Source organism: Phocoena sinus, chromosome 17 (assembly GCF_008692025.1).
Source record: "Phocoena sinus isolate mPhoSin1 chromosome 17, mPhoSin1.pri, whole genome shotgun sequence".
NCBI lineage: Eukaryota > Metazoa > Chordata > Mammalia > Artiodactyla > Phocoenidae > Phocoena > Phocoena sinus.
This window is the reverse complement of record NC_045779.1, coordinates 2224316-2368494: the sequence shown is the minus strand read 5'-3', so window position 1 is coordinate 2368494 and position 144179 is coordinate 2224316. Positions and strand designations below refer to the sequence as shown.

The following is a 144179-nucleotide window of genomic DNA, read 5'->3' as shown; positions in this document are numbered from 1 at the left end:
AATACACTGGCGAGGAATTGACAGGACAAAGAAACTTGGGTTTGGGTGCTCAATTCGTGAAGAATCTAAACAGACCTTGGACCTGGGGAGTCAACTAGAGGAGTCAGAAGTTTTGTTCACCCAGCCTGCTTGGCCAAATTCCCTATCTCTGGAGATAAGGACGTCCTTCTACCTCTGGACGCAGGGAGAAGCACCTTTCACATGAGAGACTGATTTCCTGCTTCAGGGAGATAGAGAGGAGGGTCAGAGTGTCCCTCTTGCGTCGGGTGTTTCTTAAGTAACTTTAGTGCAAAAATAACCAGTATGCTGTGGAGGCACATTTTGGGGGCGACCCACCCAGGGTCCCACACAGTCACGAGGGCAGAGTCCCTTGCCCCATGTACGAGGGAACAGGCTCTCACCAGACACCAGATCTGCCGGAGCCTTGACCTTGGACTCCCCAGCTTCCAGCACAGTGAGAAATAAATGTTGCTTAAGGGCCCCGAGTCTATGGATTTTCTTCCTCAGGTGTATAGGTTTTATTCCCATGGAGATGCTGCCTGTACTTGATTACAGACCCTACAGCACCCAGAGCACTCCTACTCCATGTACTCTTGCTTTGAATTTCACATGTGGGGTCAAACATTCTGGTGGAGCTATGATTATTTCTTATTTCTGCTGCACTCAATGGATAAAAGACTCCATTCACAGGAAGCATGGGCTTCACTCCCTGGATGAGGAAAGTCACAGGGTTTGCATCTCTCCAAGACAAATTTAGTTTTTCTAAAGTCCCCCCCGGGGGGTTGAACGAGGTCCTTTCCTTCCTCACCTTCCAGAACACTGGACATTGCTAACAAGTTCACTGTCCAAGTCCAGAAGTTTGGGAGCTCAAATAATTCTGAGCCAAGTTTGAAGACGAGGTCTTTAGCAAAGCCAGCCCCCAGGAACACCGGGCACTTGTTTCCCTGGGGACCTCCCCGCTGCCCGAGTTCCCAGTGGGAACCCCCTCAGACCAGGCTCCTGTAGGCCCCCGTCTGTCACATCTCCACCTGCCGGGAGGTTTAGGTAGAATCTGCTGGGCTCCCCTCTAGGGGCCAGTTTTAAAAATAACCTCTGGCTTGGCCAAGGTTTTTCTCTAATGGGATTGAAGGAAGGCAAAGTCCTAGTGTAGATGAAAACAGATGGAAAATATCTACATTTCATTTCTTTTGCTGGATATTTAGTAAATTTTTCAAATGGAGAAGCAAATATTTTTCCCAACATAAACATTTTTCAAAGTATCCTGTTAAAAATGTCCTCCCCCTTTTTAAAATTTTTGTTGTAGTACATCTGAAACTCCTATTATTTTGATGTTGGACCTCCCATAATTATCTTCTAATCCTTGTACCTTTTTCTCGTTTTGCTTCTCTTTATTATTTATTGAATATAATTGACATATAACATTGTAGCTTTAGGTGTACGACATTATGATTTGATACCTGGCTATGTTGCGAAATAATGACCACAGTAAGCTTAGTTAATATCCATCACCACATATAGTGACAAATTTTTTTTCTTGTGATGAGAACTTTTAAGATATACTCTCTTAGTAACTTTTTGCCGTACAGTATTGTTTACTATAATCACCATCCCAGGACTTATTTATCTTATCATTGGAAGTTTGTACCTTTGACTATCTTCACCCAATTCACCCACACCTCACCCCCTTCTGGCAACTACCAATCTGTTCTCTGCATCTATGAGTTTATTTTTGTTTTGTTCTTTTGTTTTGGTTTGCTTTGGGGGCTGGTTCCACATATAAGTTAGTTACCTGGCATTTTTGTTATAAACAGTCCAAATGCACTAAGATAGTGATTATATTTGGACACAGGGTCTTTACAGAGATAATTAAGTTAAAATGAGTCCATTAGGGTGGGTCCTAGTCCAATGTGACTGGTGTCCTTATAAGAGAAGGAAACGTGAGCACAGACATGCATGCACAGAGGGGAGACTGTGTGAAGACACATGGAGAAGACGGCCACCCACCGGCCAAGGAGAGAGACCCTTCCCTCATGGCCTCAGAAGGAACCTACCCTGGTGGGATTTTTTTTTTTTTTTAATATCTTGCTATTTGTTTTCTTTTTTAAAAAAATATTTATTTATTTATTTTCTTTATTTTCTTTTCTTTTTTGGCTGTGTCGGGTCTTAGTTGCAGCACGTGGGATATTTCACTGTGGGGCGTGGGCTTCTCTCTAGTTCTGGCATGCGGGTTTTCTCTCTCTAGTTGTGGCACGTAGGCTCCAGGGCACATGGTCTCTGTAGTTTGTGGCACTCAGGCTCTCTCGTTGTGGAGCACAAGCTCAGTAGTTGTGACTCGCGGGCTTATTTGCCCCGCGGCACGTGGGATCTTAGTTCCCCGACCAGGGATCGAAACAACGTCCCCTACATTGGAAGGCAGATTCTTTACCACTGGACCACCAGGGAAGCCCCACCCTGCTGGGACCTTGATCTCAACTTCCAGCCTCCAGAACTGGGAGAAAATGAATTCCTTTTGTTTAAACCACCCATCCTGCAGAACCTTGTAACAGCAGCCCTGGGAAACTAACGCATTCCTCAGACCAAAGGGCCATCTCTCCAACTGTGGTTGCTGCCCCCTTGATCTGTCCTCCCTCGTCTTTGCTTTCTGGCATCTACTCTTCCTTCCTCCTGGATTGCTCTCCACCCGTGCAGACACCGTCGCTGATCCTGGGTCCAGCCGCCCCTCTGGGTTTTGTGTCTACACACACCATCTTGGCCTCTTCATTCACCTTTACTCTGTCAAATCTACCACCCCGAGGGCAAGTGAGGAGAAGAGACAAAATCTTCCTTCAGTTCCTGCTTTAATGTGGTCTTTCTCCAAGTAACACCACACACACACACACACACACACACACATATATATACATGCACACACATATACACCCACATGCATACACATACATACACACAAACACATATACACATAAGCATACACACAAACATATATACATACACACATACGCACATGTGTACACATACACACATGCACGTACACATACACACATGTATACGCAAGCACACACACATAGATATCCACACGCATATATGCGCATGTACATGCATACACACACACAAACACATATACACACTCACACACACACATATACACATATACACACACATACACCCTACCCTTAAACCTTCCCCCATAGCATCTGGTACTGGAATCTGATGTGGAGGAATTACCGCGGCACTTCTCAGTTTATCTTTCCGCATTTAGAAGTGTTTTTGTTTTCTAGCAGAGGTATCAAGTGTTACTATATTAAATTCATTTACAGTGTTTCTATTCTGTTTCCAGAAATTTTTAATTTCTCAGGGATTGTGTGAAAACTAATTGCCAAGCCCCAGGAAGAGAAAATTAATGTTGGGATAATATTTTCTGTTCTGTAGCTTTTATTCGAAAAGTTCTACATTCTATATGTCACAGTCTTCATTAATTAAGTCTGTGATAGACACAGAATATGAAGTCACTCAAGGTGGAAGCCTGGGGAGACCTCTGTTGACAAGAGCAGCTCTCGCTTGGTTTCTGGGCGTACACATTGGGGACTTGCCAAAGGAGAGATGCCCAGTCGGCAGGAACGTGCTGTCCCGATGCTCTTTGGGATGGCAGACTCAGAAAGTCCCCGCTGTGTACAAATGCACAAGACATTTCCCAGGCTCTAGACTGTGCACTTAGACCCCAAGGACAGGCGTCAGGAGGGGTCCCGTCAAGGCTGCTGACCTGGCTTATCTGCCGTCTTCTGGCTGAGGCTCCGGTGCTGCGTCTGAAGGACATCAGCTCCCCATGCCGGCCCGTGGCCCAAGGGCAGGGGGTCCAAGCACAGCGCAGGTCCCCTCCTTTCCCTGCTGCCCGTGGCTCAGTCTCCCCCTCAAGGATGCATTTATGAATAAGAATGACAATCCTGGGCTCATTTAGAGCAAAAGGGGGCTGAAGCGGGTGTTAAAAGATAAACTGAAGCATATTAAAGTTTATAAGAGTTTATTTGTGCAAAAATTGATTCCAGGTGCTTCCCTGGTGGCGCAGTGGTTGAGAGTCCGCCTGCCGATGCAGGGGACACGGGTTCGTGCCCCGGTCCGGGAAGATCCCACATGCCGTGGAGCGGCTGGGCCCGTGAGCCATGGCCGCTGAGCCTGCGCGTCTAGAGCCTGTGCTCTGCAGCGGGAGAGGCCACAGCAGTGAGAGGCCCGCGTACTGCAAAAACAACAACAACAACAAAAAATTGATTCCAATTAGCGGCATCCCATCCAGCAGATGGAAAGGCGCTCCAAGGGGCTGCACACAGTGAGACTTTACAGGCAGGGAGCAAGGAGGTTACGCCAGCAAACAGCAGGCTAGCTGTGTCAAGGCCACTCCCTTCAGGGCACGCCCGGGGTCTACCAGGCACATGACCTCGCTGGTGCTGGACGGCCATTCCCAGTTGGCCGGTTTAAGATTCCGTTTCTGGGAGAGCAGAGACTAATGCAGTTAGGTCTCCGTTTGACGACATGGGCTCAGTGTAAGTGACTTTATTTGGGACCTATCGTCTCGTAAAAGACGGACCGGGCGCCCCTCTCAGGGTCTTCCTGCCCTTGTTCTCTCTCCCATCCCGCTCACCTCCTGGTTGTCTCGGAGCAGACCCCGTCCTGCATTCCAAAGCCCCCAGCCTCAGCGAGCTGCCTCCGAGGACCCCGAGGGCCCAGGCTATGGGGACTTTGAGCTCGATTCCATACCACACAGAGGCGTTCCCCATCCGATCTGGCGAGGCCACGGCTTCCTTTACCTGAATTCTGATCCGTGATTAGCAAAAAGCCGTGCGTGTGCCGGTAAAGGGGCTGGAGGGGGTCGCCTCCATCACCCCAGCTCGGCTCCAGAGCCACCAGGAGTTCGGAGCTGGAAGGGGAACGAGAAAACAGAGATAAGGACGCGTGGGAGGTGTGGGCGCAGCCAGCTCAGGGCATCCGGGCCACACCCTGGACTCACCGTCCCTGGGCGCAGCGTCCTGCCCCTCGAGGGCCAGAAGGGGGCACCAGGTGTGACAGGCTGTGAGGGGTGGGAGGCGGTGCTGGGAGGGGTTGTCATGGAAACAACGGGCTCCACAGGAGGCTTTGTCCGCGTTGCAAATAGGGAAGTGGTCTACAAAATGAAGACAAAATGTAATTTCTCGACAAACACATTCTGTGGTATTTCTGTCACTGATGCTACCGCCCTGTGAGACGTGGAAATGCTTGATTCTGAGACCCTGGTGTCATATGGAGGGAGGGGAGGGGCGGGGGGTTGACCAGAACTGAGATCTCAGAGTACACATCACAAGTAAGGGGGGTGCTCTCAAACCCAGACCTGCCTTAAGTCCCATTTCCCACGCTTAATCTACTGTCTCTGTTAATTTCCTGTCATTAAACAGACACCTCAGAAAACCTGAGCCCCTCTTACCCTGCCTGGCCTTCACCCTGCCCTGGTTAGAAAGTGGGCCTTATGTGCCTGACAGTTCACGTAAAGCCAGGAGATCTTTACTAATGTATGTGAGTCTTGACCAAAACGCACTTTGAGGTAGGGGGTGGAAGTGTCGGCTGATCCCGTGATGCTGGTGTCACAGGAAGTCAACATTCTATTTGAAGTCTGCCCGGATGCTCGGGGTCGGGGGCAGCCTCTGACCCACTGAGAGGAAGAACCTGGTGGCTGTCTCTTCCGTCACAGGTGGGACCTACCCTGGAGGCTGGCAGACCCAAGCCCCCAGTGTCCTGATGCGCTGATAGTGGCGAACATTTAGCTGTGGAGGGAGCTCACTGAAGTGGGAAGATGGAAAACAGAAGGAATATCATTTACACCACCAATATAATGTAGAAAAATATTGTCACCCTGTGGAGATACCTAAAAGTCTTACCTCTGGGTGATACATCCTACAGTCAATGTACATTAAGGAAAGAAACAAACAAATAAGCAAGTTTGTTTGTTCAAGTAAACTTGAACACAGGATCCAGGGAAAGGCTGCAAAGGTGTCCCTTAGACCGCTCGAGTAGACTATGAGAATAGAATGATAGGCTGCTCCTTGGGTTGTTTGGGCAGCACTGAGTGGCTACAGTAACCACCAGGGCCAGGAACGGTGTGGAATATGGCTTTTCTCACCAGTAAAACATTCACCAGGAAGAGGGATCAAAGACCAGGGGTCTCAGGGACTTACCTGGTGGCACAGTGGTTAAGAATCCGCCTGCCAATGCAGGGGACACGGGTTCGAGCCCTGGTCTGGGAAGATCCCACATTCCGCGGAGCAACTGAGCCCATGAGCCACGACTACTGAGCCTGTGTGCCTAGAGCCTGTGCTCTGCAACGAGAGAAGCCACCGCAATGAGAAGGTCGCGTGCAGCAACGAAGAGCAGCCCCCGCTCACCGCAGCTAGAGAAAGCCTGCGCGCAGCAGTGAAGACCCAACGCGGCCAAAAATAATTTAATTAATTTTAAAAGTTTTTTTAATAAATAAATAAATAAAATAGTTGTTTTTTTTTTTTAAAAAAAGACCAAGGGTGTCCCAGCCAGGTGCTAACAGCTGCAGGGTCTTTGGATGTGCTCAGTATCTCGGAGCACATTGGCCCTTTAACCAAACTAGTCTCCTGGGCAGAAGCCCTTCAAGAGGAGGGCTTTCCAACACCTATTTAGCTCTAAATAGCAAGACAGGTTGATGGAAGGGTTGTCAGGGACCTTACAGGGGGAGAACCAGCCATAGGGGAGCCCAGAGTTGTGCTTAGTAAGGGCGTATAAACCCCAGGTCCTGAGTGCTGCCAGGCAGTGAGATGGGTAACGGTGGGAATTCCCTAACAGTAACCAGAGCTAAGACCACTCACTGCATTCCCAGCACGTTGACCTCCACAGACTCCAATCTGAACACGCCATATCCGAAGCTGCCATCGTTCGCGTCCCGTAACGTGAAGCTTCTAGTGCTTTCACACTGGACTGGTGGGTACTGAAACGTAATTTAAGCAAGAGGAAATCACCATCCGACTATGGGTGCCGTAATGTTGGATACTAAATGCTTAGTAACTAAAACGGTTTTTGGAAATTATTGGCAATAAAATGTTAACAACTTGTACAATATTAACATTGACTACAATTAATTTGCTAATAACGTTAGTACCCTGAGTACCTTACATGAAAGAATGGAAAGATTTTCACTTCAAAATATATTGATGGCACCACATAATATTTTAAGATCATAAGAAAAAGCGTGAGGTTGGAGAGAAGAGGAGAGAGAAGAGAAAGTATATGATTAATGATTCTGAATTTAACTTGTTCTAAAAGCTACTGCAAATCGTGAGAATATTCTCTACAGATTATGCTGGATTTTCTGCCCAAGTGAGTTCTAGAAATAGCCTATTCAATATCAAGAACAAGAACCAGGGGTGCTGGTTGTATAACTTATCCACAGAGGAACTTAGCATTAAAGGAGAGTTTGGAAATGGGAAACTAAGACCTTAAGAGTGTGAATGACTTACTCAGGGTCACACAGGGTCTTGAAAACAAGTCTACGGGCAGGTGCTGGGAAGCCTTCAGTGGTGTCAGCCTGTCTGCGATCACTTAAATCATCCCACTTGGAGACGAACATCTGGGGAAACCTCGCTCTTAGTGCGCAGCCAAAGAAAATAAGCGACACCGAGGCCCGTTTCTGGGAAATCAGCTGTGGCCCGCGGCACTTCCCACTGTGTGCGATCTGACTCCCGTTAGAATATTTTTACTTGTAACTTTTAAAATTTTTACTTCAGCCATGTCCCCCACAGAATATTTGCAAATCATATATCTGACAAGGGATTAATATCTAGAATATATAAAGAACTAAAACTCAACAACAACAAAAAGCCATCTACCTAATTTTTAAAAGGGCAAAAGGCTTAAATAGACATTTCTCCAAAGACACACAGATGGCCAATAAGCACGTGAAAAGATGCTCAGCATCACTAACCATTAGGGAAATGAAAATCAAAACCACTGCGAGGGACTCCCCTGGTGGCACGGTGGCTAAGAATCCACCTGCCAGTGCAGGGGACACGGGTTCAATCCCTGGTCTGGGAAGATCCCACATGCCGCAGAGCAACTAAGCCCATGTGCCACAACTATGGAGCCTGTGCTCTACAGCCCGTAAGCCACAACTACTGAGCCCGCATGGCGCAACTACTGAAGCCCGCGCGCCTAGAGCCTGTGCTCTGCAACAAGAGAAGTCACCGCAATGAGAAGCCTGCACACCGCAAGGAAGAGCAGCCCCTGCTCGCCACAACTAGAGAAAGCCGGCGGGCAGCAACAAAGACCCAACGCAGCCAAAAATTAATTAATTAATTAAAAAAAAAAAACCCACTTCTCATTAGGATGGTGCTCATAAAAAAATAAAAACAGAAAGCCACATGTGTGGGCCAAGAGATGGTCATGCTAAGTGAAGTAAGTCAGGCAGAGAAAGACAAATACCATATGATATCACTTATGTATGGAATCAAAAATATGATGCAAATGAACTTATCTACAAAACAGAAACAGACTCACAGACATAGAGAACAGACTTGTGGTTGCCAAGGGGAGGGGGAGTGGGGGAAGGATGATTGGGAGTTTGGGATTAGCAGATGGAAACCATTATATACAGGATGGATAAACAACAAAGTCCTACCGTATAGCACGGGGAACTCTATTCAATAATCTGTGACAAACCATAATGGAAAGGAGTATGAAAAAGAATGCATATATGTGTATAACCGAGTCACTTTGCTGTACAGAAGAAATTGACACAACATTGTAAATCAGCTATAGTTCAGTAAAATAAGTCATAAATAAAGAATGGTAGGTAACGGGAAAAAAAACGGATCTCCTGGTTGCCTCACCCAAATCCATCCACCATGTCACACACACAAAAAAATTAGTTTGTTTTGAAATTTAAACATATATATTGTTATAAGTTTTCCTTTTGGAATTCTCAATCACAATCACAAAGTATACCTAATAGAAGCAATGAAGCTCATTGCAAGTACAATAAACTACACGGATAAATACGTACTTCTAGAATAGTTTCTTTCTGGTCAAATATTTGCATAATCCAGAAACTAAAATAAATATTCAGTGCAGAACTAGAGGTTAAGCTTTTTCTGTTTTTATCTATTTCCTCATTCCCCCGAGTAATGACATGAAATTACAGGAGGAAAAAGCATAATGAAATTAATACATTTTACAGGTAACTTCATATTTTGATTCATGAATGAGAATATAAAACGTTTCACAAATATATCCTTAGCAAGGAGACCGTTCGGTTAATTCATGGGTTATCAGCATCCACTTTTCTTAGTGTAAATCATTCTTTTTACCATCTTTTTAAATTTTAATAAAAATTGATTCAAGAAGGTAGAACTAATCAGGCAAAGTTTGTGACCACTGGGCTTCCCTGGTGGCGCAGTGGTTAAGAATCCGCCTGCCAATGCAGGGGACACGGGTTCGAGCCCTGGTCCAGGAAGATCCCACATGCCATGGAGCAACTAAGCTTGTGCGCCATGACTACTGAGCCTGCGCTCTAGAGCCCGCGAGCCACAGCTACTGAGCCCACGTGCCACAACTACTGAAGCCCACGCGCCTAGAGCCCGTGCTCTGCAACAAGAGAAGCCACCGCAATGAAAAGCCCACGCACTGCAACGAAGAGCGGCCCCCGCTTGCCGCAACTAGAGAAAGCCTGCACGCAGCAACTCTGACCCAAGGCAGCCAAAAATAAAAATAAATAAATAAATTTATATTAAAAAAAAAAATCTGTGACCACTATGCGCAGTGGTCCTGACAGAGGTGGAAGAGCCTCGTCACCTCCTGCCCTCACGCTTGTGCAGGGAGCCCAGGCACCGAGGCTGAAAGGAACTTCACACATCACAGAGTGACCCACACACAGAGGCAGAGGCTAGCTGGGGACGGACAGGCCGCCTCCCAGCCTTGGCCCCGTGGGTGTCAGCTGTGCTGCCCCCTGGTGCTTCGTAGTTAAGAAAAGCCACAGTTATTCTGACAACACTTAGGAAAGTATGTTGGCAAAAGGGGAAAGAAAAAGCACAGAATTAACTGTGAATGACTCTGCTCATCTGGGCCCTGGGGAGCAGGGATGCACAGTCAAGTCCGGGTCCCTCCCCCAACTCACAGCTCTCCAGGGGCCTCTGAATCTGTGCTCCTGGGCTCACCTCCCTGGGGACCCCCCACCTCCTGTCCTAGGGTTCCCCCAGCCCACGGCTCCCCGCTCTTCCTCACAAGGAAGTGCTAACCCCATTTCTCCCTCAGGACATTTGCACTGCTGTTTCCATGGCTTACAGACGTAGCCTCAGAGATCACCGCACTTCACTGAGGCCTCTGTTCAAGTGCCCTGTCTTCACCCAGGCCCCCCTGGCAACAACTCTCTACCTTTGGGGACCCCTCTTCCCAACACAGACGGACCCTCAGTCCACTCCGTTTACCTCCGTGGCACCCATCCCCACTGGATGCCTCACAGACCTACTTGCTTCCTGGTCTACTGTTTGTCTCTCCACGAGGGTCTCAGTTCCAGGAGGGCAGGGATGGGGTTTTGATCGATGCTGTGTCCCATGATGTAGAAGAGTGCCTGAATCATAGAAGATGCTCAACGCACATTTGTTTGGGGGAATGAAGACATCATTCCTGTGGGGCAGACAGACATGCCACAAAACAGTCAGGGGCAGGAATCCAAGCCCTTCTGGGCGAGGGGGGCAGGGGAAAGGCTCCCAGACCCAGGACGCTTGAGAAGGGCCTTGGAGATGGAGAGGCAGGCGTGGGCAGAAAGGAGGCTTGTGCTGCAGGAGGGGAAGCAAAGTCACAACACTGCTGGGCTCAAGGAGAGGTCGGGCGTTTGGAGAGAGGAGACAGGATGCAAACACACCGTGACATGTTGGCGCTCCTGTGACGTCAAGTGGGCAAATTCCAGCACTCGGAGCAGAGGCACCTGCCTCCTCGTCAGGCTGGTAACTGGAGATCATCAGCAGACAGTTCACCAAGAGGGATCACGGCTTCAGGTCACCAGCAAGGGCTAACGCCACTCCCCGGGGACGCTGCTGGGGACAGGCCCCCACCCCGGCCCCATCACCTCAGAGCCTCCATTGGCTGATGTGACCAGAGCCTAAGATGAGGGACTTTGGCCCATGTGGTCCCCAGGCTCGCTGGGCCGCAGAGCCAGACAGAGCGAAAATCCCGAGGGACAGTAAGAGGATGTGCAGCTCAGGAGAACTCCTTATGGGGGAAAAATGCCTCAGTGGGCACCTTGAGATGGATGGTGAGACCCCAAAATCACTCCCAAGAAACCCCAAACGCTGGTGGTTAAATGCCTACACAGGCAGCCGTGGGAAAAGTGTGGTTCTGCCCCAGGGAAGGAGATGGGGAACAGTGTGAGGAGAGAGGAGGGAAGGGCAGGGTGGGGACCCCGTGTGTCCCGGGCCCAGTGTCACTCCCCAGGGACCACAGACCTCCAGCACCTCTTCACGTCCATGTAGACGCACAGTTTGTATGAGTGGATCACCCTGATTATTCGTGGGCTTCACCCATGGGACAGCATGGTGTTTCCCAGAGACCGCTCTCGTAGAAACAGAAGTGTAGACTCAGAACAGGCTCTGAAATTCCCATAAAATCTTTAGGGGAGGTTCATTTTCCACAGGCTCCACAGAATTTTCCACAGGTTTCCACAATTCCACAGAACTGGCCAAGGTTCGCCCAATTCTACCTAGATCTTTTGGATCCGAAGGGTTGTGAGTCTACATTATTAAGAAGGGTGGAATTTCTTTTCTCCAAGCAGCGGTGAAAATATGGAAGCATTTATGGGGGCTCTGTCCTCGTGGCCGTGTAGAAAGTGGTGGAAAGAGCTTAGGCAAGAAAGACGACGTCCTCGCCTACGATGAGGTTGGGAAGAGTGCTCTGGAATCTTCTGGAATGGGCATCCTTCTCCATTTGCGCCACGAATACCTTCCTTAATAAAATCACCCACAGCCTGTAGGCGCTCACACGGTCTGGGTCCTCGTGCTGTTTCATTTAATTAACCTCACCTCTGTCACCCGCCACTCACCACTGCCTCTGCATCTTCTGAGGATTTCTCTCTCTCCTCAGATGATTTTAGATAAGGTGGTCATTACTTCTCTCTCCCACTCACTGTGGCACTGTAGTTCCCCTTGAGCCCCTACCTTTCATACCCACTCCTGACCATCTGCTACTTTCATGAATTAACCCTCATTAAGTAGGGAATGGTACTTTCACCATATGAGTACCAAAGAATATTTAAAGGCTCTGTTATGTCATATTGGAGATAGAAAGATAATTTTTTTTTTTTTTTTTTTTTTTTTACTAAAGGCGTTTCTTTTCTTTAGGAAAAAAAATACTTCACAAAAACAGTGTTGATTTTTTTCCATTAGTATATGTCTTCTCATTTTCAACAAAGACACAAGGAGGGTGCTGGGCTATGACATGGTAACTTTGAGCATTTTGAAAAGGCCAGAAATTTCCCAATCCATGAACAGAACCCAAAGGCCTTGTGTATAACCACCTACTGGCCCACTGGCTTATCTGAAAAGGCACAATTTAAAAGGAATGTCGAAATTTAAAAGACCATTGTCCTCGGTGCAGACAACGACTTCCTAGAATTCAACAGTCCTGTTTCCTGTAATTTTCATCTTTGGGAAAATCATGATTTCTGTGAGATGTGACATTTATTTATGGCACTGTGTGTTTTTTTTTTTTTAAGTGTCCCATATGAGCCATTTCCTAATAGTTACATAAGGACAAAGTTAGAAGTAAAGCCTCAGGTAAATTTACCCACAAACATGCCCACATTTATCAACTCAAAAAAAAAAAAGCAAAACAATTTCATGTACTATTAAGTTACGGCTACAAACATTTATCTTAACAGCTTGATCCACCATGAATTTTTTTCTTGTTTTCGATATAACCAATTTAAACATTGTTGGACTGTCGTCCATGGCACATTGCAAAAGCATTGAACAAAATCCCAGTGTACAAAATTGTACTCATTGCATAGACCCAGACAACTGATGCTTGGAATGCGTGCACCTGGGTCGTTTGAAGCCTCTCAGTAATTTACAAAACAGAAAGAGAATTAAGGACTCAAATGTGAACTTAAGGAGTAGGTCAGAAATGCTAAATAAAGGAACCTGCTCCCATGCAAAGAACATTTTGCACATTTTACATTTTGTAAAAATCCAGCGTAACTGTTATTAAGTCCTTTATTCCTATCTCATCTAAAATTACAAAGAATAGAAAGCCTCAGGCAGCTTATTCAATTAAAGTGCAATGTATTTTAAAAGTTGAGTTTGATTGAAATTTAATAAGGGACTAGACCCTTGTTTCTCAAAGTTGTGATCCTTAAACCACCTGCATGAGAGTTATCTGAGGTGTGTATCAAAAATACCGTTTCCTAAACGTGCCTGAAACACTTGGACACCCTTGGACGCCACAGCTTGCCTCCTTGGCTGTGGGGAGTGTTTCTTTCCCTCTGCTAGTCTGGCCTGGATAAACTGCCTTAGGGAACCGGCATGCTGCTATTCTGGTCTCAGAACAAAAGCAGGAGATGGCCTTTGATCTTTTCATCTTGCTCTAGCCTCCTGTATGCTTGGAACTTTGCTACATTTTTGTTACAAAACAGATCTAGTTCTCCCCTCCATGCCCTCAAATAAGAAAGGCAGGGTTGCAATTTAGTGCTATTGGAGCAGTAAAAGAGGGCGGCAGGTCCCCTTGCTAGGGTTAAGGCAGCCTCTACAAAGCTTGACCACAGGTTCCCTTAACTGAGATCCGTGGCACCCGTTCGTTACATGCTGATTGATACTTGGACAGCTTGACGGTGGTGCTGATTTAGCAAACCTCCAGGTCAGCCTGTCAGGCAGGTACTATTGTTAGCTCTGTGATAAATTATGAATGAACACTTTCCTGGTCACCTCTCCTGAGAACATTGGGCCTCCAGTTCTCAGAACTTTGAAACACATCACCAAAACCCAAAGCATAACAAGCAAAACAATTTTGCCTCAGTAGAAGATGGAGAGACTGGTGCAGAAAACATCGTATTTCTGAGTGTTCTTCGGGGCGCAAAATTAAAACACTACTGAAAACTATTCTCTAGGGGGCTCATACCTTAAATTTGGGACAAAACAAAGGGAAAGGAAGTCTCTCTTCACATTTGGATCAGAAGCCCCCCAAATTCCGGGAGCTGCCTGTGACCTGGAGACTCCAAATCTCTGGGATGGAGTCGGGAACAGAGGACAGAAGCTGTCACCTCCTCCAGGGCACCTGACAAGCCGAGGAGGCCAGGCCAGCTCGTGCCCGCCCCTGAATCCCCAGGCCAGCAAACCTCAATTTAGAGACAAGTTAACTTATGCAGAAACTACAGTTCACCTTTATAATGGTAAAATGCAAGCAGGGCCTTGGATGCTTCTTGAACCCGTCCTGTGTGGATGATAACTGAGTTTCAGCTGGCGAGAAGATGGTCCCAGATCTCGGGAAACCTCCTCTAAGAAGGATGCAGCTTCCAGCAGCTAAACTTGGGATTTTTTTTTATTATTCCAGAAGGATAGAAGAGCTTATAAAATAAAACCTAAATTGGTGGGGACTTTTTCTTTTAATATCTTACAGTATCCAAATTTAGTAGGAAACTGGAGAGGCTTGTGAGATACAGGAAGAAATTGACATCTGTTAACAATTGCCCATTTTATATACTCATCTCCTTGGTTAATGATTTGAGCAATTTAAAAAGGTGAGTTAGGACTTCCCTGGTGGCACAGCGGTTAAGAATCCGCCTACCAATGCAGGGGACACGGGTTTGAGCCCTGGTCCGGGAAGATCCCACATGCCACGGAGCAACTGAGCCCGCGTGCCACAACTACTGAGCCTGAGCTCTAGAGCCTGTGAGCCACAACTGCTGAGCCCACGTACCATAACTACTGAAGCCTGCGCACCTAGACCCAGTGCTCTGCAGCAGGAGAAGCCACTGCTATAAGAAGCCCACACACCACAACGAAGAGTAGCCCCTGCTCGCTGCAACTAGAGAAAGCCCGCTCACAGCAACGAAGACCCAACACAGCCAAAAATAAATAAATGTATAAAAAGAAAAAAAAATTTTAAATAAATGAATAAAAAGATGAGTTTGTGCAGTTTCACGTATCAGATAGTATATATCACACTTTAACCAATGTAATCTTGCTTACAGTCCCCAAACAAGAAAACACAGGGCCCGTACATTAATTTTGGTAGGTACATTAGTCGAATTTTTCCAGAAAAAGAGAACCAATTATCTATCTATCCATCTGTCTATGTATTTATTGAGAGAGAGAGAAATTTATTTTCAGGAATTGGTTCACATGATGGGGGTTGCTGGGAAGCGGAAACCCAGGGAAGAACTGAAGTTGCAGCTCAATTCCAAAGGCATCTGGAGCAGAATTCCCTCTTCCTCAGGTGACCTCAGTCTTCTTTCTGTTAAGGCCTTCAACTGATTGGATAAGGCCCACCCACCTCGTGGAGGGTAATCTGCTTTACTCAAAGCCTACTGACTTAAATGTTAATCCCATCTTAAAAACACCTTCACAGGGCTTCCCTGGTGGCGCAGTGATTAGGAGTCCGCCTGCCGATGCAGGGGACGCAGGTTCGTGCCCCGGTCCGGGAAGATCCCACATGCCGCGGAGCGGCTGGGCCCGTGAGCCATGGCCGCTGAGCCTGCGCGTCCGGAGCCTGTGCTCCGCAACGGGAGAGGCCACAACAGTGAGAGGCCCTCGTACCGGAAAAAAAAAAAAAAAAAAAAAAAAAACACCTTCACAGCAACATCTAGACTGGTATTTGACCAAATATCTAGGAATAGTGGCCCAACCAAGTTGACACATAAAATTAACCATCATAGTAGGAAAATAATTAGCATTGAATTGATAGGTGTTTTGTCAATTTAGTAATATTTCCCTTTTTCATAGAATTTCAGAGCTGGAAAGATTTTGAAAGATGAAGCATCTTGAAATCAGAGATGTTCAGATCACAGTTGACAACGGTCAGAATCACAAAGGCCTGTGTGCTTTAGTTCTCTGCTGCTTCCCTAGAGACAGAAACAATCCCTGGCACTCAGGGATTAATCAGCGGAGTTCTTACACACATAGACCTACCACGTGTCAGAACTGCTATTTTTTTTTTTTTTTTTTTTTGGCTGTGTTGGGTCTTCGTTGCTGCACCTGGGCTTTCTCTAGTTGCAGCGAGCAGGGGCTGCTCTTCACTGCGGTGCACAGGCTTCTCATTGTGGTGGCTTCTCTTGTTGCGGAGCACAGGCTCTAGGCACACGGGCTTCAGTAGTTGTGGTTCGCGGGCTCAGTAGTTGTGGCTTGTGGGCTCTAGAGCACATGCTCAGTAGTTGTGGCGCACGTGCTTAGTTACTCCACGGCATGTGAGATCTTCCCAGACCAGGGCTCGAACCTATGTCCCCTGTATTGGCAGGTGGACTCTTAACCACTGCGCCACCAGGGAAGCCCCAGAAGTACTATCCTTCACAAACGTCATTAAATCCCCACAACAGTCTTGGGACGTGAGTCATCTGTGACCCCACTCTACAGATGAGGAAGCAAAGGCATGGAGGTACTGAGGACCACACCCAAGCTGGTGTTGCTGCTGGTAGCAGAGCTGATGTTCAAAGCAGCCACTGCGGGGACTTCCCTGGTGGCTCAGTGCTTAAGAATCCGCCTGCCAATGCAGGGGACACGGGTTTGATCCCTGGTCTGGGAAGATCCCACATGCCACGGATCAACTAAGCCCGTGCGCCACAACTACTGAGCCTGTGCTCTAGAGCCCGCAAGCCACAACTACTGAGCCTGTGTGCTGCAACTACTGAAACCCATGCGCCTAGAGCCCATGCTCCGCAGCAAGAGAAGCTACCGCAGTGAGAAGCGCGTGCACTGCAACGAAGAGTAGCCCCTGCTCACCGCAACTAGAGAAAGCCCGTGCGCAGCAACGAAGACCCAACCCAGCCAACAATTAAATTAATTAATTAATTTTAAAAAGCAGCCACTGTGACTCCTGCACACATTTGCTGAACGAACGAGCCTAGTGGCCCCGTTAACCCCACAAGTCCCAGGTGACCACAGCTCCCCACGCTGCCGAGATCCTCTCCTTTGGCCTCCTGCGTGGGAGAGGGAGGGGAGTGGTCAGAGCAAACACCAATTCTTCCCCAAATTCTCCCGGTTGCCTCTTCAATGCCACCCAGAATTCCTCACCATCCCTGACATTGCCTGGGGTGGGCGACCTGTCAAGGCTGGGAGAAGTTACTTCACAGCCTCTGGACCATCCTTGTGGAAATGTTCTAGCTTTACTTTTAGGATCTGACCATCCTTGATGCGTATTTTATAGTTCTCACTCTTTTACATTCTCTGCAAAAACCAGATAGTAGTAAAAGTTGTATCTATCATCATGTTTTAGCAAGGTTTATAAGACCTGTGGTTCAATTTTAAATTGAAGGTTACATGAGAAAAGACATTATTTCATCTTATTCATTTAATTCTATGTGCAAAATGTGTAATGTTTCTTCTCTGTCTACACATTTCTTCCCCACTTAATTAGGGTCCCAAAGTCAACTCCTAATCTTCATTTACACAGGTGTTTTCACAGGCCAGAGTGGGTACCCAGGAATTCCTGCAGAATGAGACCCTAAAGAACTCGTAATGAGCAAGGGTAACTGACAAGTGTTGGCTGAAAGAACAGTGCACAACGTAAGGGCTGTGAGTTAAGTTTTATTCAGGGTCTTATTGAGAACTGTAGCCTGGGAGACAACCTCTCAGTGGCTCTGAGAAGCTGTTCCAAAGAGGGACGGAAGGCGCTTCCCTGGTGGTGCAGTGGTTAAGAATCCACCTTCCAATGCAGGGGACACAGGTTCGAGCCCTGATCCGGGAAGATCCCACATGCCGTGGAACAACTAAGCCCATGTGTCACAACTACTGAGCCTGTGCTCTAGAGCCTGAAAGCCATAACTACTGAGTCCGTGCGCCACAACTACTGAAGCCCGCGGCTGAGGCTGCAGGGTGGTGTCACAGGGGTTCACATTATCAGTCCTTAGGCTCCAGGAGGCCTGGGGCTGTGTGCTTATGGTCGTCAATTGTTAACATCTTCCCTTTGGTGGGGGTTTTTCACATCTGCAAAACAACTCAGGAAATTCGCATCAAATACTACTATCTAGGTCCTTCAGAGAGGAGCTGCAGCACAGGACATGGGGGAGGTCTGCCCTGGGAAGGCCCTGGGGTCCTGTTCGGTTACAATTCCCCCTTTTCTTTGCTACTCCTCAGTCTTGAGGAGAACAAGTTTTGAACAAGAAAAGGAATAAAGGTTCAGATAAGGAAGTTAATCATAAACTTGACAGAGATACCCACATTCCGGGCGACACTGCTTTGAGAATGGCTGGCGGCATCTAAGTCTGACACAGCTACTCCATTTTTACTTCCAAATGCGTTTCTCTCCTCAATGGCCAAAGCAGACATCACCATTAGTGATTTTGATGCTTTTCTAGATATGTGAAGATGCAAGAACTTGGGCTCGTCAAATCTTCTCCTGAAAACATCTAACTATCTGAAGACGCGCTCTGCTAGTTTTTCCCAGAGCACAGAGCGCCTCGTTCCTGATCTCCCTGAACTCCTTTCAGGGCGTGTTGAAGGACAGCAGCTACAGTGGAGAGGCAGGTGGTAAGTGTCAATTTTCAGCCAGCAGGGCCCCTTCATGGTCCTAAATTTGACCATGGTTTTCGTGGCATTTCATAACCGTTTCGTCCCATGGTGCTAGGAATGCTCATCCCCAGGTCTGGCGAAGATTTCGTCAACTACAAATTGTCACTCGCCATTGGCATTCGCCCTCTACGTCTTTGAGGATTAAATCAGGTGTCCCTGCGGCCGCTGACCTTCAACATCCCCGGAAAGGAGTTCAGGGTGATCAGGGATGAGGCGCTCGGTGCTCTGGGAAAAACCGGCAGAACAGGTCTTCAGATAGGTATTTTCGGGAGCTGGTTTTATGAGCCCAATTCTTGTATCTCCTCTTACCTAGAAAAGCACTAAATTCCTTCACGGTGACATCTGCCCCGCGTGACTATAGCAGTACACCAAAATCACATATATATATACTGACCTCCCCCCCACCCCGCCCCTCGCCTCTTTGGAGCAGTTTCTCAGTTCTATCTGGGATGCTGTTTCCCGGGCTGCAGTCCTCATTCTGCCCCCAATAAAACTTAACTCGTAACCCTCACACTGGGCATTTTTTTAAAGTCGACAATCTCATCTGGAACTATACATTATCATTTTATCAGAGGCTCAGTCGCACATCTGTTAACGCAAGAAACAACAAAAAAGGCAATCTAGGTTATAGGTTGTTACAAATATCTCCTGGTTTCTGCCAGACTCGGTAGGGGATGAGTTAATGTCTTCTTTCCTGCAGCCATTTACAGGTGGGCGGGGTCCGGATGTTCTCCGTGAGCTGAACAAAGGTATTCTAGTTTAACATTCAAGCCTGGGGGGCAGGGTTCCCTGAGATGGGCAATTGTGCATACTTTAAGCTATAGGCAACATCCCATTAGTGATGAATTTGGAGCAAAAGGGATCGAATACACAGGTTAAAGTAGAGGGAGATTTGTTCTTCCCTATCAGAAAATGTGGTTGTTAGTGGGTCTGCTAGTATGGACTCAGCGGGCAGTGAGAAGCATGGCAGAGAAAGGATATTGTTTTAGAGAATTCGTGAATCCTCAGGAAGAGACCGTTAACAAAGACACCGAAGGCTCTGCTGTGAGGGCCCAGAAGGAGATGGGGAAAACATTACTGGAAATTGGAGGGAGGGGATCCTTGTTACATACTGGCAGTTTCTGTGGAAAGCAGAACTTGTAAGTGGTGAACTTGGACAATGGTAAAGGAAAACTTTCATGACTCATGTGAAAGACAGTAAGGTTGACTTCATTCAGCGACCACTACGACGGGGTCTGCAGGAAGCAAAGAGATTCAGCTTAATGCCAAGTACAAGCACAAGTACCCCAAGAAGCAGATGGCGGTCCGTGGATGGAAAATTACTAAGAGGAGGCACTGGGGGTAGGGGGATTCTGGCTAAACCGGCCCGACAGGATTTCTGCTGAAGGCGGCTAGCAAAGTTTGAGGATGAGGAATTTGATCAGGGTGGGGTTTTTCACTAAACCGAATCTGCAGGATTCTTGCTAAAATTGGACAAAGTAAGCCAAGGACAGAACCCAAGGGCAAGACCTAGTCAAAACCTGAGCTCAGAGGAGAGAGTCTGGTCAAAGGAGAGAGTCCTTGTCACTATGTAGCTGAGGAGGTTTTCAAGAATGTTGAAGTTGATGCCCGGTTTCTTCTTGCAGCTTTTAAGTAAAAAGTGAGAGGAAAGAGATAAACTGAAGGAAGAACTGTGAAGCAAAAAAGAATCGGGGTCTGATGATTTGGGAAACATTCTACTCAGATTGCAAAAGATGCTAGAAGTAAGAGATTCACTGGCAGGAAAGCATTCTCTGAGAGCAAGCCAGGAGTGTGGCTGGACATCTTTTGCTGTCGTGAGAGTATTCAAGCACACAGGGGAATCTTTGAAGAGACCAGGTATTTGACTCATGGCCATCCTCAGCCACCTAAGTGTAAACAAGGAATAGATATGGGTAATCCAGGAAAGATGTGTAGAGAAGCCTCTTGTCTCTAATGGAGTGAATCCCTGAGACTTACACGGGAGACTCACACGGTTCTTGGCAGAAACACTGAACTGAGCTGAAATGGACCAGACAGAACAGAATGAAGGAAGGATGCCAAGGGTGTCAGACTCCCCAAATTCTCCAGGCAGGAAACAGGCTGATAAAACCACTCAATCGCAAACCTGCTACCTTTCATGAAAGAAGAAGGATGGCTCTACGTGTGGAGACACGGAACCAGAGGGTGGGACTACAAGCCCAGAGGACAGTCAGTAATTCAGAGGGTGAATTTGTGAGCCCAGATGATTATTCCGAGGTCCTGAAACCTAGTGGTGGCAACCACAAGTTTGTTCGCTATGTCTGAGTCTGTTTCTGTTTCGTAGGTAAGTTCATTTGTGTCCTATTTTAGATTCGATTTGAAAATGGGAAAAAGACCTAAAGAAACACTTCACTGAAGAGGATATATTGATGGTAAGTAAGCACAGAGAAAGATGTTCAGAATCACTACTAGTAGGACAGTTAAAAAAAAAAAAAAATGACAATACTAAAGGCCGGTGAGGATGTGGAAAATCTAGTTCTCTGATACGTTACCGCTGAGAATGTAAAATGGTACAACCACTCGAAAATAGCCTGGCAGGGGCTTTCTTGGTGGCACAGTGGTTAAGAATCTGCCTGCCACTTCAGGGGACACGGGTTCAAGCCCTGGTCCGGGAAGATCCCACATGCCGCAGAGCAACTAAGCCCGTGCGCCACAACTACTGAGCCTGTGCTCTAGAGTCCACGAGCCACAACTACTGAAGCCCGCGTGCCGCAACTACTGAAGCCTGCGCTCTAGAGCCCATGCTCTGCAACAAGAGAAGCCACCGCAATGAGAAGCCTGCACACTACAACCAAGATTAGCCCCTGCTCGCTGCAGTTAGAGAAAGCCTGTGTGCAGCAACAAAGACCCAATGCAGCCAAAAATAAATAAATAAATTTATCAAAAAGAAAGAAAATAGCCTGGCAAACTCTTAAAAAACTAATCATACACTTACGATATGACCCAGAAATTTTACTTATGAAAGCTTATATCTGCAGAAAAATTATGCATAGCATAAGTATGCATAACACTTTTATTTGTAATAGCCCCAAACTGGAAATAATCAAGGTATCCCTCAATAGATGATGAAAAGTTCAATTAACGGTGGTACATCTGTACCATGGAATGCTAGTCAGCAATGAAAAGGGACACACTATTTTTTTTTTTAATTTAATTTATTTATTTTTTGCTGTGTTGGGTCTTCGTTGCTGCGTGTGGGCTTTCTCTAGTTGCGGTGAGCAGGGGCTGCTCTTTGTTACGGTGTGCGGGCTTCTCGCTGCGGTGGCTTCTCTTGTTGTTGTGGAGTACGGACCCTAGAGCACACGGGCTTCAGTAGTTGCAGCACCCGAGCTCAATAGTTGTGGCTCGCGGGCTCTAGAGTTCAGGCTCAGTAGTTGTGGTGCACGGGCTTAGTTACTCCGCGGCATGTGGAATATTCCCAAACCGGGGCTTGAACCCGTGTCCCCTGCATTGGCAGGCGGATTCTCAACCACTGCACCACCGGGGAAGCCCGGGACACATTACTGATACAGGCAACAACTTGGAAGGATATTAAAGACGTTAACCTGATTGAAAAATGCCAATCTCAAAATGTCATATTATTGTATGATTCCATGTTTATAACTTTCTTTACATGACAAAATTATAGACATGGAAAACAGATTAGTAGTTGACATGGGTTAGGAATGGTGGGGAAGGGGTGGATGTGATTATAAAGGGGTAATAGATGGGAGATCTTTGTGATGATAGAATCGTGCTATGTCTTGACTGCAGTAGTGATTACAGGAATCTACACATGTAGTAAGATTACCTAGAGTTCTACATACAGAAGTCATGTCAGCAAGATGGTAGACTAAGACCTCCCAGCCCTCCTTCTCCCAGAAAAACAATGAACAACTACTCATGGAAAAAAGAAAGTAGCTCTGGGAAAGTTCCAGAATACAATTAAAATGCTTCAGCGACCCAGTGGAGCATAAAAACCAAGGATGGCTGCACAGCAAAGCATAGGGAGCATTTTACCTGCGTCGGCCTCTTCCTGCAGACTGCACAGCTGAGTGTAGAGAGGGACGCCCTCAGCTGCAGCCTCCTTCTGGGGGGAAAAAGGAGAGCAGGATGGCCTCCTCAGTCTGCTTATGCTGATCGAGGGGCCGAAGACCCCACCTTCCCTCTGTGGAGCCACCTCTGCCCCCGCGGCCCCTGCCCAGCTGGAGGCGCCCCTGAGACCCTCTCACCGCACACCCCCGCATCTGCGGTGCCGTTGTGCTCCCCCAGAGTCCATGCCTCCACGGCACCCCACATCCCTGGACGTGTCGCGGTGTGACCCCACCCCCACCCCAGCAGGCACCCTCGCACCACTGCAGGGGAAGGTCTTTCCCGCCCAAGCCAGTCCGTCAAGTCTGGAAGGGGCCACCATACACCCACCAAGGCTGCAAGGAACACACAAAATCAGAGAAATGTGACACTACCAAAGGAACACTGAATTTCTAGTAACCAACCCCAAATATGGAGATCTACAAATTGCCCGACAAAGAATTCAAAATAAGTGTTTTTAAGTAAGTTCAGTGAGAACACTGATAGACAGTGAGATCAGGAAGACAATCCATGAACAAAAGGAGAAGTTCAACAAAGAAAGAGAAATCATTCAAAAGAACCAAAGGTCGGTTCTGGAGCTGAAGAATTCAATGAATGAAATGAAAAATGCAACAGAGAGCTTCAGACTGGATCCAGCAGAAGAGTGCATACTGCACCAATGTCAAGCTCTTTGGTTTTTTTTGCTTTCTTTTTTTTAAATTTATTTTGGCCGTACAGTACGGCTTGCTCTACGGGATCAAACCGGGGATCAAACCCAGGCCTCCGCAGTGAAAGCACCTAAACCTAACCACTAGGCCACCAGAGAACCCCCAAGCTGTTGGTTTTGATATCATATTATAAACACATCAGATATTAAACTAGGTAAAGGTACATGGGAACTCTCTGTACTATCTTTATCATTTCCTGTGGATCTATAATTATTTCCAAAAAAAATGTTAAGAAAAGGAACAGGTTGAAATGTATTCAAATAACAATGATTAAGAATTTAAGATAATAGAAATATATTGAAGATGGAATATCTTTTCTTACTAATAAGGAAAACAAAAGTAGCCTTCAGAAGAAAAATGACAACAAAAAATTTGTAATCAAGCAAAATGACAACACGGGATAATTTTGAGAACGTGGTAGATTATAACAAAGAAGCGCTAAGTTAAACATTTCCTCTGAAGTGGTCACTAAGTGTTTCTGGGGTGAGCAGTATTTGCAGAGCGCTAGTAACAGCTGGGCTGAGGTAGTGACCTTCTGGCAGCATCAGACCGCAGCCACCAGACCCCTGGGCAAGCTTCCCCCATCACACGGAGGGGAGGAGAACAGTATGAACCAATGTGAAGAAATGAAAACTTGGTAAAGGATGGGCAGAATGTGCACAACAGCGGAACCCAGCCCAACTGACAGGTAGGTGCGAATACCATGCAGGTTATAAAGAGGCGACAAATCGCTCCAAGACAGCGACTAGGACTAGAATCTGATAACCCAGAGGCTGTGGTATGGTTTTCTATTGAAACATAAAGTTTCTCTCTACAGTCAAAACAAATGGTTAATTTCTTCAACAGGAATGCTAATGGCCGTGAATGCATATGTATGAATTAGCTTAGACTTTTTTTTTTTCTTTTTCTCCTGACTACTAGTTACGTTAGGGGCTAGGCAATACATATATATTTATGAAGTGTGCATTTGTTTTATGACTATTATTTTTAACTGGTAATGTTCTCAAACTCAAAGGATCTTGAATCGTATTTTGGATTTTTTTCTTAGTGACAAACAGAACTTTAAACCCTCTTATCTTTTTTTTAATATATATTTTTAATAAATAAATAAATTTATTTATTTTTGGCTGAGTTGGGTCTTCGTTGCTGCGCACCGGCTTTCTCTAGTTGCAGAGAGCGGGGGCTACTCTTCATTGTGGTGAGCGGGCTTCTCATTGCAGTGGCTTCTCTTGTTGCAGAGCATGGGCTTCAGGCGCACAGGTTTCAGGAGTTGTGGCGCATGGGCTTAGTTGCTCCACAGCACGTGGGATCTTCCTGGACCAGGACTCGAACCTGTGTCCCCTGTGTTGGCAGGAGGATTCTTAACCACTGCGCCATCAAGGAACCTCAGAAAGTCACTTTGACTAGAACTGTGGTTAAGCAGGAGGGAAGTGGCAAAGAACTCATCCGCCTACTCGAGAGTACATTTTTCAGCTTCATAACATGACAATGAATAGGCCCCTTGGCTTCTTGCTTGAATAGCTAGCAGTGAGAGTTTTCACACTCGTATTCTGCTCTTTTCTTCTCGGAAAATGGCAAAATTACCCACCCCTGCCCTTGCCAATAGTTTGAGCCGTATGAATAGTCCTGGCCAGCAAGTTGGATCATTTATTCGCTGGCATGAGACACTTTAAGAGCTCTCTTTTCCCGTTGTAAAGGTCGTGGAAAACACATGTTAATATGGTGGGGTCTGGAACCCTGAGCCAACCCACGGGGACAGTGGCCTAGAGTTCACCTGATAAACTTGTGTCGGGGGAAACCGCTGCAACTCTGTGTTGTTACAGAGGCAGAATCTAGCCTGTGCAGACGGTAGTTGAGAGTTTTGTATCGGGGAGCCATGCAGGGTATCATCCAAACCTGCACACTTGAGAGTGAAAGGGTGCACTGTTAATAATCACGACAGGAGAGCAGTCATCAACTGGGACTGCCACGAGCAGACCAGGATGGATGGTCACCTTCAGTCTGTGGGCTGAGAATATCTGACCTCCAGACAGCTGTCCAGTAATATTCTCCAGTGGTATGTTGGAATGCAGTTAAAACCACAGCAGACGGTGCAATTTTAAAGCCTAAGTCAATACAGTCAAATATTTTTTCCTAGTCAAATGAATTTTGAGTGTGAGTTCGTAACCTACGGAACCAATGAGAAATTTCCATTTGAATTATACTTGCAGGTCTCCTATGTCCGTAATGATTAAACCTCCTGGGTTCTTGTGTGAGGTCAAACCACCAAGGAGGCTGTCCTGGCCTGGAGCTATCAGCTCACAGTAGCTACTGCTGAGATGCCCGTTGTCCCACCTGGTGTTGACCCTTTGCTTCTGGAGGTCCTACTGAGTCCATTCTACCCTACGGGCGTGAGAGAATGTAGTGCAACCAGAAACTCCAAGTCTGAAAGTCCGGCCTCTCCAGCTATACTGTGCATCCATTTTCTCCGAGGTCTCGCCCCTGGCTTGGTAAACAGGTTTTGTTTTTGTTTTGCTGCTCACTGGACGCAGGGTCATCTGTTTCATTCCCATCTGGGGAGGGAGGCCTTGGGGCATAATTGTGCTAACAAAGTCAGCTTTCTGTCCTGCCAACTTCACCTCTCCCACAAGGCAAGCAGCCACATGACTTGCCTACCTGCTCAAGCAGATCAAGGGAAAAGGAACAGATGCAGAATAAAAATATAAACTAGTGTCAGAGATGTATTTCATATTTCAGACTTTTAATTAGAAATTGAAGGAAGCTAAGGAGACAGAAAGCCCTCTCCCTGTAACATTCAGTGGCGGCTTACCGCTGAGGCCAAAGTCCTCTGTGATTAGAACATCGTGAGTTAATTCCTTTGTAAGAATTCTACATTTTTTAGAGAGTTGTCTAAGTAAGAATACTCCTGGAGGGAAACCGAGCTGATTTAGTATATGAAGCATTTTGGCGTGAATCCCTTATCATAAGTTCTTTCCAACATGGTGCTACTCCTGGGTCCAACAGGACACATTGTAGAGAGGCAGAGGGAATGTTGGTGGGGAAGGTGGGGATGAGACCACAGAGGGGTCGGGCAGCGTGACGGCACCAGGCAGAGGAGGAGAGCTGATGTGCTGCTCATGTTAAGTGCTGGTTTATAGCTGGTCCTGGCCAGGGAGCTGCGTGATCCAAGCACCTGTGCTCTTGGACTGCCTCTGTCACTTAACCGTGACCTTCAAATTGCGCTACACTGAACACTCTTCCAGAGTGTTTGGGGTGGACCAGACTCTGTAAATATCTCCTTGAAAAAGCGTAGACTTTAAGTCACATTCTGATTTATACCACATTTTTGCCAAAAGGAAGGGTGTTGATGATTATTTAGGCCAAGGCTTTGTTTTAGGATTTTTCATTTAAATTCTCTGTTCTGCCCTAATAATGAATTTGTTGACACAACCCCTATTTTTAGTATTATTTTTAGCAAACTATTCCATTTAATGGGATTTTTAAAAACACACTCTATTTGAAGGCCAGTTGGTTCTGGTCAATTCCTCCTAATTACTGTGTTCAAGATTATCAACCCATTTAGAGCAGGAAGAATCTATGAATACCAGTTATCATTTCAGTGCCTGGACTCATTACTATGGTTCAGTTATCTGATCAATAAAGACAGGCTTATTGACCAAGGAATTTATCATCTTCATCTCAGAGTTCAGATGCCATAGCTTAAGCACGTGCCGCGTCACTTTCTTCCTTGCATTATTTGAATACAAGTTTATTAAGAAAGCAATGATGTCACATTTTGCTTCATATCTTGAACATCTATCACAGTTTCTCAGAAAATGTTCATTAAATTTTTAATAGATTCTTTAAAAATTAATTTAAAATTTAGTTACATATAAATGAAAAAAAATTAAATCTATAGTTTCAATGCATCTAATTTACAAGCAGTATGCCTAGTGAAAGAAAAGCATCTCTATAGTTTAAAAAACATATTAGAGTTGAAGTCACTATTTACTGCAGACAATGAAGTAGAAATGCTTATTTTCCTAAAATAAATTCCTTTTTTGTTGATAATTTTTATATTTCCTTTTACTGGAAGAACTTCCAGTATCCTATCAATATGAAATCTACTGTAATTGCAAAGTTACAGTTAATACTCAATCCATCTGTTAAAACATGAGAGCTGACCAAATGCCTTCTAAGGTAATGGTTAGCTCTGAAATTCTTTATACTAGTGCCCCATAATTTCCTCTGTCTGTTTATGTACAGCTGCACTAAAATATGAGCTCTAAGAAGGCAGGGCCTTTTCCAGCTGTTACCTGCTGTATCTCCTTGCCCAGCAGAGCTCACATCCTAATAAACACTTGTTGAACGAATGAGCGCATCACTTAACCAGACTGCTTGTCTCCCTCCCGCAGAGGTTTATAGACTATGAACATTCTACTGATGCTTTTTTGGTAGATCCCCTCCCGCGGGCCACTGTGCTAGGCCCTAGGCCTCTTTTAAGCTCCTCACAATCTATGTGGAGAGGCCTGTCAACACCATAAATTAAACGTGAACACAGCTGTAAGAGCTGTTAAAAATAAGACAATATGGGAATGATAATTCAAAAGGATTAGAAGAATCAATTAATTTGGCCTCTATGAATTTTACTAAATGGAGAGTGGGAGGCTTTTCCTTTCATATACATATATATATGTATATTTCCTTTCATATACATATATATGTATACATATATATTACAAATGTAATATATATATATATATATATATTTTATAGAATATAATTCTCACAGTACCAAGGAATAGGAAGTATGAAAATGGGTACACTTCCAGTGTTTTTCTCCTTCTCAGTCATTCATTCATAAAAGACTAATCTTGGGAATTTCCTGGTGGTCCAGTGGTTAGGACTCAGTGCTTTCACTGCCGGGCCCGGGGTTCAATCCCTGTTCAGGGAACTAAGACCCACAAGAAGCGGGCGTGGCCCCAAAACAAAAAACAGAAACCTAATCTTATCAAATTTGAAGGTACCATGCCATTACTTTTCAAGTTTATAACAGAAGTTTGCCCACAGGCAGCTCTCTGGAATAAGTTTTGATAGGAAAAAAAAAAAAAAAAATCTAAAGGTGGATCTGAATCCAGATGCAAGATGGTTAGATTTCTCTTCTCTTAAACGTTAATCATCTCTGAAAATGGAATAACTTCCTCTTTCCATTTACTAGTGCCTGAATGCCCACAGTAGAAAAGATGGTGAAGACGTGGAGAAAGGACGAGAGGAAGAGCCTGAAAGTTTTCATGGAAATAGAGTATCTTAAATGCTATTTTTGTCAATAAAAATATCTTCATTACATTTATTATGTTAGTAGCTTAAAATATATAAACCTATGATATATAGTTAGCTTATTAGGGCAATTTCTTCCCTAAGCTGTTATTCTAATGAAAAAGGAAACCACATAATCATATTTGAGTTCCAGAAAGAAGCCTGTTTTGCAAAATTTGAAACAAAGATATAATGTAAATATTTGTCTTAGGGAAATGATTTTAACTTTTTGTACTTTGTCAGAGAGGGGGTGAAATCTGACATGTGGAGGGAACGCAGGTTCCAGAGTAAGAGAAAAAATAGGCAAAGATAACTATACAATCATTAAACAATTATTTCAATTAAAAAAATTTATTTAATTTAATTTATTTTATTTTTGGCTGCGTTGGGTCTTCGTTGCTGCGCGTGGGCTTTCTCCAGTTGTGGCGAGCGGGGTCTACTCTTTGTTGTGGTGCGCGGGCTTCTCATTGCGGTGGCTTCTCTTGTTGCAGAGCATGGGCTCTAGGCACGTGGGCTTCAGTAGTCGTGGCCTGCAGGCTCAGTAGTTGTGGCCCACGGGCTTCGTTGCTCTGTGGCATGTGGGATCTTCCCGGACCAGGGCTGGAACCCCTGTCCCCTGCATTGGCAGGCGGATTCTTAACCACTGCGCCACCAGGGAAGTCCCTCTAATGATATCTTTTAGTCTGCCCATGTGTCTCTCCACACGTACTGTGCTTCTTTTTCTCCTAATAAATACTTTACTTGTTTCACTACTTTCCGTCTTTGTGGGAATTCTTTTTCTGCAAAGCTGTAGGGCCAGGGCCTTGTCATTGACCTTTGGTCTAGTGGCTAGCATTCGGTGCTCTCACTGCTGTGACCCGACCTCAATCACTGGCCGGGAACTGAAACCCTGCTTCAAGCCGCTGCAGGCTGAGGCCACCCGAGACCACATTTTGAGAACCACTGACTTAAAGTCTGTTTCACTTTTCTTCTAGAGGATAAGCTACTTTTATGTTGTCATAGAGAAATCCTGAATTCTGACTTTAACGTTTCTCAGTAATCTTAAGTGATCACAGTGGGACGCAACACCAAGGAGACACCTTGGAATAAAACAAAGTGCTAATGGCTATAAACAAAGGTTGTCACGAAGTTAAAAGATTCCCTTTCAGCTGTCAGCTCTGAGACTGCTTTGTATTTCCTCGATTTGTAAATTATATAGATATCACTCCTCAGGAATGTAGGGTCTGAAGTTTTCTCCTTCATTTCCAAATTCTAGTGCTACTCTAGAAACATGACCATCTTCCCCAAAAACCAAATTTATGTTTCCTAAAATCAGTAAGAAAATGCCGTTGTGTGGCTCTTGTTTTTCAAACAGAAAAGTAAGTACAGTGAAACTAATTCTCTTTTATTAGAGAGGAGATATTTATTTTTATTTTTTTGTGGGGCGGGGAAGGAGGCGATGGACTTGTAACTGTACTGAAAATAGTACAAGGAAATTTAGTTGCAGAACAAAACAGTTCCATATTTAGTAGGATTTAGTCCTGGATTTTCCCCAGACATTGCAGGTCAAATGAAAGATACAAAGAAATTCTTTCAGGCCTCAGACCAGACTTGGCACTCACTATAAACCATAACCAAGGCCCATTATGCAACAGAGGTGTTTGCAAATAACTAGGTGATTTAAGGTTAATCTGGGCAACACACGAAGACCTCCAATCCTGAGGCTGAAGAGAACATGCAACAACTCTTGCCATGACTTTGGGAAATGTGAACTCCAGGATGGTGGCAGTAGTTTGTATTCTGAATTTGGTTTAGTTTAATAAGCATTTGCTGAACGCCCTGCCAACTACACACTGGCATTCGCCATCTACCTTTACAAGGATTAAATCATGAGCCGCTGCAGCTGCTGACCTTCAGCACCCCCTGCGAGCAGCTCAGGTTGGAGATCAGGAATGAGGCGCTCTGTGCTCCGGGAAAAACTGGTGGAACAGGCTTTCAGACAGTCAGATAGTCTCGGAAGATTTTATGAGCCCAATTCTTGCATGTCCTCATACCTAGAAAAGCACTAAAAGCATAAGCAGTGACATCTGCTCCTCGTGACTAGCAGCAAGCCTCTGCCAAAACGTGTGTGCACCCCCTGCACTCAAACCTGTATAACACTGACCGTCCCCTACCTCCTCGGGGCAGCTTCTCAGGGTTATCTGAAAAGCTGTCTCCCAGGCTATAGTCCTGATCTTCCCGCAAATAAAACTTAACTCACAACTCTCACTTTGTGCATTTTTTTTCAGTCGACAGCCTTCTGCGTGCAACTAACAGAGCATTTCCGATATTACAAGGCTCCTGCCTACACAGGATTCTGTATTCATGAAGTATGCACTCTGGCTATCTCCTGCTTAATATTAAAACTGAAGCAACCTGGTGTGAAGAATTAAGTTACTGCAGCAAGTGTTACTTTCCCGTTGCCAGGACCACACTCGCTGCAACACTGGACCAAGAGCTCTAGGAATAAATTGTCTTGTGGGCATCTAGATTAATCAAAGTCTAAACAAATCTCTAAATAATTCTGGATGATGGGATAATTTAAAATTATATCAGCCATTCAACAGCTGCAGAGGACTAGTCTTGCAGGAGACCCTGTACTGGGTGCTGGAGAGCAGCAGGGAACACCATAGGCCTGCGCCCAGACTTTGTGGATTACACATCAGTAGGAAGGCACACACTCACCAGAAATAAATTATGCACGAGAAGTGCTAAATGCAGGCGTAATCAGAAATGGTCTGAAGGTGGAGAACCCCAGGAAGACACTGAACTGTCGGCCGATTTGCTGTTGAATCACTCACCCACAAGAACAGCACTTGGTCCCGTTTGCTAACTACATCCTTACTGGTAGTCTTACTAAAAATGACATGTGGTCAAGTTTAATGCAGTTGCGGAAGAAGAAAAAGAGAAGTCTAGAACTCTGAAAAATTCCTATTGCAGAATGGGGAAAGTAAAGAAAATGCATAAAGAAATGAAGGGGAGAAAAGAGGGAAAATGCTGTGGCAGGTGATTCATGATTTCAGCTATTTTCCTAACTTGACCATTTTTACTTATTTAGCTTATAGTAGGAGACTTTCGGGTGCAGAAATTCCTGCTCGGGAATTTCAGAAAGCGAACCCTTTAAGACTGTTCCGTGACCCCAAAACGGTGAGTACACAGTTAGGGCCCGAGACCAGGAATGCAGGGGTCAAGGGCACCGCAGACAGAAAGACTGCAGGAGGAGCGGAGCGGCCGCCGGACCTGCATTTACACTCCATTCACTGCAAACACAGTTGCTGAACTGAACGCCGACCAGCTCTTAGCAACTCTGCTCCGTCTGCGAGCTCCTCCCTAGGGCTCTGACCTCGCCTGCAGGGTTTCCGCCAACAGTATCTGATTTAAACGCTTCTGCACACAGATAGCCACGGTGGGAAGCAGCACGGCATTCAAGGCGCTCTAACTGTTCACCCGCGGAGGCAACCCGCGAACATGGTCCGCACATCTGCAAGGCCGGCAGCCGCGGGCAGACCCCTCCCGCCGGGCAGCCCTCGGCCCCGCCTCCTCTCCCGGCGCCGCCCGAGGGGGTGGAAGCCGCCCGCCGTGACGGACGGACAAGCGCCCACACGCCGCCGGGAACCGCTGAACAGCACCAGCTCACCCACCAGCCCCAGCTCCGGAAACAGCCGCCCCACGCGGGGAGGCGGGGAAGGGGGGGAAGGAGGACGGCTGCGGCGGCGGCTACGCGGCGGCTGCTCTCGCGGGATCTCTCTCTGCCTCCGTGTCTTCGGGCTCCGTAGAGATCTCGCGTGGTTTGGGCTAGGGGCGGGGCGAGTCGAGGGGCGGAGTCGGATGGGGCGTCCCCGGGCCTTGTTGATTTCAGCGTCCTCGCGGCGGCCCTCGCGCCCGCCGCCGTCCGCGCATGCTCGGTCCCCGCCGGCTCGGAGGCCGCGGCGCTCGGGCTTCCCCAACCAGCGTCCGGGCCCCGCCCCTCCCCCCGGCGGCGGCGGCGGCGGCGGACGTGTTGTTTTGGCGGCGGCGCCGGCTGCCGCGGAGCCAGCCGAGTCCCAGCGCCTCACCTGCGCCCGCTGCGGCGGGCCCACCGACCGCCTCGCCACAGGTAAGGCAGTCGCCTCGGGCTGGGGGCGGGGGTCGGGGGCCAAGGGGCCGGAAAGGCCGAAGGGGGCCGAGGGATTGAGGGAGTCAGGGGGTGGTCGGGGGCCGGGAGGAGGGAGGTCCTGGGCCGGGCGGCCGAGGGTTCGGAGGAGGCTGGGCCCGGGGTTGGAGGAGGGTCTGGGGCCTGGAGGTCGGAAGGGCCGAGGGGCCGGGGTCGGAGGCCGGGAGGTCGGAAGGGCCTAGGGGCCGGAGGTCGGGGCCGGCGGCTGAGGGTTCGAGGGGGCCTGGGTGCTGAGGGAAGGCTGGCGGCCGCGGGGTCCAAGGAGGTGGAAGGGCCGGGGGCCCGGGCCCGGGCCTCGCCGCCGCGACTTTGTTGTTGTCGGCTTCGGAGGAGGCGGACCTGCCCGCGGCGCCTCGCGCGGCCTCGGCGCTGCGGCTGGAGGGGGTCTCGGGGGCTGGAGCGGCGCCGCCTTTTCTCGTTTTCGGGTCTCGGTTGGGCGGTTACTGCTGTAGAGTGCGGGCTCGTCCACCGCCGGAGTAGAGGGGACCCAGGCGTGGAACCACACGGGGAGAAATTTTGCGAATCCAATTATTTTATTGTTTGTTTGTTCCCCGCTTCCAGAACTGTGTTTCCATCTATCCTTTTCTTAAAATTTAGAGATCCTGTGTTTTTTAAATTACACATTGGCATCCTTTGGGTACGGAGGAGGAAGTACGGTCTTCCCGATAGTTTTTGCTCTTAGTTTGTTATGTATCATTGTTGCAGAAGTACTCTGTGCTCTTTAAGGAAACACAGCGCAGCCGCACAGTGACGAAGTGTGTCCTCCCGCCGCGCCGGCCTCCCACCCATCTACCCCGCCCCCCCCCCCCCCCCCCCCCCCCCCCCCCCCCCCCCCCATCCCCCCCCACCCCGCTTACTGCCCAGGGGAACCAGCCTGCGAGTGTGGTGTTTAGCCATTAAGGATTTGTCTGTGCGTGTAATAAATACGGTTTAAAAACACAGTTGTCACGTTGTTGTAAATCAACTATACTTCAATAAAACAAAGAAACTAAAATTGGGATCATATGTAGTATATAGTTCTTATTGGCCAGTTCTACTCATGGTGGTTTCTCCATTTTATGACATACCTCATTCTTTTAAAAACATACAGAGCTCTATTCTTTTAATCGATGAACATTGTCGTCCATAGTTCTGTAATCTTTTAGCTTTTAGTTAGCTTTTAATAAGGTCTACAAACTAATGTTTTGAAACGTAATGTGGTAGAACTTTCAGAATGTTTGCCAGTTGGGGATACTTACATATTAGGAAGTTGAGTAATATGTTTACATAGAGCTTAATGGTAGCTTTCAGGAGGTCTGGGTGACTTCATAATGCAGGTTACTAAAATACTTCATTTTTTGTTTTTTTAAGTGCATTTTTCAGAGTAAACTTAAATTCCATATGCTCAGTTGAAAACAGATTCAGTCCCTCAAATGTGAACTGGCCCCTGTGTGACGAAGAGGTAAAGGTAGGAGGCCAGTGGCCCCCAAGTTTGTGTCTCGGGCAGGTAAACCGTAGGGAGTAAGCTGTTAAGTGGAGGGATGAGAGTAGCTGCTTACTCTTCAAGAGGACGGGGAACTAGGGGCTCTACTACACTTGATATTTCTGCGTGCAGAACTGGAGGCTTTGTTGATCTAATCACTGCCTTGTATCTATTAAAAATGTGCTGTGCGTTCATCTTGGTGCTGGCTTCCAGGGAAAACAACTGAGTAAGGTAATCACAGAGAACCATCTGGTTCTCAACATGTATAGCCTGAAATCTGAGGCCCAGTTGTGTAGCATTTTATTAGTTGGGAAACTGTTTAGAAGGAATAAAAAACATCCGTGGCCTTTTTAGTTATCCTTGCTGGTAGTAGAATGCGCTTTCTTATGTATTTCTCACAACATAGGTGGCAGTCTCTCCATTATATGAATTTTTAAACAGAGGCTCTGAGAGATTAAACTGGTGAAGACCCCACTGCCTTTTTAGTGGTGCTGACTGCATTAGACTCAGGCATGCTTCATGCTTCATACATGCATCCAAGAACCTGTTTTTTTGCTCTACTGTGCTGCGCCCCATTAATGAAAATTACCTTACAAAATTACTGAACTTAGAGTTTCCTTCTCTTTTTTGGCTTGGAAACGTTCCTTACAAATAGAGACATAAATATAATTGTATGTATTGAAAATAATCTAAAGGATAATTAGTGTGAAACTCTAACAATATCTATTTATTTATTTTTATTAATTTTTATTTTTGGCTGCTTTGGGTCTTTGTTGCTTTGCGCAGGCTTTCTCTAGTTGCGGTGAGCGGGGGCTACTCTTGTTGCGGTGCGCGGGCTTTTCATTGCGGTGGCTTCTCTTGCACACGGGCTCAGTAGTTGTGGCATGTGGGCTCAGTAGTTGTGGCTTGCAGGCTTAATTGCTCCGCGGCGTGTGAGATGTTCCCGGACCAGGGCTCGAACCCGTGTCCCGTGCATTGGCAGGCGGATTCTTAACCACTGCGCCACCAGGGAAGTCCCTCTAATGATATCTTTTAGATGGGGTCTCTGATGGTGTATTATTAAAATACTGAATTCCTTGAGGTGATGCCATTAAGCAAGAACATGGGGGACTGTGTTACTTTAGTTTTCAGTCACTCCATTTGATGCCGTGCAAAATTTGGATGTCATAGTGAATTGTAGCTATTACAGATGCTTTAATCCCTTATAGACTAGTTTCATTTCATTTAGTATTATTTTTATGAACACCATTACACTCTTTGTAAACTAATATGATGAAAACAATACAAAGAGGGTCCTAAAAAGATTAAAATTTGCTTATTTATTTTGGCCACCTAAAACTGCATCATGACAGGCAGTTTAATAGAGTATATGTCATAATGTTATGGTTATTGATCTGTTTTGGTTTTCCAGCAGATGTGACAACTGTGTGGTTTAAAGAAATACAGCACGTGCTGAAGCTAAAGTATGATCAGTTGTGATATGTATTTGAGAAGAAACCCACGTATAGGAAAATATTTGAGCTTTTTTTTCTTGGCATTTGTTAAGGATGGTAATTAGATTCACATTTAAATGGCATATCTGCCATCACTTGTCTCTTGGACAACTTACACTGGATGTGAGTGGGTTATATAGTTGTGGGATACAAAAAAACAATTCAGCACTAGCAAGATGTCTTTAGAATATGTTAGGACTTCCAGCTGTTGGAGGATGGGGAATCCAATTCTGTGTGTGCATAGTCTCAAAAATTAATAAGAGAGATCTTATGGCTCACGGGGAGAAATACAGTTTTCCATTTAGCCTAAAAATCCTTTTGGGGCGGCATACATTTATTGAGTAGCTGTCAATAAACTATTTAGGGCCTATGAATGGTAACAAAGCGTCAGCTATGATCTAGAGTTTAAAATCTAGATGAGATTTTAAAGCTAAGTATGAAAGAACTCTTGTGGCATTGCCTAAAGGACCTGTTCCCTGATAGCTCTGTTTCTAGGGAGAAAATAAGCTAAGATGCAAGAGAGGCCAAAAGAGAGGGGAGATTATCTGAGAGTTGGCCCTCAGAGTAGACAGAGGGAAAGGGGAGCCCTCAAAGAGTCAGCTCCGTGGTTGGAGGTCAAGGGAGATAAGAACTTAAAAGTTATAGTTCTTTGAGATACTGAAAAAAAGTCTAATTACGATTATTATCCTGTGGTAGCTGTGTCCTGCTGGGGGTTGAGTTGGGATAATTAACACTTTGCAGTAATGGGTGGGCTCTTGTAAACCTGTAGTAACCACAGTGCAGTAAGTCAGTTCAGTGTGTAACCTCAAGTGCAGTGAGCATCTGAGAGCTGTGGACTGTGAAGTGTCATGAGGCCTTTGTCTTCCCTGTTCCTGCTACAGGCCAGCACCTTGGACTTACGTACAGGTGTTACCTGAGATACAGTTCCCGTCTCCCTTTTTTGGAGCTGTGTTTTCTCCTTTCTGGCCGCCTCAGGCCCCTGGATCCCCCTGTTCATTCCCTCTTTGCTGAGGTCCCAGTTTGCATCACCAGATTCATTTTATTTCCAGAGCTTCAGACCTGCCTTCTGTTGTTTTTCCTTGACAAACTCTTTAAAGTGCTGTCATTTTGTTAGCTTGAATCAAATAGATTCAGAATTGAAGTGTTTTCCTTGCAAAGTTAATTCTTTTTCCTTCATTGACTTGTTTGTATTAATGATCCTCACATTTTCTTAGTCATCTAGACTCAAAATCAAAGGACACCTTTGGCACTTTGCCCCTTATAAATGATTTGTCATTTTATTGCCTGTGGTTCCTGATTCTCCTGCCTCTTTTCCATTTTCCCAGCAGTAAGTGATTTTAATCCCTTTGCTTCAACTGCCATTAACAGGAGTCATCCCTAATCTCTAGGTTTTACCATCCCATCATGTTTGCTGCTATCAAATTAATTGTACTAAATGCAGCCCTGATCATTTTTTTTCCCCTGCCTGCAAACAAAACAAAACCCCAAAACTTACGGAGTGTTTCTTCTGACAGCCACTGTGCTGGGTGCTTTGTCTCATTTGGTCTTCGTAATAGTTTTATTTTGTAGGTACTATTATGCCACTTACGGAGGAAGAAAATTGAGAGTTCATGAGCCTGAGGGAGTTGCTAGTGGGTAGGTGAACTGGAGTTGGAATCCCAAGCATGTCTTCCGATTTTGTGTCCTTGACCTTTGTGCCTGCACCGCGTGGCTCCTGATCGACTCTGGAACACAGTCCTTGTTCTTCACCTTTGCCTTTTCAAAACTGCATTACGTGGCCCCAGTGCTCCTCCTCAATTGGTTCCTTGTTTTATTCAGACTTCTGGTTTCTTATGCATTTTCTTTCAGAGTTTCCTCCCTTTCCTGTCTCTGCTCTTTGAGGCCCTCCTTGTGGAAGGCTTGCTGATGCGCTGTATTTCGCTAGGCTCCTCTTCCCGGCCTGCGAGTAAGGTCTCCTCTCATTCATATAGTTGCTTAACCTTGTGATGAGAACTTTCTACTCTGAATTTGTTTTTGAGTACTCTAACAGTTGTAATTGGATTAAAAAATGCTGGAAAACAGAAACCGTGTGTTGTGGACGCTCAGGAGATGGGTGTGAATGAATATGAAAATGATCTCTGGTCACCTGCCCTGTTAATGGCAATTTAAGTAGTATTTGACTTTAGTTGGTAGATGACACCCAATAGTTTATTGGAGTTTTTAATTTTGTGTATGTGACAAAACCAGATTTTCTTGTTGTAGGCTATCAAATGAGTTCAATTTTCAGATTCATTTCTAGGTAATTATGATAAGTTGTTTTTTCTTAAAAATTCAGTTTTGTTTTTTTTGTATGCATGTGTCTGAGTTATTGACAGTTGTACATATGTATAATACATGTATATAAATTCTTAAAATTAATGGTTTGACATGTGAATTCTTTTCGATACGGTTAAATTAGACATATTGTCAAATGAACTACAGTGTTCTCATAAGCTTTCTTGGCCTCAACACCTTTCTCTGTGCTTATGTAGATACGGGCCTATCCTGCAGTGTCAGTTTATTCCTTTTTTGTGACACCAGGAAGGCTCCAACCTTTTTGGTCAGCCGAAATGCACTCACACAGATTATACATAAGTCTGCTTCCTGAAGAGTTCATGTGAAATTTCGGATTATTTTGAATCTATCAAGGTTAATGGTTACCATGCAAGGTTAAAATTTTATATTCTCTTATATCTGCCTCTGCATCTTGTATTATAGTGTAAGTAATACAATATAAGTATTATATTAAGTAATTAGTTTCTGCTTTATCATATAAAAATATAATCCTTTCTGTTAGGAGTGAGAATGTAGGATATCTGGTGGATGGTGATAGGGGGACACATTTGGGGTTTCTTTTTGGAACTACTAAATGCATGATTATAAAAGAGTGAGATTGATTCTCAGGACTAATTATTAGTCTTCCTGCTCTCGACTTCATAAAGGATTAAAGTAATCACAAATACTTCTCTAAAGATAAAGCAAGTTTAAAATAAATGATTTTGAAAATAGGTACTGCAGTCACATGGTTCAAGGTTAAGTGCTGTGAGAAGTTTCTAGCCTCAAGATGACTCCTCAGGCTGCCCTTTTCCCCGCTGGGGGTAGCCACTTATCTCTGGAATGATACAAAAGAAACTATTGTATGCGAGTAAATTTGAATAAATACTCTTCTTCTTTCCAGTTAGGATGAGGGTCATTGCAAACAGTTTCACTTGCATTTTTCACGGAGTGTATCTCTAATATTCCATAACAGTAAAGAATTTCTTCATTCTTTAAAAAAATCTTTTTGCAGCCTCAAAGTATTTGCTATATGTTGCTGCATATGTAGATTGTATGTATTATCATTTATTTAACCTTATTCCCTACTGATGGACATTTAGATTGTTTCCAGTTTTATACTGTTATACCCATTGAGGCACCCGTTTGAAGGAAGAGAAATAAAAAGTAGATCTTTCTTTCTAGGGAAAAATAAAAATTGAAAACTGAAATGGATGTTTCTTGGGGAATGAAATGGTTTCCTTTTCAGGCCTGATGATTACTGGTGAGAGAAGGACGGGCCATGTGAAGATGCTTGCTGGAGTGAGTCCCTGGTGACTGTGGGTGGAAGAGTAGGAATGGCAGTGGCAGTGGTGATTGGCCGCAGCTCCCAGGGCCAGTGTCCGCTCTGCGCGAGGCCACCTCTGCCTGCGGTTAGAAGTTCTGTACTTGGCAAGGGTTCTCCATACCTGGAAACTCGTCTCTGGGACTGTGGCCTGTAATAGTATATTTAACATAGGAAATCTGTTCAGGGAATGAACTAAGATCCCTGGGTGTCATCTAGAAGGAAATGTCATGGCCAATAATACAATATATTTTATGAGGTCATTGAATTTTTTACTGTAGTATTATTGTATGTTCAGGCGTAAGATTTAAACTACTGAAATAAATGAAGATTAACAGATTCCTCCTTCAGCAAACCTCTGTCATCCACATCTGTTGCTCATGGGTTGTTTGGGTAATAGTGGCTTTTTAACAGTGTGGTGTGAATCCTTTCAGACTTTATGTATAAACAGAAATAACATTCATGTATCTTAAAAATGTCAGTCAGAATCCTATTGAATAACAAGTCACGGTAAGAATAATGAAAAGTCAGAATTGAATGTAATAACAAGTGAATAAGGTGATGATGGGTTGTCAGGTAAATAATGAATGCACTTTGATTCCTTCTGACCAAGGGTGCTATAAATACAGACTGTCATTGTATACAAGTGTAACAGCTGCTAAAGTTGTGTAGCTGGTCTATCAGGTTACTCCTAACAAGTCATTTAAGGTTTTCCAAGCTGTGCCTTTTTTTTTTTTTTTTTTTTTTTTTTTTTTTTTTTTTTGTGGTATGCGGGCCTCTCACTGCTGTGGCCCCTCCCCGTTGCGGAGCACAGGCTCCGGACGTGCAGGCTCAGCGGCCATGACTCATGGGCCCAGCCGCTCCGCGGCATGTGGGATCCTCCCGGACCGGGGCACGAACCCGCGTCCCCTGCATCGGCAGGCGGACTCTCAACCACTGCGCCACCAGGGAAGCCCTGTGCCTTTTTTTTGTTTGTTTGTTTTTTAAACATAGTAGATATGGCTTACTGAACAGGATGAGTTATCTTTTCTTTGTTATTTTTCAGTAATTCTGTTCTAAATATGGGATTTGAGTGTTTTTCTGATAGGCATCAAAAATGAGTTTTTTTAGGTGTTTGGTAGCTATGTCATTTCTCTTTATGCTGGTACTGTATATGCTGCCTGGGTCCACATGGCTCAGGTTTTTGTAACAAGGATTCGTTTGCACTGACTCATTTCTGAACACCTATGGTTCTCTTTTGGTCACTTATACACACTTTCCTGGCCATCGTAGAAATAATAGGTAAAAAGGTCATTTGTCTTTGTTCATCTCCAGATCCTGCCACATATAATAGCAGTAAGAATTCCTTGTAGAAAGACTAGAAAATATGGATAAAAAAGAAACAGATTGTCGGGAATGTAATCACCCGGGGTGTGTGTCCTCTAGTTAATTCTGAGAGATTTCTGTATTAATGAGAACACCAACTAGAAAAGCCCAGCTTTATAAATCCTGCTGCCATATAAGGCAAATACATTTGGTGATAGAAGCATGGAAAATGTGAGTGCTTGAATTTTCTCTGACCTGGATGCTTTGCCAGGTGACCGAGGCTGTGGTAGGGCCTCAGCTTAGCGTGTCAGGTGATTTGTGCATGAATGGCCAAGTGCGGAGTGGTTTAGCTGTTGGTGATGGGAGCCCCACGTGTGTCAGTAGGTGGGTTAGTATATCCACCTCTGTTGCTGTTCCTGGTTTAATAATTCAGAGCTTTTATTCTGATTGTGTATCATTGTATTTTTGTAATCATCTTTAAAATACTGGATCTTAAGTTTATTAGAAAGAAATATTTAGAAATGCCATAGCTCAAAAACAAACACAAAATGAGCCTTTCTTTGTTTGACAGTATTTCGAAGGATGCTGTATTTTATCCCTGTGACCCCTGTGAGTCCTGGTACTCTTAGTCTCCTGTTTGCATTCTAGTCTCTTTTTAAAAATTAATCAGTTAATTAATTTATTTTTGGCTGCATTAGGTCTTTGTTGCTGCGCGCGGGCTTTTCTTTAGTTGCAGCGAGCGGGGGCTGCTCTTCGTTGCGGTGCGCGGGCTTCTCATTACGGTGGCTTCTCTGGCTGTGGCGCACGGGCTCTAGGTGTGCCGGCTTCAGTAGTTGCAGCACAGGGGCTCAGTAGTTGTGACTCGCAGGCTCAGTAGTTGTGGCTCACGGGCTTAGTTGCTCCGCGGCATGTGGCATCTTCCTGGACCAGACCTCGAACCCGTGTCCCCTGCATTGGCAGGCGGATTCTTAACCGCTGCGCCACCAGGGAAGCCCCCTGCATTGTAGTCTCTTGATGACTAGAGTGGATTTTTAAATTCATGGTCACCTTGATACTCAAATATAAGAGCAGATTTTGGAACACATGAAGGTAGTTACTACAGTTTTAGTTTTAAGAAAAAACCTGGCAGTGGTCTGTAGTGATTTAACATGTATTGTAAATACCATTGTGAAAGAATTACTTCAGATACTTCTAAACCATTTTAATGGTTTAATGGACTTGACTTTTTTTCCTGCAAATAGAGTGATTTTGAACCTTTATTCTTTTATGAACCAGAGAAATTAGAAATGGCAAAAGAAAGATTTAGGCTTTTCTGCAGTGATTTATATAAATATCTGTATTGTAACTGTTCCTGAAATTGGTTTGATTCTGATGGAAAGGGAGAGATTACCATGGTCTTAAACTAGTTGAGCCGCCTTATTGTTTATGGCAAAAAGCTTTTTGTAAGCTTTCTGTTTCTTGTTAAGGACTTGTTCAGTTGTCACTGTTGAATAATCCCTGGTTTTATTGTGCCTAGGTAGTACATCCTGTATGTACTTGGGGCCACACCTGCCTATGCACGTGCGCATGGGCATCCGCGGCGCGCGGCTCCAGGAGGCCCCGTTCACACAGACACAGTGTGAGTGCCGTTCCCTGCGCTGCCTCAGGAAGTCTCCTGTGTGCGACGGATGCGCCCTGGAACGGTGCAGTACGAGATGCTAATGTCTTGGTGCTTTAACATTTTCACACTTTTGTATAACTTTCCCTTCATTTAATCTTTACAACAGCCTTGTCAAAGAGTGTCTTGTCTGGTGAGTATCATTAGTCTCATTTTATAGATGCATGAACTGAGATTCAGAGTTAGTTCCTTTTCCTGAATCTGCTGAATCTGCTTTCTTTCCTGTGAAGTGATCTGCAGTCTTTAAGGACAGAGGGCTTGGTGCGAGAATAGACCTAGAACTCAGAGCCCGTTCTGCCTCCTAAGGAAGTTAGGTCATGCCTTTCCTTGGAAGTGAAACTATTACACGGAGTTTTGTTAAGATTGAATGAATTAAAATGGCACCACTTTATATGCAGTAAATGCTCGACTAATGAAAGTTGCACTAATGATAAAGGTAGTAATGCTTTATGAGTCACACACTGCTTTTCAAATATGAGATCAGTCGTCACTCGGCAGAGCGAGGGACTCGCACAGCAGTAGTGGCCATTTAAACGAGAGTCTAGCCTTGGGAGCAGCCTCGCGTCAGTATTGTGTGGGGGGTCAGGAGTAGCCAGGGAGCCGGGGTGCGGTCGCTGGGGAGCCACCTTAGGCTCGCTTGTCTTCCGTTCGTTTTTAGTGATAACATGCAAAGCACCACCTGTAGGGCAGTCTGATTTTAAAAGGGGGCTCCCTCTTGAGGCCAACCTGGAATCATACTACATTAAAGTTTGAGCAATTTTGAATCTGCTGCAAAAATCCTGACAAGTACCAACAGCTGAGAAAAGGTGCCAGCTCTCACGTACAGGGTCTTAACTCACGCTGAACTGAATTTTTGTCAGCCCTCAGAATGAATCTGTGCAGTGGCTTCCCACTGTCCTAAAAGTAAGGGCAGGAATTGAGCAGGGTTGAGCCCTAAGTGGTTTTGAGCTTAGGCACAGCTTCGCCCAGTGTGTAGCATATTAGGGATGCTCGAGTTTTTTTGTGATACTGCTCAAGGGTTATAGGACTGGGCATACGTTTTCATTTATAAGAAAAAATGATTACATGCCTTAAGAATAACCAAATCAAAAAATTGATGGTTTTATTTGTTGCAGTGTTTCCAGTTAGTGCTTCAAATTGAATTTCAGGGTCATCTTTAAAGTCCTTGTATAGTCGTCTGCAGTATAGTCATTGTTGTTTCAGGGGACTTCGGGTTGTCTTGGTGTGGCCGTGCCTTGTCTGTAAGAGAAAATGACTTCCGTGTTCCGTCAGGACCACGAGCTCTCTTGCCGCCGATTATCCTTGTGATCTCTTACTTTGTTTCCTGTGTCTTGGTGAGTAGAATGGATTCAGGCCCCAAGTGTACAGATTTAATTCCCTGTGGAGCAGCATTTGGTTGTAGACTTCGGGCAGTGTGATAGACAGATAATGCCCTCTTCCCCAGGGTGTTCATGCTTTAATTCCTGGACCCTGTCAGTGTGTTACCCTGTATGGCTCAGGGGAATTAAGGTTGCTAATTAGCTGACTTTGATAGGGAGAGTGTCCTGTATTACTGTGATGGGCCCAGTGTGATCACAGGGTTCCTTAGAATTGGAAGAAAGAGGCAGAGTGAGGACTCAGCCTGACGTGGCTAGCTTTGAAGATGGAGAAAAGGGTCATAAGCCAAAGAAAGCAGACGGACACTAGACTTTTGAAAATGCAAGAGGTAACCCCCCTTAGAGCCTCCAGAAAGGAATGCAGCCCTGCCTGCACCCTGATCTTAGCCCAGTGAGACCTGTGTTAGACTCTGACCTCCGGGACTGTAATATAAGGAACCTGTGTGGTTTTAGGCAGTTTCATTTGTGGTAATTTGTTAAGGCAGTGATAGAAAATGTATACAGGTAATAATAACACATTGTGATCCTTTGATTCCTTAGGGAAGTGATTGCTAAGCAGCCCCTTCCCCCAACAAAATATTTAGATGACATTACAAAGCTGATAAAAAACTAGTACTGCTGTGTTTATTTTTATTAAAAAAATTTTTTTAAAGGCTTGATTTAGAGCGTTTATATGTGTCATATTTATTTATTTATTTATTTTTGGCTTCGTTGCTGCGCTGGGGCTTTCTCCAGTTGCGGAGAGCGGGGGCTACTCTTTGTCGCGGTGCGCGGGCTCTAGGCGTGCGGGCTTCAGTAGTTGCGGCATGCGGGCTCAGTAGTTGTGGCTCGTGGGCTCTGGAGTGCAGGCTCAGTAGTTGTGGCACGTGGGCTCAGTAGTTGTGGCTCGTGGGCTCTAGAGCGCAGGCTCAGTAGTTGTGACGCATGGGTTTATTTGCTCCATGGCATGTGGGACCTTCCCGGACCAGGGCTCGAACCCGTGTCCACTGCATTGGCAGGCGGATTCTTAGCCACTGTGCCACCAGGGAAGTCCTACTGCTGTTTTTAAATGGGGGTGGTCTTGAGCCCTGCCAGGTGGGATTTTCTCTCATTTTTGTAGCATCCTGGAGATACCTCTGAGTTTTTGGAGCTTCGTCCTTTTTTTAATGACAAAAGTGGTGTATTGGGTGAGTGAATCAAAATGGTGTACAGATGCTGTTGAAGTTGGGAGAACCACAAGTATGAAGACCGTCTTGGAGTTAGTTGTAGTAATCTAGCTAAAATTGATAAGGATGGTGATAGAATGGAATTTTCACTGAGAGCGGTGGGAGTAATTGAAGCGAGTAGCTGCCCTGCAGGGTGAGGGCTGTGTAGAAGGCTTTGGGTGTATTGTGTTTGAAGTGATGGTGGGGACCCCTGGCCCTGTGAAATTAATCTAGTAATTTATTAAATGCACTGGAAAATTTGTACTGAAGAGGAGGGTGACTTAGAATCAGCAGAGCAAGAGAAAGGAGAAATACATACATGCCCTCAAAATCCTGAGGCAGTATGTTGGAGGAAGGCATGGACAAAATTAACAGCTATTTAAGTCGCTTTTCTGGCAGATAGAAGCTGGGGTCCTTGTGAATTTGCTACATGGAATCCTTCCAGTTTGGGGGAAGGAGTCTTATATTTGAAGAAGTTGTATATACTCTTTGTTCTCAGTAGGAAAGAAAGACTATCCCTCTGCATTCACTGTAAATAGACATAAGTAAATTTCTACCCTAGGCTCCCCTGCTGTAAAAAATGGAAAAATGACAGTAAGGTAGTTGGATAAGGTAAATTATTAGAGATTATTATTTTTGAAATTTTTTTTTTTTTTTTTTTGCAGTACGGGGGCCTCTCACTGCTGTGGCCTCTCCCGTTGCGGAGCACAGGCTCCGGACGCGCAGGCTCAGCGGCCATGGCTCACGGGCCCAGCCGCTCCGCGGCATGTGGGACCTTCCCGGACCGGGGCACGAACCCATGTCCGCTGCATCGGCAGGCGGACTCCCAACCACTGCGCCACCAGGGGAGCCCGAAAATATTTTTATTCTCCAGAACACATATACCTCCCCACACAACACACATGAAAATAAAACCAACTGCTCTGTAGAAGCATAAGGATGTCTCTCTGGCTAGTCCTGCTCTTCTCTGGTGTTCAGTGTATCACATTTTTAGGGTACAGCAGCAACGTTCATATGGCTTATTTACCATTTTTTACTGTTGCTTTCTTCCAAAATTATTTTCTGCAAAATGAGTAATACAACAAATCCATTGAATTCTTTAGGGCCTGTTTGTATATTTAGTTTTCCCTCTGTGTTCCTACAACTCTGGGACTGCATTTTCCAATAAATGTTTTTTGATGGTCTTCTTTCGATTTGAAATGCCACTGGCTAGAAAAAGTAACCTTTACTATTGCTTATCTCTGGCATTTGTTTCAAGAATTTGGCTTTGCTGTTTCCCTGTTCCTTCATTCCTTTGTGGGTCTCTATTTTTAGCCTGCCTACCATGTCTACATGAAATTTAATGAGTTTTTCATTGGTTTTATTTTGTCCTTTTCCAGGTGTGCTAATAATTATTGAAGTCTATACAGGGGAAACAAGGGAACCAGGAAGATGTTGTGTTTCAGTTAACAAGCTCATGTTTAAGCTGACTCCCAGTAGCTGAGGCTACCAGGCAACCTTCTGTCTAAGAGTGTGACCCAGTGATGGATCTCCTGAGAAGGAACTTTAATTAATTAATTAAGTTTTGGCTGTGTTGGGTCTTCATTGCTACGCCTGGGCTGTCTCTAGTTGCGGCGAGCGGGGGCTTCTCTTGTTGTGGAGCACGGGCTCTACGCGTGCGGGCTTCAGTAGTTGTGGCTCGCGGGCTCTAGAGCGCAGACCCGGTAGTTGTGGTGCATGGGCTTTGTTGCTCTGCGGCCTGTGGGATCTTCCTGGACCAGGGCTCGAACCCGTGTCCTCTGCATTGGCAGGCGGATTCTTAGCCGTGGCTCCCCCAGGAAAGTCCCCCTGAGCAAGAGCTTTAAGACGGCAGAATTGGCGCCCGCTGCCCTCAGACTCCTAGTTGCTGTTGGCCGTCTAACTTCCCTTTGTGATCATGGTGGAAAGCTCTCATAGCACAGAAAAGCTGGTGACAAGTGTTTAACATTTTGCCAAGAAACTAAGATAAAACACAATCACATATTTAGAAGTTTTAAAAAAAGGGGTGGTCGTTGCAGGATATAGCAACTCACGTCAGATCCATGGGACTGTGGGTGTTTTGGCTGGCATAGTATCAGGGTCTCGTGTATCCTCAGTTCATTTTACTGCCTAACTGTCTTTCGTTCTCTGATGGACCTGAATGTAGTCTTTCTGGTTTTCAGGTTTGTATGAGTCTAGTTCGTACAGGAAAGGAAAACCACACGGTACTTTGAACAGGGAAAGTTTAATGTGAAGAGTTGTTAGCTGTAATGGGATTGGCTAGTAAGTAAAGAGAGCCCTAAAGAATATAGAAACGGTATGAGGAGCAGCCACTACTCCTGGGGCTGGGATTGAGCGCTCCAGGAAGAGGCCCGCCTGGCGCTGAGATCCAGGCCTTGTTGGGAGGGTGTCTGGCTCATTGGATGGCAGAGAAGTTGCTCTGGTGCCTCCTTGATGGAATTTTCTAGAAATCTGCTCTCTGGGGTACGAGGCAAAAATGCTAGAGAGGTGTTTCACCAGAGGCTGCCTTCCGCAAAGTGGCTAGGGCAGCCGCTGAGTGAGCCAGGTGCCGGGAACCCTCTTGCTCTGTGGGAGCCCGCCGAGACGTGGCTGGGCTGTCCAAGGTCAGGAGCCCGCAGGAGGAGTCAGGTGGAAAGCCCGGGCGAGGGGCTGAGAGGGACAGGAGGAGGGGCAGAGTAAGGGGGTGAAGACTTGTTCGTGGGACCTGTTCAGTCTGGGAAGAAAGTGGTACTGGCGGGTGTTAGCAAATTGTGGCCCGTGGGTTAAACTGGGCCTGCTGTCTGTTTTTGTGTAGCCTGCAAACTAAGAAGGGTGTTTACATTTTCAGATGGTTGGAAAAATACTAAGAGTACTGTTTCATGATGTGAAAATTCTATGTAATTCAGGTTTCAGGGGTCCATAAATAAAATTTCTGGGACATAGCCACACTATTTGATTTATAAGTTGTTTGTAGCTGCCTTTGCTCTGGAAGCACACAGTTCAGAAGTTGTGATGGAAACTATGGCTTGCAAATCCTAAAATACTTGCTCTCTGACCTTTTATAGAAAAAGTTAGCTCAAGGACTGGGGACACTGAAGGTTAAGTGTAGTGGTAGAAGGATCAGCAAATTAGATGCAAGATGTGCCTGGAGAATGAAATAAGGATTCCCAGGGGCAGTGGGTGGGCAGGTCCTCAGACATGAGACAGTTGCTGTTGTTGGAGTTGTGGTGCTTGTTGAAGGTGCCCAGGATGATGGTGAGAGCTGGCAGCAGAGAACCTGCAGCTGAGGTGCCAGCGTCCCCACTGACACTGGGGGAGTGGACACCTCAGGGTCCTCAGTGTGTGGATGGGGAGATCAGTGTGCACAGATAGGAGAGTGGAGTGGGAGGTAGAAATGCACAACGTCTTCCGCACCTTTTCCAACAAGAGTGAAAAGCAGTCGCTGTCAATCTTCTAGGCCTTCTTAAACACGGAAGACTATGTATGTATATGTGTTTTCTCTAGCTTCTTATTTTTATATGTGTGTGTGTGTATATATACATGTATATGTGTACACACGCACATATATATTTTATATGTATATATTTTAAACGCGTATCATGAGTTCACATTGATTCCTCCAGTTCCATCCAGCTCACGAGATATATCCTCGTGGTCTTGCCCCGATCTTTCCATGCTTTGTTTTCTCTCAGAAACACCATAGGGTTTTTGAGATCTCATTGACAATTGGCACCTAACATCCACAGTATTTTATGTGTCTTTATTATATTTTATTGCTAGATTTCTATACATATGATGAATGTTTCTTGAAATGGAAACATGTTCTTTTGTGAGAGGACTAAGTAGGTCTGTATTAAATCATAAAAACAGCTGTTGAGCACATGGTGTGTGTTATGGAATGTCACAGGCAGTTTACGTAGATTATCCCATATATTTCTCACTAATCCTGAGGTAGTTATTATTATTAATATTGGGTTTACCATGTAGTAGCTGAGGCCTAGAGAGATGGATTATGTGTCCTGAGGCCGCATAGCTGGGAAGCTGTACAATTAGGTTCTGACGCAGAACCCACACAGTATCCTGTGAGCCTTTATTTAAGTATAATTTTTATTTGAAAAGAGCACTTTCTGTTAGAATACGATTCATAATGAACATACAACTTGATGTGAAGGTATGATTTGATGTACTAGTACTCATTCTACAAGTGATCATTCTACAAATGACCCTTGTAAGGGTAGCAAAGAGTAAAGTGACATTAAGTTATGTTCCTGTTGGTGTGGCTCCTGGTGATTTCTGACCAGAACTTCACATTGCGGAGGTTGTGACCCAGCACCGTAACCCCTGTGCCTATCAGAGTTCCTGAGACTAGGTTATCAGTTTTTGTTTATTAAATGAGGAAATCATCAAGTAAAGTCTTTTTGTGCAAAACACTTAAAAATTAAAATATCCAAATGTAAGGTAATACTATTTGCTTTGAGTAACTTTTTGTTGAGGGAACGTGTAGTGTTTTAAATACGCTGTTAATAAACATGATTTTACTCACCCATTTTGACTACTGTTTATAGTTTGAAGACCGGTCTAATTTCATGTTAAAATGAAACGGTTTCTTACATTACTAGAGATCTTTAGTTCTGTAAATTCATTTTAGCCAAGTTAAAAGTAAATTTTAAATTTACTTTTTCTGAAAATATGCTAACTATTTAAGAGACTGATTTCCTTGAGCAGAGACTGTCCGTGTGCACTGAAGCCATCCTTTGACATCCTTTCCTCAGTGTGCCTGTGTCGTGCTCATCTTGCCGGATTCGTGGTGAAGAAGTGTTCAGTGCAGGCTGGAGAGAGGTACTGAACTATAGTTGTAAAAGCTTTTGCAAGCATTTTGATTGCTTAGTTTGGACAGTTTTCTGAAAATGAGATTTATTAACTAAAGGAACCATGGATGACAAATGAATCATTTGAACTTAAAAGGTGAAGCTCTTAGCACTCACTTCAGAGCCCATGTAGCATTGTTATGACTGTCTTAGGACGACAGTTCATTTCTTAGAACTTCTTAAACTTTCTCTGCGTTGTGAGTAAAAATAAGGATAGAAATATTTGTCCCCATAAATGAAATGAAGCTATAGTATCAATGTGGTGTGTGTGTGTGTTTGCATTTCTCAAGGGTCTCAGACCTGCATTTCTAGTCATTTTATTTCTGATAATGTGAATATTAGTAGTAGTGCCTGACATAAGAGCTATGAATAAGGCTGAAATATCTCTGTATTTAGGAAATCTAGAACAATTTACTCTTTCTCAGTTGGTTTTCTTCATTCATATGGTACAGGTAATACCACCTGTTCTGAAATACCCTAAGGTAATTAGGATATTATGGGAGTTGGTACTGAAATATAACAAGGTGTTTTTGTTTTATGCAGCTTTTACTAGTGTCTGTCTATAGATAAAGTGGCCATCATGGACTTCAGAAAGATGCCATTTTATAGAACTACCATACGACCTAGCAGTTCCACTACCGGGCATATACCCTGAGAAAACCATAATTCAAAGAGTCATGTACCACGATGTTCATTGCAGCTCTATTTACAATAGCCAGGACATGGAAGCAACCTAAGTGTCCATCGACAGATGAATGGATAAAGAAGATGTGGCACATATATACAATGGAATATTACTCAGCCATAAAAAGAAACGAAATTGAGTTATTTGTAGTGAGGTGGATGGACCTAGAGTCTGTCATACAGAGTGAGGTCAGTCAGAAATAGAAAAACAAATACTGTATGCTAACACATATATATGGAATCTAAGGAGGAAGAAGAAAAAAAAAAAGGTCATGAAGAACCTAGGGGCAAGATGGGAATAAAGACACAGACCTACTAGAGAACGGACTTGAGGATATGGGGAGGGGGAAGGGTAAGCTGTGACAAAGTGAGAGGGTGCCATGGACATATATACACTACCAAACGTAAAATAGGTAGCTAGTGGGAAGCACCCGCATAGCACAGGGAGATCAGCTCGGTGCTTGGTGACCACCTAGGGGTTGGGATAGGGAGGGTGGGAGGGAGATGCAAGAGGGAGTGGATATGGGGATATATGTATACGTATAGCTGATTCACTTTGTTATACAGCAGCAACTAACACACCACTGTAGAGCAATTATACTCCATTAAAGATGTTAAAAAAAAAAAGATGCCATTTTATAATACTGGAAAACGGTAGTTAACCTACTTACATTCTTTATCTTTGCTTAGTAAAGCGCTTACTTAGACTTTTTGAAAGTTTTTAAAGGTGCCATCAAAATAATTTGATGTAATGACTGTGTCCCAGTTGAAAAAACCAAAACCAGAAAAGCTAACCACTTGCCCAGAACCATACTGTGTGACAGGGCCAGTCTCTGCATTACACAGCACGTTAATACAGAGAAAGAGCATCTTCGGCGTGAGCTCATCTTCGGGTTCATTTTATAACGACATGTTGGAACAAATTAGTGGAAGGGAACGGATACAAATCATCTGAACTGATGAGTAGTTTCCAAACCATGTAGTTTCGCTTCGGAGTATTCTTTTATTTTTATTTGAATATTGTCCTGTGTGAATTCATAATTTTTCAAATCAGCCCCACTTTGAAAGCGTGACCCAAGAGGAGCTGAAAATACGTATGCTTTTCTCTCATGCTTCCCCATCGATCTCATTACGTCCTAAGAAAATTGTCACTTAACGGACTGAAAGCGGACAGCACAGCTGCCATTTCAGTATTCTGGTTCAGACTTTTCCCGAGTTAGAGGAGGCAGACAGCTTGCAGGCTGTGGCTCCCATGAGGATTGTCTTTAAGTGTTAAGGATTGTAGTATAGCCCTTCTTAATACTTGCTGAAAAATGGAAAGATGTCAAGTAAATATCCTCAAACCTGATGAGGTTATTCCCCGAGGATTGGTTTTGTTAGGTCACAGACACGTGTGTAGTGAGGGTGTTTGTGGTCTACGATTAGGGCTGTGCTCAGTGACCACGGGCTTGCGTGGCAGTGGTAGAGGTTTGACAAGGCCGTAGATTCAGATCTTTGAGTAAGAGGAGAGGAGAGACTTCTGGAGCTATATGAAGTTCTGTAATTTTCAAAATAGAAAAAAAATTCAGATTGAGTTGCTTCATATCTCTTCTTTTAAAAAAATGTGTATTTCTTTACCCCCTCATGTCCTGTACCTTGAACTCTTCAGCGAGCCACCACCTACTGCTTCTCTGTCCATCTGTGAGTTCATGCCGTTGTCCACCGTCCCAGGTGGGGAGGAGGGGAGACTTAGAAGAATGAGGGGCACTGTGGGGAAAGGCAGCAGGGGCAGCTCTGGAGTCGTGGGGCTGAGAAGGTAACTGAGAAGTCCGCACCTGTGAATATAGGCATCTTAGCACTTGCTGAATGTCAGAGTATCTAGTGTGGACGCTTGAACAGTGGCTTATCAGTTTGCCTTTCTTCCTGGCGCTCCAGCTTCAGGGTTCACACTCTCTCTCTAGAATCGTGTCTCACGGAGGCCACTCGCTAGGTGATAACTGTGCCAGATTCCAGAACTGGTGCTTCTTTGTGTTCCCTCTTTGGTCTTCTAGATTGAAAAATGAAAGTTTGGAATGTGCATTGTGTCATAGAAGTGAAAGAAAATGAAGTATTTACTGGATTTGTGTATTATTAGGAGCTTTATATGTAGCGTACTCTTTACTCTTCACAAATTGATGATGTGATTATTATTTTTCCCATTTTATAGATAGGGAAACTGAAGATCACAGGTTAAACAGTTTGCCCGAGGCTGTACAGTCATTAAATGACATCAGATGCTTAATTTCCCTCGAATCCAGGGGTCCCCAACCCCGGGGCTGCGGAGGTGAGAGGCGGGTAACCGAGCCAGGCTTCGTCTGCCGCTGCCCACCGCTTGCGCCCCCGCCCCCGTCCGTGGAAAAATTGTCTTCCACGAAACTGGTCCCTGGTGCCCAAAAGGTTGGGGACCGCTGTTCTAATCCATTCTTTCTTTGGAACCAAGAGTACAAAAGGGAGGAAAAAAAGGAAATGAGAGGTTGAGGAGAGGGAAGGAGATCTGAACTGAACATCTTTTCAGCTAAGAGAATGAAAGGTTCTTCGGAGTGAGAGGTCAGGAGCCTCTGGGTCAGCTGTTGTGTTTCAGGAGGGTCCATGGCTTGACAGACCGGATTTGCGTTGTGGCTCACCCCTGCCAGCTGTGAGCTTGTCTCGTGGTCTTTGAACTTTGTTCTTGTCAGTAAGATGAGGTTAGTGCTTCTTCGTAGGGATGCTGAAGAAACAGACTCCAGTGCCTGGTAGGTAGAGGTACACAGGGAATTGCAAGTGTGTGTTATTAGTGGTAAAACAAGGGCAAGCTTTGCATTATCCTTGGACGTGGAGTTAATTAGACGCTCTCAGCAGCTTTTGGCATGGAGTAGCGAACCTTGGCTCACCCTATTTTTTATTTTTCTTCCTTTCATAAGTCTCTATGTTTCCTCGTGTTTGTCTGTCATCATTGAGAAAGGTTCCCGTGCCGTTCTCTCTGTACTCAGAGCGGCCTTGGTCCATGACTCCCATGGCAAGATCCTTGAAGGCTTGAGGAAGAAAGAGCCTATGTTCGTGCCCTCCAGTAGTGTGTTCTCCTTTGTTTGGGTCACCAGTCTCCTTCCCCCAAAGCTGGGTGGGCTGCGTCCCCACCTGCGGGGACAGAAGCACAAGGAGTGACTGCTGGCCACCAGTGCCAGGAAGGCAGGGGAGGGGTCAGCCTTCCGCCTGTTCTCTTCCCGCCCCGTGGCGTCTGTCTGCCACCGGCTTGCTTCCTGCCTCCTTTGACTTGGCTTTAACCTTCCATAAAACATCCCTGAGCTGCCTGAAAGACACCATGATGTTGAATGGAGCTGCCAGTAGTTCTTTCCCACAGCCAGGTACATAAAGTCACGGACCTAATTTTGAAAGCATAGGGCAAGCAGCTTTTGGAGCACTTGGAAATCATGTCAGGTGAGCTTATGTGAATGTGCCCTTTGTTCCTCCACCCTCAGGAGTGAAAACTGTTCTTAGGAGTAAGTGCCACAGCTTCCTTCTGGGACATAACTGCTTAAGCTGTTCAGTCCTTTATTCTGACACTTTGTCCTATTCTACCTTTACCCTTTCTTCTTTTTCTCAGAATCCTTATTTTGCTTTTATTGTTTAATGCAGGACTTGAACACCCCTAAATTTTTTTTTTCTTCTATGTTACAGACAGTGGCAGGAGTGGGGCAGAAAAAATTGTGATTGAAGTAACAGAAATGCTGAGGCACAGACGCTCATTTCTAGATAACTAACTCAGTTGTATTCAATGCAGGTTTAACTGATGCCAAAATAGCAGAGAAATCAGAGCCTTGGGGTACCTTAGGAATCAGAGGATTAGCCTCTTCACTTCACAGGTGAGGAAGTGATGTTCTGGAGGGTTGCCCAGAGCCATTCAGCAAAGTTATCAATGGGATCAAGGCTAGACCTTGGTCTCTTGACTTGTGTTTGGCACTTTTCCATGATAGAGATGGAATTATCTCAGAATTAACAACTGGCAAACACATTCCATGACCTAATGCTGTAATGGCTTTTTTAATACTGTTTGCTTTACTCATAAAAAATGAACTGTATTTCAAGTTAGGAGATTATTATTGTTTGCCTTACTCATAAAAAATGAACTGAATTTCAGGTTAGGAGATGATTGTTGAATTATCAAAATATTCACTACAGATTTAACTTGCGAACTCCTCATATGTACATTGGTTATAATCAGTTTAAAATCTCATGGTCCAGTAGTCAGGGGATTGGTTACTTGGTGCATCTGTCTGATGGCATATCACGCCCCTGGATTTTGGAAGAATTTTTGATGGCATGAATAAATGCTTAGGACATTAACTGAATGTCTGAAATAATATATACAGTGTAATACCAACATTGTGTTAAAAAAATAAGAATATTGATGCTTAGAAAGTAAATAATAACAGTGACTCTTCAAAGGTTAGGCTTATCAATAATTTTTATTTTACTTGGTTTTCAGGTTTTCTGCAAATGCATATACTACTTTTATAATCAAATCAATGAATATTATAAAATGTAACTTATAATTATACATACAATTTATATGTACTATGTGATTCATTTTTCACTCAGTTTTTCAGAACAATGTATATGATAAAATGACATCTTTGAAGCTCTGTAGTGCAAATTATATTATCTCTTTTTTGTTCCGTGGTTTTTCTGCTGTAGACTTATTTTATTTGTTAAATGTATTTTTATTCCTTAGGAAACTATTCTCCATGTGTCTTTATTGTACTTCTTCTGGTCTAAATAAATATATATAGCTGTCTTCATTTTTACCTTGTCAGTTTTGTTCAAATAATGCAGACACTCAGTTTAGAAAGTTAAGTGATACTACGAGCCTTGCAGACAAAGCATAGCAGTTCCTGGCTTCACCTGTCCCCCCCAGGAGGCTCACACTCCAGAGGGAACTTAAAAAGATAGCTTTTACGTCCTGCTACAGATGAAGGGTTAACTCCCATACCCCCTTTACCTCCCTCTCATCCTCTCATAGTGTGGTTAAATGACTATTCAAGTTAAATCAGCAATCATGTTTTCTGTTACGACTATGTAAATATTGCCTTCCACAGACCAAATAATGTATTCCAATTCTAAGAGTCCCTTTCTTTTACGGTTTTGGTTTTCCCTCAACATCCTGTTTGAGTCATTCAGTGCGCTTCTCATTGTCTGAAATCCTTCCCTGGCTTGCCCCGTCTGCAGGAGGAGGTCCAGGCTCCATGTGCTGTGGCCTGCGAGTTTGCCAGGCCCCTTGGTCCTTCTGGCCTCAGGAGCACTGCTTTCTGTCCCCGGGCTCACCTCTGCGGTGCTGTTTGCAGTGTTTGAGCGGGTGTATTGCCCCTGTCCCTTCTACATCCCGAAATGCCTTTCCTGCTTTCTGCTGTCTCTGCTTCCCAGGACTTCTTTAGGCAACTCGTGCGGTCCTTCCATCCCCTCCCCTCCCCCCACTGTGTCTGGGCTGGGTGCCCCCTAACACCTTGTGCAACTGCTGTGCCCTGTTCATCTGAGTTTGTAATCGTTTATGCCAGCTGCTTGCCACATGTGCTCTGGGGTCCTTGAGGTCTCCTAGGATCTTTTCAAGGGTCTGAGAGGTCAAGTACTGGGTTTTTCTACTATAACATCTGAAAACACCTAATGTTTTGCAAAACAGCAGGGCTTGTGGGAAAAATAGCGTTGGGGCATGCCACTCAAAGCCTGTGCAGCCAGCTTACCAGCAGAAACAATACCAATCCCAAGAAAATTTCTGGGACAGCTAAACCCCTACTGGGGTTTGCAGCTGGCATCACAGCCAGTCAGTCCTTCACAGCCTTAAACCCTAGGGTTCATGGTCCTCCTTTGACATTCAGGCCCTGGAAGACCGTTTGCTTATGGGTTATCATTTCATTTGCATATAGATGTCATTTTTATTAAAATTAAAAAATCTGAACCTGGGTATAGCCTTCATTAGTCTGTTGTTTTAATTCAGGGAAAACGTCATACCAGTTTTACATCTGCATCCACAGTCCCCCAGATCACTTGAAGACACTGTACCATCATCTAATTGTCTTACACAGGAAGGTACTCTATTCTAAGCTTTTCGCTTGAAGTCTTTATGAGCTGCTACGGTATGCCTTTAGTGTGTGGAAGCTTGTGCCTTCCTGTCACTTCAGAACACGAACATGTATTGTAAACCACCACACCTTCATTATCTCCACGTCATTACCGTGTATGCTGAACGTGTGAGCTCATTTGTGTTGAAGAAACATGCTCTGCAGCAGGTTGTACCTCCTACTCCAGGAAGCCTTTCCTGACTTCCTCCCTCCTGCATAGCCTTTCAGCTTTCTGTTCAGATCTGTTTCTTTCCTACCAGACCAGAGAGAAAGGAGTCTGGGAAATCTGATTTTGCAGTTGGGCGCTACACCCTGTTGACAAAGGTGATGTTTTTTCCAGCCTTCTGAGTGCCTGGTCTGTTGCAGTAGATCTGAAACACAGATGTACTGCACTTTCTAAAATGGAAAAGTAATTTCCCTTGTTAATAACCTGACTGACTCTGCTGCCTATAGTAGATGTTCCTAAACTAGAGTGGACTCCTGGGTCTCTAGGAACTCAGGAGCCTTCTAAAATTGTATGCAACACTTCTAATTTGTTCATTTTTTAATAGAGGGGAGTTTGTGATCAGACTCTCAAAAGGGTCCCCCTCCAAAGAAATCACTGGCCTACAGGCTGAAGTCTACCCAGCTCCGTGTAATTTCTCTGCTCTCTTGACTTAGGCTGAGCTGTTTCCTCAGCCTGTAATTCCCTGACTCCCATTACTGTGTTGCACAGTCCATGCCCTTAGGAAAGCTTCCTTGATCCCGGGAGCCAGTTCCTTGTGGGCTCCGTGGGCTCCTTCAGCAGCGTCTGTCACGTGAGCTGTAGCTCCCCATCCTTTACGGATGGTTTCTCACTTGACAGTGGGCGTGCCAGGGCCTTCTTCCCAGGCTTACGGTGGCGTTGGTGAGGCAGTACACAGATGGCGGCAAATGGCTGCAGTCCCTGCTCGCTTGGGTCTTCCCCTTGCCTTTCTCACTGAGAGTGTGAGCTCACGTGTGGTGCGGTCCACGCGTGCGTTTTGCTATGATGACTTTGGGTTAGAGTTCAGAAGGACACGAGAAGGGTCAGGTCACTCTTCAGCCATAAAACAGAGCAGAAGGGAAATAATTTTTCAAGCTAGTAGATTACGGCGTTTCGGAAGAGCCGTGTGTAAAATGTGTCTGTGTAAAACGTAGTCAGAGCCGCTCTCGTCAGATCCTCAGCAAGTGCTGCCCGTGGGGGCGCTGACGGCAGCCGCCGCAGCCCAGCGTCGCCAGCTTTTCTGTCGTCTCGGGAAGACTTTGAGGACCCGGTGAGAAAGCTATATATAACCTGTGCTTAGAGGCCATGCTGTCAAAAACACCGCTAAATGGGGAATTCCCTGGCGGGCCAGCGGTAGGCCTCGAAGATCCCGCAAGCCTCACGGCGCGACCCCAAATCCCACCACGTTTAAGTGCTGGAATTGCACTCCGCGCGGCGCGCGGTGCTTGAGCTGGAAGGGGTCTGTCCCCGTCCGCCTTCGTTGCGTGGCGGCTGCAGGGCGCTCAGCTCGCGGGGAGGATGGCGCCGCGGGCCCTGGCCCTTTCCAAGGAGAGCGGGTGGGGACGTTGGAGCCAGCCGTTTGTGTGCGTGAGCTTGAGCGCGCTAGATAGGAGCGCGGCGCGAGTCTGCAGTGTTTCCCCTGCTTGGAGAGGAGGAGAGACAAGAGGGGCCCCGGCAGTGGGGCAGGCCCTGGGGGCGCGGCCACTCTGTCCGGCTGCGGTCCGGCTGCTCGCCTTCTCGCCAGTCAGGAGCGGACCGAGTGGGCTGTCAGAACTCTGGTTTTTGGCCATATGGGTGTTTTCGTTTCTCGCTTTCCCTCTCGCCTGATTTATCAATTCAGAAATTGATACATGAATTTGCTTATTAGCGCATTGAATAAAGCTTAAATTGTGTATTGAATAGTACTATTGAAATTCTTATTTTATCAAGTTGCACTTATGTTTCCGTTCAAAGATGCTGAGTTTGACTTGTTAGAAGTTCATTGTACCTACGTGTGTATAACGTATGTTCTAAGGCTTAAACTATTAAAGTTGTTAACAAAATTTGTGGTCTCATTTATCATGACAGGGTTTACCAAACACAACAATCTTAATATGTATATTTACATATATGTATATATATTTATTTCTATACACACATTTTAAACATGTTCCATTTTGTATTCTGTGTTTAGGTAATCTATTCTTTATGTTAACCTTTTGAATTTATGTGGTGCATTTAGGAATTGATAGTGGATGTTTAAGTTTAGGAACTTTAAATCCAGTAACTCGTGTTTATTTACCTAGGCTTTCCACACTCTGAAGAAGGCCACGTGGCTCAGTGATGGAGGGGCGTGGTCTCTGGAGTCGGGAAGGCCGGGGCCCACGCCCCAGCCGCGCCCCCTTCCAGAGCAGCCTGTCCACCATGGCAGCCACTGGCCACGTGGGGCTCTTCAGCACTTGGAGTGTGGCCAGTGTGACTGAATTTTTAATTGTATTTAATTTTAATTAATTTAGGTCTGGGTAGCCATGTGTGACTGTGGCTGCCATACTGGGCCTCACAGTATGAGGTGATTTAACTTAGTTCTGTGTCCCAGGTTTCCTGTCTGTACAGAGGAGATCAAACTTAAGCTGCCTTTTGTGGTGGTTATAAGAATAAATAAAACAATATATTTAAAGAGCTTAACTCTGTGCCTGGAACAGAATATGTCCTTGAGAAATGGTAGTTAGTTATAATGACTATTATATATTTAATAAGCTGGAATTACTTTCCTTTTGAGCATTCATTTAAACCTGTTTATTTTTATTCTTCCCTTTCAGGATTAATTTATTTTTGGAAATCAAGTGCAATATTAAAGGAAAACAAACCACACTACATTATTGGAAGCCATTTCTGCTAATTTTATTACATTTTACAGTTTATGGTTTGATTTGAATTCTATCATGGGAGGCGCTGTGAGTGCTGGGGAAGATAATGATGACTTAATTGATAACTTAAAAGAAGCTCAGTATATCCGCACTGAAAGAGTGGAGCAAGCCTTCAGAGCGATTGATCGCGGAGATTACTATTTGGAAGGCTACCGAGACAATGCTTACAAAGACTTAGCCTGGAAGCATGGCAACATACACTTGTCAGCACCTTGCATTTATTCAGAAGTTATGGAAGCGTTGAAACTTCAACCAGGATTGTCTTTTCTTAACCTGGGAAGTGGAACCGGATATTTAAGTACAATGGTGGGCTTAATTTTAGGTAATTTAATTTTTGTAAAATTCTATTTTAAAAAGTAAGCTGAGTTTGTATTACTGTTTATGATTTATAGGGTTTGTAACTTTGTGTACAATGTATGTTTGAATGTATATTCTAAAAGTAGTTACCTTCCTTAAGTGTGGAAACACAAGGTCATAGCAGTAATCTTGCCTTATTTTCAGCCCTGACCCTGATAGTTAGCTTTGCGTTCAGTCCTAGACTTAAAAAGTTCTTGGAACTGTTTTTGAACCCCCAGCCATTGTCTGTACTTAGAATTGAACAGTTGGAAGGTGGGAAACTCAGGAGTATCATGTAATCTACTTCAGGTAAAGTGTCCTGACAGCTGGCATCCTGACAGCTGGCGTAGAGAGTTTGATGGCTATCAGTCAGTGCCCCATGGTGAAGGGGATGGTGCTGTGCTCTTGTTAGGGTGCAGGAGTCTGTGGGGTATGGAGGGTGTGGCACTGTGGGGCAAAGCACAGGACCGGGGAGAGAAGTGTGTATGTCATTAAGTTTCAGCCGTCTCGTTGAATGTCTCTCTGCTAGGCCTTATTTTTGGAGCGAGTATACAGCAGTGATCAAAAGGGACAAATGTCTCTGCCTTCAAGAAGCTTACTGGGTGCTTACTACGAGGGCTAGGCATTGCTGAAAGCACTTGACATACAGTAACTCATTTAATGCTCCCAGTAACCCTGTGAAGTATGTATTGTCATGATTCCTGCGTATGTTGGTGAGTGAACCGAGGCACAGAGGTTCAGTAACTCGCCTAGAGTCACGTAGCTAGGAAATGACAGCTGGGGGATTGAGAAGGCGGGTGGACAAAGCATGCACGCAGGAGCATCTGCTCTGAGACATTGTGATGTTGGATGGAGGATGAACAATCACGAGTGTCACTGAGCCGCTTAGTATTTACTGAGAACTGCTGTGTGACAAGCATTAAGGTAGAGCATCAGGCCCATAACACGGACTCTTGCCCTTGAGTTTGCAGACTGGCAGGAGTGGAGAGACAGGAAGGTGCTGTGTGCCGTGGTTGGGTGTGTGCCCACGTTACAGGGATGCGACTGGTTTACAGACTACTCTACAGTGATGGGGATCATGGAAGGATTTTAAATAGAGAAATGGCTGTACTCTAGGAGGTCCTGGTGCGCTGAGGCAGTCCTGGTTTTTCCTGGTTATCCTAGCATCAATATTAATGATGTCCTTTTCTTTCCCAAAGTGTCCCAGTCTGCACGGTAAATTATGTGTTCACATCGTACGACTTTAGGCATTTTCAGGCCCGAAGTTCCCGCTTCCTAAACACTGACTAGCTCCGTACTTGCTCTCCTAGTCGTGGAACCTGCAGTCATTTCACTTTAAAAAAAAAAAAAAAAAAAAAAAGCCCTTTCAGCCCACAGCTGAGTCAGCTCCCGATACATAATAACTGGTCAAAAACGGTAACATTATTGATTTCTGCCAAGAAAGAAATTTAGCAGCTTACATTTAAATTTGGTGCTCTGCTGATCCTGAGATAGCAATTTTTCATCAGGTTGGGAACCCCAGAAACCTAGCACTTGTGTCATTAGAGCCTCTTTGAAAAAGGAATCTCTAGGGTTTGAGACGGTCTCCAAATCAAAGGAACTTAGCGGAGGGGGAGTAGGGAGAGCTGCTTTTCCAAAGTGGGAGCTGCCTTCCTTGAGCCAGTGCATTTCTTGACTAGCTGTGGCTGCTTGAGACTCAAGTCCAGGCCTCACTCCACGTCCAAGCACCTGTTGTTCTGCCTTTAGCCGGTCAGCTGGCTCCTGGTGAGGGAGGGCAGTTTAGCCAAAGGCCTGGTGGGGGGAGAGCACGGGTCCTACCTAGCTGCCTTACCAGCAGTGAGGTCACCCTCCTAAACTCCATTCCTTAGTACTTGTCTCCAAGAAATTAGATGACTGGGGCCAGATGCATTTGTAGGCCGACTGCAAACGTCATCATATCTTGAATGCTTTCTCCTCTATACCCGCGGGCATTGTGGGGAAACAGACCTTGGTTTGAGTGACCCACAGTGATGCCGCTTCCTCCTGTTAGCAGGCTCCAGGAGGTCGCGAGTCTTCAGTCACATGTGTGACCGCGCTGACTGGACAGTATTCCAGCGTTTGTCTGTGTGTGGTCCTGCAGTCAAGACCAAGATAGAATACCTCTCCTTTTGCTGGTAAATGATTCATTTGATGAGAAAGATAAAGACATTTTAAAAAAGGAAAGGCAGAGAGCGGAGTCTGTAAGACTGTGATTACAGTTAATAAACCTTGGATCTCTCCAGCTTCTGAGGAAGCTCATCTTTTTTCCTCCTGCTCCCCCTTTTTGGTTTGTGTTTCTCGAGCATTTAATTAAAGTCAAGGAGGGGGATACATCCGTAAAATTCACTTGGAACCAGCTCCACAGGGGGCTGCTTCCGTGTTGCCTGTAACGATCTGAGAGCCGTGCGTCGGGCTTGGCCCAGTGCTTCGCAGAGGCCGTGGCAGCAGAAGCTGCCTCCTTGCTGCACTGCTCTAGAACCCTGGCCCTCAGCCCTGCCCTCCAGTCCCGGGACGGGCAGCGCGTGCTCCTGTGGGCAGCACTCCTCGCCCGAGGACACGCTCCGTGTGATCCGGAGGCTCTGGGCCGTACCGGGAGGGCAGCGCCCCTTGAGGGATCTCCCCTGGAGAGGGTGGGCTGCAGTCCTGAGAGCTCTCGTTCACTGAGAGGTTAGGGTGATCCTGGCCGCAGGAAGTGTCTTGTGATTCCACCACATTTGGAGCAGTTACTCATAAATGGAATTTAGTTTTGCCGCGCACTGAGAAAATGGACTGCTCCAGGTTCTAAATCATGCCTCCTTCTGGACAACTTGTTTCGTTCCCAGTTGAAGATAAATTCTTGTTCCGCTCTCTTCTCCTTAGGAGTCTTCCTGGAGCAAAGGGTTTCCACACAGAATCTAGTCCTTAATTGACCCTCCTTTCAGTGCTGTCTTCTCCAGGGAAGCGCATTGAATAGGGTGCGGGAAAGAGGTCTCTCTTGTCCTCATTAAATATCAGAACCACGCAGGCACCTTACTCTGATCATCTTTCTGGTTCAGGTGGGGACGCTTCGTCTCCATTCTGGTCCTTTGTGCTGAGGGTTCCACCCCTTATGTAACCCATAATATAAAACTTAGGTGTTGCTTATAAAACCTGTAACCTCGGGCTGAATGACTTTCTCAGTCTCTTGCCTAGGTCCTGAGTTAGCAGACGTGACTGTGGAGAGACTGCCAGAATCACCCAGCACTGCGTACGCCGCTGCCTCAACTCTGCAGCGTTAGTTCCTACAGGTCACGCGGTGGGCAGGCTTGCGTGTCTGATGGGAAGAGCACTGCCAGTGTACCTAAATGCCCTCACTTCCCAGGGGGCCGGTCAAGCTGCGCGTGGCCGTCATGTTTGGTCTCTGTGCTCTTTCTCTTTACCACAGGACGTTACGTGGTACTTACTTATTCAGCTACACTGACATTGCCTTTGACTTCAGACATTCATGTTTTCTCTCTCACTTTAGCCCTCTTCCTCACTTGGATGAAGTTCTAATTTACATGCCATAAAGTTCACCCATTTTAACTGTACAAGTCAGGGAGTTTAAGTCTGTTAGCAGAGTTGTACAAACATGACCATAATCCAATCTGAGAGCACTTCCATCACCCGTAAAGACCCCTGCCCCAGCCCCTGGCCGCCACTTAGCTACTTTCTGTCTCTGTAGATTTGCCTTTTCTGTACCTTTCATGTCAGTGGAGTCATGCAGTCTGTGATCTTTTGTGTATGGTTTCTGTCCTTTAGGGTTACATTTTCAGGGTTCATCTGTGCTGTAGCGTGTATCAGTGGTCCATTCCTTCTGGTGGCTGAGTAATCCTCCGTTGTGTGGGTGTACCACATTTTGTTTGTCCTTTCACCAGTTAATGCTGATTTTGAATGATGCTGATGTGAACATTCATGTACAAATCTTGGTGGAGACATCGAGTTTCATTTCTCTTGGGTGGATTCCTAGGAGTGAAATTGCTGGGCTGTATGGTGAGTTTATGTTTAACTTTTTAAGAACTTGCTGAACTGTTTTCTGGAGTGGCTTGCACCATTTTATATTCCCACCAACAATACACGAGGTTCTAGTTTCTCCATAGCCGCACTAATGGTTTTTTTTTTTCTTTAATAGCCATCTTAGCGGGTATAAAGTGGTATCTTGTGGTTTTAGCTTGCACTTCCCTGATGCCTAATGATGTGGAGTATCTGTTCCTGTGCTTTTTGGTTATTCCTCTATTTTCTTTGGTGAAATGTCTATTCAGATCTTTTCTCCATTTTTAAATTAAGTTGTTGGTGTACTTATTATTGAGTTGTAAGTGTTCTTTATATATTTTAGGTACAAGCCCTTTATCAGAAATATGATTTTCAAATAATCGTTTCACATCTTTTTAAGCACCCCTTTTAGAAAACCCCCATGGCTCACTTCAGGCCTGAGAATGAGGGAGATCCAGAGTGGTCTTCTGCCTCATCTCCCCCATCTTTTTTGGTGAGACAAAACCCATTTTGTAGGTTTCCAGGGTTCTCTCTAAGGTAGATTCTCTTCTCTTCTTCTCTGCATTAAGCCAAACCTCAGTTTTCCCTCTATATTTCTACCCTACTTCTTCTTTTTAAGGAGATGATTATTATTTTTTTTCTTTTTAAGAATTACAAAGACTGTTCTTGGTATGGGCTTTATTTTGGGCTCTGAGCAAATCTGTTTTGAAAAGAACCCTTGCGTTTAGGCCACTACCATTTTCTGAGACCAGTTAAGCTCCTTTACACCGTTACTTCTTAGCCCTGGTTGGGCTCCCGTGCATCTTTTTTCTGCCCGTATGCCCTGCATTGAGTTGCTACCATTATTGTGTTTCTTGGGGTTTTCCCCTCACTTCTGGTTGTGGAGCGGAAGTCATTACTGACAGCCGTCTCCTTCATTGCTGCTCCTGTGGAAGTCCCCAGATGATTGTGTTTATGGGTGTTACTGCTGATTATTACAGGGCAGCTAATAGTAATAAAAATACAGTTTTAGGGAACAGTGCAAGCTGCAGGAGTTTTACCAAGTTTTCATAGTAATTTCTTCTGGTTATATTTCTTCAAGCTCTTCTTCGAGGTTGAAAGGCACTTCCCTCGGTGCTGTGAAAAGTCTCAGGTGGGTCACTTTGCATCCTGAGTTTTTACCTTCAGGCTTAACGCTCCCCAGCCTGGATCGTCCGTGCACCAAAACCAGTTGAACCGTATTTGCGAATTTGCCGACTTGCTGAAATGCGTCTGTAACCCTGATGTCAGTGTCTGTCATTGGCGCACGTGTGCGGGTGCCGGCGGGGGCGGGGTGGTGGTGGTGGGAGCCGCTCTGTGGGCGTGGCCCCAGCTGGCCTGGGTCGAGGGACGGTTCTGCTCCTGGTTTCAGCGTCTCAGAGCAGCGGCCAGAGGATCGAGTCACAGTGCGGTGCGAGCAGCTTGGGTGCTGGGCCCCTTTCTCCTGAAGCTCGCTTCTTGTGCAAAATAGAGAAAGTAGACTCCACCAGGGTGAGTTTTTAGGACCGAACGTTATTATCTCTGTGAGGTACGTATGTATGTGTATGTGTGCGTATTTCCCTAGTAGCCGTGGTGTAGCATTTGCTTCGTAAGTATTTTCTGGACTTTACAGAACATAAACGACCACAGACACCATGTACTGACTGTGTACTCCAGAACACTCCTCACCCTCTCTGAATTTGTGTCTCTGTGTGAAATGACTTGTGAATCTCCGTCTCCCGGCGACTCCCTCCGGAGCTGGCGCCCACGCCGTGTCTCTCCCTGGCAGTCTCCTCTAGGCTGAGCTGGGTGCCGGACTGAGCACCCGCGTCAGAGGCTCACCTGTGTCGCAGGGCTGCTCCTGGAAGCTGCCTTCACGTCGTCTGTGCGGGAGCTCCTGCAGCCTCAGCCCGTCCAGCCTCCCTCACCTTTGGTGGAAAGAACCTTCCCCTGGATTCTGCTGCTCTTTGCGTTGCCTTTACATACACTTCCTCTGTCCTTTTGTGGAAGCTTCTTTGGCTTCAGCCTATGGTGAAGGGTGGCTCTTCCTTCTGTCTTCAGGTCACCTCCACAGGCAGAGGATTCCCAGGTTTCCAGCACCAGGTCTGTCTGCTGAGCTCTGGACACTCCGCATCCTCCAAGCTGGCCAACAAGCTGGATACTTGATTATGCAGTGCTTACTGCACGCCTCTTCTTCAGTGTGCACGAGATTCCCAAGTTCATCCTGTCTCCAGCTCAAGTTGCCCTTCCTTACCCTCGCCCACACAAGACAGAGCAGCTCAAGTGGCTTATACCTCCTGTGTTTGCATTTTGGTGAAAGGTACTTTTTCCTACAAAAATTACTCAAGGCAGGGCCTGAACAGCAGTCTCTCTTCTCTGTCCTTAACTTTATCTCGAGGGATAGGCATGTTCACAGGGTTAGAAACCTGAAAGAACCGCCAGGCCCCTCACCTGTCTCCTCGCTTTGTCTCATCTTCCCACCTGAAGAGCAGTCAGCGCGTGGAGCCCTGGGGACACCTCCGCTTCGGCACAGACTGGCAGGATGCTTAGAGGGTGGCAGTTGACTTGAAAGCAGAAGACCTTTCCTAGGTACAGAAAGGAAAGCCTGTATTGCATTTTAGAAGATTTCTAGCAAACAGCTAAAATTAGTGAGAAATTTATTTTCAATGACATATACTTTTCTGTAAGATTTACTTCTGTACAATGCCTCATTCTGTGATAAAATAGATTTGACACATGAAGACGTGACAAATACACATTTTTATGCTTTGTCTATATATCACTTGCCTCAGTCTTCCTTGTGAACCTTTTAAATTTGGGATGGTAGCTAAGTTTATGTACTTCATCATTCTCCCAAAGAGTATTTATCATACGTGCCATTGAGCCCGCTGCTGAGGGTACAGCAGTGCAGAAGACACATCCCACACCCTCGAAATGGTGCACGTCGCTTCTGAACTAGCAATAGAAGCGTTGGGTCAGATTTATTGGCTGTTCTTCATTTAGTTCAGGAATTTTTATTGAGTACTGATGTGACTTGGTCACTGCACTGGCCCTGGAGTGTCTTCACAGGTGAATATGCAGTACAACAGAAGGGCTGATGAAATGGCTTCCGTGGAAAGTGAGTGCGTTAACAGAGTTGGATCAAGACCTACGGCTGTTCTCGTTACCTTGTAAACCATGTTCTGCCCTGTCACAGTTGCTCACACTCCTAGTTTACTGACTGCTTTGGCGTAGTGTCTGGTGTAGGCGTGTGAGAGATGGTCGTAAACTACTCTGGCCACGTCAGACTTGGGTATTATCAGCCCACTGGGTAATACCTGAAGCAGCTGATGGTGACGTGTGTTCTTGATATTTGGACATTTAGACATATAGTTTACTTAGGATCTTGGGGCCATGCTCCGTAACTGTTTAAACCGACACTTTCAGATTTCGTGTAAACATATTTTTAAGATTCACCTGTAGTAAAAGAAAACAGTACTTATATCCATAAGCTGAGAGAAGCCTGAGGGACTGGAACGTTCTGGTAAATTCCAAGGCTTGCTTCACGAGGCCTTTCCCAAACCTAGAGAGCAGAGAACAAGTCTCCAGTCTCAGGTATGTCCCACTAGCTAAAGAATTTTAAGCTTAACATGGCAAGATTCAGTAAATGTTTGACAGTGTCTTTTGTTAATATGCTTTGGTAACGTGATATAATAAGGCGGAGAACCATAAGAAAATATTTATATCGTAAGTGGAAATGCATTCGATCAGTTTCTCTTATCTGGTTATCGGTTACTTAATCTTTTGCTGATCTCATTTTTTCTCCCCTTTTCTTCATCTACCTTTGCACTATTTTGTTTCTTGGAGTTATACCCCAGGGTGTTCATGGAAAGAAGGAATTAAACCTATTCTTGTTTGCTTTTCACCTGTTACCATCTCTGAATTCTTCTAAAGTTAACTTGTAAATCTTCCCAAAGATGCCTACTTTATTCAACTAGGATTAGTAATAAAATGTCATTGTAACTTGTTTAAAGGTGTTTTCACATATACAGTTGGTCCTCTGTATCCACGGGCTCTGCATCTATGGATTCATCTACCATGCATCAAGATATTGGGGGGAAAAAGTCCAGCAAGTCCCTAAAAGCAGAACTTGAATTTGTCACGTGCCGGCAACTATATACATAGCATTTACGCTGTATTTCCTATACGTAGCATTTATGTATTGGGTATTACAAGTAGTCAAGATGATTAGGGGAGGATGTACAGATGTGCAGGGTGCATGCGGATACTACCATTTATATGAGGGACTTGAGTTGCACAGATTTTGGTATTTGCAGGGGGTGGTCCTGGAACCAACCCCCCCCCCCCCGCCCCAATACTGAAGGGTGACTTTTAATTCTCACTGAGAAACTTTATGCTAATTTCATGGAAACCGAATAACTGATTCACCTACTCCCTCTTGTGGTAAATATTTAGTTTTATCCCGATGCTTTTATTTGTAGTTATTAACTCTTGATTATCATTTTAGCAAAGAGAGCACAGATTTGAATAGTCCAAAGAGATTTAAAAAATCATTTAGATTGGGCATGGCAATAATTAGGAGGGTGTAGCTAGGGTGCTCAACCCAAGCTGCCTTGTTAGAGTCACCTGCAGAGCCTGGGCCTCACCCTGAGAGATTCCCTCCCCCTGTTTACAGTTTAAATCAAATTAAATTTAATCGACTTTGAAATTTGATTTTAAAATTCACAGGTTATTCTAACATGCAGTCAGGGTAGAGAACCACCTATAAGCTGCAGTTTTGCTTCTACAGTTAACCAGTTCTGTATTCAAGGGGAGAGCATGTTATAATTTCTAATGATTTGTACCCATCTTGTACTTTATGGTGTGTGAAAGACTTTTACATAATTTACATGATTTTCCCACAGACCCATTCCATACAGTAGGAAAGACCTCACATGGTAAGTGACTGGTCTGATGATACAGCTGTAGCAGGAGCCAGGATTGGAAACGAAGGCACTGGCCTTAAATCCACCCGGTTTCTCAGCACCCCGCAGTGCTTCGGTCTCACACGGACTGCGACTTGTTCATCTTCAGAGCTCCTCTGGTTATGTGCTGTGCACTGTGAGGTGCTTTTTGCTTGTGGCTGTTCCACGGATTAGCTCTCCGCACAGCACGGAGGACACCGGGCATCCCGGGCGCTGTGCAGCTCTCAGGTGCCCAGGCCTGCACACCACACTCAGTGCTTCAGAGGGGGCGTGGGGTGCTGGGCGTCACACAGGGTCAGCAGCCATGTAGGTAAGAAATGGAGGTGTTGATAGACACTTGATACCTAGACCTAATAATCAGCGACGTTTATGTATAAGCTCTCATTATTGACTAACTGGAAGATAATAAATAAGCTGGTTTAGGTCCAAATACTACAAAAGAAAAAGTCTTTAGATTTTTTTGTTATATAGGAATTTTGTTATATTATTGCTCTTAATAAATGGACTTTTGCCAGCCTTAAAAATAATTTCTAATATAGGATACCTATGTTTTTCTAATACCTGTATTTGTCTTAATAAACTTTGACTTCTGTGTAAGTTTCTGTTTTCTCTTGAGTATTTAGCAATTAAAGATAGTGATCAACTGTCAGTACTTTGATTTTTTAAGAATTTATATGACAAAAATTAAGCTTTTATTATTTCATAGAAAAATCTCTTCACATTGGCACATACAAAATAACACTGGCATCTCTTCAGCACAGTCCAATTAACGTTTCATCTGTTAGATGGTGATAGGGAGTCTTAAGCTCTCGTCTTTTGGATGCCATTTCAGTTTTCTCCAGCAACAGTTTATTATACCTTTCTATTAGAATTATTGTACATTACTTGTTTATTTGAAAATCTTGTACTTTTTTTTTAAATCTCTTTGACTAAGCTCATTATTTTTTGATCGAAAAAGTTATACATGCATGTGTTAAGACACACTTCAGACAATAGAGTGTAATGGTGAGAATGCCTCCTTCCCACCCCAGGCATCTTAGTCCCCTTCCCTAGAAGCAGCTGTGTGTGCTTTTTTAGTTTTCTGTGTTTTATTCTTCCGTTCTATTTAATACAGGTGTCAAATGAGTTGTAATAAAGAGCATCGCACTGCAATTTTATCATATGCTTGATGTGTTCTAGTTGTATATCACATTCTAAATAAATGAGATACTGGTGACATTGCCATTTAAGTTCTGCCTTCTATTAATGCATTCTTTTCAATTTATTTTTTTCAACATGTTAATTACTGTTCAGTTTATTAGTGATAATTAAAGATATATCTCCATGATATTTTAAAATTAAGCAATTCCACCTGTTAAAAAATCATGAATGGTGTTTGTACTAGAAATTAATGATAGTATATCGTACATGTGTGTTTATGATACTATCAAACAAATCCATTGTATGTTAATGAAATTGTCTTTATTTTGTGTCAAGGTGATGTGAAAAACGACGTTAAGAAATTTTCTTAACAAACTTTAAACCTTATTTCCAAAAGGTGCCACTTTGCTTTTAGATATTGTATAAGCAGAAAGCAAGAAAAGGAAAATGAGACCAGTGGTGTCTTAAGTGACAAACAGCCTACGTAGTCCCTTTTGACTTAGAGCTCTTAAGTTCAGACGCCCTCTGTTACTAAGGCAGTCTGAAATATTGAGCAGAAGCCTTGATTTCTACATTCTCTACTTGCCGCCTTTATTGTAGTGTTTATCCATTCGGTCCTATTGGAAGCTTCAGCCCCAGCAATAGTGACCTTTTTTTATTGACCTCTCATCCATATAGCCCTCATTTTGTTTTCCAGATGGTTGATGAGTACAACTAGATTCTTAAAATGAAAAAAGTCTCTGTTATGTTTTACGTTCAGTGGATTACCTTAAAAGGGTAGAAGGAAAATTAGATTCATTTCCTAGAGCAATATTTTCCTTACTATGTATATAATGTTAAGTAACTGTAGCGTAATTTGAGTTTTTTTAAGTGAGGAAAACTTTACTCAGTGTTTCCTAGCCTTTTTTGTTTCCTTACGGAAATTCAAGTTTTCAAAATAGTCAGATTCAATACTAAATTAAAAAGTGACGTTACTACGGGTACTTCTCTAAGTTTATTTCTTTTGTGCCATTTTCGTTTATTTTTTGAAAAAGGAAATTCTAGTTTTTGGCAATTTGTCTTTGGTAATATTAAGGAATTACAAGAGATCTTAAAAGATACTGGATGGGTGTCCCAGTTAGCAGATGAAGACTAATGGTTTGACAGTAAGGAAACAAAAAATGAGAAGCAAAACATTTAAGATTTCATTGATCAGAATAACTTATTTAAAAAAGTATAAAGCATTTCAAAGGAAGGTAATGCTATAAGTGTTGTGGTCTGATGGACCTTTTTTTTTTTTTTTTGCGGTATGCGGGCCTCTCACTGTTGTGGCCTCTCCCGTTGCGGAGCACAGGCTCAGCGGCCACGGCCCACGGGCCCAGCCGCTCCGCGGCACGTGGGATCCTCCCGGACCGGGGCACGAACCCGTGCCCCCTGCATCGGCAGGCGGACTCTCAACCGCTGCGCCACCAGGGAAGCCCTGGACCTTTTTATCTAATCTTTTTTTTAATCTGAATACATTTTCCAAGTAGAATCAGTTTTTTTTTAAATTAATCAAATGCAATAGAAATATAGTAGGTTTATCTGCTTTTGACCTGAAGATAGTATCTGAACATTTTGGTTTAATTTTTATAGTTAGGTAATTCCTAGATTACAAACCGGTATTTTCATGTGCCCCCCTGTACATTCAAAAATGTTAATTGAGGACTGATTTTTTTGTTATTTTAAAGTTCTTAGAGGTCGGTAGAACTCCAGTATATGTTGTATTTTTAATGGCATTCAGTAGGGGGCACATCCAGTTAAGTAGTTCCTAAGATACATACCAGATACAGAAAATAACACACACACACACACACTTTTTCCTGAGAGACCAATCTCAAAGTAAGACAGGAATATAACAAAAGCGTAGAATGGAAAACCTGATTGGCTCAGTCTCAGAAGTTTGGGACGAATGAGATGACTAGCTCAGAACAGTGTGTTACTGTCCTGGGCTTGTGGGGCAGGCACAAGACACAGTAGCCTTAGGAAACGGGAATCCTGTTGGTCATATTCTCGGCCAGTACCAGGGTGGGGGAAGGAGCAGTCCCTAGATCGTTGCCCTGTACCTCGTTCCTGGACTGTCACTCATCCTTGGCTGTGTGCAAAAAGAAATGCCAAGTAAGCGGTGTAAAGTGGGCGGGAACAGGAGAGTCAAACCAGCTCCGCCCGGCGCCACACTCCCCTGGACAGTGGGAGCTCCAGAGGCAGAGGGTGTGGTCTCAGCCCTGGAGGAAAGGAGCATTCACTGGGTGGGGGGGTGGGTGTGGGTGGGTGTGTGCTGTGCGAGGCCTTTGTCATACCTGTGTCAGCCCGTGGATGCAGACATTTGAGAATTACCAAATTTTTAACAAATGATAAAGGAGAAGATAATGGTAATTAACTTAAACTTCGTATAGAAATATGATTATCTCTTTGGCAGTATTGTCCTGACAGATAAGCTACACCCTGGAGAGAACTCTTTGTGACTTATTTTTTTTAAAGCAGTGTAAATAGTTTTCCATATAGCTTTTAAATCTGTGGCTAGCAGAGACATATTTCAAGCCCTCTTTAAATGCGCCTGTGATAGATAAATGAGCAGAAATTAAAAGAGCTCTATAAAGACATTCTTAATATTTTTTATAAATGCTGCTGCTACAATTGCAGGTCCTTTTGGAATAAATCATGGGATTGAGCTTCATTCAGATGTGGTGGAGTATGCCAAGGAAAAACTGGAGAGCTTCATCAAAAATAGTGATAGCTTTGATAAGTAAGTATTCATATCTATAGTTCTGCTTTGAAAGCACTTGATAAGTAGACACGTGTGACATGTCTGTTCCTCACTACTGTGAGTTTATTGATCCTGAGTTGTCAGTTGAGTGCAGCAAAAATCAGTGTGGTATAAAATGAGAGAAAAAATTAAGTTAGAAAACCGTGCTGTGATTTTTATTCTGTGTACGTATATAGTGAATTACAAATAAATAACTTCTATGTTTTAATTATAGGCTACTGTCACTTTATTAGTAGGGTAATGTTCCATTCATTAAACATCATACAGGTACCTTTCCTGAAGATAGAATGTAAAGATGTGCTTGGCATTAGAATACTTTTTGGGAACTGTGTTTACACCTTTGGGATAGTAATTTAATAGTCTGCCGTCTTTGTTTGTAGCATAAGAGTGATCCCTGTTAGAATATGGAGGACTTTCTTAAAAACATGAAGTTACTTAGTAATATGGCCAGAGGAAATTATCATCGAAGTATATTGATACATCCTGTGAGGGCTGTGTTTGACAAATTTGCTTATAGAACCATTGTTTTGAACTCCTACTTTCCCTTAGAAGAAATACTGCACAGGCGTTGGCCCTTGCGTGGGCAAGGAAGTCTGTTTGCTGTGTAATGTCCCTAAAGTTCAGCAGTGGTAGTACTGTGGGGCAAAGGCTGCTTCTGCTGAAGTCCGTGAACTCTTGTGAAACTGGAAAATTTGGAGGGCATTTATCTCTCTCGACTAGTCATATTTTCAAAGAGAGAAAGGCCTAAAACGGATAGGAATCAAGCTTAGAACCTAGTCCCTTTACTGTATAGCAGAGCTTTGGTCCAGGGTTCCAACCCAGCTTGTTGGGAGTGGGCCTCGCTCAGCTCTGGCCTGGCCTGGCCTGGCCTTGCTTGGAGGTGGGGACCTCGGCTGGGGGTGGGTTCCGAGCTGAGGGCTGTTCCTAGGGTTCAGGCCTGGGGGTCAGCGCTAAGAAGGAAGCAGGAGGGCCTTTGAGGGTCTCCTGGAGCGTCTTCTCCTCTCTCCTCCCTTCTCTGCCCCTTCTCCCCTTCCTTCCCTGGCCCTTTTCTTTCCGTCCCCTTTGCCATGGCCAGTTTGTATGTGTCCCCTGGCAAGTGGCACTTGGTGGGTTGAAGAACAGAAAACCGAGGTGCCTCAGAGTCCGCAGTGCCTGGGGAAGGACCAGGGAGGGAGTGTGACTGGGTGTTACCGGCGAGCTGGGCGCTGGCGAGCGTGCCCGGCTTTCGCTTTGTTCTGTAATCAAGCCGGTGGATCTGAGCAAGTCCCTTGAATTTTCTGCAGCAGTTTGCTGACACAGTTCTTTATCTTATTTATAAAGAGTTAACATTTAATTCATGTTTTTGAATCATTTTTCAAATGCTTACCATGTGGGTTCATATTCTGTTTCCAAGAATAACATACTGTTTGACAGAAATAAAATAGTTTTGAGTTCAAGTTATTTGATAAGAAATTGAGTTTCAATGTTAGTATCCTTTTGTGTCTTCATCATTTCCGTCTGTCTTATAATTAGTGGTATGGTAAGTGCTTAAGATATGGGCATGGCTAGTTTTTATATTGGTTATTAGAACTATGGAACTTTGAATTTATTGAATTTCTGTTGTTCTCAGTATTTGCTTTGATGTTGAAACTTAACATACACATAAGACCTTTTGAATACAGGTAAACTTGGAAAATATGAAGTAATATTACTAAAAAGCAAATGTTTAAGGTCTATCTTAAGAAATACTATATATTAGATAATATATTTCAGGTGTTAACACATAAAGGCACAGATAATTCACTTTTGGGTCATTAATCAGGCAGAACAAACTCAAGGAAGAACTTTGAATCATTGAAGTACCTCTTTACAATATCTGTGGAGTCAAGTTTCTTGCTGACAAGTGGGCATGGTCCTGGCAAACAGTAAAATATGTCATTCTTTAAAGTATTTCTGTGTTGATGTAATTTAAATATTAAGTAATCTATAACACAGATAATTTTGAAGGTTTTATATATTTAAGTGTCTCAATTAAAGTTTTTTTTCTAAAATTGTTTTCATGTAATCGTAACATGAACAGATGTCCTTGCCTTGTATTTCTTGAGTGTTGTTACCGTGTTATACAGGTTTGTTATTCATAAAATGGTGAATCATCAAATATGGTGATATGACTGATCTAAATGTTTCTTTATAATTTTTAATGGTCTTGTTACTTTAATCAGACTTTATGATATGGTTGTTTCTGAAGTGTTACAACTTACTTTTAAAACAGATTCTTATATTAATAAACTCTTCTGAAAAAAAAAAAAAGACAGTTCTGGAAATGTTATCTATTCTGGTTTTCAAGTCGCTCCTGAAATAGTGGTTACGTACTTCAGATTATAAAGGTATCTTGCACATACAAGGGGTAGTAGGTACTGGGAAGTGCTTCATTTTGCACAAAGTCGTGAGTTGGGTGGAAGTTAAGTAATCAAAGTTGAGTCATTTAATGGGCTCCTTTAACATCATTTGGTTTTGGTGATTGAAATGATGAAGATGTAGTAGTTTTCTTCCTATCTTACTTGTGTTTTGATGATTTCTTTGATTTTTCTTGGCGTTTGTTGATAATATTCCTAGTTATTTTCAATTTTTAAATTTGAAAACCTTGCTTTGGAAAGTGATGTTTAAAATTCCGTTCCTAAGCAATTTTATTATATTTAATTGTGTACGGGTCATCAAAATACGTTTTAATTAATAAAATATAAAGTAACTCAGGAAAACATTGCTATTTATGTATTCCTTAGTACTTAGTACTGTTCCTTAGTACCAGGCTATCCTTGATTGTGTGTAACACGAAGACAGTAGAAAGCTAAAACCTAATACTTTTCCAATCTTATTTATCCTGTTGGTTTGGATCTTTTTTATCAGTTCCTTTTTTGAAAGTATTGTCATGTCACTTATGATTTAAATTGTATCTTTAAAGTTTTCTTATGTATATCTATTGGAGATCATAGTGAACTCTCAAACATAGTAGGCGGGAAAAGATTCAGTAAACATACTCAACATTAGAATATGTAATGTAAGATACATATTTAAACAACAACATACAGGTGTATGTTTCTGTGTGTGCTTTATAAAGCAGGCTTGGTTCCTGAGTCTTGAAAGTACTATTTCTTCTTTCAGAAAGAAGATCCTTAGTATAATGTGTATACTTTTAAACTTTCTTTCTATGTCTTGGTTCTGTATCAGCAAATGAAATAATTTGGAGAGGCTACCCTGAATTTACTGTACTTGGAGATAGGAGGGAAGGGGGAGTTCTCTTGTGTGGTTTATTCCTTTGCTCTGCCTGTGGTATACCCACATGCGCCGAAATTCCCTAATGAACTGACATTTGATTTCAAAGGTTCTCTAAAACACTGGCACGCTTTTTCAGATGAAGGACCAGATAGTGGATGTATCTGGCTTCCTGGGCCAAGCGGGCGCTGTTGCAGCTGCTCAGCTGTGCCACTGTAGTGCAGAGGCCTCCTGGGACACCCTGTGGAGGGGTGGGCGAGGAGTTCCGGTACCACTTCATTGACAGAAACAAGTGCGGGCTGCATTTGGCCTCCTCTCCGTGGTCTGCCGACTCCTGTTCTGCCCGTCACACACACGCTCCGCGACGTTTTTATCTTAGCCCAGTGGCTTCATGAGCGAAGGAGAAGTTTGGGAAGGTCAGGTTATCTGAATCAGTGTTTGTGCACGTAGAGTAAGCAAAATAATCTCTCCAGCTGTGTTTACTTGGAAGAGTAAGTCGGTTAAAGGAGCGTGAATTATAAACCTTTACCCTGTAAGTGCTTTGCAAGTAAGTGGTAATTGGTGTAGCATTTATTTACGGCTTCATTTATGTGTTTGTATACGCTGTATACACGGAGCCGACTTGGCTCCCTAGGGGGCGTGCTTCGGGGTGTGCCATTCCCTGTGAGACAATAGGTCCTGTCTCCTCTCCCCTCCAAGGAAGCTGTACCTGATCTTGGAAATACTCTACTGTCATTGGCCACAGGAGTGCAGCGTACCCTGACTAATTGAAGGTTTTCATTCTCTTTGAATGGAGGACTGTTGTTTCTACATAGTTTGTTGTAGAAATGAGTCATGAAGACAGTAATGAGATGATAAAAATAACAGCAGGTAATGTGTATTATCTGTTCCTTAAGTACCAAGTACCATTCTAAGTGCTGTACCCACAGTCCTAGAGGCAATATTGATGTCCACATTTCCCAGATGGATAAACAGGGTTAGACAGTCCATAACTTCAGCTAGGCCAGTCTTTGTTTAGTTCTGATTTAGCTATGATGATGTAAAAACTGATTTATCTTAGTGTTTCTTCTCAGGGGTAAGCTGTGCCAATGAATTACAGCCTAGCGACTTGGCCCCAGATACAAAAGTTGAAGCAGCACTTTTATTTCCATCATTTATTTATTTTTTCCAGATTAGGATTTAGGGACTGCTGTTAGCATGGTTACGTGCACTATAGCATTTTTATCAGAAAGCACACCTACCTGTTCATTAACGAGACTTACTTGTGGTATGGGTGATGGAGATGGGCAGGAGAGGAAGCGTGTCCCTCAGGGTCAGTCAAGGTACACACTTTAAATTACCTTCAGAGCTAGTGTAGTTGTCTGCATTTTAGAAGATTTGATCGATTTGTGGCAATGTCTAGTGTCCTAATTTCATTTTTAATTATAGGCTCCTTTTCCACATTATATAGTTTGCATTGGAAAAAATTAAATGGTACTGTATTCTATGAGTTTATCACTAGAGCAGTCCTGCTTCATCTTTAAGAGAATTATGGCATACTTGAAGTAGTTTTGCTATCTTAGATATATAGTCAATATTATTTCAAACTAGTTCTCGGATACTTGAACCCTTTGGTATATTAATAATGTTCAGATAGTAGTTGGATGAGAGATATTATAGATTGTAAACACAGTTTTTAATCATGACAAACCTTGAAATGGTGGGACAGAAAAATGCTTAAAAATAGTCATCAGGGCTACCAGTTATGTATTTTAACATCGGTTACAAATGGCATGGGTGAAAGTTTGATGGCTTCTAACACATTTTAGGAGAAGAAATTATTCCGGGAATAACATACTGTTTGACAGAAATAAAATAGTTTTTATCCCAAGTTACTTTATAAGAAATTATTGTTGAAATATATGAAGACTCACTTTTATACGACATACCTGTCACATTCCCTATAAAATGTTTAGAGATTGTTTTTGGTCCTGTGGAGTCTCCTAAAGCTCTACTCAATGAGAAATCTGTGTGTTTACTCGTAACACTGTGGTTTAAATAATGCTTGAATTATTCTGAAGTGAGTTTGATACAGTTGGAAGGGAAACCACTTGAAAAGGTAAAGTCTTTGATTTTTTAAATTTTTTGAAATTCCGTAGCTTAATCCTTGGTTGTACGAGTTTTTGAATGGTATAACTGTGTTTGGAGATCAAGAGATTTAATGTTTCCTTGGGTTTTTTCCCAATGGAAGGTTGTGAAGTTTGTTTTTTTTTTTTGCAGTACGCGGGCCTCTCACTGTTGTGGCCTCTCCCTTTGCGGAGCACAGGCTCCAGACGCACAGGTTCAGCGGCCATGGCTCACGGGCCCAGCCGCTCCGCGGCATGTGGGATCCTCCCGGACCGGGGCACGAACCTGTGTCCCCTGCATCGGCAGGCGGACTCTCAACCACTGTGCCACCAGGGAAGACCTGAAGTATTGTTTTAATGAAGTAGTCCTAGCTGGTAGAGTTCAAAATGTGTATTATGACAAAGTGTTTTAAGAAAAAGAAGTGTCTGTGATTCATTTGGCAGGTTGTTTTGGACGAAGTATGAGAACAAGATAGGATTCTTTCCTTTGTCCTTGAAGTCCTTTATTCCACGGGAATAATAGTCTGAAATTTCAATGATAGTATCCTATGGCACATGATACTAGGTGTGCAAACTGTCAGCTCCCACTCCAACGGTGTATTGAAGGGGAATGTTGTTTTTTCTACTCTCAGTCAGCTCCTAGACCTAGACTATCCAAGAGGGAAGCTGCAGGGCAAGGCTAGGTCACCCTGGTCTCCTAGCAGCTTATCAAAAGAATTATATGGGCAAGTTGGCAAGGTCCCTGCTGTAAGTGGAATCGTCTGTCCATCTGGAGATGAAGGTAATCCAGCATGCACCTGTAAAGAAAAGCACCGCTGAGGTAAGTGATTGGATTTCGGGTGCTAGTTTGGCCAAGAGCTCATGTCGTAAACCAAACTATCTGTGCTCTCTCTTTTCCCACAAATGATTTTCCGTGCACATTTTATTTTAGTAAGGGCATGTCAAATAATTTTCCCTCTCGACATAAGAGTCTAAAAAGCCATTAGGTTTTCAGGTTTAAATCAATAAATAATTATAAGTCTAAAGTGGATGAATTTGTAGTTATTACATTTTAGAACTGTTTAACTTTTTTTTTTTGTATACAGGTAACAAAGTTACCTAACTTGTTAGGAAGTATAATTTGGTGTAATATAGGAGTATAAGGTATCTGTATCTGGGAAATTTTGTTTTGGAAATTTTCTTCAAAGGATAAAAATGATTGCTACTTTTCACATTACTAACAGACATAAAATTTTAATGAGCTCCCCTAAATCAAGTATGAAAACTGGAAGAGAACACAAGAACCATACTTTTAGGATTAAAATGATAACCACGTAGGAAGTCTCCTTTTGGTAGGTCTCTTATCTTTCTTTTTTTTGTTTATTTTTGTTTTGCTGTTTTTTTTTTTTTTCCCTTCTCAGGTTCCATTTGTGTGTAGTTGATGTGGAAAGGTGGAATTTGGATTTTTTCTTTCACTATTTTTAAACCTAGATTTTATGTATAAATCTATAAATAATGTAGCACTATTTTATAATAAAGTGAAAACTTCTGGTTAGTTTATTACTACAGTCTTCCAGATTATACAGAATGGTATTTTTTTTTTTTTTTTTTTTTCAGAATGGTATTTTTGTTATATGTCCTTTGCCTGTAGAGGTTTGTGGAAACTTTGGGAAGATGCAGCTTTCAGAATCTGGTTAAAGCTGAAGGAGGAAACTGTTCTCTTTATTTTCTTCTTTACACTGGAAGAATTAGTAACAGTTGTAATTGACTCTACCACACGGTAGCTGTCATCCATGCCTCAAATCAGTCATTTGTTCTTCGTACGTATACGAGCACATCCGTAAACATTTGCCTGAAAAAGTTTAATCATAGACTTTTGAAAAAATATTATTAGTAGGATTTATATGAATTTATTTACATGAAATGCTATTTTAAAAATGAGCCATAATTTCAGTATCAGAATACAGAATGTCTAAGTCAGATCCTCACCTCTACCTCGTCAGAAGTACTAAAGCTCATCTCTAAATCCTTTATTAGGAAAGATAAACTATAACCCATTTGTGTATTTAAAAAAATAATGTTATAAGTACAGGCAGTTTGAGAGTTGTTTTGTTTTCTTTGATAACGTGAAGGATTCGTGAATTATTGGTGAAGGTGAAGCCATAGCTCTAAGTGTAATAAACAGTACCCAGACGGAACACTGTCTCTGCTAGACATGTTTCTTATAACTAGTAAATTACTATGTGCTAGGTGTTTTTGTGCCTATATTTAAAAACATTCACGTTTCTACCTGATATGTCCTTGAAGCTTTACTATTTTGTGTCTAGAAATAGTCCAATCCTTCTACTCTTTTTGGAATGTTGTTTCAGGTTCAGTTAAACTTTCAAATTTGAGTATGCTGGTAAAGGAAATTAATTTGTATGTTAAATGAAAGTGTAAAGACCCATATGCATTTGTTAGAGGTATGTGGTCCATTTGCATTTGTAGAAGTTATTTATAAATTTAGAGGTCTAATTTTTCTCTATAATGATTCTTTGTAATATTCCCTAAGTGGAAGCAGTTATACTTGTTCAGATCTGCATTACAAGGGAAAAGACTTTCTTTCCTAGAATAAGGTGGCTTATTTAAGATCTTCAGAAAGGCCCCTAAAAGGTACCTTTCAGGGGCTTCCCTGGTGGCGCAGTGGTTGGGAGTCCACCTGCTGATGCGGGGGACGCGGGTTCGTGCCCTGGTCCGGGAGGATCCGACATGCCGCAGAGCGGCTAGGCCCGTGAGCCATGCCCGCTGGGCCTGCGCGTCCGGAGCCTGTGCTCCGCAACGGGAGAGGCCACAACAGTGAGAGGCCTGCATACCTCAAAAAAAAAACAACAAAAAAGTACCTTTCAGTTAGAGGACAGTTGGTTTGGTTTATTCATTAAAGGCAAAAGTGTTTGTTTTGGTTTTTTTTTTTTACTGTTTGAGTTTTGCTTTTTTTTTGGCACTTGGGGAAAAAAACATGTATTTTGTAACATGAAGCTACAGTTATTTATAGTTATCCAATTTAGTAAAACGAGAACCATCATATTGATATAGAAGGTGCCATGGGCACATATTTTTTCTGTAACTGTTTCTGTGCAGGTTTCTCTTCTAGTCCTGGGGTTCTTGTGATTAACATATTTAGTTTGTCAAGTTTGGGTTCATATTCAAAGTTGGTAGGTGGAACAGCTGACAAAACAATTGTTTCTTATGTTTCTCACCTACTTAGTAAGTGTTTTTTGAGGCCCGTAATAGGTGATGGAGATACAATTAAAATTCAGAGGAAGTGTTCAAAGAGACATCAGGAAAACCAGGAGAATATTCCAAAGGGAAGTTTGTGTTAAGGGAAATATTTGAAGCTCCTGTTTACAGGTGATAGAGTTAGAAGGGTAGTTGTTCAGTGTTTTCAGTTTATGTGGCTGTTGAAGTATACACACACACATACACATACACACACACAGACACACACACATATATACATACACATATACACACGCATATAAAGGAAATACTGAGATATTTTACATTTTCATACTGAATATTTGAGATCTTGTGTGATTTTTATCCTGTCAGCACATCTCAGTGTGGACGAGCCACATTTTAGGGGCTCGTATCCACATGTGGCTAGTGGCTATCATCTTGGATAGTGTGGTTTGATTGTCCTGTCTCACCTTTCAGATCACGGCTTAATCATTTCTCAGGGAGCCTTTCTCTCACTCCCCAGGGCTGTCCGTTTCCTTGCATCCTCAGTCTTATTTATGGAGTCATATACCTTTAGAGCATTTATCACACTTGTAAATTAATCTTTAATTACTGAGATTGTTGAATCTTCCACTAGATGCAGGCCTGAGTGTTTCCTGTTGTATTTCCAGCCGACACACAACTGGTGCTCCAGAAACAGTATTTGGAATGAATTGTCCTAATCGCTAGTGTCAGGCCACTTGGCTAGAGTCACACATTTGATTTTAGAATCAGACACTAAACTCCTTCTAATTCATTTTGCTGGGATGAGAGTATATAAAAATATCACGAATATGAGAAGTGGTTTTAATTGTAAGTTGTTTACTTGTGATGGTGTTTTGCTAGATAATAGTTCTGTGAGCTATCATGTATTTTTAACTAGTAGGAAACTTTTAAACTCTAAGCATATTTTTAAGTTGATTTAACAGACTTAATGGTAAAAGAGGTTTAATAATTCAGATTTTTAAATTTAAATTCCCTGCTCACGTTCATCCTGAAAATTTTAAGACTGGCTTAAATTATTATAAAATTAAGTTATTTAAAATGAAATTTTATAAGAATGAGGATTTTTAGATTGAAAATACTGGTCTTTTTTCTTTTTAAAGGATGCTTATCTTGAGTTTGTTGAGATGATTAAACCACGTGATCCGTATTATTTAGTTATTTGAAAGCCAGATTTTAGACAAGCCTAGGTTGTGTTGAGTGTAATAGAGGAATTAAACATTGTCCATTACATAGGTAAGTTCACACTTTTGTGTGTATTATGCAAGTAGAAAGAATGAGACCTGATTAAGGAGTTGGGTAAGATTTCGTTGTGTATCTCATATCTGAGCTGTGTCTCCAAGTGATGCTAGGCGTTTATCAAGAAGAGAGGGAGGGGCCTTTCAGTCAAAGGAACAGCACAGACACAGATACAGGAGACACTTTGTAATATTTCCTCTAAGTGATGAGAAGCCAACAATTCAACCTGTGGCTGCAGTGCAGTGTGTGTGGGGTAGGGGGCAGAGCCAGGGAGTGAGTCTGGAAGTGGGGACATCCAGGTAGAACCGTAAGGAGCCCCACATGGCCCTCTAAGGGGCGCGGACCTGTGCTGAGCAGCTGTGCGGGAAGCGGTGGAGGGAGGGGAGAGCCAGAAGGCGTGAGCACCGGGGCGCAGGTGCCGCAGAAGGAGCGTGGCGCGGGGCCGGCCCTGTGTGGAGCCCCGCGTGGAGAGGAGGGTGCAGGCTCTACACTGACCCCCATGCCCCCAGCCCCTCCAGCAAGGGGACAGGAAGTTGAGGACGGTGCCGTGCTGCGAAACTCTTCTTTAGATATCGATGGCCGTAGTGTGTCTGTACTTCAGTGAATTTTAATGGGAACTTACTGCGTAATAAGTCTGTTAATTACCAAAGGACAGGATACGTTTTACAAAATAAAAGTGATGATGATTCAGAGTCATTTTTCACCGCATGCCAAAACTTTTAATGTCAATTATTTCATCCTCAAACGATCGTCTGATTTTGCTGTGTGGTCAAATTAACATCAATCAACTTAAAAGTGAAAGGATATTTCATGAATTAATTTAAAAATATTACCGTACGTGTTTTATTAGTGAATTAGGCTTTTAATTATGTATTTTAGAGACCGTTTTCACATTTGCCAGAACTTAAGGAATAAAGTAGAAGTCTAAATAGGATAGTTTGTAAAAGCATAACTCGATATACAACGGACCAACACTGTAACCAGGAACGGGCGGCCTGGATAAGATGCCTTTGCTTTGAAACCATCCGTCTCTCTTCTTTTGTTGTGTAGGGAGATCACAGGGGCCAAAAAACACTTCATTCTGCTCTCTTTTCCAACCCTGTAACATAGTTCTGCCAAAATGTATTAGGAAAACCTCCCTACTCTTTAGCGGTTGCAAGAGCATAGGGTAAGGGCACCGGTGTCTTTTCCTGACAAGCTTCGCCACTGTTAACTGCAGCAAGATGCCCGCAGTGGAGACTGCACAAGCCCTTCCATGTCCACTGGCCCCTGGCTTCTTTTGGAAAGAGCGGGGCGAGTGAAGCCTTTTCTCTCTCATTTGACCCTTGGGATTCTCATCCTTATTGTATGTCCTTTGTGGGCATCGCAAGGTTGCCGTTGTGATGGCTTTTTCACTGTATTCACCTTTTAAGCCTTAAGTAAGGTTTCAGTGTGGCAAAAAAAAGGTTAATGTTTTGAAAAAACGTACACTGCATCACTGATAATAAAACAATATATTTGATCAGTGTTAAACTTCATAAATCTGATATTTCAGTCAAACTTTATAATATTTTATCCTTATAATTAATTTGGTAACTTCACTATTTCAAGAAGCTAGACTCTGTTAATTTGTTTAGATCTGATCTTTTGCTTAATGAGGTAAAATGCCATCTGTTTTCCGTATAGATTCGAGTTCTGTGAGCCTGCATTTGTGGTTGGTAATTGTCTGCAGATAGCGTCAGACAGCCACCAGTATGACCGGGTCTACTGCGGGGCTGGAGTCCAGAAGGACCACGAACACTACATGAAGATACTGCTGAAAGTCGGGGGCATCCTGGTCATGCCTGTAGAAGACCAGGTAGCTTCCACTGTCCTTTCACTTGACGTAGGAGACGCACTTAGCGTAAGACGGGAAGCGTTACCTCAGTGAAAGGTACACTGTAAGTGTTAAGGAAGAAATAAACACTCTTCACAGGTCTGTCTATAGAGGAGAACGTTGAAACGGGCTCTTGACTATTAACCAAGGCAGGTGCGGAAAAGACCCGTTAACTAGGGTCAGGAGAGCCACGCTGACCTGCTCCCTGGTCCGGGTGAGGGCCGCGAGTGCCACTGAATGTGGTAACTGCTTCTAGCTGAACATATGAAGAGGAAATCCTGTTTGCGGTTTGGTTTGAACTGCTTAACTCCATTCTAGAAACGAGTAAATTTTTGGGTCTTCTCTTAGTATACGGAGGCGCATTGGAAAGTATTTTTCACCTATTGTCTGCCTTTGGTTTGGAATTATTAGGTATAATAAGTGTATGAAATACGAATTTATTCAGAGAATGGGTGGCTCTTTCACTTGGAAATTTTATAAATACACATTGCAAAAAGTATCTTTTATATTCATATTAACCTACATCTGAGATGTTTAAAACACCTTGTGGTTTGTAAGTAGAAGGTCGATTGTCCAAGATGACTGGGACATAGTGTGGTCGTTTTGGAGTTTGTATATCTGAGGGTCCCCTAAGTTCACACATGTGACTTGCAGGTCAGAGGATTTCACCATCACCACGTACTGTGATTGTCAGTTATTAGAAAGAATGTAAAGCATTCATTAAAACACATTCTTGGAAAAATGTTACTTGAATGCTTCTGGAGTGTTGAGACTCCCAGATGAATCGTCTTTTTCTGTTTTCCTTTAAAGAGACGTTTTTAAACATTTAAAATATGGTTTCCCATTGGTATTTTATTGAAAATTTATTATATACTACTGTACTAATGTAAAATATAATAGGCTGATTGCTATAATATAAATTGAAGATACTAATTCATCTTCCTTCAGTCATGTACTGAGCTAATATTTTTTCTCTAGAACTGATGGTGGGTATTTGCCGAGTGGGTAAAACTTCTAATCCCCTTGTGACTAATTGCATGTATCTATGAAATGTCAAGTTGGGATTAGAATTAGAATCTGTATTTTATAACCACCGTGGAAAGATCATGAAGTTGATTCGTTGGTACAGTAATGAAAACGTCTTTTTACTAATGCAACATGTTAACCAAACAACTGAACCCGTGTGAGACATGTGTTTTGGGGGCCAGTGGCAGGTGTGGGTTGGAAGAGTACCCCTAGAAGCCCTCAGACCCCAGATACAACCTGCAAAGTCATGCCTTTTGCGCTCAGGTGTCTGTCTTGAACAGCAAGTATTTGTGATTCCTCCTGTATCATTTTATGGTAAATATTTAAACGAAAGTAATTTGCTTGCATTCAGATACAAGTGATTATGTAGCAATCACTGCTGTTATTCTGTTAAAACAAAATTGTGACTCTAAGGCGATCACACTTCCAAGATTAAGCCGTTCTATTTCTTTTCTCCCTCTAAATAGTTAACGCAAATTATGCGAACTGGACAAAACACTTGGGAAAGTAAAAACATCCTTGCTGTGTCATTTGCCCCACTTGTGCAGCCGAGCAAGAATGACAGTGGCAAACCGGACTCTGTCGGCCTCCGTAAGTAACCGCTGGGCCTTTCTGACTGGACTGTGGCTTACGTTGTTCAGCAGCTGTGCTTGGGATTAATGGACTGTGTTAATTATGAAGAGTTAAGTAAATAATGCGGTAATATATTCCATGGATTTATTTGTTTTTTTTTTTGATAAGGCTCCTACCTTGCACCAGACCCTGTTAGCTGCCTTCATGGAGGCATGAACAGAAGGGGCAGGTCAAATGAAAAGATGAGTTTATTACTCACAGTTGTGAAGTTATTACTTATGGTAAATTTGTTGGCATCCTTTTCCATACGGAGGGACAGCAGACACAAAAGCCTTCCTTCAGGCTGAAAAGAGCTTGCTCGTCCCAAGACCAGCAATAACTTTCAGGGTCGCTGAAGCTCCTCGGCTGGACTGCAGAGGATAGCTGATGGAGACTTTCCTTGTCCTCAAGGAGAGTCAGTGTTGATGGGGGTGGAGTTGTTTGAAGGTAGGAAAATGGTGGAGGAAAAAGAGGGCTCTAAAGTTGTACCCTGAGCCCCTCACTGAGTGATGGTACCATTTATTGCTGTTGAGGACCGAGGGTGAATAGCTTGGAAATCGGTGTAGGAAGATCAGAGACTTTTATTTTGGCTGGGCTTGAGTTTCCCATTAGGTAGGCATGTGGGTGTCACCCCGCTGCCGAGCTAGGAGGATAGGTGAGGAGTCGCTGGGACCGGGCCTGTGATCCACCAGGTCAGAGCTGGACCACGAGCAGAGGCAGGGCCGAGAAGGGGGGGACAGCAGTGTGCGGTGTGCGAGACCGGACTTTGGAGAAGGCGGGAGCTCTGAGCTCCCTGAGGGCTGCTGAGACCCTGAGGAAGAGCGGTGAGCGCGGCCGTGGTTGGCCCAGCGTGTATCATGGCTTTGGAGACCAGTAAGTAGAGTTCTTTGCCAAAAATGAGCTTTAGAACTTTACCATAGTAGACTTCTTGGTTTAATTTGCTTTCTAAATGAATTTATTTTATAGGAACCTGGGAGGGATTTCATTTTATTTTCAGGGTTATTTTACCCTCTTGCAACCCATGTGGTTTTGTGGTCTTTTGGGGTGTTTTTTAAAATTTTATTTTATTTATTTACTTTTGGCTGCGTTGGGTCTTCGTTGCTGCGTGCGGGCTTTCTCGAGTTGTGTTGAGCGGGGGCTACTCTTCCGTGCGGTGCGCGGGCTTCTCATCGCGGTGGCTTCTCTTTGTTGCAGAGCACGGGCTCCAGGCGCGTGGGCGTTAGTAGTTGTAGCATGTGGGCTTAGTAGTTGTGGCATGCAGGCTCTAGAGCGCAGGCTCAGTAGTTGCAGGCATGGGCTTAGTTGTTCCGTGGCATGTGGGATCTTCCCGGACCAGGGCTTGAACCCATTACCCCTGCATTGGCAGGCGGATTGTTAACCGCTGCGCCACCAGGGAAGCCCTGGGGTGGTTTTGAGAATTCAATGAAGTAGTGTTTATAAAGTGCTTAGCAGGTAATAATGGCTTAGTAAAGAGTAGTGTTGGGACTTTGGGAAGGTCAGTAAATTACACCCGTTTCCCCTGCTCAAGTTCTTACCAGTGGAGAGGTGGACTTGGGGACTAGGTAGCGAGGAGTTGAAATGGAATAGGATGTGTGGAGAATAAGAACACGTTTGCTTTTCTGTTAAAATAGGTTTCTGTGTAGAGAACATTATTTCATTAATTATAGGGAATAAAAATGTGAAAGAATGTTAGCACAAAAAAAACCCTAAAAAGTACACGTGCAAATCCTTTGCCAAATGTATTTTGTAGCTATGAAATTGCTCATATAAGCAGTTACTAAAATGTATTTATAACTTTTCCTCAGGTTCATCACAAATTTTTATTCAACTTAAAGCCATATTTCTTTCTTTGGTATAAGACATTATAAAAATAAATTTCACAGCAGGCCCTTTAGAAGGGGTGAAGGAAAAACTCTACACCAACTAAAGGAAAACTCTGTTTCCTTTATACACCACCTGCCGAATCCTCCTGTCATCCAGACCTGTGGGTTCTCCTCCCTGAGCAATCCTGCAGTCTGCGGACCCCAGCGAGCTGGACTGGGGTCTGGTGCAGTTGCGGCGCTCGCCGGTGCTAGCACAGACCCCGCAGGCTGCAGGCTCTGTCCTCCTCCAGCTTCTCACAGGCTGCTTGTGAATCAGGCCCCCACGACCCCTCCTAGAGTTCGATAATTTGCTGGAGCGGCTCCCAGAATGCAGGAGCACAGATTAATCATTAGATTAACTGGGGAACAGCCAGATGGGAGTGATGCCTGGGGCGGGGGTTGTGGGTGGATGCGGACCTCCACGCCGTCTCTGCAAGCACCACCCTCCCAGCGCCTCCAGTTGTTCACCAGCCCAGAAGCTCTCCGAGCCCTTTCCATTAGGGGCTTATATGGAGGTTCGATTGATTAAATCATTGACTCTCGGTGATTAACTCAACCTCTAGCCCCTTTCCCGTCTCTGGAGGGATAGCCTGAAAGTTCCATTTCTCTAATCCCATGGTTGGTGTGCCCGACAGCCAGCCTAGCACCTTGAAGGGCTTAGTGAAAGTCACCCTGTAACATCAAGTCACGTGTGGTTGAAGGGAGCCTCTCATGAACACTAAAAGGCACTGCTTTTCACTTTGATGCTCTCATCACTTAGGAAATTCCACGTGTTTTAGGAGCTCTGTGTCAGGAAGGGGAAGCCAAATGTGCATTTCTTCTTATAAATCTCAGTATCACAGAGGTCAGGAGATTTCATAACTTGAACTGCACCACACTGAGCCATACGAAGTTGCGGTTTTGTAGGTTAAAAACGGGGTTTGACCTAAATCCAGTGCCCTTTTCAGTCTTGCTTAACAAATAAAAATGAAAGTGCTGACTGCTAGGTTTCTATAAAATCTACATAGAGACCACCTTTTGGGAAACAAATAGAGCTGATGCGTGTGTTAGAGATAACCGTCATTGTAGTTTTGGCCTGAAAGCTTCAATTCACAGTAAAATTTTATAGCAGTCAGGACTAGTGTTGTCTGTCTGGTCCATTGAATCCTTCTCGTGACTAGAAGCATTAGGAACAAGGAGGGTTGCAGTGCAGAAAATACTGGGATTTTTGAATAAGTAGGGCTGAGAATTGTCTAAAAGTGTTCGTATTATCAGAAGAACGTTTAAATGAGGCTCTTGTGGGTGCTCTTTCAGGACCTGTGAGTGTTAGAAGCGACTGAATGGAGCCAGGTCTGAATCCTTTTCCAAGTCCGGGTCCGGTTGGTGCTTCTGAAGTCGGGCTGCCCCGGCAGTCGTCGTGGTGATCATCGTGTCCCTGGAGGAGCAGGCAGTGCTGGCAGAGGAGGAGGACAGTGGACGTGTTGGGAGAGCGCCCGGGGTGTGGGCGGGTCACACCCACAGGGACAGCCGAGAAGTCTAAGGACTCCTTCTCTTCTTTGTAGCTTCTGAAGCTCTATCCCCGCTTGTTCTCTACCCCGCTTCCTGCAGTGGTCCCTTGACCTCCGGCCTCCCTCCGGCCTCCCTCCCGCCGGCGCCCCCCGCGGGGGCCGTCCTGGCCTTTGGGGCTGATGACCCCATGACTCCCGTCTGCAGCCGGGCGTTGCCCCGAGCCCGGCGCTGGAGGAACTGCCGCGGCTGGAAAGGGCCAGCACGTCGTGTGGCCTCTGGGCCCCGAGCACCTTGCCGGCCCCTCCCCGCTTGCCTCGCCCGGCACTGACGGGCTGCCCCGTGTGAAAGGCCCACGGGGTGGCGGCAGCGCCCAGACCTCCATTTAGGACACACGGCGCGAGCAAAGCAAATCTTTATCTTCTCCTCCCCGAACTGTGCTTTCTCTTTGTCACGTGGGTAATCAGCGTTACATCTGCCTCGTCGCTCGGGCCAAAGACTCCGCGTCCAGTCCCCGTCCGTCCTGTCTTCACAGCAGAACTCAGGCTTGTCCCCTCTCTCCGCCCCAGCGTGGTCCTGTCTCATGCCGGCCCCTGGCACGCCCGCTCCTTCCCTTGCCAGCCGCCACCCCACAGAGGGGCCGGGCCGTGCTCTTCCATTTTGGGTTTCAGTAGAAGAGTCTGAAGAAGAGGTTTTGTAGCAGGCCAGGAAGTATGTGCTAAGGGATCTTGGAATTGGTCTAAAATGCCTCCTGCCTGGAGTTTTATGAAAGACCACATCTCCCGCTGCAGGATGTGCCCAGCTTGTGACTGGGCAGAGCCCCGGGCACTAGGGCAGGAGGGAAGCACCCAGGACAGGATGTGTACCCTCAGGCCCTTTGTGGGGGGGTGAGGAAGGACCCCAGGCCTCTTTCCTACCCCCCGCCCCCAAGGGCTCACAGCTGAGGGCAGAGAGCGGCCACATACACATTCGGATAAGTGACATGATCACAGGAAGGTTGGGAAGGAGGTAGCTAAGAACAAGTACCAAAAGTAAGGGGAGAAGTGATGAAGGCTTTCTTGTGCTGTTGAACTGAGGAGGGCTGTGTTTTGTTTTGTTAGGTATTTGAGAAGAATCCTTGATAAGGGTTTTATTCCCACAGGGGTGGAAACTAGGAAAAACGGATTTCAGGTGGGGACCTGAGAATTTTCTTTGTCTGGGTGCAGTGCACTGGAGGAGGCCACCAAGAGGGGCGTGTGGCGCTAGGCCTTAACACCTGCGCGCCGGTGGGAGGCAGGAGTGAAGCAGACAGGGCCTGTTCCGACTCTCCCCGTGCGCTAGATAGAAGCGAGCGTCAGCAGCTTAGGTCTGTGGTGTTTCGGGGCTGCTAAAGTGTGCGCCATGATTTCTGGGGGCCCTTTACCTGTGAACCAGTTCTGCCTGTTGATTTACAGAAAGATGGAAACTGCGCGTGCATGCGTGTAATAGTTTAGAGCTCAGACTGAGGCAGCTGTTCAAACAGTGCCTTCATTTGAGGTTTTTAAACAGGTCCTTTACATGCTTTTCAACATCAGAAAGTACAGAAAATGTGTAGGGTAAAAGCTCTTCTATTCTTGTCCCCTAACTGCTTAATTCACATGCGCTCCAGCTGTTGTAAGTTATTTATCCTCCCCGAGAGGGTTTGTGCTCATACCTGGGGATGCGCACACGTCCGTACACACAGCCCCCGGTGCCGTCCGCTGTCCTCAGTACTGCAGTGGTCTGGCACATAGTAGGCGCGCTTCCTAAAATCTGTGTTAGATGAGCGTCAGTTTTTTATGTCCTGTCTCCTAATATTCACTAAGAAGTGAACGGTATATAACGTTTTACTTTCTATGTTTCTCGTGTGTTTTTAGCCCCCTGTGCTGTCAGGAATCTGCAGGACTTGGCCCGTATTTACATTCGACGCACACTTAGAAATTTCATAAATGATGAGATGCAGGCCAAGGGCGTTCCTCAGAGGGCTCCGCCCAGAAGGAAAAGGAAGAGGGTCAAGCAGAGGATTAACACTTACGTCTTTGTGGGGAATCAGCTCATCCCTCAGCCTCTGGACAGCGAGGAGGAGGAGAAGATGGAAGAGGATAACGCGGGGGAGGAGGCGGGCCGCGGCGCTGCCCGCGAGCAGGAGACGCCGCCGCAGAACTTGCTGAGGGAGAAGATCATGAGACTCCCCCTGCCCGAGGCTCTGAAAGCGTACTTGACGTACTTCAGGGAGAAGTGACTTGGAGCACGAAGAAGAATGCCTACCGACAGTCCTTTAGTCCCGAAAAGGTAGCGTTTGTTAGGAGTTAAAAGAGAATTCTTCTTTCATCAGAGTGAATTTTTAGTGGAAAAAGTATAACTTGTTTCTGTCTTGGTAATAAAAATGATGTATTCTGTGATTAAAAAGAATCCCTTTTATAAAATATATTTTTCTTTAAATCTTGTTAAAATTTGCTGTTTTAACTTGGAGCGACTTCAAGAGTGGAATGTAACAGTAGTCAAGACTGGGTCCTTCAGACCCTCATCTGGTTCCTTACAGACTAGCAGTGGTGAGGGTTAGATTTACTCTTCCATAAGGTGAAATAATCAGGAAGCATATGTAGTCTGATTCCAATTGCAGCCATTTGCATTTCCTCCATGAAACCTTTATCTTAACAAGGAAATCAGAAGCTTTGTGTGTTGCAGTCACTGTTGCTGAGTTGCTGTAGGTCTGTTCCGGGCAATGTATGAGTGCAATAACGATGCAGATACGGAGTAACGTAGCTTTAAAAAGCCTCCTTTCAGGGAGTTCAACAGCACTGCTACTCTTGCTCTTGAATCTGTTGCCAAAAGACATGGGGAAAACATCTGCTTGTCTCATAGAGATTTTAGGAGCACGTCAAGTGAATATTAAAGTAAAACGTATATACTTAATACAACTCTTAGTTTGGGTGGACCCTTTACATTTCCAGTATTTAAAAATGATGAGGTTATCTTACTCTGAAGATTTAGAAGATAGTATATTTAGGACGGTTTTCCCTGTAGTCCACTGTATAAAGTATTTGCTTTAAGAGAGTCCGTTGTTCTACGCGACTGTTGATGGCTCATCGGTGAATCGGCCTGAGTGGGCTGGTCACAGGTGCACTTTAGCAAAGGAAACTCCTGGTTCATTGGCAGGTTCATCCTTGACAAGCAGGGCTGCGCCAGCCTGCATTTGCTTTGAAATTCATCTTTGTAGCATAGGAAGTATTCACAGAAATTATATGTAGATGACCTTTTCTTTGAAAATTCGGAATCATAGTGTAATCTTTGGGACCTACACTGGGCTCATTTAATTTCTTCCCATGTTTTTATTTTGTTCTTGTTTCTTCTGGTAAAGTAACAGTGATTTTCATTTTTTTGATTAATACCCCTGTATTCATTCTTTGAATGTCAGTAGTGAAACAGGTGATAAATGCCATTATTAGTGTGTTACTTTTCTTCCTACTAGGGCCTGAAGGGTCATGCCTTGTTTAAGAAAGTATACAGTGTAGCATATTTACTATTTAGTGTTCCATGGATTATATATTTTTCAGAAGGAAAAATTTGAGAGTATCACTTATCACCACCAGCATCACTGTTACAACTGTTGAACAAGTATGCTCGAGGAAACGCAATCGATGTGTAGTGGAAGGATTATTATGTCTCTGCAAAGATTCAACCGTTAGATGAATGGTTTAAAAAAATCTCAGCTCTGGTAATTCCACACATCTAAAGACAACTGTTTGAAATAGTCTAAGCATGAATCATCCCAGGTAAATCAGGATATTTTAGTAATGTGAAAGATAATTTCGTGGAGGCTGTTCGTTTTTTACCATTGACTGGGCTTGGGCGTTGGGGGTATCTCCACAATTTTTCTTAGGCGATTACTAAGCTGTTATTGTTAAGAAATGCCCCATTCATTTCTATCAAGGAGAAAAAAATAGTTTCATACTATTGTCACGTTAGAAATGTTCCTTTTATTTTGAAATCAGTGTCCATTTTAGAAGTTTAATTTTGGGTTCCTGGTGCCCACATATTTTTTACCTAGCCGCCCCCCCACCAGCTTTGTTGTTTTCGGGGCAAAGTGTTCAGATAACGTCAACACGACGTTTTCTTAAATCGTGGTGTTAACTATTCATGAGGGACGTTTTTGTTAAGGATATATTTGAAGATGGAGTTTTTCATATCAGCTTTTATTCTGTTGGCTTTGGCAAAATGTACAGTAGGTTTTCATAATCATTGCCTATTTTTTGTCATTGAAATGTATCTTTTGTGTTTTTAAATGCATTTATTTCACAGTTGTGACTTTACTATTGACTTTAAATAAAGAAGTAGAAATAAAGAATGAAATTTTAAGCGAAAGCCCTTTTATCTATTAATGGGAATATATTAGAATGATTAAGAATATTTTGGGTGTTTATTTTTTAATGAATCATGTTATATTTGAGTGTGGATAATTATGCTTTATAGGTGGAGAGGTAGCAAATAAAGATGAAGTAATTGAAAATGATGAGCAGTGTATTCATGGGATTTTACAGTGGGGTAATTATTTGTTTTGCGGAGAGAAAGTAGGCCTAGGGAGGGAGCGCAACGACTTCCCCCCTCAGTCAGATTGCTGGTTGGAGATGGCTTGAAACAGCACCCAGGATCTGCTAGAGCCCGAGAAACTGCCGGCAACACCATTAACTACCAGGAACATCGTTTAAATCTGTACTGCTTATTGATCCATATATCTGGTTCTAGTACTAATGAAGAAAAATGTCATTAAGATAGCACACATGGTAGTTAAAATACAAAATGTGGAAGTGTTGGTTTCCAGCTGTTTGAGAGGACAGAAGTGAAGCAAAACCTGTTAATTTATGGGAAAACTTGGAAAATTATTTTAAATAAACAGTTGCATATAATTAAGCATCGTTCTCCAGTGGCCTGCCTTTTTTCTCTTAGAAAATGTCAGTACACCTATGGATATATGCTGAATTATGGTATAGAATTGTCTGTATTTGGACATCTCATTTCCTTTTGACTGTTGCCACCTCTGTAGGGTGTAGGGTTTTAAAAAATTTATTTTTATGGCGCTTCCCTGGTGGCGCAGTGGTTGAGAGTCCGCCTGCCGATGCAGGGGACACGGGTTCGTGCCCCGGTCCGGGAAGATCCCACATGCCATGGAGCGGCTGGGCCCGTGAGCCGTGGCCGCTGAGCCTGCGCGTCCGGAGCCTGGGCTCCGCAAGGGGAGAGGCCACAACGGTGAGAGACCCGCGTACCGCAAAAAAACAAAACAATGACAACAAAAAATTTATTTTTATGAACTATTCAAGTAGATACGAAGGATATTTATAAGATGCTTGGAAAGTCCAAGGAATGAGTGTTCATGTACGTACATGTGAGTACGAACCATGAGGCTTGACTGACAGCACTACCGTTACCTGTGTGTGCCCCTCTTCCCCGCTCATCTTAGCCCCCCTCTCAGGGTGCCCGTTTGTGTCGGTCACACCTGGCTTTTTGCCGCGGTTTTACACATACGCTTTTATCTCCAAGCGGTATGAGTGGAATCACCCCTGTTCGTTCCTGTGCACCTACTTTTCACTGCACGTTGTCTTTCTGAGGCTGGTCCCTGTTGTCTGTAGTGATGCTAGATTCCCACATTCCCACCTTTTTGTTCATTATTTCTTCTTGACTCTTAGATCATCTCAATTTTCTTTTGCCTAAAGTACATCTTTTAAAATTTCTTTTGGTGAAAGACCCTGGGTAGCTAGCTCTTAGTTTTGTCTGTCTGAAAAAAATTTATCTTTGTTCTTGAAAAATACGACTAATATAATTTTAGGATGACAGTATTTTTCTCTAAAACAATGGAGTTACTTCTCTACATTCTGGCTTTCATTGTAGCTGTTGAGAAGTTCACTGATAGCCATTTCTTTGAAGGTTATCTTTTATCTCTGTTTTTGCAGTTTTGTCCTGACATTAATACTCTTGTCTTGGCATTGTTGATTTTCTGTAGTTTCATATAATGTGCCAGGTGTTAATTTTTATCTTTAATCCTACCTGGTATTTGTTTTATAGGTGTGTGGATTGGCCTCTTTGATCAGCTCTGGAAATTCTTGGCCATTTTCTTTTCTTACAGACATTGCCTCAACTTTTTGCCTCTCAGCATTGGATTCTAAATAATTTATTCAAATATATCTTCCAACCACTAATTCTGTCTTCACTTGCTTTAAGTCTGCTGTTAAACCCTTACACTGAGTTTTAATGTCTGTTAACTTTTCTAGTTCTGCTTTAAAAAAATTAAAAAAAAAAATTTCCTGCTCTTTATTAATACGTTCAGTTCGGTAAGCACACTGAACCTGTTTTTATTCCATATCTGATTCCAGTGTCTGAACTCTGTGGTGGGCTTCTGCTCAGGATGTCTCTGAGGGCTAGCTGTGACGACCCCGTTTCTCTTGTGCTTTGCGGGCTTTGACTGAGCGTGTGGAACTCTTATCTGTGAGAGTTTATTAGAGGCTTTGCCAGAAGCACTGCTGGCTCACAGCCTCTTTAAACTAAGTCCTGGGTTTAAGGGTTTCACACCACTCAGGGAGAGGGGCCTGAACATCCACGGGAAAGCTAAGCTGGGGACGTTACATCTTCGGGGAGGTTTTACTCCCTCCTCATAGCAAGTTTTGAAATAGGCAGTTTTCTCTGCGTTCTCTGGGGGAAGGAGGGGATAAGGTGGATTATTTCTAGTTCTCCTTAATGGACTTTATGGGGACGTGGAGATTCCAGTGAAGCCCTCCCCATTTAGGAAAGGGCTTTTCCCCTTCTTCCTGTAAGCTTGCTGCCCCAAATCTGAAGTTAATGTCGCAAAGTTAAGCAAATCCTCCAGCTGAACGAGACCCCAGTGTTCACGTACCTTGCTGGCTCCCTTTTCACTTTGTTTTTGGACCCTTGTATACGTCTTACTAACTGGCTCACTCAGTACACTGCTGCCTTTTTTTTAAAAAAATGTTTCTAATGCTTTATCTAGCACACACAGTTTTCTGCTGGAGAGTCTCCTAAGGCCTGCAAGGAAAGGTCCTACAGCCACGATGAGGCTGGCATTCATGTGCTCCTCTGGGCCTTGCAGTTCTTAGCCTTATACTCATGGAAGGTAACAGTAGGGTGTTTTTTTTTCATTGACTGTCAGGATTTTAAAAGAAGAAAGTTTTTAGTCTTTCCTTCCAGAAAAATGCCCTACGAATACAATGTAATATTTATTATATTGAATATTTTGAACTGAAAACGACGCACAAACCCGCGTGTCTTGTCCAAGTTCTCCAAATTGCAAACATCACCAAGAGCGTCGGAATTGTTAGCGGTGGGCCTGAAAGGACGAAGGTGGCTTTTTCGTTTATTGATATAGACAGTAAGAGACACACGAACGATGTCAAGCATAGTTCAAGTTTATTTTAAAATCATTCTTGTTCATGGAGATTGAGTTTTTTCTTCTGATTTTTGTATTAAAAAACCCCAAAACCCCACATATTTAAAAGTTGGAACATTCTGCCAATAGAGGGCAGTGTTCACCTACAGTAGAATGTAAAGGAACGAAGAATTGCTGAGAGGAGAATGAATTTGTTTCTTCTTTATACTCATAAGGTTGATAAAATTTGACAGAACGTTCTCCACTCACTACCTCTGTCTCGCAGCCCGGTCATCTGGAGTTGCTGCCTAAATTAACCATCCAAGTTTCACTTTGTTTTTCTGTTTTGCATTTTTTAAAGTCCTATTTTAGGGATGAGCTTTGTTTGAAAGTTTCAGTCTTTAAAGATAAAACCAAAACCTTAAATAACTGCTTACAGAGTGCCCAGAAAGTACACGTTGAACTGCAAGACATACTTGTGGCAGAAGTCTTCTGTTTTCCAGCGGTGTCGCCGGGAGAGGGCCGCCCGCCCCCGTGCACCTAGAGGGTGAGAGGCGGGTCTGCAGCCGCCGGGGCGGCGGGTCCTGGAGGCTCATCGGTGCCACTTCACGTGCTCACACGCGTGACCGTGGGTGCGTCTGCTCCAGGGCCGGGCGTGGGCGCTAAACACTCAGTGTTAAAGGAAGAAACCAGAAGCAGCTGGTGGGAATCTCTTATTAGTGCAGCCAGCGCTTTGGGTTTCAGGAGTGGAATAATACAGTTCGGAGTAGGGAGTATGTGTTCCTGGGTCAGCCAATTATTACTGCGCTCGCCCTTCAGGATTTGGAAGTGTTACCGGATAAAAAGAAAAGCTGTCCTGCGTGGATGCAATAAATAATGAACCAACGTGAGCTGCCGAAGCCCGGCCGGGGGCTGAGAGGCTGGGCTCACGGAAACAGTGGAGCGACGCGCCAAGAGGAGGTGCCTTTGCCGGGCGGCTTTGGCGCTGACGGGCCCTCTTCCCCGCGGCGCACCCCGCCCCGCCTCCTGGCCCGCCCCGCCTCCTGGCCCAGCCCCGCGCCCCACCCCGCTCCCGCGTTCCCCCCCCCGCCCCGCGGCGTGCGCCTCCGCCCCGCCGCGCCTCTGTCCCCCCAGGTCCCGCCCCCGCTCGGGTCGTCGGAGCAGGGTCCTCACTTTTCCGCAACCCCAGGCTTCGGCGCTTAGACTGGAAAGCGCGAGCCCTGAAGCGGTGAAAGGAACGGGTCTCCTAGCATCTTCCAGAACTTACCACAGAGAATTCCCATCTTCATTCCTTGGGTAATTTGCCTGCATAGAGTCCCAGTTTAACCCCTTTATCGTCGCCCCCCACCCCCAAATCTTCCCTTCCCTGAATTGGGTGAAGCAGCCGCCCACGCCGCGTGCCCCCGCTCCCGGCTGGGCCTCCCCGCGCCCTGCGGTGGGCGTTGCTCCCGGGTACCCAGAGCAGCCGGGAGCGCGGGGCGGGGGCCCGGGCGAGCAAGCAGTCGGCGCCCGGGAGACCACGCCGGAGTGGGCGGGCAGATGGGCCTGGGTGCTCACCCGCCGTCCTCGCCTTCCGTGTGGGGAGAGAAACCGCATCACTGAGCTGCCCTTCGGGTCGCACAGTGTGTGGAGCGCGCACCCTTCTCATCGTGGTGCTCAGGCTTTACGCCCCAAGAGGAGAAGAGGAGAAGTGCCTCCAGGACGAGGCGGTTGCAAGGGCCCAGCGTCCCCGGTAAAGTGTCTGCCGGTCGTGGCGGGTGCGCGCGGGAGAGAGCCGCCTGCCCCGTTCGGGTGCATCCCTGGGCGGGTGAGTCTCACTCTCCCCGAGTGAGACTCTGGGAATTTTGAGCAAGAGGTAGGACGAGCAGCGCCGGGTCACTTTTCGTCATAATCGTGAAATGAGGATCTAGCTGGGTAATGAGAGTTCAAGCTGGTGGTTGGTCGTTGCACATAAGCCCACTTATATTCGGCCCAGAGTAATTTTTGGTAAGCATCTTAATTTTATGTGCTCGTGAATACGAAAAACAGCCTTACTGTAAAAACCCACAAGACGCATTCTTGAGCCCGGGGCCGCTTCTCGTGTGGTGGCCAGAGGGCAGGGCGAGCGGGGCCTTTGGCCTTGAACCTTGCCTGTGTCGTGTTGCGGCGTCAGTTTCTGCAGAAGTCCCAGCGCCAGGCACAGGGCGGCCTGTCCGTCAGGTGCCAAGGTCGGCGGTCGGCCCGTGCCGGACACCCTCTCCTGGAGGCCCTGAGCGGAAGGGAGAGGGCGTTGTCCTTGCAGCTGTGCAGAAGCCTTCCTCGGCTGGAGAATGACGCCCAGTGGCTGGACCCTCAGGACCCCAGCCGGGCCCCCTGCGAGTTCCCAGCTTCCTGGGGTCTCGGTTTCTTAGTCTGTAAAATGGGGATGCTAGCGGTTTTCGCCCCCTGGCATTATTCTCAGGTGACATGAGCTCGTGCGCGTTACACGCTTAGGAGAGGATCTGGTTTTGCCCAGCGCTATGGAAGGGTTTGCAGTGAATACTGTTTATGGCTCAGGGCATGAACTTTGGACTCATATACCTACAGGAAGCTGGCTGGCAGGGTCCTCTGAGGGGAGCAGCGGGGGGGGGGGGGCGGCGAAAGACGACCTGCCCTTAGTAGAGTGATGGGCAGCGACTTACCTGCAGCTGGAGTCCTGGGGAGCAGGGACAGCCCGGGGCCAGCCAGCTCCTGAGTGGGTGCTGCCCTCAGGGCTTGGGGCCCATTGATAATGAGCTGGCTGTAGTTTTCAAGAAAATATGGAAGTCAAAAGTGAAATTCCCTGATTTTTATTTTTAAAAAATTTTTTTGGCCAAGCGACACGTCTTGCAGGTATGTTAGTTCCCCAACCAGGGATGGAACCTGGGCGCTAGGCAGTGAAAGCGTGGAGTCCTAACCACTGGACTGCTGGGAAGTTCCCTCCCTGACTTTTATTTTTATTTATTTATTTTAAAAAACATTTGTTTATTTATTTGGCTGCGCCAGGTCTTAATGGCGGCACACGGCATCTTCGTTTCTGCATGCGGGATCTAGTTCCCTGACCAGGGATCAAACCTGGGTCCCCTGCATTGAGAGCGCAGAGTCTTACCCACTGGACCACCAGGGAAGTCCCCCTGACTTTTCAATATTAGCAGCTAATTACAGTTTTTCAAAGTGAAAGGCTCGACCACGTGTATTTGCAGGTTGCTTTCAGCCCAGAACCTTCAGTTTTTGACCCCTATTGGAGACAGGGTATGAAAGCTGAGAGAAATATATGCAAACTCTGTACAAATTGGTCCTCTACTTCCTTGGGGCCAAAAATCCTTGACATAGGATTACATTTTCATGCCAGCAATATCATGAAGGACCACAACTAACTGATTAAGATGAAAATTCTGAAAAAGAAAAGGCAGATCAGCCTTTGAAAGCAAAGGCATATGGGGCCTGGCTCAGTTTCTCCCTAACAGCAGAATTAAGTTTTTGTTAAAGCACATTTAAATATATGTGTATTGTCACATAACAGTGGAAACAGTGTAAAGAACACATTTAACACTATAAATGGCCAAAGTGCTAGTAAGTGTTAATTTGTAGTATTGTTATATTGATACTTTCCTTGATTTTTTTTCTTTCCGTGTTTTTAGAATTTTAACCTTAATGTAGAAAATATTTTTCTTAGCCATAGATAAAAAACTTCACTATATTTAAAGATTATGGTTAATCAGGGCTTTAAGATTAGAAAAATGCAAAGCTATTCCCTTCCTCAATTTTAATTTGATTCCATCTATAAAGATTTCAAAGCACATATCGTTTACCAAATATTCTATTACCATTTTGAAACTCTCAGGACACCCCTGGTGGTGCAGTGGTTAAGAATCTGCCTGCCAATGCAGGGGACACGGGTTCGAGCCCTGGTCCGGGAAGATCCCACATGCCGTGGAGCAACTAAGCCCGTGCGCCACGACTACTGAGCCTGCGCTCTAGAGCCCGCGAGCCACAACTACTGAGCCCAGGCGCCGCAACTACAAAAGCCCGCGTGTCTAGAGCCCGTGTTCCATAACAAGAGAAGCCACCGTAATGAGAAGCCCACGTACCACAACAAAGAGTAGCCCCTGCTCGCCGCAACTAGAGAAAGCCCACACGCAGCAACGAGGACCCAATGCAGCCAGAAGTAAAAATTAAAAAAAAAAAAAAAAAAAAAAAATGGAACACTGCTGGAAATTGTGTAAATCGTATACGCTTAGTGGAAGGACTTTTCAATGTGAAAGTTTCAAGATACTCTGTTTCTTAGCAGAAAGTTGAATTTGACGAATGGTAAATAAAGGTAACCAATCAGGTAAAACTATAGCAAAGTGCTCTGTTACACCTGACTTCCAAGAGGAGCCCCAGGGCAGAATGCAGGCTGGAAGGGACCTTGGAGGACTGGCCAGGTCTGCCCCAGGGGCGTCTGGTCTCCCCCGAGGGTCCCCGTTCTCCACCACATCCCTTCGTAGTCTTGGGTTCGGCAATGGATTCTTGGATACTGTGCACCAAAAGCACACTGACAAAAGAAAAAATAGATAAATTGTTCTTCATCAAACTCAACAGCTTTTGCACTTCAAAGGACACCATCAAAAAAGTAATAAGACAGAATGGGAGAAAAATTTCAAATCATGTATGAGAACCCTTTTACCTCAACAATTTAAAAAACCACATAGCCCAGTCAAAATTGAGCAAAGTATTTGAAGAGCTATTTTTTAAAAGAAGGTACACAAATGGCGAATAAAACCCATCCGGAGATGCTCAACATCATTAGTAATTAATGAAATGCAAATCCAGAATGAGCTACAACTTTAACTCTTGAGAATGGCAAAATAATAATGACAGATGATAACGTGTCAGCAAGGATGTGGAGAAACACTGCTGATGGAATTGTGAAGCAGAGCCCGTTGGAGGACAGCTTGGCAATTCCTCAAAACCTTAAACGTAGAATTACCGTATGACCCAGCAATTCTGGTCCAAGAAAAACGAAAACATGATATTGATTCTTCCAATCCAAGAACATGGTATATCTCTCCATCTGTTGGTGTCATCTTTGATTTCTCTCATCAATGTTTTCTTTAAAAAAAATAATTTATTAATTTTTGGCTGCGTTGGGTCTTTGTTGCTGTGCGCAGGCTTTCTCTAGTTGCGGTGAGCGGGGGCTACTCTTTGTTGCGGTCCGCGGGCTTCTCATTGCGGTGGCTTCCCTTGTTGCAGAGCACAGGCTCTAGGCGCTCGGTCTTCTCACTGTGGTGGCTTCTCTTGTTGTGGAGCATGGGCTCTAGGCGTGCGGGCTTCAGTAGTTGTGGCACACGGGCTCAGTAGTTGTGGCTTGCGGGCTTAGTTGCTCCGTGGCATGTGGGATCTCCCCGGACCAGGGCTCTAACCCGTGTCCCCTGCGTTGGCAGGCGGATTCTTAACCACTGCACCACCACGGAAGTCCCTTTAGCAGTATTTTTAAGTGGAGAATTGATCTATAAATAATTCCTGCCTACAGAGAATTTTCCAGTCTCTCTCCCTCTCTCCTTCCTACAAATATTCATGGAGTGCCTATTTTATACTAATAGCTAAAAAAAAAAAGAAAAAAAAGAGCTATATTTTGCTTCTTGGTCCTTCCCTCTGGCTCTTAATACCAAAAATGGGAACATAGATAATAAAGAAAAAAAACCCCAACCCCCCAAATATATAGAGTGCAAATTCTCAGATGTCCTATGTAGGAAACTGTGCAGGGATGGAACATTGCCAGCAGGGGTGGGTGTGGGGAGAGCTTACTTAGAAGCATCAGGGCTGGCCTGCCTGAGAAGGGGGTTGAAACCTACAGAATGAGGAGACAGCCATTCAAAGAACTTCCAAGCAGAGGAGTGAAGTCTAAGGCTGAGTAGATTTTGGCTCTTAGAGAAGCTGAAAGAAGGGCAGTGGGGCTTCGTGGCTGGAAGGACAGTGTCTCAAGACATCGAGTAGAGGAAGCGAGTAGAGGAGAACCTCCTTCAGCCAAGCCTGGGCAGGCGAGCAGCCCCTGGGCCTCTGTCCCTGGGAGCCAGGGCTTGGTGCTGGCAGGGTGCACCCAAAACCCGAACGTCTGCTCTCGTGGCCATCACCATCACGTGGCCATCACGAGGACCATCTTCTGTGGTCCCAGAAGATGCTTCCCCTCATCTCCTGCCCTAATGCCTCAAAACAAAGGGGGATGTTACCTCTCCAAAGGCTGCCGGGACTTATGGGAGATACTGGTGCTAACCCTGGAGCAGAGAGGCGATTTGAGCTGTAGGAACATGTAGGTAAGAGAGAACACAAATACGCTACCTTGTCACATCCCTCCATTCACAATAGCATGACAGCCATTCTCGTTCACGCATAATCAATTTCCCAATCTCATTGATTATCCGTTTCCTTGATTCTCTTCATGAACCCATCCCTGGACTGGACATACTCATAAGTTAGCAAGGGATTTGCATCTTCCTCTTGAATTCACACACTCTACGTTTGAATATTTGTATGTCTAGACATAATGTGTGTGAAGTGTGATAACAGACTCTTTACGCTGGTAACTGTATAAACTTGAAATGCTTAATTAAAAATAGATTTACTTTTGTAAAAATATTTAATAAGGTTTAATTACATTTTTATAAGTAAAGATTTAATTTTAATACATTTGATTTAAAATTTGATAGATTATGATTTGCATTTAACTAGTTTAGATTATTATATATTTTATTTTTCCAGCTTTATTGAGTATAATTGACAAAATTGTATATATTTAAAATGTACAATGTGATGATTTGATCTGTGTATACATTATAAAATGATTACCACAACCAAGTTAAATAACACATCATCACCTCACATAGTTACTCTTTTGTTTTGTTTTTGTGAGAATGCTTTAACTGTACTCTCTCAGCAAATTTCACATCCACGGTACTATAGTCACCATGGTGTACATTAGATCCTCAGAACCTCTTTTAACTGAAAGTTTGTACATTTTGACCAACAGCTCCCCATTTCCCCATTTCTCTGGCAACTACCGTTTATTCTCTGATTCTGTGAGTTCAACTTTAGTTTAATTTTAGGGTTCCACATATAAGTGATACCACACAGTGTTTATCTTTCTCTGTTGGGCTTATTTCACTTAGCACGAAGCCCTCCAGGTCATCCACGTTGCCAGTATCTTGGATATTGTGAACAGTGCTGCAGCGGACCTGGGAGTGCAGGTAATCTCTTTGAGATACTGATTTTTTTTTTTGCGGTATGCGGGCCTCTCACTGTTGTGGCCTCTCCCGTTGCGGAGCACAGGCTCTGGACGCGCAGGCTCAATGGCCATGGCTCACGGGCCCAGCCGCTCCGTGGCATGTGGGATCCTCCCGGACCGGGGCACGAACCTGTGTCCCCTGCATCGGCAGGTGGATTCCCAACCACTGTGCCACCAGGGAAGCCCCCTGAGATCCTGATTTTGTTTCCTTTGGAGATATACACAGAAGTGGGATGGCTGGTTCATATGGTAGTTCTATTTTTCATTTTTCTGAGGAACCTCCATACTGTTTTCCATAGTGACTGCACCAGTTTACATTCCACCAACAGTGCACACGGTTTCTCTTTTTCCCACATCCTTGCCAACGTTTGTCATCTCTTGTCTGTTTGTTAACAGCCATCCCATCCGAACAAGTGTGGTGATATCTCATTGTGGTTTTGAATTACATTTTCCTAATGACTAGTGATGTTGAGCATCTTTTCATCTATCCGTTGGCCATTTGTATATCTTCTTTGGAAAAATGTCTATTCAGGTCCTTTGCCCATTTTAAAATTAGATTATTTGGGGATTTTGTTATTGAGTTTTATAAGTTCTTTATATATTTTGGGTATTAGCCAGGTATCAGATATATGATTTGCAGATATTTTCTCCCATTCTATAGGTTGCTTTTTCATTTTGTGGATGATTTCCTTTGCTATGTAGAATTTTTCTAGTTTGATGTAGTCCTGTGTTTGCTTTTGTTGCCTTTGCTTTTGGGATCAGATCCAAAAAATCGCCAAGACCAATCTTAAGGAGCTTTTCTTCTGTGTTTTCTTCTAGGAGATTTAGGTCGCAGTTCTTACATTTAAATCTTTAATGTATGTTGAGTTAATTTTTGTGAGTGGTATAAATTAGTGATCCAGTTTTATTCTTTTGTGTGTGGCTGTCCAGTTTTCTCAACACCATTAATTGAAGAGGTTATCTTTTCCCCATTGTGTATTCTTAGTGCCTTTGGCAAATATTAATTGACCGTATATGTGTGGGTTTAATAGTGGACTCTCTATTCAGTTCCATCGGTCTATGTGTCTTTTTAATGCCAGTATCATATTGTTTTGATTACTATAGCTTTGTAATGTAGCTTGTACTCAGAAAGTGTGATTTCTCCAGCTATGTTCTTCTTTCTGAGGATTGCTTTGTCTATTTTGGGGTACTTTGTGGTTCCATATGAATTTTAGGATTTATAAATGTTTTTCTATTCTCGTGAAAAATGCCATTGTGTTTTTTTTTTTTTTTTTTTTTTTTTTTTTTTTTTTTTTTTTGCGGTATGCGGGCCTCTCACAGTTGTGGCCTCTCCCGTTGCGGAGCACCGGCTCCGGACACGCAGGCTCAGCGGCCATGGCTCACGGGCCCAGCCGCTCCACGGCATGTGGGATCTTCCCAGACCGGGGCATGAACCTGTGTCCCCTGCATCGGCAGGCGGACTCTCAACCACAGCGCCACCAGGGAAGCCCTGCCATTGTGTTTTAATAAAGATTGCATTGCACCTGTGTATCGCTTTGGATAGTATGGATATTTTAACAATATTAATTCTTCCAATCTGTGAACATGGGATATCTTTTTATTTGTTTGTGTCTTCAGTTTTTTTCATCATTGTCTTATAGTTTTCAGCACACAGATTTTTTTACCTCCCTGGTTACATTTATTCCTAAGTATATTATTGTTTTTGATGCAATTGTCAATGGGATTGATTTCCTAATTTCTCTTTCAGTTAGTTTGATGGAGTCTTTAGGGTTTTCTAAATCTAAGATTGTCATTTGCAAACAGAGACAATTTTACTTCTGCCTTTCTGATTTGGATGCCTTTTATTTTTTTTTCTTACCTAATTGCTCTGGCTAGGACTTCCAGTATTATGTTGATTAGAAATGGTAACAGTGGGAACTCTTGTCTTGTTCCTGATCTTAGAGGAAAAACTTTCAGCTTTCACCACCAAGTCTGATATTAATCGTGTGCTTGCTATATATGGCTTTCATTATGTTGAGATATGTTCTTTCTAAACCCTCTTTGTTGAGAGTTTTTATCATGAAAAAATGTTGAATTTTGTCAAATGCTTTTTCTGCATCTATTGAGATAATCATTTGATTTTTATCTTTCATTCTCTTAATGTAGTGTATCACATTTATTGATTTGTGTATGTTGAACTGTTCTTGCATCCCAGGGATAAATCCCACTTGATTGTGGTGTTTGATCCTTTCGATGTGCTGTTGAATTCAGTTTGCTGGTATTTTGTTGTGGATTTTTGCATGTATTTTTTGTCAAGGATATTGACCTGTGATTGTCTCTTCTCGTACTATTCTTGTTATTGAGAGTAATGCTGGCCTTGTAAAATGAGTTTGGAAGTTTTCCTTCAGCTTAAAATTTTTGGAAGAGTTTGAGAAGGATTGCGGTTAATTTGTCTTTAAATGTTTGATGGTATTCACCATTGAAACCATCTGGTCCTGAACTTTTCCTTTTTGGGTGTTTTTGATTACTGACTCAATCTTCTTACTGGTTACAGATCTTCAGATTTTCCTTTTTTTTTTTTTTTTGATTCAGTCGTGGTAGGTTGTACTTTTCTAGAAATTTATCCATTTCTTCTAGGTTATCCAGTGTGTTGGCATATAATTTTTCATAGTAGCCACTTATGAACCTTTGTATTTTTGTGCTATCAGTTGTTATGTTTCCTCTTTAATTTCTGATTTTAATTGAGTCTTCTTTTTTTCTTAGTCTACTTACAGATTTGTCAATTTTACCTGTCTGAAATCTAGCTCCTCCTTTCATTGATCTTTTTTACTGTTTTTCTAGTCTCCATATCATTTATTTCTGCTCTGATTTTTGTTATTTCCTTCCTTCTGCTAACTTCGGGCTTAGTTTTGTTCTTCTTTTTCTAGTTCTTAGAAGTGTAAAAGTAGATTGTTTATTTAAGGTCTTTCTTTTTTCTTATCGTGGGTGTTATGGCTATCAACTTCCCACTTAGAACTGCTTTTGCTGAATCCCATAAATTTTACTATGTTGTGTTTACATTTTCATTTGTTTCAAGATTTTTTTAAATTTCATTTTTGGTTTCTGTTTTGACCCATTGATTGTTCAGGAGTGTGCTGTTTAATTTCCACATATTTGTGAAGTTTCCAGTTTTCCTCTTGTTATTAATGTATGCTTTCATCCCATTGTGGTTCAGAAAAGATATTTACCGGATATGATTTCAATCTTCTTAAATCTGTTAAGCCTTGTTTTGTGACTTAACATATGATCTATCCTGGAGAATGTTCCATGTGAGCTTGAGAAGAATGCGTATTCTGCTGTTGTTGGATGAAGTATTCTGTACATGTGTGTTAGGTCCATTTGGCTAATGTGTAATCTAAGTTCAATATCCCCTTATTTATTTTGTCTGAATGATCTATCATTAAAAATGGGGTATTGAAGTCCCGTGTTATTGTTACATTGCTGTCTATTTCTCCCTACAGATCTGTTAATATTTGTTTTATGTATTTGAGTGTACCAATGTTGGGTAATATATGTTTACAATTGGTATACTCTCTTGATGAATTGACCTCTTTATCGTTATATGATGACCTTCTCTGTTCTTGTTATAGTTTTTGACCTAAAGTTTATTTTGTCAGATATAAGTATAGCTACCCCTGCTCTCTTTTGGTTTCTATTTGTGTGGAATATCTTTTTCCACCTCTTTACTTTGAGCCTGTGTCCTTAAAGCTGAAGCAAGTCTCTTGTAGCAGTCTATAGTTGGGTCTCTCTCTTTTTTAAAAAAATCCATTCAGTTACTCTGTGTCTTTTGGTTGGATAATTTAATCCATTTACATTTAAAGTAATTATTGATAGGTAGGGACTCACTGTTATCATCTTGTTAATTGTTTTCTGGCTGTTTTGTGGTTCTTTTCTTTTTTTTCTACCTCTCTTGCTTTCTTCCTTATGATTTGATGATTTTCCGTAGTGGTGTGCTTTGATTCCTTTGTCTTGTGTGTATCTACCATAGGTTTTTTTGCCTTGTGGTTACCATAAGGCTTACATGAAACTTCTTGTAAATGTAACAGTCTCTTTTAAGCTGACAGCAGCTTAAGCTGTGTTCCTTTGGTGTGTCACGTTTTTCAGTTTTTTTATGTTTCTTGTAGCCTTGCTCTGATGTCTGCATATTTGATGGAGCAGTCACCTCTTTCATACTTGACAGACTGGTTTTGGTGTGGAAAGACCTTCACCTGTGCGTGGGTGAGAGGGTGTGGCTGGGTTGGAGTAGTGGTTCTGGCTCTGGGGATGCCTCTGTGTTAGGCTCTAGGCAGCTCTGTCAGCTGGGGGCAGTGTTGGTGAAGATTGCAGGGCTTCTAGAGGACCAAGGCTGTGGGTGTCCACAGTGGTGCTGAGGGCTGCTGGGGTCTTTAGTGGCAAAGCCTGCTGGGACCACCCGATATTTTTTTCTTCCATGGGGGATGTCGTGGCTGAAGGGATTTTTTTGGCAATCGGTCCAGCTTGTGGTGGCCTTCATGGTGGTGATGTCACTGGTGTTGGATGTGTGGGTGCCCATGCAGTAGCCGTGGAGCCGGGGTCTGGAGAGGGGGCACTTGTGGATCTGCAGTGGCTCCTGCGTCTGGGGTGCTGGCCAGCCTGTAGCAGTGCTGGCTCGGGGAGCCCGAGTTACGGGTGCAGAGCCATTGTCTGGGGTGCAGGTGGGCACAGAGGAAGCAGAGCAGGCTTTGGGGGCTGGGTGTGCAGCGGGGTGAGGTTGCTGGCAGCTGTGGTCATGGGGCAGTGTAGCAGAGGCCCCTTTCGGTGGGGGGCATGGCAGCATCTCCCTCCCGGGGGGCCTGTGCATATAACACTAGGGGTCCTCCACTAGGGAAGCTGCAGGAAATCTACAGCTGCCGTGCTCCCCAGTGGCAAAGGCTGCCCGGTCCCCACAGAGCAGGCCGTGGGCACCACAGGGGCACCTGCTGCTTGCCTGGTGTTGTTGGACCCCCCTCTTCTTTGTTCCTCGCTGCCTCTGACGTCTCTGCTGAGCTGAGCTCCCCAGCAATCCTTTCTGTGCAATTTTTCTCCTTCTTTTGCTCCACTGTGTTGCTGTAGGTTCTTAATTGAATTCTTTTTTGTTTGTTTGTTTTGTTTGTTTTTTTGCGGTACGTGGGCCTCTCACTGCTGTGGCCTCTCCCGTTGCGGAGCACAGGCTCCGGACGCACAGGCTCAGCGGCCATGGCTCATGGGCCTAGTCGCTCAGCGGCATGTGGGATCTTCCCGGACCGGGTCACGAACCCATGTCCCCTGCATTGGCAGGCGGACTCTCAACCACTGCGCCACCAGGGAAGCACCTTAATTGGATTCTTCAGCCCTCCTAAGGCTATTTTCAATTGTGAGTAGCTGTCTGATTGTTTTTTTGTGAGGGGAGCGAAGGCTGGTATCTCCTACTGTTTCATCTTGCTCAGTTTAGATTATTTTAGAAAAATAAACTTTGTCAAAATACATATGAAAATAATTTATTCAGTTTTTACATTTGATTTGGATTTTTATGAATATATATTCAAACAGCCTTTGGATACAATTATGTTTTAAAAATTCTTTAGATCATTGAGAAATATTATAGTACATGCTAAGAAAGGGCTGGAAAAGAAGACACAAAAATAGAGCTCAGAAAAGGGGAAAAAACAGCGGAAAGTAGGATTTTAGAAGCAATCTGCTGAAATTTTTAAAATCTGAAGATAATGAAAGAGTAGGCTTCTGTCATGCATGACCCATATAAAATCTGCAGAGTTCATTACACATTTTTCAGGTTTAATTACTGATCAAAACAATAAAAACAAGCCAACTGGGCATTGCAAATTGTTTAGATTTTTACCACTGATCAAAATAATGAAAATGAGCAGAAAATTATTCTCATCAAATCCACAGTTTTATCAGGTCTGATAAAATTTATGAAACTACAGTCTTTAGTAAATGAAGCTTGAGTTACTGATCAAAATAATGAGAATAAGTGACAAAAGTATTTACATCAAATTTCTAACCCAGAAGCACAAAGGCGGTTCTGTCCAGTGCGAGATGACAAAGAAGACTCCTTCCCAGAATCAGCAGATCGGGGGAGAAGGTCAGGACTGGGGGCCCCGCTGTCGTCTGGGAGCTGATCCTGGAGGGTGTGGCCCTGCTCCCGGAAAACAAGCTGATTCGGGTTCATGGTGAGAAACCTTTTGCATTGGATGAAGAAGAAATAGAAACGAACCTTTAAGTTCGCAGACCATCTATATTTTGTTACTATTTTTCTATGTTTTATAGCTAATTTTGGAGAGCAGCTTTTGTCAGTGAAGTTATTTGTGATGGAAGCATTTGGGTTCTTTATGAAGAGAATATAAGAAAAGCACTATTATAGAGAAAAGCACACATAATACAACGGCTAGAATTGAAAAAAATCCTGGAGAAATAGCAAAAAATTGGTAGTATTTAACAAAGAGAAGTAATAGTTAATATAAAAACATTGGTATGATGTTCTAAAAATACTTAGCCAAACATATTTAGTCAAATAAAATGACACTTTATTTATTTTTTGACAGTGTCCAATATTTACTGAAAACAATGGCTAGATTCTAAGTATAGAAGAAGTAACTTTGGAATTTGAGGCTAGAATGTCTGAATATGTCAGATAAATATAAAAATAATAAAACAAATTAAAACTATCTAGAATGGGGCTTCCCTGATGGCGCAGTGGTTGAGGGTCCGCCTGCCGATGCGGGGGACATGGGTTCGTGCCCTGGTCCGCGAAGATCCCACATGCCGCGGCGCGGCTGGGCCCGTGAGCCATGGCCACTGAGCCTGTGCGTCCGGAGCCTGTGCTCCGCAACGGGAGCGGCCACAACAGTGAAGAGGCCCGCGTACTGCAAAAACAAACAAACAAACAAAAAAAACAAACTATCTAGAATGATAAAATCAAGTGAAAATTTTAATATAATGGGAATATTGTTAGGATCCAGATATTTATTTTTTCATTTATTATTTTTAAAAAATTTTTATTGGAGTATAGTTGACTTACAGTGTTGTGTTAGTTTCAGGTGTTGCAAAGTGAATCTGTTATACATATACATATATCCATTCTCTTTTAGATATTTAAGAGATGCTGAGATCTGTAATAATGATTCATATGAAGGAAGTTAAAATATTTCATGGTATTTTCCATGATAATGATAATTTTTCATGTTCAGTCCGCCTTTACAATTCTATATGTAAAATCTGTTAGGTTTTTTTCTGAGTCTAAGTATCACTTCAAGAATTTTATTAACAGTTGCTGCTGCCTCAGTGAATAAAATTTCTCCAAACTGAAAACATCTCTCCAAGAATTACAGTGACTCTAGAAATGAGGTTTAATTTGGCATTATTCTCAACAGAGCGAGATTATGTGGACAGCCTGGATTGTCAACACATAATTAGTGATTTTTTTTGACATGAAGGCAAGAGATAAATTTTGTGGAATAAATATGTGAGTATTGATGAGTTCTCTAGGTCTTTTATTAGTCATCCACCACCACTGGTCCATCATCAGGACATCTCAGCACATGTGATGATTATGATATTCAAAAGATTTTATGATTATGGAGGTATTCTTGTCAGGAGAGGGTGGCAGAATATATTTTATTTAATAGTTTGGTTTCCATTACTTTACAGTGTAGACGCACAGTGTGGGTCCATTTGTAGTCCTGTCCAGACTCTGCAGTGGAAGTGCTTGGCCTGGGTGGACTGGGGCCTCTTGTGTTCTATGCCCAATCAGTGTTGCCAGATGAACGCATATTACCTGGTACTCCCTCCTGCAATTCCACTTGTCACTACGACTTGCCTTTCAGAGCCTGGATGGACTGGCTCATTCTTAGGGAAGCATTTCCCATCCCCCATCAGCCCGAGCCATCGCTTCTCCCTCTGGGCTTCTGCAGACCTTACATCTGGCTGCATCCCACAGAGGGTCATCGTAGATGCTCTCAGCATCCCCTCTGTCCCTGTATCAACAGCAGCCTTAGGGCAAACACACTGGTCTTTGCAGCTTCCCACAGGACTTGGCATGGGGGTATTCAGTACATTTTTTCTTTTACTGACTATGATATTTTAAGAAATTAGTATACGTAAATCCTATAGTAAAATCCCTATTCCTCCACATTTATGAAATAAGTACTTGTGGTTTTGTCCTTTTGCTGCAGATTTTTTAACCTTGTATTAAATACGTACGTAACAGACACTGTTCATTTTGAGACTGGTGAATGATTTTTATAATGTTTCAGGATAAATCTTTATAAGTTGTTATCAAAATAGCCAAGAGAAAAATATAAAAATAAGTTTCAGATCTCTGGTGGCTTGATCAAAGAAATACATAGTTTGAGGGTCAAAGATGCATTAATCCGTTGAGGTTAAGTGTGATTTTCTCTCAAGTCAAAGAAAGGAGCGCACGCTAGTCTGCTGGGTCTGAGAGGTTGTGTGGACCAGAGCTTCGGCACAGCCAGGCTCTGGGTCAGGATCTCCTGCCCTGCTTATTTAATTGTAAATCTGCTGTTGGAACCACCTTTACTCTGCTTGCTGTAGATGATCTATTTTTAGCTGCTATAACTTTCTCAGAAAACATTATACCCCCTTAAGCACCTTATTTCTTTTTCGTTTTTCCGTTCCTGTGAAGGAATCTTCCCAGCTTGACCTTAGCTGAATTCCGTTCTGTTCTTTTGTATTCTGCTTGCTTCAGGCAGAAAATGAACCAGATCACCGATGAACCATTTGGCATGAGACATGCGGGTTTCAGGACTTCACTGAGGTGCTGTTTTAGGATGACTGTGATGTTATGGGTCAGAGTGAAAACAGAAAAAAGGTGTTCTTTTTTATTAAAGAGTAGTTCCAAATGAAATGACGTCAGTTTGTAAACATTTGAAATGCGTCCTCATTTCCACCGGTTTGGTAGAAATAGAGGGATGATTGCAATTCCTGGGGGTCTTTACTCTTTCCTTCAGGACGTTCTCTGTTAAGGATTCTGCCTGGTATTCATTGTCTCACACCTGGGAGGTCATGTGATGGCAACTTCAAGAGGAAGACGAGTAATCAGTATTCAAAAATAGTTTTTAAAAATAGCCAATAGCAGTTTACGGCTTTGGATAATCTTTACTGAGCAATGGAAAGGGGAATTAGATTTCTCTGGAAACTATTCTGTTAGATTTTATGCGAGCAAGAGAGATCTGTTTGGAGGACGGATCCGTGCCCTGAATGGTGACTGTGCTTTTCCCGTTTTGCTGTGTAAATGTTCACGTGCTCACTGATGAGGGGCTAGTGGTCTTCACCTCCGTCTTGACCTGAGATACCTCAGCGACCAGCTTGCAGAGCACCTCCGCCCACACACATGGTTTGCTCATCCTTTGTGAGCAGACTTTGTCATGTGGAAAGTTTTCTTGGGGAGCTGAGATGTGACCACCAAATTCACTTCCATCTGCAAAGCCAGGATTTCCCCCACTGCCAGAGGAATTCCTGGGGCTGCTGTAACGTGGTGCTTTGTTACAATGCAAGCAGGTATCACTGATGTCATGACAGTAATTTTAAATAAGGTGGGCATTGAGGAAATGAACAATAAGGACAGAAAACCTTACTGCAGATGTATGGGCACACCTAACCTCCCCCATCTGAACCCATTTGGCCAGAGGTGGTGGGTGGTGGTCTTTAGTTTGGGTTCATGATGCTAGAATACACGATCTATATTAAAACAGCCCTAACTGGGCTTCCCTGTGGTGGTGCAGTGGTTAAGAATCCGCCTGCCAATGCAGGGGACACGGGTTCGAGCCCTGGTCTGGGAAGATCCCACAAGCCACGGAGCAACTAAGCCCGTGTGCCACAACTACTGAGCCTGCGTGCTGCAAATAATGAAGCCACGCGTCTAGAGCCCGTGCTCCACAACAAGAGAAGCCACCACAATGAGAAGTCTGAGCACCGCAACAAAGAGTAGCCCCTGCTTGCTGCAACTAGAGAAAGCCTGCGCGCAACAACGAAGACCCAACGGCAGCCAAATAAATAAATAAATAAAATAAAATAAATTAAAAAAAAAACAACAACAGCCCTAAGTGTTAATTGAAATTACAGAAGTACATATCTTAGCTGATAAAGAAAGGAATTTGGAGGGAGAATACACTAACTACCAAAAAACTACTTACGTTTATAAACCTTGATTCTCTTTTTGAGATTATCGAGGACCAGGTAGAATGACAATAAAAGCAAACCCCTTGTGTCCCCCACCCAGCTTCTTGCGTCTGGGTTTTCTTTGCTGAATCTTGACATGATCAGAGGGCAAGCCAGGAGGACGCAGTTGGGATTAAACCAAATATTCTAATGCAACATTCCTTTTCTTTCTTATCGGACCTTTGGAATCCATGGTGACTTGGAGTCAGACAGCATCATCTAATACATGAGCTTTAGCTCAGAGAAAACATGAGCTCGAGCATAGTGTAAAAGAAACGTGCCAATTCATTTATTCACACCTCACAGAGAAATCATTGATTGGAAATGGTGGTTAAAATTTAGAAGGAAAATAAAAAACATTTTGACAGGGACAAAATCTGCCGAGGAAGTACTCAGAAAACGAAGACTGGATAGTATTTGATCTTGAAAATACAGTCTTTAGTGGCGCTGTATGTCTATAGTGTCTCTTATGTTATTGTAAATTGTATTCTGTTAGTAATTTTAAGCTTTCGAGTAATTAAAATTAAAAGGGGTCTGCTCCATATCTAGCATGGTGTCTGAAGCATTTTGTCACCAGGTCACATTGATATGACCCACGATGAGGTCTCTCAGTTTCCCTTTGGCAAAATAAGAGCGATGACATTTCTGTTTGAAAACTCATTGCAACTGTCTGTAAGTACTTTTCCTCTATGGATATATATATATTTAAATAACTGGCATTTTCTCTGGAGAGACTTTGCATTTCCCCTGCCGTAAGCAGAAAGTTGAAGACTGCCAAAGCCATAGCGGCTCTTGTCCCAAGCCAGGGAAACTTCTCTGTCTGAACTGCCTCTTTACTAGCAAAGACAATGTGTGTATTTTTGGGTTTTTTTTTTTTGACAATGTGTGTATTTAAGGCCGCTGTTTTTTAGGTTGTCTAGGTTGAGCGTTGGGTAGACAGCGTAAGAAAGAAAGGATTTTGTTTTCTGTTGCCTCTTCCTTGATGTTTGCGGGGCTTGATGTGGGGTGATTTAATCCACCTGTGGCCTCTGGTTCGGATTGAAACTCGGATGAATTGTGAGTATAGATGTGGTTCATGTTCATGAAGGTGCTGACCTGTCCTCCACTTCACGTCATTTGTGCCCTTTCCTCCCTTATTATTGGAGGGTGTGTGTGTGTGTGTGTGTGTGTGTGTGTTGATGATGAGGGATTTTGGAGGCAGTGCTGTGCATTACCCTAAACCTGGCCTGGGATGCTTTTCATCAGTCAGTGCTGTGTCACCTGCCCCAACAGAAGAGTACACTCTGGGTGAGAAGCAGGGGACCAGAAAGAGAGAGGCAGTGCGCATGGGGTCAGTGTGGCTCATCCCAAGTTTGTGAATCACGTTTGTCTTATTGAAGGCGTTTCTAAAGTATTTTAATAGTTAAATTCAACAACATTTATCAGCCTCCACATTCGCTACGGGGTAGATAAGTATTTCAGTTAACAGGAGAGGAAACAAAAGATGCTGAAGGTGATCTTGACGAGGGATCTGGCTGGGTTCTGGACCTGCGGTATCTCCTGAGACTCCCAGTTCAGTCCACACCTTTGCTCAGAGCTTCAGAAAACGCCCAGTGATCCCCGTGGCTGCTGGGTCTAGACAGGTGGACTCTTGTAAACAGGGCTTTGAAGGCCTTACAAGGAGTGTTTGGAGGTCAGCCAGGGCTGGGACTCTGACAGGGGGGTTCCCTCCACCCCGGGAGGCTGCCTCCTGCCCAGTAAGCCGCGGGCAGCACAGGTCCCCTTGCGTCTTGATGAGGCCTTGAGGGGCGGCCGAGGGGCCGTGTGTCGGGATGCTCTGCCCTCAGAGGACTGGGGTTCTGGAGCCTACGTCACGTTTCCTTAGATACCACTGGGCATTGGGACTGACTCCAAGAAAAAGGCTTTCGGGAAGCTTCGGTAACTGGAAGGGTAAGTGAGTAAGAGAGCTTGTCTCCTGCCCTCTAAGTAGCTCTGGCTCAGATGCTACTGTGGGTGTAAAATAATTGTCTGACCATTTATCTCAAATAGATTGCTGTCCATTTACATCTCAAGCCTTCCTAGAGAGTCCTAGGACATAATTTGGAAGATTATTTTTGTATAAACATGGTCATCTGCACACATTCCTTGAATCAGGTAATTGGTATCAATGAATAAAGCCTACAGACAAATGCAGTGAATACTGGTATCAAAAGGTTTAAAACTTTTAAAAGAATTCATAATGATTCCTTTTTTACAATTATTTATTTCTTTCTTACATTTTGGCTGCACCATGTGGCATGTGGGATCTTAATTCCCTGTCCAGGGATCGAACCCTGCACCTTCTGCAGTGTAAGTGTGGAGTCTTAACCGCTGGGCATCCAGGAAAGTCCCTGATTCCTTTAAAATTGTTTTTTTTCTCAGGTTATTATGCGCTAAATTGATCCTCTTACACCTAGACTAGTTAAGTCTTTGAATTTATAATGAAATCTAAATAAACTTGAAAGAAACAACAGGTAGTTTTAAAGCAAATGAGGTTCTTAAATAAAATACATTCTCTGCTTAGTTTTAGTGCCCTATTTGTGAAAATGAGCACCGCCCTTCCCAGGTAATTTTTATTTTCTTTTATTTTTAAAAAATTTATTTTTATTTATTTTTTGGCTGCGTTGGGTCTTTATTGCTGTGCATGGGCTTTCTCTAGTTGCGGTGAGCGGGGGCTACTCTTCATTGCGGTGTGCAGGCTTCTCACTGCAGTGGCTTCTCCTGTTGCAGTGCACGGGCTCTAGGCACCCAGGCTTCAGGACTTGTGGCTCGTGGGCTCTGGAGCACAGCCTCAGTAGTTGTGCATGGGCTTTAGAGCGCAGGCTCAGTAGTTGTGGCATGCGGGCTCAGTAGTTGTGGCTCGCGGGCTCTAGAGCACAGGCTCAGTAGTTGTGGTGCACGGACCTAGTTGCTCCGCGGCATGTGGGATCTTCCTGCACCAGGGCTCAAACCCGTGTACCCTGCATTGGCAGGCAGATTCTTAAGTACTGCGCCACCAGGGAAGTCCCTTGACTGAGCACTCTTGACGCAGCAGTTAATTTGCTCCTCACAGAGGATGCTGATGAAGGTACTGTTATCACTTCCAGTCCTACCCACCAGCCTGCTGGCACCACATTAAGCAAATTGAAGAATAAAAATCATGTGATCATCTCAATAATGTAGAAAAACCTGTTGACAAAATTCAACATCCATTTATGATTAAAACTCTCAACAAAGTGGGTTAGAGGGAAATACCTCAACATAGTAAAGGCCACATATGACAAAATTACAGCCAACATCATACTCAACAGTGAAAAGCTGAAAGGATTTCCTCTACAATCAGGAACAAGACAAGGACGCTCACTCTCCCCACTTTTAGTCAACCTGGTATTGGAAATCCCAGCCATAGCAACCAGACTAAAAAATATAATAGTAAAAAGAATCCAGATTGGAAAGGAAGAAGTTAAACTATCACTGTTTTCAGGTGACATGATACTATATATAGAAAATCCTAAAGACACCACCAAAAAACTATTAGAACTAATAAATGAATTCAGTAATGTTTCAGGATAGAAAATTAATATACAGAAATCTGTTACATTTCTATATACTAACAACAGACTATCAGAAAGCGAAATTAAGAAAACAGTCCCATTTACAATTGCATCAAAAAGAATAAGATACCTAGGAATACATTTAACCAAGGAGGTAAAAGACCTGTACTCCCAAAACTATAAGACACTGATGAAAGAAACAGAAGATGACACTAACAAGTGGAAAGATATACCATATTCATGGATTGGAAGAATTAACATTGTTAAAAGATGACTAGCCAAGACAATTTACAGATTGAATGTAATCCCTAACAAAATACCAATGGCATTTTTATTCACAGAACAAGAACAAATAATTCTGAAACTTGTATGGAAACACAAAAGACCCCAAATATCCAAAACAATCTTGAGAAAGAAGAACAAAGCTGGAGGTATCATCCTCTCTGATTTCAAAGTCTGCTACAAAGTTACAGTAATTAAAACAGTATGGTACTGGCCCCAAAACAGACACATAGATCAATGGAACAGAGTAGAGATCCCAGAAATGAACCCACACTTATGTGGTCATTTAATCTACAACAAAGGAGGCAAGGATATATGATGGGGAAAAGACAGCCTCTTCAATAAATGGTGTTGGGAAAACTGAACTTCTACATGCCAGAGAAACAAACTGGACTACTTTCTCACACCATATACAAAGATAAACTCAAAATGGATTAAAGACTTAAGTGTAAGACCTGAAACCATAAAACTCCTGGAAGAAAACGTAGGCAGTATGTTCTTTGACATTGGTCTTAGCGATATTTTAATGGATCTGTCTCTATAAAAATACGCAAGGGAAACAAAAGCAAAGACAAACAAATGGGACCACATCAAACTGAAAAACTTTTGCACAGTGAAGGAAACTATCAACAAAATGAGAAGGCAGCCTGCTGAATGGGAGAAGATGTTTGCAAATGACTTGGAGATGCCCTGGCGGTAGAGTGAGCTCCCAGGATGGCTGTGCCCTGTCTGTGTCCCTGGGAAGCACAGGGTCCCCTCCCCTCCCTGTCTCTCACCCGGCCTCCTCCTCGGGAGGCCCTCCAGGACCAGCTGGTGGAGGTGCCCAGTCTCCTGTCGGGTCACTGCTTCCACCCGGAGCCTGGGAGGTTTTGCACATCTTTTAGGCCTGGAGCCTCCATCCCCTTAGCCCTCTGCTCCCCTGAGAGTCAGCCCCACTGGCCTTGGCACCAGACTTTCTGGGGGCTCGTCTCCTGGCACAGGAGCCGGGCTGGGGAGCCCCATGGGTCACAGACCTCTGTTTCCAGCTGAACCTCTGTGGTGTGGTCACCCTCCGTCTGTTGGCTGTTCATCCTGGGGTGGGGCTCAGCTAAACCGCATCTCGCCCGCCCCGTCTCCTTGTGGTTCCTTCTTCGTGTCTTCAGTTCCAGAAGCTCCTTTCTGCCGGTGCTGCTTATGGAGATGCTCTGGAGAGTCGTGGCTTTGCAGGCTTTTCGGGGCCCCTGGGAGGCTGGGTCGGGGCTTCCCGAGATACTGTCCTGGTCACTCCTGTTATTGGCTTGCTGTTTTAATTTTTATGTCTCTGATTATGAGGGTTAATAGAGTTTTGGATATCTTTATAGGTATTTATGTTTTATCTTTTGTAGCTATTTATATTTTGTCTTTAAACAGAGAGAGCAATGTTAATATATTAACTAACAATAACTGTGTCAGTATGTCAGCAGTCTACCCACAGCATTAACTTGCCTTTAAAATATCATGGTCATAGGTTTCTGTGTTGAGTTTGGGAGGAATCATAATAATAAAATAGCAAAAATTTGTAATGCATATTATGTGCTAGACACGCGTCTAAGTACCTTAAATGATAACGCATTTAATCCTTGTAATAAACTTATGGGGAAGGTTCTGTTATTGTCCCCATTATAGAAATAAGAGAACAGCAATGTGTCCAAGGAGACACAAATGACAGGACAGAACTGAGAGCCGGGCTCCAGGGCCTGGCTGAGGCTGGACTCTACTGTGGAGAGACTTACTGAAATCCCGCCTGGCAAAGTTACGTTACAAGAAGTGTAAAAACTCCGTGTTATTACTATAAATGTACAACTTCCCAAAGAGTCTTTGAAAGAATTTAATCACGGGAGGCTTCTTTCTCAAAATACTATCGTGATCAACCTTTGTTTCTAATACCTGCCATCTTTTATTTAGAAAGAGACATTCAGCTCCTTGGGTTGAGTTATTTCATTTTGGGCGACATATGTCTGGGGTCAGGAGCCTCTTTGTGGGATTTATTAATAAATCATAACAATGAAACCCACAATGGTGGCTTTTAAAAAATAGCTTCTTTTCCCGTCAGGAATTTGCTCACGGCTGGATGTTGGGAAGCCCTCAGCTCTTTCCTGAGCCGAAGCTGAGGCCCGAAGGCCCAGGACAGGGTGACCTGTGAGTGGCTGGGTCACCTCACCTCACACCTGGGCTCTTCCTGCCACAGAGCGTTGCTTTCTAGGTCTTCCAAGGATTGCATTAGATGGTAGATTTTTACCAAATGGTATAAGAATAAACGTAACATGAAACTTACCGTTTTAAATGTACAATCCAGTGGCATCCACTACAGGCACCTGCTGTGGAACCAGCGTCACATCCATCTCCAAAATTTTTTTTCATCTTCCCAAACTGGAACTCTGTACCCATCAAATAACATCCCCCCCCCCCCCCCCGCCGCCCCGGTCCCTGGTCCCTGGTACCCTCCATCCTACTTTCTGTCTTGGTAAATTTGATGCTCTAGGGACCTCATATAAGAATCGTACAGTATTTGTCCTCTTGGGACTGGATGGTTTCACTTAGCATAATGTCGTCACGGTTTATCCGTGTAGCAATAGGGTTGCTTTGAGAAATTATGTATGTAAAGCAGTTAAGACAATGCCTGGCATATAGTGAGCTCTTTATAAACTGTTACTGTTGATATCCATTGTATTAGTTTCCTATTGCTACTGTAACGAACTCCCACAAACTTCGTGGCTCAGAACAACACACATTTATTCTCTTACAGTTATGGAGGCCAGAAGTTTGAACGCAGTTCCACTGAAGTCCACGTGAGGGCAGAGCTGGCTCCTTCTGGAGGCTGCAGGGGAGAGTCTGTTTCCCGACCTTTTGCAGCTTCCAGAGGCACCTGCGTGTCTGGGCTCAGGGCCCCTTCCTCAGCTTCAAAGTCGGCAGCATGGCATCCTCTCTTCTGTCCGATCTCTGCCTCTGACCTTCCATCTTCTCTAACTTTCACCGTCCTGCCTCTTTCTTACCTCTGACCCTTGTGGTTACCCTGGGCCCGCCTGGATAATTCAGGGTCATCTCCCCATTGCAAGATCATTAATTTAATCACATCTGCAAAGTTCTTTTCGTCATATAAGTTAACATATTCATGGGTTCCGGGGATTAGGGCGTAGACCTTTTGGGGAAAACTTTATGCAGCCTACAACAACAATAATGCAACAGCTGCTGATGGTAATAATAACAGAGTATTTAGTAATGGAAGGAATGTCCTTATACCTGAACAACTCATCACAACAACAGTGGTACCACCTGGGAGGTGGTTAGGTCTCAGCAGTAACCCAGACCTTCTGACGCAGAATGTGCGTTTCAGCCAGATCCCCCGAAGATCTGAATGCACGTTACTGTTGGAAACGGTGTCTGCCCTTCATCGGGTGCCTTAATGAGGACAGTATGCACAGATGAAGACGGAGCCTCGATTCTCTGTTCTCTGCTTGATCTTCCTGACTAATGACATCACCACGACACTGCAGACTCCGAGTCTGCACCAGAGTGTTGCCGACTTAAGCCGCATATGAGAACTGGAGGTGGTTGTAGGATGTAAGGGCGTTTGCTCTGTGAGGATTGCTGACTCTGATTTTACCTGAAGGGAGTGTGTGACAGGAGGCCCCAGTCTGCTCTCTGCCTTCAGGTAAGGACTGTGCCTCGGGGCGGTAGGTATCGATTTATGACCCTGGGAGCAGAGTAGCGATTTGCCTTCTGGGTTAGATTAACTAGTCTGAAGGTGAATAAAATCTGCTACTCTAGCACATGCTTCCTTTAGATTATCTGCCTTTTTTATGAATGTATATTTGAAGATAACTTATTTTAAAGCCTTGCTAGAGAGGTGGACAGCTTTTAAATGAAGCATGGAAGACCAGCTGGGCTAACAGAATCAGGGGTTTTGTTGATTTTCTTCCTCTTATTTGGTTATTTTGTTTTGTATTATTTTGTTTTGACTAGTGATTGAGGTTTTTTTGAAAGCTGGAAGCTTTACCTTGACAGACACGTAGGGAGAAAGACAACAGTTCTTGGGAGGAGCCTCCAAACCTGTCCAGAGATGCAGCCTTTATCACGGAACTGTCCCACTGCCTCAGCATCTCTTTCTAGAACATCAGGGTGAAGGACTGGTCGTGACTATTCTAATTTGGTGTTCCGTGTGGGAGACTTCCAGGAGGGTCACGGGACTCACCTCTCGTGTTCTCAGGTTTCTGCCGTGCTAATATTGCCAAGTAATGTAATTTTGAATCTCAGTGACTCCACGCTTAACACTGTCTTTTAATTTTCCTTGGAGGTTTGAAAGAGCAGAGCAGGAAACACTGTCTACACTTGATTTATTAAGTGTCAACCTAGAAGGTAGTGGATGGTTTGGTCTGTTTTTCTCTGCCTTATATATAGAGGCATGCATGCCTGAAATTGCTGGGCAGAATGACTGTTTGTATTGTCTATGTCGTTTATCTCTTTCCTATTAAAACGTTAAGATTCTCATACAAACACTGTGTCTTGATGCTGATGAGCTGTGAATTCCTGAAGGGCTGGAGACGATTCACCCTCCTTCCGAGATTCCCTTTCTCAGGCCTGAGCTATCATAGCCAAATTGTTTCCATCATTTTGAAAGGACGACTGGAACTCAAATAGACCAATTTATCTAGGCCATACACAGAAAGGAATTTAGGGTACTGGAAAAATAGGGTATTTTCAGATATGTCCTCTATTTTTGTTTCAGTTCTCTTCAGTTCTTATTCTCAGTAAATGATGTAAACACTAGTTAGTCTGAACGCATTGTTTATTCTCCCCTAACAGACTCTTAAAAAAAATTCTTGGAGCTGTAAGTTCTAAAATAATTTCCAAAGTAATAGAAAGATGCTATCCTATTGACCAAAGCTCCGTAATATACTGAAAGTGAAGTTTCTTTGCTGATACGATGAGACCATCGTTCCTCAGCTTGAAAGATACACTTTCCCAATGTTCATAGCAGCACTATTTACGGTAAGTCAAGACACAGAAGCAACCTAAATGTCCATCCACAGAGGAATGGATAAAGAAGATGTGGTACATAGATACAGTGGAATATTACGCAACCATAAAAAAGAATGAAATGATGCCATTTGCAGCAACATGGATGGACCTAGAGATTATCATACTAAGTGAAGTAGGTCAGACAGAGGAAGATAAGTATCATATGATATCACTTATATGTGGAGTCTAATATATGACACAAATGAACTTATCTACTAAACAGAGACTCGCAGACATAGAGGACAGTCTTGTGGTTGCTAAGGGGGAGGGTGGTGGGGGAGGGATGGACTGAGAGTTTGGAGTTAGCAGACGCAAACTTTATATAGAGAGAATGGATAAACAGCAAGGTCCTACTGTAGAGCACAGGGAACTGTATTCAATATCCTGTGATGAACCATAGTGGAAAAGAACATGAAAGAGAATGTGTACATATGTATAACTGAATCACTCTGCTGTACAGCAGAAATTAACACAGTATTGTAAACCAACTATATTTCAATAAAGAAAAGAAAAGAAAGATACACTTTTAGACAAGGATGTTTGGTGTTAATGACAAAGTAGGTATTCAAGATGTTTGTTAACATGAAATGAAATACTCTTGTGCGGGTGTGTTACTTAAAATGCACTCCGGGCCGGGCAGACCTCCCTGTATCTCTTCTTTCGTTTTTTTCCTTTCTTTATATTCCACCCTCTTCTGTTGCTTTCTCCTTCATGTATCCTCCTTTTCCAAAAATGCATCGTCAATAAACTTGATTTCTGTTCGTGGTAAGCACATGGTGTGCAGATCCTTTACTCCTCTAATTTTCCAAAACCAAAATCTGCCTGTCTGAGTATGCTTGAGTACGCTTGAGTTTCCTAGAGGTCTGCCAGCCCTGGGGCAGCCCCTTGGGCACAGTGGGAGCTGTGGTCGCCCCTTTGGGGGTGGAAAGAGAGAAGAGGGAAGCGAAAACTGTGCTGCTTATCTGGTTTCTTCCAGATGCTCCTGAAATAAGTTTTACCATCCCAGGCAAGGCCAAGGCAGGGTTTTCCCTTTCCCCTCGGCCATAGCTTTACTCCCAGATCGGATTCTAAGGTGACTGTTCCCAGGGTTGCGCTCGTGCCCCAGACAGTTGCTGAGCACTGACCACACGATGGGCACCGTTCAGAAAGAACACACAACTCAGACTGTCATCAGGGCTGTTAGGAAAGGACCTGCTCCAGAAGCAGCCGCAGGCATTGAGTGTTTGTAGTGAACAGAGAGCAGTGCGTCGGGGGAACACACGTGGGATCCCATGTCGGTATCTCTTTATGTATAAACACCTCTTATGAGTGTTTACTTTGACCGTAGGGTCAGAGCTTTCCTCTTAATTATCTTTGTATCCACAACATATAGACAGTCACCGGCATAGTAGACGATTGGTAACCTGCTCATAGACTAGAGATTTCCCCCTTATCACTGCAAAACAAGGACTGTGGTTTGATCAAAGCCAGACTGTGAAAATAAAGCTATGATTTATTCACAGAATGTGCTGTAATTAAAAACTGGTTCTGAAATATGGGATGTATGAAGGAAAGAGAAACAAAATCCAGGAAAGGTTATTTGATTGTGTTGACTTAAAAAAATAGACTTTATATTTTAGAACAGTTTTGAGTTCACAGCAGAACTGAGAGACAAATGCAAAGATTTCCCATATACTCCCTGTCTGCCCGCCCGGACAGACACAGCCTCTACCAAGCTCAGGTTCCCGCCATCAACATCCTCCTCCAGATGGTACATTCGTTACAATCAATGAACCTACACTGACACCTCATTATCACCCAGAGTCCATAGTTTACATTAGGGTTCATTCTTGGTTTTGGACATTCTGTGAGCTTTGACAAATGTATACGGGCATTATACCATCATACAGAGTGTTTTCACTGTGCTAAACATCCTCTGTGCTTCACCTGTTCATCCCTCTCTTCCCTCTAACCCCTGGCGACACTTATGTTTTTATTGTCGCCGTAGCTTCGCGTTTTCAGAATGTCTCATAGCTGGAATCACACAGTGTGCAGCCTTTTCAGATGAGCCGCGTTCACTTAGTCACGTGTGTGTAAGGTTCCTCCCTGTCTTTTCAAGGCTTGATGGCTCGTTTCTTTTTTAATAGTCCAGTGTCTGGATGGACCACAGTTTATTTATCCATTCATCTGCTGAAGGATATCTTGGTTGCCTCCAAGTTTTGGCAATGGTGAATAAACTCTATAAATATCTGTGTGCGGGTTACACTGAGGATATATGTTTTCAACTCATCTGGGTAGATCCCAAGGAGCACAATTATTAGATTATAGCAAGAGTACGAGAGTAGTAAGAGTATAGTAAGAGTATGTTTACTTTGGCAGTAACTGTCTTCCAAAGTGGCCGCACCATTCTGCACTCCACCCACAGTGGGTGAGGGTTCCTGTTGCTTCACATCCTCAGCAGCATTTGGCGTTGTCAGTGCTCTGATTCTGGTCCCTTCTAACAGGTGTGTAGTGGTAGCTCATTGTTTTAATTTGCATTTCCCAAATGATGTATTATATGGAGCATCTCCGCGTATGCTGATTTGCCGTATGTTTTTACCTTCTTTGGTGAGGTGTCCCATTGAGGTCTTTTGTTCAGTTTTTTAGTTGGATTGTTCGTTTTCTTATTGTTGAGTCTTAAGCTAGCAATCTTAGTAGAACTGGGGATTTGGCTAGCAATCTTTTATCAGATATGTCTTTTGTAAATATTTTTGCCCAGTCTGTGGCTTGTCTTCTGATTCTTTTGACCTATCTTTTGCAGAGCAGAAGTTTCTAATTTTTATGAAGTCCAGCTTATCAATTTTCTTTCATGGATTGCGTTTTTAGTGTTGTACCTAAAAAGGCATCACCAAATCCGAAGTCCTCTAGATTTTCTTCTGTGTTAACTTCTAGGAGTTTTATAGTTTTGCTTTTTTTTTTTTTTTTTTTTTTTTTTGCGGTACGCGGGCCTCTCACTGCTGTGGCCTCTCCCGTTGCGGAGCACAGGCTCTGGACGCGCAGGCTCAGTGGCCATGGCTCATGGGCCCAGCCGCTCCGCGGCATGTGGGATCTTCCCGGACCGGGGCACGAACCCGTGTCCCCTGCATTGGCAGGCGGACTCTCAACCACTGTGCCATCAGGGAAGACCCTGTGCTGGCTTTTAAAGGAAAGTTGAAAAGCTTTCCTGCTTGCATAGGGAACTTGATTTTTAATTAATTAAGTGCTTCTCCACTGAAAACTGTTCTACAAACATGATTATTGTGGAGTACAATGCATAGCTTTTATATATGTCCCTTAGGAGTACCAAATCCCCCTCATTAAGGCTCTTTCCTAACCCAGTTCTACTAAGATTGGTACTACATTTTGAAAAGGCTATAAAATACAAAGTCCTTATATTTATATCTGATGTCATATGTATAAGGTAATTTATCTGAGCTGACTACATCATAGATCTTTTGTAGCGGCCACATAAAATACTACACAATATCACACGGGGTGATCTTTTTAAGACACAACTTGTGTTGTCACACTCCCTTGCTTAAGACTTTCCAGGCAGTGTCCATGGTCCTTGGGATGGACTCAGACCGCCTTCAGGGGCCAGGGCTTGTCCATCTGAGCTGGTCCTGCGCCCTCCCAGCTGATCTCTGTTCTCCCAGGACCCACCCCTTGTTCTCAGTTTGCTGAGTCAGTGCTGGGAAAAGCTCAAACTTCTGGTTTTCAGATGCTCGTCCTGGCCCGTCCTGGCTCACGGGACCCCTGCAGTGTCCCTTTCTCCAAGAGGCGCCCCTGACGCCATCGCCAGCCTGCACGGCTGCCCTTGTCTCTGGGTGTCACGTCCATCGTTGTTACACTGTCCTCTGCACATATCTTCCCATCTCCTCTCAGTGCCGCCTGTGGTCTTGTCAAGTCTTCCTTTTCCGTCTCTGTTACCCATACCTGTCCACCCACCACCGCGTGTGTTCCAGGAACGCTGGGACTCGGGGGGGTCGTGTTCCTGCTCACTCCCCATCAAGGTGCCCGGTGTCCGGCCTCGCAGTGAATGCTTGCCTCGCAGGCAATCACTACAAAAGTGATAAATATATTAAGCCTCGCAAATGTGAAGTGTAGTATTGTTATAAAAGGTAGGAGATGTAAAGGGGGAGATATACACAGATGCATGATGCAGGAGTAATTCTTTGATTTTTTTTTTTTTTTTTTTTTTTTTTGGCGGTACGCGAGCCTCTCACTGTTGTGGCCTCTCCTGTTGCGGAGCACAGGCTCCGGTCGCGCAGGCTCAGCGGCCATGGCTCACAGGCCCAGCCGCTCCGCGGCACGTGGGATCTTCCCGGACCGGGGCACGAACCCGTGTCCCCTGCATCGGCAGGCGGACTCTCAACCACTGCGCCACCAGGGAAGCCCAGGAGTAATTCTTCGAAGAGAAACTATTTTCCTCTGTTCTTTCCTTTGGGTGGCTTTTGCCGCCCTTCTGTTCTGGTTCGTAATATTCACGTGGCCACCCCCCATCCCTGCTGTGGGTTAGGCGTTGAGGCTGGAGCAGCCTTTGAAGGCGTCCCCTCAGGCTCCACTGGGACCTGCACGGCTTCTTCCTTACCGCGTGGAGAATCTCCTTTCCAACTTTAAACGATTTCTTGGGCGTAAATGGTAATTTAATTTAATTTAATTTCATGCCTCAAATGGTAATTTGTGAGATTTGTTTTTTCAACTTTTTACCTTAATCTAATTCTAAATCTAATTCTAAGGACCTAAATCTAACTTTTTACCTTAACCTAATTATAAATATGATAAACTCACATGAGAAAATAGCCGTTGGATTAGCAGCAACCCAGAGAATAATTAAAATCACATACCTGGCGTTTGGACCAGGAAAGCTTTTAGTGTCGATGACTACCTTGTGGTTTTGTACTGATGGATGGACGGATGGCTGGAAAGCCAGGTGGGTGGCGCTGATGTGACGCACTCTCGCAGATGCACTGGTATCGCGGTACAGCAGCTACAGAGGGTTGCCTGCCACGGGGCAGGCACTGCACCCGCGGCGCCCTTACAGGCTTTATTAGACCGGACTTTTGCCATAAATCTGTCTAAGAAAAACAAAATACGTAAGCTTGTTTGAAATCTAGAATCTGGTTTTGTTTATAATCTGTGTTTGTTTTGTAATTACTTGGGTGAGATGTAGGCTTTTCAGCAAACAGATGGGAATTAAAAAGAGGAAGACAAAATGATATTTGGAATTTAGTACTGTTTTTGTGTCTTCTCCAGCTGTTTGGTAGTCATGATATTAGTTCTACCGCATAATCCGACTTCAGATGAAAATATAAGATCAGTGACTGTGGAGGTCACTTGTGCTTCTGTCGACCTGGAACAAATATTAGCCTGCCAGATATTTCTCCAGCAAAGGCGGGTTTATTCAGAGCTGCAGAGAATTGCCATTCGGGGTCTGCAACCATGGCAACCACAGCAAGTCCCCGCAGGGCAAGGAAAGGAGAATCTTTTATAGAGGGGAAAGGAACTGAGGAGGGATGTAGTAAACAAAGGGTCCATGGCTTGTCACTGGCCGAGTCCTGGCCAGGAGAGAGGAGTCTGTCTTCTTCCTGCTGGGGTCTGCGATCGGCACAGGCATGAGAGCTCCCCCTTCCGGCCTCCCGGCTCTATTTAATTGAGGTTTCTGTTTATTGTTTTTACACCTCAAATTGTGCAGTTATGGGATGTTAGCAGGGGCTATGCGTCCTAAGTGAAAGGCTTGTTCTAATCTAAAAGTAGGACAAAACAGATATATTTGCTGACTGACTATTTGGAATTTGTTGCTAATAAGCAGTCGGCCGAAAGCATTTAGCATTTAAAAATATTTTAAAAATATATTTTTAATTAATTGATTAATTAATTTTTGGTTGCATTGGGTCTTCGTTGCTGCGTGTGGGCTTTCTCTAGTTGCGGCGAGCGGGGGCTACTCTGTTGCGGTGCGCGGGCTTCTCGTTGCGGTGGCTTCTCTTGTTGCGGAGCACAGGCTCTAGGTGCGCGGGCTTCAGTAGCTGTGGCACGTGGGCTCAGTAGTTGTGGCTTGCAGGCTCTAGAGCGCACGCTCAGTAGTTGTGGCGCAGGGGCTTAGTTGCTCCGTGGCATATAGGATCTTCCCAGACCAGGGCTCGAACCCGTGTCCCCTGCATTGGCAGGCAGACTCTCAACCACTGCGCCACCAGGGAAGCCCCTCAAATGGAATATTCTAAAAGGTTGATGAACGAAATCAGTCTTTTCAATAGAGTTGACTCTTTTTTCAAATACTACTTTCTTTTAATGGCTCAGTGTAATGAAAATGTTAGAAGAATTCACACCAGATTCATAACCGTTGTAAATTACTTTGTTTCGCTGGTCTTAGGTTAAGTGTATGCTGTTTTAAGTGCTGTTTAACGTTCCATGAAGCTGTTATCTTATAACTTAGACTTTGAGTTAAAGAGAAGTCCAGATAAATAATAAAGAACCCTGATTAATAAAGAAGCCTCATGGGCAGGTGTGAAGGCCCGGCTTCTTCACTTTCTGTCTCTGTTTGCAGAGTCATGTCTGCTGTTTCTTGTGGTTTCCCTGAGAACGAAAGGGCATACGAGTGGCAGGTGAGGGCAGATGTGCAGGCATGTGTGTGAATGCCATTTTTCTGGGCTGTCCCAGCCCTGGTGGGGACGGGGTGCCCACGGGGTAGAGGAGGGGCACAGGGGCTCCACTCAGTGGGGGACCTGGGCCCAAAGGCACCGAGAGTGGTTGACCCTGCCCCAGGGCTGCAGGGACGGTGGATGGAACCAGCCCTGCTTCCCCAGCTCTCTCTGTGGGAGAACTGGACCATGAAAACACCGGTGCGATCGGGATGAGGGTAGAGCTGCAATGGAGACGCACACAGCGGGTCGGGATCTGTCTTGTTTCCATCACAGAATCACTGTTAGAATTTCTGGAGATTCATGGTGATTGTAGACAACCCTTATTTTACAGTTAAGAGAGCTGAGACTCAGGACGGAGCGATTTAGTTAGGGCTCTATCATTAGTCACTGGCTGAGCCGAAACATCAGTGCAGCGTTGTTCACGTGGTCAGTGATCCCATCTAAACCGAGCGAAGGAAATCTTAAAAAGCCAGTAACACCGCCTACACTTCAGGGATGATCTTTTACCTGAATTTGAATATTTGCCTGTTGACTAGTTACGTCTGGGTATTTGCAGTCCATATTCACAAAAAGCGAAAATGATAACGTGTATTAAGGAAAACCGGACCTTCCCCATCAAATTGTTCCTCAGGTGTCCCCTCCCAGGATTATGACTCTGGCTGGGAGCACTCGCTCATCCCGATATTGCAACACCTGGCAGCTGGTGGAGCCGGAGGTGGCCAGCGTCCCGTCCCCCCCGATGGCTCCCAGGAAGGAAAGAGTATGCTGCCCTTGAGCACGTCCTCAGAACCTCACCTGGTGGAGGTGCTGCCTGAAGCTTTGTAGCTCAGTTTATCAAAGAACAATAAAATAAGTGGTGTTAGAAACGCACATTTACACAAACTGTTAGGATTTGCACTCGGTTTATTTAATCTCTGTTTCCTGCATTTCACGTGTTAGTAAGAGCAACACAGCTTTCATTTCTAATTCTCGTGCTTCTCGCTGATGAGAAAGGGGCAGATGTGGACCCGCTAACGTGGCCAATGTCTTGCCCTGCCTGTGAGCCATCGGCAGAGCACGGTGTGACGCCGACGTGCCAGGGCCCGGGCGACAAGCCTTGGTGGAAAGCTTGATATTTTCGAGGCGTGGCTGTGAGCGCCACGGGGGGAGGGGACAACCATGAAAAGGCCTTTGTCCTCAGGACCTTCCTATGTGGTTGACTGGGAAAGACACCACGTGCCCCGGAGTCTCTTCTGGGCCGACTCCTTGGGCAGAGCCAGGTGAGCCCCCGACGACCTCCTGGGCACGGTGCTGGCGCTGCCCCTGGGTGGCACCTTATCACCTAAGAATGGGCCTGGCGTCTCCGCTGGGGGCCGACCCCAAGGGCAGACGCCCTGGAAGCCACGGATGAACACAAGTTCAGGTTCTCTCGAGAAGGCTCTGCCTCCCGACAGGCCTTTCTCCTGTCTCCTGCGGTGCTCTTTGCTGACTGGTGGAACAGACACCTAGGTTGTGGCCATCACGGCTCGGAGACACCAGGGTATGATGGGCCAAACACGTGGGTCTCTGTTCCCCGGAAGGTCTGGACGCCCCTCCCAGGCTCCTTCGACGACAGCCTTACCCTGGTGAGTCCCGAAACAGCCCTTTGTAGCCCCAGACTCCCTTCCGAACGCTGGACGAGTGCATCCACCAGCCTCTGGACACCGTGGCTCAGTTGTCCTCAGCAGAGCCCAGGCCGCAGTCTTCCCGCGCTGGCCCCAGTCCCGCCCCTTCCGAGATGACCCTCGCGCGGCCAGCAGCCCCAGGACCCAGAGGTGGGCCGAGAGGGCTCGTGGTGCTCGGCCCTGCCGCCCCGGGACTCCCCACCCGCCGGGCAGGCACACAGAGGTTCCGTCCCGCCCCTGAGCACGTCTCCGCCGCGTCTGCACGGCTGTTCTCCGGGTCACCCCTCCTCCTTCATTTTCCCCACTCTAGCGCCCTGGGCGTCCGACGCAGACTGCCTGTCAAAACAGGTGTGATTAGGGCACTGCCCTATCTGATGTCTGCCGTGGCTTCCCGTCGCCCCCAGGGAGGGGTCCAGGCACGGTTCGGGCGGCCCTTGCTGCCCGGAGGGAGGCCGCCTGCTTCCCCGTGGCCCTCCCACCAGAGCCCCGTCGGGAGCCTTGCCGTCCCTGCGGCCGAGACTCGGCGCGCCAGCCCTTTGCTTCCTCCGCGTGGGGCTCAGGGCAGCCTTTCCTGATGCTCCGCGCCAGGTACCGGCGCCCGGACGGCCCTGAGGGCTGAGCCCATCTCCGCAGCTGCCGTCCGGCTGTGGGCCTGCCTGCTGCACCGGGAGCTCTGTGAAGGCAGTTCTGCGTCTGGGTTCCGTTGTGCCTGTTTCTTTCATTTCACTTTTCTCCCTTGTCTCTGCAAGGCATCGAGGCATTAGGAATGCTAACTTCAAGGGTCTGGATTCGAATCCGCGTCAGCGGGACTCGAACTGTGTTCTCTCCACTACATGCCTCTGTCTTCCCTAAGTGAGCTGTACGCTCATCAGGAAACTTAAGACTTTTGGGAACGCTGTTGTTGACTGAAAGGAAAACGCACAGTGTCAGGTCTGTGAGGCGGTCTTATTCAGGGTCTCACTGGGGACTGCAGCCCCCGGGGGAGCCCCTCTGAACTGAAGAGGCATTGGAGGGGCGGGCGAGCATGCGATCTCGGCTGAGGGCTGCGAGCCGTCAAGCGCGTGTCTCGGGCCAGGCTCCTGCTACTCACGGGGAACAGACATGTCAGTTAATGTTTTCAGTGCTTTGCTAAGTGTGGGAAGATACAGGTGTTCGGGTTCCTGAAATATATCTGTCTAAGGGCCTATCTTGCCTATTTCCCCAGAGCACAGAGTACCTCATCCTCTTCTGCGTCCTGAACTCCTTTCAGGGTGCACAGAGACTGCAGTGGCTGATGACGCGGTCCCCGTAGAACTGGATGGGCGGCAACTTTCTTTATTTTACACTGCTCAGAAGGGAGAATAATTGCTTTTTATAGATTTTTCCAAGAAGTTTTGCTTACAGACATTGAGGAACTCTTTGTCTTTCTTTCCTTCCCTCCTCGCCTCCTTCCTTCCCTTCTTGCCTTCCCTCCTTCTTTTCTTTCTTTCTTTCTTTCTTCCTTCCTTCCTTCCTTCTTTCCTTCCTTCCTTCCTTCCTTTCTTCCTTCCTTCCTTCCTTTCTTTCTTTCTTTCTTTCCTTCCTTCCTTCCTTCCCTCCCTCCTTCCTTCCCTCTTCTTTTCTTTCTTTATTCCTCTCTCTCTCTCTTTTTCGGTATATGGTATTTTTTAAAGGAAAAACTCCTGTGTTTCGCATCTGCATCTCGTCTACATTACTCTCAACACTTCTGACACTTCAGGTCACCGAATATGTGGGGTTTTCCCCACACCAGGCAATTCTGTGACACCAGCTGGGCGTCCTACAATTCAGCTGACTTCTGACACTGTTTACCTGGAGACGGCATCAGATCCACAGTCAAGGGCTCAGTCCCACAGCCCTGCCCATCCCCCCCGAGACACCACTTACAAGTCCAGGGTGTCACATGTGGACCAACTAGCCACAAATTGTAGGTTCCCATGACCTCTTACTTGAATTCCATTAATTTGCTAGAGCAGCTCACAGAATTTAGGGAAGCAGTTTACTTATCAGATTACCTCTTTATTCTAAAAGGGTATATGTAACTCAAGAACAGCCAGATGGGAGTGATGCCCGGGGCGGGGTGTGTGGGCGGATGCGGACGTCCACGCCCTCTCTGCACGCACCACCCTCCCAGCGCCTCCAGCTCTTCACCAGCCCAGAAGCTCCCCGAGCCCCCTCCTTTTGGGTTTTTATGGAGGCTCCATTACATAAGCATGATTGATCAAGTCATTGGTCACTGGTAATTAATTCAACCTCCAGCCCCTGTGTCCTACCAGTATGTTGGGGGTGGGAGGACGAAGGAGCGGGGCTGAAAATTCCAAACCTCAGATGGATGGTTGGTTCCCCTGGCAACCAGCCCCCATCCTTAGGTGCTTCCAGTAGTTGCCTAATTAACATAAACCCTGGTGGGGTTGGAAGGGGTCCATTAGGAATAACAAGAGACTTCTTTCTCCTTTATCACTCTGGGGCTATTTGAGAACAAAAGATTCTCTCTCCTCGCTCTTATTCCTTAGGAAATTCCAAGGCTTTAGGAGCTGTGTGCTAGGACCAAATGTGTATCTATCTCTTAGAAATGACAGTAGCACAGCTATAGAAATAAATTCTTGAATGTAAAGAGCGATTCTAGTCTTCAGTGCCAGGTAAAACGCATCAGACTGCAGTTCTGAGGCCTCGTCCGCCACGTGAAGGCTGTCAGCCGATGACAGCTCCACCTTTGGCGGGACCTCTGTTTCGGGGCTCCTTTCTGCCTGTGAACGTTGGCCCAGCGAGAAGCCTCTGCTGGGTTTTTCTCTGGCTTTGTAACCTCTGAGAGATCATCCTTGGCTCTCTCTGTCGCCACCTAGGAGCTTCCTTTAGTACCTAGATATCCTGGGGCCATGATGGGACAGGCTTTGGGAAGAGGATGGGATTTGCCCTTGTGTGTGAGTGCCGGTGCCCTAGTTTTGTTATATTTGTCAGAATTTAACATCTGTTCTTATCTGCGTGTCCATGGGCCCTTGGTCTGAAATTATTTAAGGCCGGTGGGGAGCTGGCAGCAAGAGGAAAAAGTGCCATGACAAATATCGTACTCTTGTTACCGAACCAAACTTGGGTGCGCTAGCCTGCCCGCAGTAAAGGCAATCTACTGACACCAGGTTTTGGTGGAGGAAAGAGCAGCATTTATTGTTAAGGGACCAAACAAGGAGTCCAGGACAGCTAGTGCTCAAAAAGCCCGAGCTCCCCGATGAGATTCAGGATGAATTTCAGGAAAGCCAGGTGATGGAGGGGGTCACAGGATATGTGATCAGCTCGCCAGTTCTCTGATTGGTAGATGGTGAGGTCACAGGCTGGTGTCACTCAGATAAAGCTTATCTTTAGTCTGTGAGCATTTTAACACAATGACAAGTTCGGGATCCCGAAGAATTAAAAACATCCAGCTATGATGGTTATAAAAGTAGTGGAGGCGCTCATGCCGAAAATCTGTATAAGAATTTCCAAATCTATTTACAAAGAAGTGGAGAAATCTCCAGTCCTTGGAGAGTCAGATGACTTGTCACAGGAGACTGTAAAATGAGATACCTCAAGCGGATGTGTTCATCTTTGAGTTTTATAGCACTTGAAAAGAGAAATTACAACATTCTTAAAAAAATTTCTATTAAAAAAAAAAATGACCAAAGCAAATGTGACCGGTAAGCAATGAAAAGTACCCTTTTAGGGCACCATAGGAAAATATAGGTAAAGGCAAACTATTAAGGTTTAGCTGTGATTGGTATTTCTTGGTTCCCTGTGGGTGGCTGCCACCTTTTTTGAAAAGAAAAACAGTTGTAATGCTGGAAAGTAGGTCATTGGTCTCTTCTGTCTCATTCCTGGTAGCAAGAAAATAAGCCACTGTTATAACGAGGAGTAAGAAGCCCACATGCCGAGGGTGGAAATGTAAAAGCTTGTCGCAGACGACACGCTGGGGGCTGCAGCCTGACAGCCCCCCAGGTCTTCTGGGATGTGTCTCTTTGAGCCTGGTTCAGACTTTGTTATTTGCAGCCTAAGTTATGCCTAACGGATACAATAGGAAAGACAAACAAACAAAACCCCCCCCAAAAAACACTTGGATTTGCACATCCTTGGATGGTGACTAAAGCCTTGCTTTTCTAAGCCCCAGTTTCCCCCCAGCGGGTGCTGGGGGGTCTGGGGAAGCGTCTCCACCTTTTCCCTGGTGGCTGCAGGAGCTGCACACACAGTGGCTTCCTGCCTGCCCTGGGGACTGTCCAAAGCTACTGTTTTCATCTTTCTCATGTTACCATTTACTTTCTGCTAGGAATTAGACCCAGACAATAATCTGGAAGGAATCATGGCACGCGTTCAGGCTCCTAGACCATTGTCCTTAAGGATTCTTTTTGTTTTTTTTTTAAATGAATATTTAGATCTATGAATCAGCAGATTACTTCAGTTCTTTCTGATTATTTTATTTTATTTTATTTTTTTATTTTTGCTGTGTTGGGTCTTCGTTTCTGTGCGAGGGCTTTCTCTAGTTGTGGCAAGCGGGGGCCACTCTTCACCGCGGTGCGCAGGCTTCTCACTATCGCGGCCTCTCCTGTTGCGGAGCACAGGCTCCAGACGCGCAGGCTCAGTAGTTGTGGCTCACGGGCCCAGCCGCTCCGCGGCATGTGGGATCCTCCCGGACCAGGGCTCGAACCCGTGTCCCCTGCATTAGCAGGCGGACTCCCAACCACTGCGCCACCAGGGAAGCCCCAGAACTGTCTTCTTTTTCATGGGGCTTTTTCCTAACGACAAGTGTGTTTGCCTTTCACTGATCCAGCTGCATTTTGCAGCCCGAGCGCTGTAGCTTATAAAAATGCGCAGCACGAGGACAAACTAGGTAACTACACCTCAGTTTAACTGTTCTCTCAGATTGAAGGTCAGTCCCATTCCATGGAATAGCAAGGGGTAGAAGAGCGTTTTTGTTCTATGTGTGAGCATTTGAAGCCGAGTTTGCTTTAGGGTTTTATGGTTTTCAAGGGGCACTGTTGAAGCCGGAACTGCAGTGGCCCCAGGGCACAGCTGCCAAGAAACAGGGACCAAAAGGGAACTGCTTCACTAAACACAGAGCTTTCCTTTGTCATTGGGATCTTGCCAGATGGGAATTTAGTGTTTTGCAGGCAGCCATCCCTGTGGATGCCTTTTGTTCCTGACATTGGTGAATGAGATGGAGGCCTCACCGTAGGTGTCGAGGAATGCTGGTCCAGGTGGGACCCCAGCTTCGGATGCTGGAGGGATCTGTGAGTGTCCGATCAGCCAGTGGTTGAGGTCCGCAGAGAGAATCAGTATCTAGGAATCAGAAAGGTAAAAGTAAACTCTTGAATTTAAATTTTCATATTGGAACTGTTGGGGCTCAGGGTGGGCCACCTCCAACTATGCCTCAAAATAATCAATGTTGATTATTTTGATTGATATTTTTAAACATCTTTTGGGGAGTATAATTGCTTTACAATGGTGTGTTCGTTTCTGCTTGACTGATTATTTTGAATTAAAGTTACTTAAGAAACGGCCAAGGCAAGGGGGACACTCTGACCCTCCTCTCTGTCTCCCTGAAGCAGGAAATCAGTCTCTCATGTGAAAGGTGCTTCTCCCTGCGTCCAGAGGTAGAAGGACGTCCTTATCTCCAGAGATAGGGAATTCGGCCAAGCAGGCTGGGTGAACAAAACTTCTGACTCCTCTAGTTGACTCCCCAGGCCCAAGGTCTGTTTAGATTCTTCACTAAATGAGCACCCAAACTGAAGTTTCTTTGTCCTGTCAATTCCTCACCAGTGTATTGTTTCTTTTTCTAAAAAGTATAAAAGCTGCCTGCTTTGACCACTTCTTGGGTCCCATTTCTGTGAGATCTCCATGTGCACAAATTAAAATTTGTTTCTTTTTCTCCTGTTCGTCTGTCTTGTATCAACTTTATTATTAGTCCAGCCTGAAGAGCCCAAGAAGGGTAGAGGCGGAAATTTCACCCTCCCCAAAACAAGAGTCTTCCAAGTGGACCAAATACCAATATTGAACCAGATGTGTAGGAAGAACCACCACATTCACTAATCAGATTCTCATGTCTGTGTAAAAGTGAAGAGTAAACACGTTAAGTTTAACAAACCTAATGTTCTGACATTGATAGATGCATGAAGGTAACGGCTAAGCCACTAGCAGTTGTGGAGAAAGGAGAAGGTTCACGTGTTACGACACTGCTGGTTTCAGTTGTTCAGAAAGTTGAAGATTTGTGTGTGATGGTGCTGAAGGTTTCTTTTTTTTTTACTCTTTTTATTTTTTATTTATTTATTTATTTGTTTTAAACATCTTTATTGGGGTATAATTGCTTTACAATGGTGTGTTAGTTTCTGCTTTATAACAAAGTGAATCAGCTATACATATACATATGTTCCCATATGTCTTCCCTCTTGCGTCTCCCTCCCTCCCACTCTCCCTATCCCACCCCTAAAATCATATTTTTATCTGTAGTTTTCATGATGACACCAGAGCCCTGACGTATCACTTTATAGACGACGGAATGAGGGGTATCAGGAAAGTAGAGCAGAGCATCCAAGTCAGCAAATTTGAAAAAGAGTCAAAAACAAGAGGATGATGTGGAAGAAATAAAGGTGACACAGGAGAGGAGAACAGACCACACAGGGGACCTCGTGTACTGGCCCAGGGAGCAGAGGCAGCAAAGACAAGGGGGCCCTGGAGACCAGGGCCACGGCGGAAGATGCCCACCGAGGAAACCAAACACCATTGCACTTACTGACGTCGTCGCGATGCAGGGTGTAAAAGTCTAGAAAGGAAGTCTTCCCTTCTCATCCGTGTCAGTGAGGCGCGTCTGTGTTTAGTGTTCATCTCTGAACCAAACTCAGTTCATCAGTTGTTACCGAACTCGGGTTTGGCTGCTCACCACTCAAAAGCCAATAATTCGAGAGACAAGTGTCAATAGAGAGGAAAGGTGCTTTCATCAGAAAAGCCGGCAGTCTGGGGAGAAGGTGGACTCGTGTTGAGAGACCAGCTCTGAAGATTCTGCTCAGCCAGGACAGTGTTGAAAGGGGAAAGTGGGATTTGAGAATCTCGGTGAATCATCGAGGCAGAAGGTTGATTCTTCATCCTTCTCCATTACGTGCAGACTGGCTGACTCTTCTCTGATGTTCTCTTGCCCACGTGGTCTGCCTGCAGCATTGCTAAGGGGGCCGCTGGGGGGTGGGGGTAGAGAGCTAGCCATTCTTTAACTACTTAATTCTTCATCTTCTTTTTATCTAGGAGAAGAACAGGTCAGGCAAGGCATGGTGTGCATTCAGGAGAGCCCAAGTCAAGAGTTAGGTTCAGTTGCTTAGGGATCTCATTCCTGTAATCAGGTTTTTAAGGTTAGAGGGGAACAGAAATGGGGAAACAGGAAAGGGGCAAAAGAGCTGCTTTCAGAAACAGCGGAAACCTTAGGAAGAGTTGAGGGAAACGGCAAGGATGTGGGCAGGTAACGCTGCCTGGTGATGTCTGAGTAGTGGACACTTGGGGAGGTTGGAAGTGCTTTATGGCTCTGCACTTTCTTTCTTTACAGAAGGAGGAATATCAATACCTCCTTGACGCTTTCTCTGTTTCCTTGACAAAAGAAAACTGAACTTTTTTTTCTTAACATCTTTATTGGAGTATAATTGCTTTACAAAGGTGTGTTAGTTTCTGCTGTATAACAAAGTGAATCAGCTATGCGTATACATCTATCCCCATATCTCCTCCCTCTTGTGTCTCCCTCCCACCCTCCCTATCCCACCCCTCTAGGTGGTCACAAAGCACCGAGCTGATCTCCCTGTGCTATGTGGCTGCTTCCCACTAGCTACCTATTTTACATTTGGTAGTGTATATATATCCATGCCACTCCCTCACTTCGTCCCAGCTTCCCCTTCCCCCTCCCCATGTCCTCAAGGCCATTCTCTTCATCTGCGTCTTTATTCCTGTCCTGCCCCTAGGTTCTTCAGAACCTTTTTTTTTTTAAGACTCCATATATATGTGTTAGCATACGGTATTTGCTTTTCTCTTTCTGACTTACTTCACTCTGTATGACAGACTCTAGGTCCATCCACCTCACTACAAATAGCTCAATTTCGTTTCTTTTTATGGCTAATATTCCACTATATATATGTGCTACATCTTCTTTATCCATTCATCTGTTGATGGACTTTGAATTTGTAAATTGAGTGGGAAAATAGCAGACAGTGCAAAGAAAAAAAAGCATCTGGAAATATATTTCATTTGTTCAATTAGATTCATTTCAGTTTGCAAAATGGCACATTGGAAAAAACACCTTATGTCATCATTTCCCCCCCCCCCCCCCTTGGCAATTATTTTTCTCTCTGGACGATTCTCTTCTCTGGACAATTCTCCCTTGAATTGTTCTGTGAAAATTGCTGACACTTTATTCCTTCTAGATTTTCAAGTGCTTTCAGAATTGGATTATTGTGGTAATAGGATCTCAATATTTAACAATCTCAGTGTTTAAAATTGAATGTTTTCCCGAATATTATACTCGGAAAAGCTTTTTTTGTTCCCTTGAGCCGTTCACAGAAAGTGCAGACAGCTCTCCAGAGTGACTGCAGTGTCTGTTCACTGGAGATATGTTTAGACAGTCTAGTGGGGATGGAACGCTATCTGAGATTTCCTCAGTGCCATGACAGGATGGTGCTGGGGGAGAGCGCTGCAATTGTACTAAATCAGCAAAATGATGTCTTGGATTCATTAACAGTGCGATGTAGTCAGTGACTAGCAGTCAGTCTGTGCAGCAGAAAAGGGATCTGGAGGCCCAAAGAAAGTACAGACATATTTGTTAACTCAAAAATACGAGGCCTGGAGGAAAACATTCCATAAAATGTGACCAATTTATGCAATGGTCATTAGGGATGACAGTTTCACTCATTACAATAGTCTAATCTTAACAAGAGGTTGAAATCACAATGTACTCTCTATTTTAAATAGCTTTAAAGGGCGTTTTTGGGTGATTATTGGATCTTATTTGTGCAGTTGCCTTCATTGAAAGCGCTGACAAAACAATTTACATTTTTATTGCACGGATTTCACAAATATAATTATGTAGAGAATTAGAGTGATACAGAGGAAAGGCAAAGCTTTTTTTTTTTTTTAAATAATAGTCCGCTTTTATTTTAATAAAGCTAGTGACTATTTTGCTTGGATCTGACATCTAATATACTTTGGGAATGCTTTCAGCCCTAATTAAGATAAATGGCCCACGATGGTAAGTTCAGATTTTGTTAACCAGCTCTTCTGTATTACCAATGATTTCTCAGAAAAATGTGTGTTTCTTTGTGGCAAGCACTTCATTTTCTCATTGCATTTTTTTCTACTTTGATGACAAAAGGGTAAAACCCATTTCACTAAGCGGGCCTTGCAGCATGTGAGCTTACACCTCGTGGAGCTTCCGTGGCTGAGCAGTTGGTTCTCAGCGTCCGTATGCTGGTGGCTTGATCTTCAGCTCAGCGGTTTGAACTGGTTCCACGGAGTGGGAGCTGGGTTGGCCAAGTCTCGTCGGAGGACCAGGCGGATGCGAGGCTGCTCTCGGGGTCAAGGCGTCCTTTTCCACCCTCAAGGGTCCCTGTTTGGATGCCAGGTCACACCGTCACTTTACAGCCAGCTGCTGCTTTCCAGAAGACTGCTCTAGGGATTTAAAGTTTCTTCATTAGAAAAGCACAGGCAGGGACTTCCCTGGTGGCGCAGTGGTTAAGAATCCGCCTGCCAGTGCTGGGGATACGGGTTCGAGCGGAGCAACTAAGCCCTTGTGCTACAGCTGCTGAGCCTGCGCTCTAGAGCCCGTGCGCCTCAACTACTGAGCCTGTGCACTGGAGCCCGTGCTCTGCAACAAGAGAAGCCACCGCAACGAGAAGCCCACGCGCCGCAGTTGGAGGAAGCCCGCGCACAGCAACGAAGACCCAACGCAGCCAAAAATAAATAAATTGATAAGAAAAGATAATACTAAAGACCCCCCACCCCCGCTTAAAATAATAATTTAAAAAAGCACAGGCATATCAAACCTCAGAGGTGCCTTGGGTGGTATTTCAAGTGAGATTTTGTATGTTTTAGCCTCACCTCTGCCTTAGGACGGCTCAGCTGATATTATAAATTCTTGGTAATGTTTAAGTACATCTGTCTAACGAGATTTTCTAAAGAGAAGGGATGTAAACCAGTTTCAGGTAATGCTTTCCTTATTAAGCCGCTTGGAAAACTTCAGCTGGATTAAACCCCAAGTATTGGTTAACCTGATGTTTTGTTCACTCACATTGTAGGAGAAAGATGAAAATGACCTTCAAACTAGCTCCCATGAAGGAGTTAACTGTGGTCAGTACCCTTTTGGCTCAGCCTTCCATACTGTTTCTTTCTGTGGTTGATTGTTGCATAATGTGAAATAGTGTTCGGAATTAGAGCTCCGAAACATTGCAAACTTGTAAATGAAGAAATGTATTCTATTACCCATTAATCATAGGATACTAAAACATTTCCAGAACAGGTTTGAAAGGAATATTTTATTTATTTATTTAAGTATAGTTGATTGACAATGCTCTGTTTAGTTCCTGCTGTACAGCAAATTGACTCAGCTGTACATACATATACTTTTTTCCATGTTCTTTTCTATTACGGTTTATCACAGGATAGTGAATATAGTTCCCTGTGCTATACAGTAAGACCTTGTTTATCCATCCTGTATATAATAGTTTGCATCTGCTAACCCCAGGCTCCCAATCCATCCCTCCCCCCTCCCCTCCCCCTTAGCAACCACAAGTCTGTTCTCTATGTCTGTGGGTCTGTTTCTGTTTCATAGATGAGGTCGTTTGTGTCATATTTTAGATGCTACGTATAAGTGATATCATATGGTATTTGTCTCTTTCTGACTTATTAATTCTTCACTTCGTATGATAATCTCTGTGTCCATCCATGTTGCTGAAAATGGCATTATTTCACTCCCTTTTAAGGCTGAGTAGTATTCCATTGTATATCTATATCTATATATGTGTACACCACGTCTTCTTTATCCACTCATCTGTCGCGGGACACTGAGGTTGCTTCCGTGTCCTGGCCATTGTAAATAGAGCTGCTGTGAACATGGGGGTGCGTGCGTCCTACGCTGTTGGTGGGACTGTAAATTGGTGCGACCACTGTGGAGAAAGGAATATTTTAACAGTTAGCAGAAGTTAATAAACCAAATTGTACAATCTCCTGAGCATTGTGTCTAATCTAGATGTGTCTGTATGGAACATGTGTCTAACATTCAAACTTTGCCATACAACGCAAATTATTTTTTTGCTTCTGCTATAGAGGCTAAAGTCGTTACGTTTTTCTTGTACTAGAAGAGCTAAAGTCATCTATTTTGTTTATATTAACTTTGATACACGTGATAAATGTCTAAACACTTATTCAAGAAATGTTTATTCAGTGACTGCTATGTCCCAGGCACTGTTCTACGTGCTTGCAACAGATGGGCGAACTAAACAGAACCAAGCCTCATGGCCTTACATTTTAGCAGAGAGATGGAGAAAATAAGTGAGAAACATGGTAAATAAACATAGTTTATATGGTAACAAATGCTACATAAAAAGGAAAGTTAGAGCAGGGTAAAGACAAGCAGGTGTGCTAAGGAAGATCACATAGACACAGTGTTTTTTACTGACACATAATAAAATCAACTGTATACCACCAAGACGTGCTATACTTTTGGAAATGCTGGTCTAGACCAGCACCTCCATTTGGACATTGTGGAAAGTCCCCTTCACAAAACAAAGACACTTGAAAGTAAATTGACCAAAGTGGTTGGATTTGAGAAAATGGCTTTGTAACCTTAGAGTTATAGATATACATTTTAGAGGAAAACTTCATCAGGGCAATTGCAAAGCAGGCAGTTAGCAAGGCAAAAATTGAGGTACAAGGGTGGTATTTCCCTGAGTTTAAACATCAGGATTATAATGACCTAGAATAAAAAGATACAAAAAAAAGTGGTTGGAATCTAGAGGTCATAGTTCTCTGGTTCCCAGATATGTACTGTTTCTTTTTCATAATTCTGGAGTGTCATGTCATGGTAGACTCTTAACTCTATTACATCTTTGTAATTTTTATAATCAGAGGACGAACTGTATAATTCTGAAACAAAAGACCACAGTGCGTCTATGTGGTCAAGAGACAACGTCAGGTTCGCTTGAAATGGAAGGAGGAAGTTGCTTCTACACAAATTTTATTGTTTAAAATCTGGAATGTGATGAATTTTGTCTTTTTTTTATTCGGAATTTCAGAAAAGGGCTGGGACACAGGGGGACATTATAAAAAAAATATCCATTGCTTACTGTAGAAAACCGAAAGGAAAAAAAGTTAAGTGCTGTCTAGCATCAAGCTTTGAAAGCTCACAGAGTTGTAGCTTTGGTAAAGTTCAAACAGTAAATTCAATTAGTAAAGCAATGACTATTAAATTCTTATCATAGGCTAGTCACAGGCTGAAAAGGGGCAGACACATGGGACATCAGCATCACGAGTATGGGTGTTTGTAGTGGATTCTGTGATTTTTTTTTTTTAAGTAGGAAAGACTTCTGACAGTAGATTGTTTTTTCCTTACGAGAAAAAAAGTAAAAGCTCGAAG

General features: G+C 44.4%; 1 protein-coding gene and 1 long non-coding RNA gene across 9 annotated transcripts; one reads left to right on the top strand and one right to left on the bottom strand.

Annotated features, from left to right (window-relative positions):
• The first annotated feature begins 32752 nt into the window (after positions 1 to 32752).
• Positions 32753 to 94500, top strand: PCMTD1 (protein-L-isoaspartate (D-aspartate) O-methyltransferase domain containing 1). Of its 8 annotated transcripts, none has more exons than XM_032610602.1 (7): positions 59872 to 60010; positions 62054 to 62177; positions 66091 to 67623; positions 72795 to 72897; positions 84417 to 84588; positions 86100 to 86223; positions 91466 to 94500. In XM_032610602.1, the coding sequence occupies exons 5-7, from the start codon at positions 84535 to 84537 to the stop codon at positions 91828 to 91830; spliced, it is 543 nt and encodes a 180-aa protein (XP_032466493.1). In that variant the 5' UTR covers positions 59872 to 60010; positions 62054 to 62177; positions 66091 to 67623; positions 72795 to 72897; positions 84417 to 84534; the 3' UTR covers positions 91831 to 94500. The 8 variants fall into 8 exon arrangements, 7 of the variants coding, with proteins under 7 accessions (XP_032466495.1, XP_032466496.1, XP_032466494.1 ...); XM_032610601.1 differs by having other exon boundaries at positions 62054 to 65541; XM_032610603.1 differs by lacking the exons at positions 59872 to 60010; positions 62054 to 62177 and adding an exon at positions 32847 to 32972.
• Positions 69924 to 72395, bottom strand: LOC116742750. The gene is made up of 2 exons (XR_004346561.1): positions 71599 to 72395; positions 69924 to 71399 (listed from the first exon to the last, which is right to left on the bottom strand). It is a non-coding gene; the product is annotated as an uncharacterized LOC116742750 (long non-coding RNA).
• Positions 94501 to 144179: the final 49679 nt, after the last annotated feature.

Coding starts and splice junctions, on each gene's coding strand:
- PCMTD1 (XM_032610599.1), top strand. CDS start 59,704: ATGGGAGGCGCTGTGAGTGCTGGGGAAGATAATGATGACTTAATTGAT. Junction 60,011..72,794: donor AATGGTGGGCTTAATTTTAG/GTAATTTAATTT, acceptor CTACAATTGCAG/GTCCTTTTGGAATAAATCAT. Junction 72,898..84,416: donor AATAGTGATAGCTTTGATAA/GTAAGTATTCAT, acceptor TTTTCCGTATAG/ATTCGAGTTCTGTGAGCCTG.